The sequence below is a fragment of the Oncorhynchus mykiss genome, chromosome 18 (genome assembly GCF_057628025.1).
Source record: "Oncorhynchus mykiss isolate SJ-2025 chromosome 18, ASM5762802v1, whole genome shotgun sequence".
Lineage (NCBI taxonomy): Eukaryota > Metazoa > Chordata > Actinopteri > Salmoniformes > Salmonidae > Oncorhynchus > Oncorhynchus mykiss.
Window position 1 is genome coordinate 47577452 of NC_143039.1, and position 122628 is coordinate 47700079.

The 122628-nt window shown below is 40.3% G+C and overlaps 1 protein-coding gene across 1 annotated transcript; it reads right to left on the reverse strand.

Moving 5' to 3' along the window:
* Positions 1-222: 222 nt before the first annotated feature.
* LOC110496210 (POU domain, class 2, transcription factor 2-like) lies at positions 223-83363 on the reverse strand. Its single transcript, XM_021571981.3, has 15 exons — positions 82188-83363; positions 21088-21153; positions 20354-20388; positions 19707-19763; positions 11738-11851; positions 11215-11433; positions 10865-10973; positions 10546-10643; positions 10047-10241; positions 9535-9825; positions 9043-9234; positions 8494-8542; positions 8142-8289; positions 7489-7562; positions 223-6936 (listed from the first exon to the last, which is right to left on the reverse strand). The coding sequence occupies exons 1-15, from the start codon at positions 82285-82287 to the stop codon at positions 6638-6640; spliced, it is 2046 nt and encodes a 681-aa protein (XP_021427656.3). The 5' UTR covers positions 82288-83363; the 3' UTR covers positions 223-6637.
* Positions 83364-122628: the final 39265 nt, after the last annotated feature.

Sequence of the window (122628 nt, forward strand, 5' to 3'; positions counted from 1 at the left end):
CTTCTCCTGATGCAGAAATACCCATTTGGATCCCTTTTTTTCAATAAAGCAATGTTAACTGTTAACTGATTTAACTCAGCTTCAAATTGAGTTCAAAATCCTACTTTAAATCTACATACTGGCGGCACTGCAAAAATATCTCTTTAGTCATATGCAAGACATTCAATAACTGGTTTTGAACACCAAGAGGGCAAATAAATAAAAGACATGGACAGATTGGTCTAAATTCGCACTTTATTCCTAACACTTACTGTTTCATTTGTCCCCCTCCCCCCCAAACAACAGGCACACCCATAGCGATGAATAAGGGACAGGCTAACAGTTGGGAACAAAATAAAAAAAACAGGTTACTAACTCAGAGAGAGACTTGAGGTAAAAGCAGGTTACTCACAAACATAAATGAAATGGGTCGTAACAGATACAAAGTTAGAGAGCAGTGTTTTAGTTATCATCATCAGCATCATAGTTATCATCATCATCACCAAACATTGTATTAAAGAGAACTTTGAGTTTTTACCATCAAAAAGAAAAATGGGAATTTTTTATGTGTAAAATAAAAAAGGTTGGTGGAGTTCTTTGGTTTTCACTATTGAGGTTTTCATTAGTAAAATCTTTCTTTGCCGTACTAATGAAATTACCTTTGGATTTAAGCTGTACTGTAGAAAAAAATATGTTTAAAAAATAAACAAAGAATATGTGCCAAATTCACTGTTTGTTCTCTCTTTTACTATATGCACTTTGATTTGATGTGACGTTCAGACATATTTGTGTTCTCAAGGCCAAAGAAATATCTTAGTTCATGGAGACCTATAAATTGAGGATATTCTTAATAAGCACATAAAACAAACATTCATAGCCACTTATAACTACAGTATAAAATGGTCACAATTCAAGGCGCATTGCTTCATAGCATTAAGTGCTCTTGAAGACAGTGGTATGTCTTTTGATGTCAATGATGGGTAATATACACCATTATGTAGCATTTACAGTCTTTATGAAGACTCCTGAATGTTTATATACACATGGATTAACTGTGTGTGTGCGCGTGTTTTGTGTGTGTGGTCTCACTGTGGTGGTTTGACTTTGGTATCATTCTCGGTCCACCACAGGAGAGCCCTACACAGGCACACATACTGTACAGTATTAGCATCATGTCAATATCCCACACACACACACCTTCTCAGAAGAAACATTGCCATAAACACCGCCAGTACCCTCACAACATTGTCAACAGAAATCAAAGACCCACTGAAGGAGAGAGGAGTGGTGCATCTACTTCTGAGGAGTGACCTATAAAACAGAGGAAACTGCTTACAAACGTCTTTTCTTTAACCGTTTAAAAATAAAGTGTTCTAAAGGCTTGTTCATCAAACTCAATAGCCAGGCCACTTCTTGTATCCCTCTCCTGAGCCAAGACGACCAGGGTCACATGTCTTATTAAAGCTTCTGTCTATTTGGTTTTTCATCAAAGAATATGAGGTATATATATGACGTCGCCCTCGCCTTGAAATGAAAGACGGGACCAGACAGCGAGAGAGAGAGAGAGAAAGGGCGAGCTGGAGAAAGTGTGAACATCTAGAGGCATCTAGACGTGTCTGAACTGCTATTGACACTCACAGGTGTAAGCAGAAAAGAGAAAGGAGAAAATTCAGGGTCCACTATAACTCTAAAATGTACCCATTTCATGGATCAGTTTGATAGGCTCTCCCTCTCTTCCTCTCCGTTAGGTTAGGGTTTTAAACAGTTGACATGGGCAATGAGATGACACCCACAGTCTTTACATTTGGTTTCAGTTTGTTTTAAAGCTCTGCCTTTTTCTTTGTGTTTTAAAGCATTTTGTCTTCTTGTCTTAATCTCAAGATCACCTCTCCCCAAAATAGAACCTCAAAGGTCCCAATCCAGAAATAGAACAAATAAATTACATAAACAAATGAATCAATAAATAAACAGGTGGGAGTTCATAACGTACAAATCATTTGCAAAGAAATGTATCCTCCCCTGAACATGAATAAATACACATCTTCAAACAAAGATCCCCAGAGAGATAGTTTAAAGCTTTTGGTCTAAAATCAAGTCATTGTTATCATCAACATTTGTATCAAGGATCACTTCACAGCCTTTTATACATTAGCAATAAATAAGCAGTAGAACATATATATTTTTTCCTACAAAATCTATTGAAGCACTAACAGATACATCCCCTCTAAAAGTGTCTGTCAACTGGTTTTCAGTTGATTTCCGCCCGCCCCTCCCCACAATATTATCATCGGTTGCCTTTAATATCTGCCTATATGTGCCCAAGTATGCTTCATTTCACTCGTGAAGTTCCATGCCTTTATCAAACACTATTCTGTGGTACACTAGACAGAACAGTGTGTACTGAATCTTTATGGGTTGGTTAATATGCAAGAGAATAAATCTTTCCCCACACTCATTCGATCTCACTTTTCCTCTCCTGTCACATACACACCATCCATATCTCACACACAGGTATACGGGCAATCATGTATGGAAGCATGCCTGAATGCACACGCTCGCACAGTACCTTTCTTGCTCTACCAGTCTTTCTATATATCTATCCAGAAAACCTAGCACAAACACAGTTATCCAACTGTTCCTCTCTGACAATTGTGCATTGGTTTGGTTGGTATTTGGTATGTCTGTGTCAAAAAGTTTCGCTTTTGGTATTCAGTTTTGGCTTTTTCACGACATTCTTGATCAAAGAAAAGTTTGGAAGCTACATTTTCACAGTATTCTTTCCAACAACCTAATGAAAAAAGCACTACAACAAAAAAGAACCCAGACAAGATATGAAAATAGGCAATAAATCACCCCGTCAAGTAGAAAGCAATGAGACAAAGTCATACAGCAATCGATAGACAGACCATGAAAAGCAAAAACGAAAAATATATATTTAAAAATTCAGTTCCGCGAGGTCATTAGCTATTCCGTCCAGGAAAAGGCTGAACAAAGGAGGTCACAAATGGAGGAGGGAGGAGAGAATGAGAGGGAAAGCCTCTGTCTCAGACTGTGACAGACAGGGCTTGACCCCTCCCTCTCTCTTCCTCCTCCTCTTCGTCTACAACGTGTTGTATTTGGTTTTTGGTTTCTTATCTGTTCAGTTTAGTTGCTCATACGGAGGTTTTGGTTAGGTTTTTTTTTGGTTTTGGTCCTCCGTTCCAGCTTTCTCCTCGGTTTTCCCCTGCAGTTTTCAACAGATCCTTTTTTTGCCTTTGACTTCTCTGGGTAGTCTTCTTGTTTTCTTCTCTTCTTTTTTGGCCCTTTCACCCCATCTTTCGAGGCAAAGGAGAGGGACAGAAGGGATGGAGGGCAGGGGGTTGGGGACTGGGAGGGATGCTGTCACTTTTTTTTGGTGTGGAGTCGTCCTGTTATTGGGTATTTGGTTTTTGACACTGCTGAGGTTTCTGTCTGAACACTTGTTTCCCGGCTCTTCCAGTCGGGAGAAACAATGCTTTGGTATCCAAGAGTGACTGACTGGAAGTGAATGATATGAAGTTGGTGGAATTATATGGAAATTATATACACTACCGTTCAAAAGTTTGGGGTCACTTAGAAATGTATGTTTTTTTATCCATTTAAATGAACATCAAATTGATCAGAAGTAGTAGTACACAGTAGTATACAGCGTTGTACTAAATCTTCAGTTTCTTGGCAATTTCTTGCATGGAATAGCCTTCATTTCTCAGAACAAGAATAGACTGATGAGTTTCAGAAGAAAGTGCTTTGTTTCTGGCCATTTTGAGCCTGTAATCGAACCCACAAATGCCGATACTCCAGATACTGAACTAGTCTAAAGAAGGCCCGTTTTATTGCTTCTTATATCAAAACAAGTTTTCAGCAGTGCTAACATAATTGCAAAAGGGTTTTCTAATGATCAATCAGCCTTTTAAAATGATAAACTTGGATTAGCTAACACAAGGTGCCATTGGAACACTGGAGTGATGGTTGCTGATAATGGGCCTCTGTACGCCTATGTAGATATTCCATTAAAAATCAGCCGTTTCCTACAATAGTCATTTACAACATTAACAATGTCTACACTGTATTTCTGATCAATTTGATGTTATTTTAATAGACAAAAATAGCTTTTCTTTCAAAAACAAGGACATTTCTAAGTGACCCCAAACTTTTGAACGGTAGTGTATTTAAAAAAACAGGCAAACAAATATAATGAAAGGCATAAAGGATTATTTTAGTTCAACATCTCAATACATTCTAGTGTAGTGTAGTGTAGTGTGTGTGTGTGTGTGTGTGTGTGTGTGTGTGTGTGTGCTTGAAGCAACAGGCAGTAGAGTACATTTTGGTGTTCATATACAGTCAGGTCCATCCTTATTGGCACCCTTGATAAAGGTGATAAAAAAAAATGGTATAAAATAAATTATAAAAATACTGAGCTATTTTGTTGTTTTCTTTAAACAAGGAGAAATTATATTTTACACTAATACAATTGCTCAGAGAAATATATATTTTTTAACATGTAATACAAGAAAATCTAAAAAAGATAGTGGTCAGAATTATTGTTTAAAATACTCTAGCACCCTCACGTTGCGAGGATAACTACACTGAGCCTTCAAACAACAATTTTTCAATGGGATTCAAGTCCAGAGACTGAGATGGCCATTGCAAAATGTTGATTTTGTGGTCAATTAACCATTTCTATGTGGATTTTGATTAGTGCTTGGGGTTATTGTCTTGCTGGAAGTTCCACAAGTGTCAGCCTCCTGGCAGAGGCAACCGGGTTTTCGGTAAAAATGCCCTGGTATTTGGTAAAGTTCATGATGCCGTTGACCTTAACAAGGGCCCCAGGACCAGTGGAAGCAAAATAGCCCCATAACATCAAAGATCCACCACCATATTTTACCATTGGTATGAGGTACTTTTACGCATATGCTTCGGTTTTTCAACACCAAACCCACCACTGGTGTGCTTGGCCAAAGAGCTCTATGTTCAGATAACATGAAAATGGATCTCTTTGGCCACGCACACCAGTGGTGAAAACGTTCCTCAGTCTCCAGACTTGAACCCCATTGAAAACCTGTGGTTTGAATTGAAGATGGAAGGCCATAAGCGCAGACAAATTATATCAAGGATCTGGAGAGATTCTGTATGGCGAAATGGTCAAAGATCCCTCCCAACGTGTTCTCCAATATCATAAAACATTTTAGAAAAAGGCTCAGCGTCCTTACAAGGGGAGGATGCTGGAGTATTGAAAACAGGGGTGCCAATAATTTTGACCCCTATCTTTATTTGTATTTTTTTGTATTGCTAGTTAAACAGAATCTCTTTCTCTGAGCAATTATTCGTATAACATAACTTCCCATTTTTTTGTTGCATACAATATAGCCCAGTATTTTAATAATTCATTTTACAGAGTAATTATTGCTCATCTTTATCAAGGGTGTCAATAATTTGAGTCCACTGTATAAAATAAGTTATGAAACAAAGGAGGCAATAATATCCAGGCTGTATCACAACCGGCCGTGATTGGGAGTCCTATAGGGCGGCGCACAATTGGTCAAGCGTCATCCGGGTTTGGTCGGGGTAGGCCGTCATTGTAAATAAGTTGTTCTTAACTGACCTGCCTAGAAAAATAAAAATATCTCATCATATTAAACAAATATTGAAGATAATAACCCTAATGATGATGATGATAATTACGATGATCATTAGAAAAATCAGAAATAAGAAAATAAACCACAAAATAAGTTGGAAAGTTACTAATTGTTATTAGTCTGACTGCTAAATCCACAACACAGTTTAATACTGTAACTAGGTTAAAACTGTAGAGCCACTAGAGAGGTAGGTAGAGATATGTGGGAGGACTGACACTACTAAGATATCTATATCAAATCATTTGCTATGACATAACCCAAAGCTCAAATCATATAAAATACTAAAAGTAAGCGTTGTAAAAGTGTTGAAAACAAAACTTTAAAATAATATATTATGATGAAATGATACATGTTTTTGGCCTTGTTAAGTGTGGTTGATGTGCTGATCCTGGACAGATCAGAATCATAAGTCTTTTAAGTAAAGCTTTTCTCTCCGTTTTTTTGGTTTCAGTTTTTGGTATTTCGGTTTTGGAGATTTTGGCATGTTTGTCATTTTTGTCTTTGTGTGTTTTTCCCCTGTAGGTTTTTTAAAAATGTGGTTCTCTTTCCATCCATCTGCTGAAGCTTGTTGAAAGTCTTTTCTTTCCTTCTTTTCCTGTCCTTGCCACCCATCTCTCTCTCAGTCTTAGTTCAGTTCTCATCCCTGCCCTCTTTTTCATCAGGTTTTTCAGCTCATTTGTTCTTTTCCAGAGAAAGGAGTAAATGAACATTAGCATTCACTGTGTTCCACAATGCCACCTCTCCAACTGTATAGATATATATATTTTTTGGTTTAAATCTCCACCGTTCTCCTGTTCTCTCCTCCTCTCCATTCTTCCTCGCTCTCTTCTTCCTCTTTCAATCTGTGTATTTTTTTTTGGCTTTGAAAGACTCCGGGAGAGTGAGAGGAGGCGACAAATGGAGGGAGAGAGAGATGGCTTTGGTTGAAAGGTGAGGTGTTTCTGTAAAGCTCCACTAAAACTCCTCCTCCTCCTTCTGATAGGATCCTTTGGGTTGTGTCGTCGTCACTCGGCCATGGCCCCGCCAAGCGGCGGCGGTGAGGCTTCGCTGAACGAGCCGAAGGAGGCGGGGCTGGAGCAGGGAGAGGCAGAGCAGGAGTCGACGTCCATGCCACTGGCGCCGGGGGGTGGAGAGGCTCCCCTGGGACCGCCGACCAAACCCACGCCGGCTTGGTGGGACGCCATAGGCAGGAGGGTGTGGCGGTTGAGGAATAGGGAGGGGCGAACCCCCGCCCCGCCCAGGATCATCTGACCTCCGGCCTCAAGACTGGAAATGGGCAGCTGCCCACCACTGGCAGCCAGAGCTGAACCATGATAGAGTTACAGGGGACGGGGTGAGAGAGGCAGGTGGAAGGATTGGTGGGGGAAGAGAAAGGTAGAGGAGAAAGAATAAGTGAATACACCTACCAGAGATACATCGGCATCGATTTGGGTGACACTGTAACTGATGACATGGTGAGATGAAGGATGGTGATGATGAAGGTGAGACATTGCAACAGATGAGAGAACGTGGTATGAGTAGAGCAAGGAGAGCTTAGCCAGTCAGAGCTTACAGTAAAACGCCTGGCACATACACACAGACACACACGACACTCCCATGATCTACTTGGTGGTGATATGGATGGAATGGGATGGTGTGAAGACATGCAATTTCAACTGATCTGAATTCGCATGTTGAAATGATGGCAAATGGAGGGACATCCTCTTTTCTGACTTGAGATCTGCACGCTTAAGTCAAAATTGGATCCTATTGACACCAAGTCACGATTTACGCCAGGCAGTGTTGCGCGTGCTTATCAGAAGTCAGAATACAGTCCATAATCTGGATACACACCGATTTTGTCAGACAAACACACCTTGCATTGTGGCCAGGTGATTGCTGCTGACGAGAGCCTGGTTCATCCCTGTGCTTACTCCCATCATTGTGTTCCTGGAATATGTATGGATCCATATTCCCCCATGTGCACATACACACACATTCACACATGCAGAGATAGAGAAAAGGACCAAGAGGGTTAAGTGAAAGCTCATTAATCAAACACCCTCAGGTTTTTCTATTAAGGATACACAACATGTTTTCAATTCATGCATTGGCCTGGGTCTGACTCTGGGTTGACAAATATTCATGTTTCTTCATATGTGTGAGAACTTTCAGATTTGCTGCTAAACAGGTGGGGTGACATGACATTCCCCATGTAGCCCCATACCACGAATTCCCAGCAAGTCAGTAAATATCACCTCATCCAGTCTCAAAGTTGACTTTATTGGCTGCGGACACAGTTTAGCAGATATTGAGGATTCAGTGTTAGGAGTCAGTGTTCTATTGAGCAGTAGTCGTTGAGTGTGCAAGGGACAGAGAGGATAGAGTATAATTATATAATTAGGGGACACTAACCCAGCGAATATGAAAGTGTGTTTGTTGAGTATGAGGGATTGTTCAGTGTTAGATTGAGTAAGTGTAGAGTAGTAGATAGAGAGAGAGAGAGAGACAGACAAACAAGACACTCACCCAGCGTTCAGGCTGTGGGTACTGAGGGTGGAAGGAGCGGGGCTGGCTGTGCTGTGTGGAGGCGGAGTCCTAGAGGAGGGGGTGGAGCTGGTGGATGCAGAGCCACAGTGGGTCAGAGGGCAGGTCACCGAGGGTAATGGACTGGTCACTGAGAAAGAGAGCGCGAACCATCAGTGGTAATATGAATGGTATACAGTACATTTGGTTACATTGCTAGGTTTTCCCAATGTCCATGGTACTGGGCATCTGCACTCGTCTCTATGTCTTAATCCACTAAAGGGAATTTAGACCTCTGGCACTTATGGCCTAGCTTCACAAAAACACAAATGTATCCAAAAATCTATTTCCTCACCTGTTGTGCTGAGGCTGGTGGCAGCCTGGTGCAGCCCCTGACTGGACACCTGGAGGGAGAGGAACAGAAAGAAAGAAAGAAAGAAAGAAAGAAAGAAAGAAAGAAAGAAAGAAAGAAAGAAAGAAAGAAAGAAAGAAAGAAAGAAAGAAAGAAAGAAAGAAAGAAAGAAAGAAAGAAAGAAAGAAAAGGAGCGGTGGATAGGCCGTGAGGAGGAGAGAGAGAAGAAACATGCTCTCATGGTGTAACTGTGATGACGTGTGGGTTGGTCTGTAACATTTGGCACCTCATACAACAGTGTAGTCATTTGCACGGTGCTGAGAGTGGAGCAGTGCAGGATGGGTTAGGCCACAGGGTCACACATGGGGTCATGCAGAGGGAGGGGGGCAAGTCCATAGATCCAGAGAGTCAAAGATCTATTCCTCTCATGATGCCTGACTTGTATTTATACAGTTTGTTTCCAAACTAAGGAACAGGGAGGCAAAGGACCAAAGGCCTGCCAATGAGAGGCATGGTGGGGAGAGTGGGGATGGGGTGAGTGCGGGGTCATACCATGTGCGGGCTGTAGCAGGGGGTTTTGTGCGTCATGGAGGGGGGCTGGCTGGGCAGGGGAGGGGTGGCACTGCAAGGGTTGATGCGCTTCTCTTTCTGGCGCCGGTTGCAGAACCAGACCCGAATCACCTCCTTCTCCATGTTGAGCTGCTGGCCCATCAGGAGAATCTCCTCTGAGTTAGGCTTCTGGTTCTGGAGGGAACACAGTCAAAAATCATGGTCAATCATGTTGTCAGAGGCCACAAACATTTTATATCGCATAAAGCTGACATGTTGTCAATGTTACATTCAACAGTTTCAGCAATATTTAGAAAATACCAAGCAAGGGTAAATATTTATTTACGTTAAATGAAATGTTAATCCAAAAGTGAAATAAACTGTTGTGAACAGAGTCATTGTTTTATGTACTCCACTGTGAGTGCAGGGTAGGGAGTAGAATGTCATTTGAGTGTGTTCCTTAGGAGTCTGTTGTGGGACGTATCTCTTTCTCACCAAGATGAAATTGCGCTCTAAGGCCACGCGGACGTTGGTCTCGATGCTGGTGCGTTTCTTCCTGCGACGCCCCGGCATGCCCTCAAACCCCATCATGGGGGAGGAGAGAGAGTTCGGGCTGGGAAGCATGCTGTCTATCGCCATGGTCTCCGCATCGTTTAGCCACTTCTCAAGCAGAGGCTTGAGCTTGCACATGTTCTTAAAGCTCAGGTTTAGGGCCTCGAAGCGAGAGATGGTGGTCTGGCTGAAGTCATTCCCATACAGTTTCCCCATCGCCATGCCTACGTCACCCTGAGGGAAGAGAGAATTTGTGTTAAACAGTCATCTTCATTCTGGCCTCTAGCTCCTCCTGCCCCCCCTCACTGCAAACACACATACACACTCTGACCCACGCACACACACACCAACACACACTCTGACCCATATGTAGTCTAGCTTGATCAAATTGCTCATGGTTCTCTTGCCCTTTTATCACAATACACGCACACACCCACGCACGCATACAAACGTACCTGTGTGAAGCCCAGTTTAATGCGTCTCTGTTTGAAGGTGCGGGCGAACTGCTCCAGCTCCTCCAGGTCACTGGGCTCCTCGCCGTGAGGGCCAGAGGTCACTGAGGTCATGGGGGCTGCCGAGGCCCCGGAGGTCACCCCGACATCCCCGCTCTTGTCCCTCTGTAAAGATGAGAGGCCATCACCATGGCGACGCTACAGTACGGGAGACATAAACCCATATCATTCCTGCGGAATGGCGAGGGGTGGCTGGCACACTGACATTAGCCATGTTTAAACTGTGGATCAATTCAAACACACTCTGGGTTACGGGTTTGGTGTTTGATTAGATCAGCGTTTGGATCAATGCACCAGCACTGATTCCACAGAGCTCTTTGTTTTCTGCTTGTAGAGGCAGATCCCTACCCTACTTACAAGTATGTAGTACAGTATGTTATAAAGTCCAGTCTCAACACACACACACACATATGTGGTGTGGTGGTTTTCAATAATACTATACCTGTGCTTGCAGTCCCAGCCTGGGTGGAATAGTTAGAAGACTCCCCTGGCTTTGCTGATGTTGAGGTAGCGGAATTAAATTAGGTGTCGAGAGCAAACCTAAGGAACACAACGGAGAAGCCGTTAACACTATTAAAGTATTGTAATTCAATGAACACTACTTTATTGTTTTTTAACTGTATTGTTACAACTTTATTCTAACTTGTTTTAGAACTAAGCAGTTAGATCAGAACACCCAAGCTATACATGATGTTTTGTGCCAAGAGGAAGTGACAGTGTTGATGATGGTGGTTCCCACTTACTTAGTAGGTCCCACTTACCCTGCTGCCCCTGTTGTCCCTGGGCCTGAGGCAGGAGGAACTGAGGAGACTGCAGGTGGTGGCCGGGCATCAGGACTAACTGCTGCAGCTGCAACAGCTGCTGGATATCCTACAGGAGGAAGCGAGAGAGAGAAAAGGGTCAACGAGTCATGTATGATTTCTGAACAGAGCAACATACACACAATACAATGCAAAGAAATTAGCAAAGAACCCAAATGTGCACAGCCCCAACCTTCAAAGTAATAACACCTAAGAGTATATAGAGAAACACTTCTGACAGAGAAGTGTTGGTTAGTGAGTTAGATTGGCTTAAAGCTGGTCATATCTGATCCGTGACTGGCCGCTCCTACCTGGGCGGTGAGCTGGATAGGCTGAGAAAGGGTGAGCTGGGGCGGGGCTTGCTCCTGTTTGGTCAGCTGTTGTTGCTGCTGCTGCTGATTGGCTTGGGCGGCTGCGTGAGCGGCATGAGCAGCATGAGCCGCGTTGGACTGCTGCACCGCAGCGGCCAGGAGCTGAGCCTGGGCCTGCTGAAGCAACAGCTGCTGCTGCGCAGGTAAGAGGGCAGCCAGCTGAGGAAGAGGCGGGAAGAAGAGGAGGTGGTGGAGGAGAGGGTAGGGTTTGCCCAAAGAGAGGAGGGGAAAAAGCAGAAGAGATAGAGAGGCAGAAGGGATGAATTCCATTTTAATTCAGTCAATTCAGGAATGAGGAAGATTGGAATTTGAATTTCCGTTTACTTTCTTAATTGACAGAATTGAATGAAAATGGAATTCACTCCAACCTTGGTGAGATGCAAGCAAGAGCATGAGCGAAGCAGAAAATGCTTACTGTCCATCACCCTAACCGCCTACACATTACATCTGTGCCAGTGCTTACCCCTGCCAGCTGACTCCCTGCCAACATGAGTTGTGTGTGAGGGTGAGGCGTCTGCTGCTGGGAAGGAGGCGGCACATGGGTGGAGATCATCTCAGGTACTGCCTCACTTTTACTCTGCAGGGTGAATAATATCAAAACATTGAATAAGGTTAAAGCTCAAAAGAATAATCATAAAAATGTTTTTGGGGATCTGGTACACAAGCCTCATTTTAGTTGCCAAAATGGGTCCCTTAAATAGACAGAAATACGGTCCAGAAATAACCTGATTGGAGCAAAAACATATATTTAGAGTTTTTCCACATTTTGTTACGTTACAGCCTTATTCTAAAATTGATCAATCTACACACAATACCCCATAATGACAAAGCAAAAACAGCTTTTTAGAAATTGTTGCAAATGTATTAAAATAAAAAAAACTAAACATTTTACATTTACATAAGTATTCAGACCTTTTACTCAGTACTTTGATGAAGCACCTTTGGCAGCGATTACAGCCTCGAGTCTTGGGTATTGTCACGCCCTGAGCCCTCAGAGTTCTCTGTGGTGTTTTAGGTCAGGGTGTGATTAGGGGGGTTTTCTAGTATTTGTATTTCTATGTTTGTTTTTGCGTATGGTTCCCAATGATTACCGTTGTCTCTAATTGGGGATCATACTTAAGTTGTCCTTTGTTCCCACCTGTTTTGTGGGATATTGTTTTGTGTGTGTGCATGTTGCACCACAAGGGGCAGTCGGCTGAGCAGCGGAGAGCGCCAGAGCCCGTCTGGGAGTCGGTGGAGGAGTTTAATGAGGGATCCCGGAGAGAGGTGTTGGCGAGGAGTATGCTGCAGCGCAGGCATGCTGAAGAGCGTGTCATCAGTCCGGTGCCATCTGTGCCGGCAACACGCACCAGGCCTCCAATGCGCCTTCCCAGCCCGGTACGTCCTGTGCCGGCTCCCCGCACTCGCCCTGAAGTGCGTCATCAGTCCGGTGAAACCTGTGCCGGCTCCACGCACTAGGCCTTCAGTGCGCCTCCCAGCCCGGTACGCCCTGTGCCGGCTCCACGCCCTCGACCTGAGGAGTGTGTCATCAGTTCAGGCACGTGTCCAGTACCGCTCCTAGGCTGAAGCCTTCCTCTGCGCCTATGCCCAGTCCAGGCACGGTGTCCAGTCCCGCTCCATGGCAGGAGCCTTCCTCTGCACCGATGTCACGCCCTGACCATAGAGAGCCCTCTGGGTTCTATATGGTGTTTTAGGTCAGGGCGTGATTAGGGGGGTTTTCTAGTATTTGTATTTCTATGTTTGTTTTTGTGTATGGTTCCCAGCTGATTATCGTTGTCTCTAATTGGGGATCATACTTAAGTTGTCCTTTGTTCCCACCTGTTTTGTGGGATATTGTTTTGTGTGTGTGCATGTTGCACCACGGCTTTAACGTTCGTTGTTTGAAGTTTAACTTTGTATTAAATATGTGGAACTCAACTCACGCTGTGCCTTGGTCCGCTCATTTCGACGATCGTGACAGGTATGACGCTACAAGCTTGGTACACCTGTATTTGGGGAGTTTCTCCCATTCTTCTCTGCAGATCCTCTCAAGCTCTGTCGGGTTGGATAGGTAGTGTTGCTGCACAGCTATTTTCAGGTCTCTCCAGAGATGTTCAATCGGGTTCCAGTCCAGGCTCTGGCTGGGCCACTCAATTGATTGTGGCCTGTGAACTGTTGTCCCACTCCTGATTAAATGTTGTCCCACTCCTTTTCAATGGCTGTGCGAAGTTGCTGGATATTGGTGGGTACTTGAACACGTCAATCCAGAGTATTCCAAACATGCTCAATGGATGACATGTCTGGTGAGTATGCAGGCCGTGGAAGAACTGGGACATTTTCAGCTTCCAGGAATAGTGTACAGATCCTTGCGACATGGGGCCGTGCATTATCATGCTGAAACATTAGGTGATGGCGGTGGATGAATGACACGACAATGGGCTCAGGATCTCGTCACAGTATCTCTGTGCATTCAAATTGCCATCGATAAAATGCAATGTTGCTCGGTGTCCGTAGCTTATGCCTGCACATACCATAACCCCACCGCCACAATGGGGCACTCTGTTCATTGACATCAGCAAACCACTCGCCCACACGACGCCATACACGTGGTCTGCGGTTGTGAGGCCGGACGGATGTATTGCCAAGTTCTCTAAAACAAGGTTGGAGGTGGCTTATGGAAGAGAAATGAAGATCAAATTTCCTGGCAACAGCTCTGGTGGCCATTCCTGCAATCAGCATAGCAATTCCACTCTCACTCAACACTTGAGACATCTGTGGCATTGTGTTGTGTGACAAAACTGCACATTTTAGAGTGGACTTTTATTGTCCCCAGCACAAGGTGCACCTCTGTAATGAGGCTGCTTAACCAGCTTCTTGATAATGCACACCTGTCAGGTGGATGGATTATCTTGGCAAAGAAAAATGCTCACTAAAATTAACACCTGCCAAATGCGGGTAGATTTAGGTATTAGCGGGTAAGAATGGCTATTTCAACAGCCACGTTGGCAGGTGGTACATTTTCAGGGCTCTAGAGTGGGCGCATTACATTTGAATTTGTGAATACAAAATATAGTCAAAAGTCAAGTATTAGAATATGTGCAAAGCTGTTTTCAAAGTATTTCTGCTGTTTTGTTCCATATCTGCTAATCGCACAAAGAAATACAAATCCTAGATCCCACCTTGCGCAGCAACAGCTTTGTGCACTGTGAGTGAAGCGCTGATAGATACAAGGAGCTTGCACAAGCATAATAGTTGGTATAATTTACTCAAGTCAGCAAAGTCCTCCGGTTTCTTGGCTTAATGCATTGTTTTGTTCACAAGCTTGGCTGTTTTCAAATGTTAGTTTGAATCTTCTGCTTCAACTGATAGCGAAGAGAAGCGTTCTATTACTAGTCACATCCCAAATCTTACCACGGTAACCTCCCTCCCTTAAATGGGCAGTTGAATTTTTTTAATCATCTGATATTTGGGGTAAAAGACACAGGTCACAAATTTTTTTTTTTTTAGCAAAATACCACATTACTTCTTAATAATACATTTCTTGTTTTAGAAACATTACAAAGCATGGTCATCAGTTTTTTTTATGTAATTATAGCAAAAATATATTCAGGCTGGTAAAAAATCTGAGGGCCTGGCAGGTTTTTTCCATCTACATGACACAGTGGCAGTGAATTTTAGGCCCTGATGTTGCATTTATATTTTTGTTTAGTGGATATGTGACTCGTTTCAGGAAACTAGGCGTAGGTCCCGCTTCATTACTTCACAGGAAAGGCATTTGAACATAAACATGAATTTGTTTGTTAAAAAAAGAAATGCCTTCTGGAACATGTGAACTTTTATTTGCCTTAACAAATGTGTATGTCATCTGGAAATACAAATAAAATTGTTAAATGATGAGCCGAATTAGTTTAGCCACAGAGAAAGTCAGGAATCTTCCCGCTAGCCATGATTGGCTGAGACAATGGATGGGCTGAACATGTCAAGAGATGAGTTCGGATTGGTCTGCCATGTAGCATGCTTCGGTCTATAACATGAGCTGCTTAGTATGTGTAGGTAATCCTTCCTAACGCAGATTTTTTTTAAAGATATCACAAAGACCTGCAAAAGTGTTGCTAATGGACCGAGTTTTGAAATCAGTGGAATGTCCGGTGGAAGCAGAGTATGATAGCTAACGAGATGGAGAAAATTCTGGCGTTTGATTGCAAATATGCAGGCGGAGTCTCAAAGGTGGGGTTACAAGTTTATCAACTTACAAAGCATAATTACTAGGGATGCACGATATATCAGCAAGCATGTCAGAATCAATATGTCTAGTTTAGTTTAACGCCAATGTTAAAAACCGATGTCAAAGTTACAGCGCATACCTATATAACTTATATAACGTAATAAGACAAATACAATTTTGCACTACACATGCAACAGCATTCCTAACCTAGCCCACACAATGTCTGCTGTGTGGATCGAGCAGCCAACAAGTCATTTGAAAGAGTAAGAACATTTCAGCGAGACAACTCAAAGACGAAATCCATTAAAGCCAAGATAATGGAATTCGTTGCCCTTGACAATCAACCGTACTCTGTCGTGGGTAATGTTGGCTTCGCCGACTGGTCGAGCACCGGTACACACTACCAAGTGTGCTATTTTTCAGATGTTGCCCTACCGGAGTTACACAGTAATAGTGTCACTGCTATTAGCTTCACGACATACATACTATGGAACGCCGTTCAGGTATTTGCGTGTCAAAAAAGATACAGTAGCACTGTCAAAGCTGTACAAAACCAGTCTTTACAATACTGAGTTGGTAATAAAGCATCATTTGTTCGACAGCAACTTCTGGGATAGCTAGCTTTAGCTTGGTACCTAGCTAGCACAAATACAACCAGCCTGCAAACAATGACCAGTAGAAACTGCAGTCATTTTCATTATTCTTAGCAACTGCAGTCATTTTCATTATTCTTAGCAATGATTTAAGAATCCTTGTGAGTAAGTATTAGCTAGGTTGCCACTTGTTGTTCACCTATTGAAATGAACTTCAGTTCATGAAAATAAATAGCTTGCCAGCTACTTAACCCTGTTGCCCAAAGCTAAAGATATTAGCAGCCAGATAGCGTCATCTGTCTAGTGACGCTCGACCAGACCGGTTTAAGTGTTGTGAAGCTAGCCACAATAAGATTTAGGCACAATAGTGGAGTTTGCGGTTTGCCTTCAAAATAAGCATATGTGATTGACAGTGATCCAAATGAATACAAATAGTAGAATTATGCCATACTTTTATTTTGAAGGCTACCCGCAAAGTCCACTATTGTGGCTAATCCTTATTGTGGCCAGCTTCACGTAGATGGGTCCGACAACCATTCATCAAATAAGAACGGTCTTATAAATTTGGGTTATTTTAGATGAGGATACCTAGCTATCTAGTGTTATTTGACATGTTTCTTTTTTGACACGCAAAGACCCAAACGGCATTCTACAGAAATCCTGGTTGAGAATGAAACGACTGAACAAATGAACAACAAAACGGCACAGCAAGTAAGTGAAAGAAATAGGTTTTAATTATGTTTGACTGGTAATGGGGACATCGTAAATGCCAACAAAATAACTTTTTGGTCAGTGTGATGTGTGTGTGTGTGTGTGTAACCTTGATTTACAGTAACTAGGCAAGTCAGTTAAGAACAAATTCTATTTACAATGACGGCCCGGACGACGCTGGGCCAATTGTGCGCCGCCCTATGGGACTCCCAATCACGGCCGGATGTGATACAGCCTGGATTAGAACCAGGGACTGTAGTGACGCCTCTTGCACTGAGATGCAGTGCCTTTAGACCGCTGCATTCATGTGGTGTGTTAGCTATTTAATTGTACTATAATTCTTAAAAGGCTGCACATTTTTTATATCGGTTATTTTTGGCAAGGAAAATGTTGGATATCGCATCACTGATAATTACTTTCCCATTGTTCCTCAACTGTAGTGTATGATATACCATTGTCTAGCTCTGGAGTCTCTACTTTTATCCAATGTAAAAAACATAATTTCAAATTTTGCTACATAAGACCGAATCAAGCCAGTGGGTCACATAAACAGTGCCTTCGGAAAGTATTAAGACCCCTTGACTTTTTCCACATTTTGTTAGGTTGCCTTATTGTAAAATATATATTTTTTTAGCAAAAACAGTTCAATTAAATTTTTTTGCTGATTTCTTCAAAATAAAAAACAGAAATATCACATTTACATTAGTATTCAAACCCTTTACTCAGTACTTTCTTGAAGCACCTTTGGCAGCGTTTACAGCCTTGAGTCTTCTTGGGTATGACACTACAAGCTTGGCACACCTCTATTTGGGGAGTTTCTCCCATTCTTCTCTGCAGATCCTCTCAAGTGCTGTCACATTGGATTGGGAGCGTTGCTGCAAATCTATTTTCAGGTTTCTCCAGAGATGTTCGATCGGGTTCAAGTACGGGCTCTGGCTGGGCCACTCAAGGATATTCAGAGACTTGTCCTGAAGCCACTCCTGCGTTGTCTTGGCTGTGTGCTTACGGACATTGTCCTGTTGGAAGGTGAACCTTCGCCCCCAGTCTGAGGTCCTGAGTGTTCTGATGCAGGTTTTCATCAAGGATCTCTCTGTACTTTGCTCAGTTCATCTTCCCCTCAATCCTGACTAGTCTCCCAGTCCCTGCCACTGAAAAACATCCCAACAGCATGATGCCGTCACCACCATGCTTCACCGTAGGGATGGTGCCAGGTTTCCTCTAGACGTGACGCTTGGAATTCGGCCAAAGAGTTCAATCTTGGTTTCATCAGACCAGAGAATCTTGTTTATCACGGTCTGAGAGTCTTTAGGTGCCTTTTGGTAAACTCCAAGCGGGCTGAAATGTGCCTTTTACTGAGGGGCGGCAGGTATCCTAGTGGTTAGAGCATTGGGCCAGTAACCAAAAGGTGCTGGATCGAATCCCCAAGCTGACAAGGTAAAAATCTGTTGTTCTGCCCCTGAACAAGGCAGTTAAACCAAATTTCCCCAGTAGGCTGTCATTATAAATAAGAATTTATTCTTAACCTCTAATGACTCCCCATCCCGCATGAGAGAGCGTAAACTGATACTAATTAGCATAACGCAACGGACATAAATATTCCTAGAAAATATTCCCATTCATGAAAATCACAAGTGAACCTTTTCTTAATCACCCTGTCATCTCAGATTTTCAAAATATGCTTTACAGCCAAAGCTAGACAAGCATTTGTGTAAGTTTATCGATAGCCTAGCATAGCATTTTGTCCAGCTAGCTGCAGGTAACTTGGTCACGGAAATCAGAAAAGCAATCAAATTAAATAGTTTACCTTTGATGAGCTTCGGATGTTTTCACTCCCGAGACTCCCAGTTAGATAGCCAATGTTCCTTTTTTCCAAAAATATTATTTTTGTAGGCGAAATAGCTCCGTTTGTTCTTCACGTTTGGCTGAGAAATCACCCGGAAATTGCAGTCACGAAAACGCCGAAAAATATTCCAAATTAGCTCCATAATATCGACAGAAACATGGCAAACGTTGTTTATAATCAATCCTCAAGGTGTTTTTCAAATATCTATTCGATAATATATCCACCGGGACAATTGTTTTTTCAGTAGGACCGATTGGAATAATGGCTACCTCTGTATTTTACCCGACATAAATGCGTAAAACTACGTCACAATGCTGTAGACACCTTGGGAAATACGGAGAAAAAGTAATCTGGTTGATAGCCCATTCACTGCTCAATAGGGACGCATTGGAACGCAGAGCTTTCAAAACATGAGGCACTTCCGGATTGGATTTTTCTCAGGCTTTCGCCTGCAATATCAGTTCTGTTATACTCACAGACAATATTTTTTACAGTTTTGGAAACTTTAGAGTGTTTTCTATCCTAAGCTGTTAATTATATGCATATTCTAGCATCTTGTCCTGACAAAATATCCTGTTTACTACGGGAACGTTATTTTTCCAAAAATGAAAATACTGTCACAAAAGGTTTTAACTGACTTGCCTAGTTAAATAAAGGTTAAAACAAAAGGCCTGATTGGTGGAGTGCTACAGAGATGGTTGTTGTTCAGGAAGGTTCTCCTATTGTTGTGTTTATATTTTTGTTCAGTATTTATACATTTGATCAGCATTTTAGCCCTAATGGCACAACACACAGTACAAAATATATTACCATGCATAAAATGTTGAGCTCTTTTGTCTAAATAATTTTAGAATATTCCAAGTTAGCTGAGGATTTCTGACCTGTCCTATCCATCCATCTGCCCATCACTCTTTTTTTCCTCGATCTCCCTCAATTTCTATACATCAATGTCCATAGTCTCTTTCTGAAGAGAAAGGAAAAGCTAATTTCCCCCCCTCTTCTGCAGCATGTCTTTATAAAGTGGGCTGTGCAAACACACACACACCGTCTCTCTCGCATGTGAGTGCACTAATTCACTCACCTTGATGCTGCTCAAGGTAGGAGAAAGACTGAAGGGACTCGTTTTCATTGGCTGAACCTGTGATGAGACGAATGGCAACAATAGAATCCATTCAGACACAGAACTTTAAATCTATTCAACTGCGAAGCCATAAACACAGGTGCCATTCCAGATTGACAGAATATCAATTGAATCCATGTGTTTCCTAATCATTTTCACATTAATTCAAACCTATCCAAAAAAAGTACAGCTGTAGGACCTCAGGACAAATTTGGGAATCGAGGTGGTTCTGAACACTGAAATGTCTATAACACTTTGAAATTCACCTTAAAACAGCATCAAACCTTTATACAAAATTATGATTGCGTATGTTTAAAAAAATTATTTAGCCAGATACTGTACATATCTGGTATGTTTTTACCAAATCTAAGCGACATTTATGTTTGTCTGTAGCCTAAGATGAGTTTTTTTGCATTTATGTCCCGGTTTAATATTGCCCGTTGGGTTGACTGGTTAGTCCTTAACTTTTTGGATCTTTGAGGTTCTACTATATGCACAGATAATCTTATTACAACCTTAGAGCAAACGACAGCAATAAATAAAAACACGAATAACAATAAATCAACAACAAACGTAATTTTACAATTAATTCAATTGAAATGACATACCTGATCATTGGCATCAGGACTGTTCCTCTCAGAGTCTGTAAGATAAAATAAAATAAAAAGAGGGTGAGAAAGAGAGAGGAGAAAAGTATAAGATGGAATTCTAATAACCCCGTCATGATCGACTGTAAATACCTCGGGCTGCAGCAAAACCTTAAACAGGTTACTTCAAATTTCAATTACTAACACAGCCCAAGCTGTCTAGTTAAAACACATAGGTGTGTGACAACATGACTCTGAGCAGTGACTTATATGGTGGTATAGTGTCACGTGCATAAGTCATACAAACAAGTCTGACAAAAACATTCTCACTTTCTGTTCGGAAAATGTGAGAAACGTGACCAAAGAAGAAGATTTCAGGTCTCTTATTGTGGATGTGTTGTGTCATAGAGCGGCAGGTAGCCTAGCAGTTAAGCGCGTTGGGCCAGTATCTGAAAGGTCGCTGGTTTGAATCCCTAACTGCGTGAAACATCTGTCAATGTGCCCTTGAGCAAGGCACTTAAACCTTAATTGCTGCTGTAAGTCGCTCTGGATAAGAGCGCCTGCTAAATGACTAAAATGTAAATACATCCAAAAACAACACACCAGATTAGCCCACTCTCCCCAATCAATACGACAACATAAACAGATGTGGACACACACATCATCCTTTCATTCAAACATGAAACAGGCCTAATGATGGCACATGACGATAACTGATATCAAAGCAACACATAATGCAGTCTCAAAATGGTTACCTGTGCTCTCCCCTGGAAAGTCTGCCCCAGGCTTCTCATCCTCTGCTGGTTTTGACATCCTGATATCTGCAGGGGAGAGAAGGAAGCAGGTTAAATATAACATGTTTCCAACTGACAAACATCCCCAGCCCGCCCAGCGTATATGGAGGGATGAGGATGAGAGATTCACAGGGAGAAAAGCTCCTTCGCCCTTTCTTCCCCTGCCCTCCATCTCCAATCCTCCTTGGCTCGCACAGTGGCTTCCCCGCTTATGAGTGTCACAGGGACATGTTCAATGTTATGCCGTAACGCATGCTATGCACACAAGGATTGAGAGAGAGGCCACACACTATATTTCCATCAGGCTGGCTTAATGAACGCAAGTGAAATGGTTATGAAACCTGGCGGCACAGATCATGTCTTTTCAAATCTCCCCACCATAAATCCAAAGGAATGTGATTTTCTGGAGGGAAAATTGCAGCATGAATAACGCTGTCATATGTTTTTACAGAATCGTTAATAAAATTATTAACGTAAAACATAAATGTGAAAGTGGTATTCAAGATTTCCAAATACATACACAATACAAATTATAATACATATTTCACATAATTGGAGACTAACTCATTTTATATAGGGTAAGTCTATATTTTTGGGAACCTGTGTCAAAAACCTCGAGAATTTAATTGCCTAGGCCTAGACAAATGATTTACAACAGGTAATTTCTCTACAATAGATTAGAAGTTCAAATGCAAATGAATTCATTTCTGCACACACGTTTTTGACAGAAATGTATTATGCTCCAAATATAGCCTTTTTTAAAATCAAAACTATTTTTCATAATCCGTCTTGAATAGTAATAAAAAACGGTTAATTAAGACACAAATAACGATGTATGATGGAGCGCATGCCATTTAACAAGCTAATAGGCTAAGCTATTTACATGCATGTCTTACAAAATCGTATAACAGTCTACAGTTGTTTTAATTGCAGTGTATTACCTGCAAAAATTACATTTCAAATAATAATACATTTTAGGCCTTGTGAACCTGAAATGAACGTCGTGTCATGAAAAACAACTCCGACATTTTCCATTCGTTGTGTTTACCTCTAATCTAAATATTCACATTTGAATGTATACACGTTTAGCCTAGCTGTTACGAAAGCCTAAAAACGTCACATTTTCAAACAATGATATCAGTTACCTGGGTTATCGACATTCGTGAGAAAATACAAATATCTATCGAAAGCTTTGGTTTTGGCGGTGTCCTTCCTACTATCAAGCTATGGTTGCATATTTGCGCGTGACTAATTGTGCATACCTGCAGATTTCCTCAAGAGCAATGATTATTTTCGCGCCATTTATTTTGGCCAATCAATTTGCCTAAATCGTTTGCGAAAGGATCAAGTGAACGCACGGTTTTATTACATTAGTGACCAACAAAATCTACTTGAAGACGAGATCAAATAGACTGTCTACAGTAATAAGTCTCTATGCACATAAGCGAAACTTTTGAGGATCTTCCACCCACCCTTTCAGCCTCTATAGGTCTACGGTTTCTATGAGCTATTCTTGGATGCCTAAATTCTTCCACCCTCAATACTGACATCACGGTGAGTCACTGGTTTAGCTTTGTTACAATTATAAATGGCTCTAACTATAGACTAATAGGCCTATAATTATATGCAGCAAATGTTGAGCCTGCTGCTCTGAGGGAAAACAACCAAACTGCAAAGAATTTCACATTTTCCAATAGCCTATCCTAAAACTGACGTCTGGTTCCTCTCCATTGATAACGTGAAAGACACGCAATTTATGGCAGGTGGGCAAATTGAGCCTGCTCTGAGATTTTTTTACTGACAACAACCAAAATCAATAAAATCCAGTAGCCTAGTTATCTTTGTTATTCCTCCCCTATGTGTAGGCAGGCTTTAGGCCTACTGAATATGACTGCGTGTTAACAGCTCATTCACATTTTCAGGAAAGTGATGATAATCTTCGGACAACCAAAACATAGTCCTAGCTTGTGTCTTTCTGACCTTAATGTCAGTCCCTGCCTCTGTCCTGTGATTCATTTTTATGGAATAGCCTACTACTTTACACACTTGACTTTCCATCACTAGTCTTCATATTGCATTGCCTCCATCCCCAGAAAGAGAGGCGGTGTTATAGAGTAACACAAAGACATGCAAATACACACTGCCAAATACACACCGCCTAACAATAGTTATACACTAGAAGTAGCGGTAAAATGTTACCCTGGTAACTTGTACATGAGCCTATACTTTACGCACACACACACACACACAGAGAGACGTTGGTCTTCTTCAGGAGAGATGACCTGACATTTCATTACAACTATCACGGACAGAGCTCGTTTTGATGTACACTAATTAGCAACATTTGAATAGATAAACATTTACCCTAGCTGTTATTAAAACCTACAAACTTCACATTTTCAAACATTGACATAATTCAAGAGTTACCTGGGTTATCGACATTCATGAGAAAATACAAATATATATCGGAAGATTTGGTTTTGGCGGTGTCCTTCCTACTATCAAGTTCTGGTTGCATATTTGCGCGTGTAGATTTCCTCAAGAGCAATGATTATTTTCGAGCCATGTATTTTACCAATCAATGTGCCTAAATAGTTTGCAAAAGAATAAAGTGAATACACTGTTTTATTACATTAGTGACCAACAAATCCTACTTGAAGACAAGGTCAAATAGGTTGTCTACCGTAATAAGCCTCAATGCTTATGAGCGAAACTCTGAGCATCTTACACCCAGCATCCATAGGCTTACCATTTCAGTTAGCTATTTTTGGATGCCTAAATTCTTCCACCTTCAACACTGACACCATGGTGAGTCACTGGTTTAAATGTGTTACAATTCGAATGGCTCTAATTATCCTTTAATTATATGCCGCGAAAGTTGAGCCTGCTGCTCTGAGTGAAAACAACCAAACTGCAAAGAATTCTAATCCCCCCCCCCCTCCCCATTGTTAACGTGAAAAGCAGGCAATTTTTGGGGCAATTATGGCAGGTGGGCAAATTGAGCCTGCTCTGAATTTTTTGTACTGACAACAACCAAAATCAATAAAAGTCAGAAGCCTGGTTATCTTTGTTATTCCTCCCCTATGTGTAGGGGAAAGGCAGGCATTAGGCCTACTGTATATGACTGCGTGTTAACAGCTCATTCACATTTTCAGAAAAGTGATGATAATCTTCGGACAACCAAAACATAGTCCTAGCTTGTGTCTTTCTGACCTTAATGTCAGTCCCTGCCTCTGTCCTGTAATTCATTTTTATGGAATAGCCTACTACTTTACACACTTGACTTTCCATCACTAGTCTTCACATTGCATCACCTCCATCCCCAGAAAGAGAGGCGGTGTTATAGAGTAACACAAAGACATGCAAATACACACTGCCTAACAATGGTTATACACTAGAAGTAGCGGTAAAATGTTACCATGGTAGCCTGTACGTGAGCCTATACTTTACGCGCGCAAACGCACACACACACACGTTGGTCCTTCTCGGGAGAGATGACCTGACATTCCATTATGACCGGCAAAGCTCGTTTTGATGTTCACTAATTAGCAGTGCTTGTTACTGACGGCAACGCTAATTAACCCCCAAAGCCTCCACCCCATGAGAGACCATTAACCAGTAATTGGTACAAGACGAAGAGTGGAGTACTTACCTGCGAATCAGACATTATTGTTCACCATAGCCACCATCTTAAGGGAAGAAAGTCTTTCTTCAGTACTGACCTTACTGCTTTTTTTCTCTTTTTTGCCTTTCCTCTCTTTTTATTGTCTTTTTTTCCACATTCACTCTTTCACGCAAGGCCTAAAATGTAGTATATATGAAAATAGCTATTGCTGAGCCTGAACAGTACAATTAGAGCAATAATAAATCATAAATGTTAATATTAGGCCTCTTATGGTTCAGGCTCTGTTCTACATGCTAATATGTGAGTTTAAAGAGATGGTGATGATGAACACCACCTTATCACCTCACTCTTAATCCTTCCTCCTCCCACTACGACTCTTTCACCGTCCCCCTCTACACCCCCATCCTCCTCCCGCCACATCCTGTAAACATATGTAGTGCATGAGCGAAGGAAAAAAACACTAGAAAGAGGGGGATATTGGTATAAATAAGAGTGGGAGGAGTGGAGTATGTGTGTGGGGGGGGGGGGGGGGGGGCAATTTTATGACCGTTTTTTTTTTCAATCTCTTCGGCATATTTTTCTGATTGTAAGTGGTACATTTTTAAAACCCTAATTACAAAACACTGAACTGATAGCACTTGTAATACCCCTATCATATGTTCAGAACCATTGATCCTGCATTCATTTGGGTTTAAGACATCTTTCAGCCTGAGTCATTCATGCATAATACAAGTTTTTTTCCGTGAAATACAAATTGCTCATAGGCTTACCATTTAGTCATTTTAAATAGCATTTAATCCAATAGCAAAAAATACAATATACAACTCTCCTTTTTGAAGTGCTGAATGTAAAGAATAGTAGATGGTTAATATAATTTACATACAGTATTTGACTATAACTTGACATGCACCATTTTTTATCATTTGTATCCATTGGCAGGTTGTGAACATGTTGAGAAATATGCCAGTCTTACAGTTTCCTTATCCATTCAGAGACTTGTCCTGAAGCCACTCCTGCGTTGTCTTTGGCTATGTGCTTAGGATCATTGTCTTTTTGGAAGGTGAACCTTCGCCCCCAGTCTGAGGTCCTGAGCGCTCTGGTGCAGGTTTTCATCAAGGATCTCTCTGTACTTTGCTCCGTATGTTGGACAAAACATTTATAATTTCATTTTTTGCCGATTTATTAAAAATACAAAACAGAAATATCACATTTACTTTAGTATTTACATTAGTTACTCAGTACTTTGTTGAAGCACCTTTGGCTGCGATTACAGCCTTGAGTCTTCTTGGGTATGACGCTACAAGCTTGGCACACCTGTATTTGGGGAGTTTCTCCCATTCTTCTCTGCAGATCCTCTCAAGTGTTGTCACGTTGGGGAGCGTTGCTAATTTCAGCTCTCTCCAGAGATGTTTGATCGGGTTCGAGTGGCTGGGCCACTCAAAGACATTCAGAGACTTGTCCTGAAGCCACTCCTGCGTTGTCTTTGGCTATGTGCTTAGGATCATTGTCCTTTTGGAAGGTGAACCTTCGCCCCCAGTCTGAGGTCCTGAGCGCTCTGGTGCAGGTTTTCATCAAGGATCTCTCTGTACTTTGCTCCGTTCATCTCTCCCTCAATCCTGACTAGTCTTCCAGTCCCTGCCACTGAAAAACATCCCCACAGCATGATGCTGCCACCACCATGCTTCACCGTAGGGATGGTGACAGGCTTCCTCCAGACGTGACGCTTGGCATCCAGGCCAAAGAGTTCTTGTTTCTCATGGTCTGAGAGACTTTAGGTGCAAACTCCAAGCGGGCTGTCATGTGCCTTTTACTGAGGAGTGGCTTCCGTCTGGCCACTCTACCATAAACGCCTGATTGGTGGAGTGCTGCAGAGATGGTTGTCCTTCTGGAAGGTTATTCTATCTCCATAAAGGAACTCTGCAGCTCTGTCAGAGTGACCATCGGGTTCTTTGTCATCTCCCTGACCAAGGCCCTTCTCCCCCGATTGCTCAGTTTGGCTGGGTGGCCAGCTCTAGGAAGAGTTTGGTGGTTCCAAACTTCTTCCATTTAAGAATGATAGATGCCACTGTGTTCTTGGGGACCCTCAATGCTGCAGACATTTTTTGACACCCTTCCCCAGATGTGTGCCTCGACACAATCCTGTCTCGGAGCTCTACGGGCAATTCCTTCGACCTCATGGCTTGGTTTTTGCTCTGACATTTACTGTCAACTGTGGGACCTTAGACAGGTGGGTGCCTTTCCAAGTCATGTCCAATCAATTGAATTTACCCCAGGTGGGACTCCGTCAAGTTGTAGAAACATCTCAATGATGATCAATAGAAACAGGATACACCTGAGCTCAATTTAGAGTCTTATAGTAAAGGGTCATCATACTTGTGTAAATAATGTATTTCTGTTTTTTAATTTGAATACATTTGCAAATATTTCAAAAAACCTGTTTTTGCGTTGTCGTTATTGGGTATTGTGTGTAGATTGATGAGGGAAAACATGTATTTAATCCATTTTAGAATAAGGCTGTAAGGTAACAAAATGTGGAAAAAGTCAAGGGGTCTGAATACTTTCCAAATGCACTGTATATATGATTTGGTTTTACATTCCAACATAAATTGATGTCAAATTGATACAGTGTTCAGCAGTTATCAGCAGTTCTGGACTCCGAATGAAGTGAGGTTCGATTCCAGGCTGTATCACAACCGGCCGTGATTGGGAGTCCCACAGGGCGGCACACAATTGGCCCAGCATCATCCAGGTTAGGGTTTGGCCCGGGGTAGGCGGTCATTGTAAATAAGAATTTGTTATTAACTGACTTGCCTGGTTAAATAAAAGTTAAATAAAATAACAAAATGACCAAACTATATACACTACCTGTCAAAAGTTTTAGAACACCTACTCATTCAAGGGTTTTTCTTTATTTGTACTATTTTCTACATTGTAGAATAATAGTGAAGACATCAAAACTACGAAATAACACATATGGAATCATGTAGTAACCAAAAAAGTGTTAAACAAATCAAAATGTATTTTATATTTGAGATTCTTCAAATAGCCACCCTTTGCCTTGATGACAGCATTTCACACTCTTCGCATTCTCTCAACCAGCTTCATGAGGTAGTCACATGGAATGCAGGTGTGCCTTCGTAAAAGTTAATTTGTGGAATTTCTTTCCTTAGTGCATTTGAGCCAATCAGTTGTGTTGTGACAAGTTAGGGGGGTATACAGAAGATAGCCCTATTTGGTCAAATACCAAGTCCATATTATGGCAAGAACAGCTCAAATAACCATGGAGAAACGACAGTCCATCATTACTTTAAGACATGAAGGTCAGTCAGTACGGAAAAGTTCAAGAACTTTGATAGTTTCTTCAAGTGCAGTCGCAAAAACCATCAAGCACTATGATGAAACTGGCTCTCATGAGGACCGCCACAGGAATGGAAGACCCAGAGTCACCTCTGCTGCAGAGGATAAGTTCATTAAAGTTACCAGCCTCAGAAATTGCAGCCCAAATAAATGCTTCACGGAGTTCAAGTAACAGACACATCTCAACATCAATTGTTCAGAGGAGACTGTGAATCAGGCCTTCATGGTCGAATTGTGGCAAAGAAACCACTGCTAAAGGACACCAATAAGAAGAAGAGACTTGCTTGGGCCAAGAAACACGTGCAATGGACGTTAGACCGGTGGAAATCTGTCCTTTGGTCTGGAGTCCAAATTGGAGATTTTTGGTTCCAACCACCGTGTCTTTGTGAGACTCGGTGTGGGTGATCGGATGATCTCCGCATGTGTATTTCCCGCCGGAAAGCATGGAGGAAGAGGTGTTATGGGGTGAGGGTGCTTTGCTGGTGACACTGTCTGAATTCAAGGCACACTTAACCAACATGGTTACCACATCATTCAGCAGAGATGCACCATCCCATCTGGTTTGGGCTTAGTGGGACAATCATTTGTTTTTCAACAGAACAATGACCCAACATACCTCCAGGCTATGTAAGGGCTATTTTACCAAGAAGGAGAGTGATGGAATGCTGCGTCAGATGACCTGGCCTCCACAATCCCCACCTCAACCAAATTGAGATGGTTTGGGATGAGTCAGACCGCAGAGTGAAGGAAAAGCAGCCAACAAGTGCTAAGCATATGTGGGAACTCCTTCAAGACTGTTGGAAAAACATTGCAGATGAAGCTGGTTGAGATAATGCCGAGAGTGTGCACAGCTGTCATCAAGGCAAAGTGTGGCTATTTGAAGAATCTCAAATATATTTTCATTTGTTTAACACTTGTGCTATGTGTTATTTCATTGTCTTGATGTCTTCACTATTATTCTAAAATGTTGAAAATAGTAAAAAATAAAGAAAAACCCTTGAATGAGTAGGTGTTCTAAAACTTTTGACCTGTGGTGTACGTTAACTAGCACAACATACTTTTGCTTCAGTAGTTATGAGTTTTGAGCAGTATGATAGTTAATTGTATTGTAAACAAATTACAAGAAAATCCAAAGTAAAGTGAATTTTGCATTTTGAAAAGCAGATACCTTTATTGAATATGTATACACATTCAAAGAGTGATTTGGTGCAGTGAACAAGTTACTTTGTGAATTTGTTTCTTGTACTCAGTCAATTGAAAATGTACTTCCGAGTTTTGAAACATGAGACATTTTGATGATCTGTTTAGATTTTTGTGCTTAGAGTTGTGAAAAAGTACCACATACAAATTGCAGCAAAGTAATTGAAAAAAAATGGGTATTAGGGTCAGTATCAAGTTCAATGTCTGAGAAGGTGGAGGAGGAAGAAAGGAGAGGTGGTTTCAGAACGTACAGAGTGGGAGAAAGAACATGACAGGCTGGGCAGAAGAAGAGAAAACAGCAAGCCCAAAGACGAAAAGGAAAGAACGAGTGAACGACTGAAAGTGTCGCAGTTGGAAAGTGCTTGGGTGGCTGATGGAAACTACTGGTCATACGAGGAGAAATATCCTTCCGCTCACATTCACTCAGCCCATGCGGCTCTTCTTTTCCAATTTCTTACTCTCACTTCTTCACAGTCGCCTATGTAGGCAGATACAGTACTTTCTTATCATTACATATTGTGTGTAATAAAAATTTCGACCAGAAATTCCGTTTCGTTTGAGAATCAGTTGGATCAGATTAACAGGTAGAGGAAATTGCAGTAGCTAAATACCACCACATGGTGGCAGCACTAACCTGCTGATTCTGAGGGAGGTCACTGACTGCTGTAGGACACATCATATCACACTGTATTTTCTCATAACAGCAGCACATAAACGCTCACAATTCAACTACCTTAGATTATGTTTTATTACATAGACAGTATTGCCTGCTTCTGGCCTGGTAAGAGCTCGGACAGTCTGTAACTCTTTGAAAATCACAAAACCACCAAAACACTGCTCAAAGTGTATGCTGTCAAGTATATGGTTCAAGTCCATTGCATCTCCACAATATGTATTTAAAAAGAGGAGATGGAAATACTGGAAGATGAAAGTTATAAAACTGCTTTAACACACACACACACACACACACACACTCACACAATCACACAATCACCTCATCCACACAATACATGAAAATAGTCATGTAAAAAGTGTTTTTAACAGTCATACTGTTACCCCCCACTTCCCCCATCATCACCCCTCTGACCAGGGGTCCAATTTCCCCCTAGCCCATCCCAACCCCCCCAGCCCATCCCTATATACCTCGGCCAGCAGGCTGCGAGGGCCCCCAGTCTATCAGTGCTAATGGGAGTTGGGGGCCTCTCGGCAGATGATGTATCTGTCTTTGGGCGGCGCGGGACGCTGACTGGGGCCGAGAAGGGGGTTGGGAGGGATGCTCAGGGTCACTGACAGGGAATTAGGAGGAGAGTGGGAGTGGTTAGGAGGGAGGATGGCTGAAGGGGTCTTGCTCCCCCTCGTTCACGCCTGTCTGGGGACCGTGACAGACGACGTGTTTGTTGTGTGTGGAGGGGGCAGTGTGAGGGGGTTCAGGGGGGGCCTTTTTGGGGAGAGCGGAGGGTCCAGGCAGGCGTGTGGATGTCAAGAGGTCAGCCACATGGCCCCGACCAACAGCAAACAACCTATTCACCCCGCACCTCCTGCCTCATTCTGACCTGGCCCCAACCCCGCCATCTCTCGTTCTCTCTCGCGCACACACACACACACACACACACACACACACACACACACACACACACACACACACACACACACACACACACACACACACACACACACACACACACACACACACACACACACACACACACACACACACACACACACACACAGAGGAGTCATCTGGGGACCCTGTGGTCTATGGGGCTCACTTGTGCTCTGCCCCCACAGGATCCAATGTTACTGCTGACTGCTATTCCCCATGTATGCGCTATCATTGTCCTGAGGACCAACATATAGGATCTGTGTTCTAAGAATCCCAACAGTCAGAGAGATAGGTAAATCAGTGTAAAGGCTTGCTGAATTGCATCTGAGCAGGCCCACTGAGGAGATGGAGAAGAAGACGTGACCTTTTGCATGCGACCAACCGCACGGTCTTTCACGGGGAGTTGATCGTAAGCGGAGTTGTTAGGAGTCACGCGCACACATTCAGCAATTTCTACCACTGCTTTTCACAACTTCAGATGTAGACTGTTCTGGATGTTTTATATAAAATAAAATAAAAAAGTTACACATTTCTGTAAATAGATTAATCTCTGGAAAAATATATATGAAAAAACAGTGCATTTCTGAGGATATACTACTTGACAAGGATTGATGCAGCGTTAGGCCACTTCTTTGTAGACTTAATAAGATTCATCGGAAAAGCTTGGATTGTAAAGCAACATTGAAAGCTGCTCATCTATCACTTTTCCCCCTCTCATTCTGCACCTATCACTGCTCTCCTCTACTCCGCTCTCTCTTTCATTATCTCTCTATCCGTCTATCTTTCTCTATACCGCGTACCTTATCTCCTTTCCTATTTGTCCCCGGTTCACAGAGCTACATGGTGCAGCAGCACTGGTCAGCAGCGTTGGTCATGACATCACTGGTCAGCAGCGTTGCTCATGACATCACTGGTCAGCAGCATTGGTCATGACATCACTGGTCAGCAGCATTGGTCATGACATCACTGGTCAGCAGCGTTGGTCATGACATCACTGGTCAGCAGCGTTGCTGGTGACATCACTGGTCAGCAGCGTTGGTCGTGACATCACTGGTCAGCAGCGTTGGTCATGACATCACTGGTCAGCAGCGTTGCTGGTGACATCACTGGTCAGCAGCGTTGGTCGTGACATCACTGGTCAGCAGCGTTGGTCGTGACATCACTGGACAGCTCTGTGCTCCAACAGGACACATAGGCACGTTGCCAGGCAACAGCAGTGAAAGATCACTGTGTATGGCCTGTGTGTGTATGTGCCTGTGTGTGTGTGTAGAAGTGTGTAAGTGTGTGTTTCGGTGCGTGTTAATCATTAAGTATAAGTATGTTTTTCAATCCATTAGCCCAACTCATTGATAAGCTTGAATAGGAAGAAAACACAACTCTGAATGACGCAAAGGTTGTTTAGACATTCTGAAACCATTGCAAGGTGTCTTCACATATTTGGATGACTTTGAAAAAAATCCTTAAGGACTGTGTCTTTCTTTTGCTTGTCTCTTACAGCAATGTTGAGTTTCTTTCAGAGTCTTTCAGTGGCTCTCAAGAGTGAGTGTGTGCAGGTAGGCAATTATTTGTGCAGATGTATGTGTCGTGTGTGTGTGTGTGTGTGTGTGCGAATGCATCTCTCTGGAGTGTTTATTATATCCGATACAGTACCTCTTTCTCGCACCACATATTTCTAGCCCCGATCGATCCCTCTGACTCCCAACAAGACAATAATCGCACCTCCCTCCCTCACTCCGTCTCCAACATTATTACTGACCTCCCCAGGGAGCGGGACGGAGGGATGAAGATAAACAAAGAAATGGAAGGAGAGGGGGGAGGAGAAGGGGAAATAGCCTCTGTGTGTTACTTTCCTCCCTTCATCCTTTCCTCCGTTGGGGTGGACGCCTGGACGCAAAAAGATGGAGGAAGAGGTGGAGAGAGGGAGGGAGGAAAGCTGGTGTTGGGACAGTGGCAGAGAGAATGGAAAGAGGGATGACCAGAGTATTAGAGGGAGAGGGGGGGGGGAGAGATGGAGAAAGAGAGAAAGAGGAGGAGAGAGAGAGTGTAGGAGACTTGGGATAAAGGGATCAATTCACAAAGATGGAGGGAAAGGACAGTAGTGGCAGTAGTGTATTGGGCTTTTCCAATAAAAGGAGGACTGACAGAAGGAAGAGGGGGTGACAATGAGGGTAACAAAGACACAGTGCCTCTTCAGAATAGAGAGGGAACAGATAGGACTCAAGAGAATGAAATGACAAGACAGACAGGCCGACGGTCATACAGTCCAGAGAGAGAGAGAGAGGGAGAAAAAGAGATGTGGATGTGGCCAAAATGAAAGTGTAAAGGCTTCAGATATAATAATGTCGAGCGACACTCTTGTCTTGAACAACAAGGGGCGATAAACGTAGAAATAGAATGACTTAAATGAATAGAATAGATTCTATTTCTATGGACATAAACAGGGCTAAACTGCTGTGAATATCCATCAGCATCAAAAGTGTGATGAAAGCGCAGACAGACAGTCATTCGACATGACAGCGCCTCCTAACCAACAAAACAATGTGATCTACGGTATGGGTTATGGTCTGCGTTAGATTGCTCGGTTTATAGGGGTATCGATTGTCCTAGACATAAATTGGCTCTGAATTAAAGAGAAAGGTTATTTGACCTCTTTATTATTTGACCTCTTCCAGTCTTTCTCTCTGTCCTGTTAAATTCTCTCTCGCTCTCTCTCTCTCTCTCTCTCTCTCTCAGGCCATCACCTCCCTTCAAACCTCTCACCCCCCCCTCCCTCTTTCCCTTCAACCTTCCATTTTTTTCAGCGTTTCACCTTTCCTTTGGACCCACACTTGTTCAGTTCAGTCTTCTGCTCTATCAATCTCTTTAAAATCACAGTGATGAATTATTGAGTCTATTTATTCAAACACCATTAATTATATAACACGTGATGTAAGTGGGCATGAAGAGCTGTGGAAAAACTGAGGGGAAAAGAAGGGTCTGAAAGAGAGAGCGAAAGAAAGAAGGTGGTGGTTTGGGGTTGGGGATGGAGGGGGGGTGGGGGGGTGGGGGTTAGGAAATTGGTCTGGCTAGCGGAACAGCTTTTCACCCCCCCCTTCTCCCTTCCTTCCCCATTCTGCTTTGTATTCTGCGGAGATGACAGGGAGAAAGCTTTATTGCTCTGAGTTTGTATCGATCGGGGCCCCTCACAGGGGTTGCAGCGACCCGCGGGCTTCGGAGGCACTTTCACAACGTCCACTGCCTCCACTCTGCACCCTCCTCCTCTTCCCCGCTCCCCCCTTTCTTTCCCTCACCCCTATCTCCTCGCTCTCTGGCTCGGCTCGCTGGGGGATTCAAATTTGCATCTCCCTGTTTTCAGAGGTTAAGAGGCAGACCGCCTAGCTTTTTATTTACCTAACCGCACTCCAAACACAATGCCCGAGTCACACACATAAATCCCAGAGGCCAGAGAATATAAATGTGAATGAAAACATGAGCATAAGTGTCCATATATTCACCCCCACTGGTCTTCCATATTCCTTCCTCCTTTGTCATTCCCTCCCCTCATATTTTTGTTATTCTAGCAATTGCCAGTAAAAATGACCCTCAGCAAAAGCACAATATATATATATATTTTTTTTTTTTTATGTAGAAAAGTCTGTTCCAACACTGAATGAATATATTTTTTTACAAGTATGAAACAGATGCATTTATTTATTATGAAAGCTGCTGGATTCGGCCCAGAAATCCCTGAGTTTGAAGCGTGACCGCTCACGGTAGGACTAGGGATAAGAGGGGCCGATTCAGAATTTGGAGGATAACAGGGGAATCAAACGGGCGTACAACAAATTCCACGGCGAGTGCGATTGGACGATCGGTTTTCTTGCAACATCGCAGTGTGTCGCTCTTGGGCCTGTGATCCGCACCCACAATTCCCCCGAGGCAGACTCCAGCCCGAGTTACGCAGGCTACAGACAGAAGACTGCCTTGTCTTATAACACTGTCTCGTCGTTCAGTTAACAAACTCCATTTTGGGTTGGCGGGATGGCTGATTCCGAGGGCCATAGTTTCTTTTGTATTTGCGAATGTTGCTGGCCACAGCCCCCCCCCCCCCCCCCAGTCAAAAGTGTCTCTTCTCTCTCTATTTTTACCTTCCCTCCATCAGCGGACCCTCTGACCATCTCACCACCACTTATTTCACTCACCAAATGGCACACACAACGGTCCTTCTCCTCTCTCAGATGGTGAACGTTGTGTTGCCATGCCCGCACTGTATGGTCGTCAAGCACGGCAATTGTCGCCAAGGACAAAAAAAAAAACAGGTTTGAATGAGCGTGCGTGTGTGTTGGCAAGGATTGGAGTTGGCCGAAAGTCCTATGGAAAATACATTGCTGTTCTTTGTCCTGCTCTGTTCCGTTTGGTAAAATGCTCAAACTGGCCAATTGTTTAGAGAGCAGGCTTGTATACTTCTTAAGTTTTGACTACATTCATAATCACACAAGGTCAAATGCAAGTGTCTCAGACAAATAAAATCTGTTTGAATGATCAAACATAATACAAATTGATTAAATGATTTCTGCAGATTCAGGTTTTTACAGAGTAACCTAAAAAAAGCAGGATGTAGGAGCTTAATTTGATCCCCCTTGTTGCAGGAGAACTTTCCTGCAATGCAGGACATATAAAACATATAGTGTATTTGAGGTTTGAAAAGCCTTCTGAAGTTTGAAAAATTCCACACTGAAATTTCAGACTTGATTTTCCCTTACAACAAAAAAAATGGATCAACCCCTACAAAAATGTCCCTTAATTATAATCCACATAATAATTAACATTTCCTGTTGCTGCAGGATTATATTCCTGCGGTAGAGAACTGGCTCAAATTAAAATCCCACGTCTGTAATGACTAGCACAATAGGAGATGATGTAGGAACAATCTAGCTATCTATCAATCAGATGTTCTAAACAATTACTACTTATAGCTTGAAACAAAAAAAACATATATTTTATAAGCATTATTATCAAGGCTTCAACACTTACCAGATGTAAACCATTATACCTGCAGGGTAAGTAAGGTACTGTAAGATAAGGTAAATCAAGTGTTCCCGTGGTTTTTCAAGCAAATCCATGTTTGTATTGTCATCCCTTCAGCTCATATCCCTGGAAATCCATTTTGTGAGGAATAGAAATTGTCAAAGTGGAACATAACTGTGTAAGAACATAGCAACTGCCCATTGGAGCAATCATACAATCATACAATTACTGATTGTACTGGTCAAAAATGTTTCCTTATATACTGGTAGTCTGTGTAATGCAGCAGCAATTGTGTGTGTAATTGTGTGTGTGTGTGTGTGTGTGTGTGTGTTCGTTTTTTGAATTAGTTGAAACTGCAGGGGAGACTATAACAATGATAACCTCGATGGGAAAAAGGAAAAATGATTCCATATATAGGACGGTGGATTGAACTTGTTACAAAACAACAGGGGCCACATACAATACAGGAGTATAGAGGTTTGGAGAGATCTGTGTGTGTGTCCTGTTCATGTGCCGCGGCTCTAGGCATGCTGGTAGGCTACATACTGGACCAGCACAGTGTCATGTTCATCTATGGGCAGTTAAACACAGCTGCAACGAGGCCCGAGTGGCTGGAGAGCCCTTCTTATCCCCGGCTGACCGCCATTTCACACCACTGACCAGTATAAATTGGATCAGGGCTCGTTCACATTGCAAGCGGCAAAACAAGAGAAACAAAATGGCCGCAATGTCTCTTCACTGTGTCTCTCTGTTTCACTCAAGTTGTTGAACGGAGTGAGAAGAAGCACAGATCATAACAGCTAGGGGACAGATAACAGGATGTGCTTTAATTCAAGGGGCGAAGGACTATGGGAAAAATCTTAACGCATATACTGCATTTGTATTGTTTACAGGAGGTACAACCTGTAAAAATACATGCACTGTAAAAAATACATATACTGTAAAAAATATATGTACTGTAAAATACATGTACTGTAAAAAATACATGTAAAAATACATTGAACTCTGTAATGGTCCTTGAGGTAGTTTCTATTCATGCTTTTGTTGTAGTTTCATATGACATTTCTATAGACCTACTCTTGCTAAATATGCTGAAATGGTTGGCCTTGCGCATACATTTGTAACATTTTCACTTTGCACGTTCGTATGTTGTTTGCTCTAGTTCCTCTATGTTCTGTATACGTTGGCTTTGCATACAATGCCTTAATGTATGTCTGGAATGTTCATAACCTTTCACCTTCTATTCATATGCCCGTTGCATGCTATTCACGCTCTCCATTCCAGAGTGTTGTATGTGGTCTGCCAGATCACATTGCAGCTCAGTGTGAAGTCTAGTTCTTTTGAGATGATTTGAGGGGCTTTGCGTATAGACCATGTCATTAAAGAGTGGCCTTGCCCGTATGAGGCTACCTAGGTAATAATTATATTGCATGATCGAGCCCATGCTGTCAATGAATTAAGTGCATTTAGTTGGACTTAGTGGAGTGTTTCCCAATCACAGTATCGGTTTTGTGTTTGTCAAGTTAGCAAAGAGCACGTCAAGTCTATCAATTTGTGCAACTTTTTTTATGATCATAAAAGTGAACTTTGACCATCAAACTCGAATATAAATAGGACCGTTTCTGGACAATGTTGATTATTCAAGGTAAAAATAAATAAATAGGTGAATAAAACTAGAACACTTTCAGTGAATATGTGTGTACCTGACAGGCAAAAGTTGATTGGAGTGCACAATGTTGAGTGAAGCCCAACAGACGTCTCAAAACACATGTTAATCCCAGCAGAGTCCATTGGCACTTAGTAAAGTCACTTAACTGCCTAAACAGTCACGTAGCCTATTAACATGTACCAGGCTTGATGTACGTGCAAGAGTGAGGTATGATGGGGCCTGGGCCTAGCTGATATGAAGTGTGTGTGTGTGTGTGTATACAAGTGTATGTTTGTACTCACAAACGCCACGTGTTCGCCGTGTTTACATTCGTAGACGGGGCACGAGGGGTGATATCTCACGCCGATCGATGAACGAGGGAGCAGGGGTGAAGGAGGGAGGGGGAGAAAAATCGGTAAGGAAAGCAGGTTATCTCCTGTCATTAAAGGAGGGATTCCCGGGCGAGGGGAGTGGGGTGGGGTGCGAAGGGGAAAGACCTGGATTCATTGAGAAAAAACACAGACTGTTTGGCATCGGGAGAAAGCAGACAATTATCTGTATTGATTAAAGCCAGCCAGCCAGCACACTGAAGACGGAAAACTATGACTCGATCAATAGAGATAGAGAGAGGGAGGGAGAGAGAGAGAGGGAATGAGAGGGAGAGAGACAGGGCAGGGGAGTTGTAAACGGGAGGTTGAGAGTTTGAAAACAATTTGAAGTGCAACAGTTGTGGCGGCAGAGGTAGAACAATTAGAAATGGGAACGAAAGAGGGGAGGGCCTGGGGGAAGCAGAGTGTCAGAGTTCATCAAACTGGCCTACTTCCACTCCTCGACTTTGTTGATGCTAAATATCTCAGACTACGAGACCCATCCCAGCACAGCGAATCAGAGAGCAGTGAACTTAACACATTGAGGTATTTTTCTCGGGTAGTAAGAGAAAAAGAACATGGCAACGACCCAGGGTGAGGGGTCAAGCTGATCCCTTAAGACATGGGTAGTTACACATGTAGCGTGATGTACTACAGTACCAATAATGCTCTGACAACATATCCGGTTTTACCTTAGAAAAGATTAAGCTAAAATAATGGTGTCCCACCTGCTCAGAAGTAGGATCTTCTTACCAGTATGCAGTCACTGCCTACTGAGGACCCTAGAAACGAACCAAAAGGCAAAACTATCACAATAAAATACATATAAATAAACACATTGACAACGGAGTATGTGACCAAAATTAATCCTCTGCACACAAAATATTTAGCCCTCAGAAAGTAGTTCCTTTGAGCTGAGTTGATGTTCTATGGTTATATGAGATGGACTGCTGTAAGTGGGAAAGGAGGCTGAGCACCAAAGCGGAGGGATACGGGTAGGGAGGGATGAAGGGAAGGAGGAAGAAAGCAGTAGCAGCTACAGGTGTATCGTTAGGCATGCCTAACATCACAAGTCCCCTCCCCTGGCCCTGGGGAATGAGCACCTTGGAAACGGTCGCTAAGGGAACAGACGGGCCTAAGAGCAAGTTGTGAGTGTGTGTGTATGTGTGAGAGAGAGTGGGAGGGTTTGCTTTTGGAGGTGTTATCGAGGATGAAACTAAAAGACATAGACACCTCATAAGTGTATGGGGTGTGTGATGTGTTTGTGTGTACCCATAAACAATATGTTAACTCGCAACATAACTACTATATGTTAACACGCAACATAACTACTATATGTTAACTCGCAACATAACTACTATATGTTAACACGCAACATAACTACTATATGTTAACACAAACAATAACTACTATATGTTAACACGCAACATAACTACTATATGTTAACTCGCAACATAACTACTATATGTTAACTCGCAACATAACTACTATATGTTAACTCGCAACATAACTACTATATGTTAACACGCAACATAACTACTATATGTTAACACGCAACATAACTACTATATGTTAACACAAACAATAACTACTATATGTTAACACGCAACATAACTACTATATGTTAACACGCAACATAACTACTATATGTTAACACGCAACATAACTACTATATGTTAACACGCAACATAACTACTATATGTTAACACAAACAATAACTACTATATGTTAACACGCAACATAACTACTATATGTTAACACAAACAATAACTACTATATGTTAACACGCAACATAACTACTATATGTTAACACAAACAATAACTACTATATGTTAACACAAACAATAACTACTATATGTTAACACGCAACATAACTACTATATGTTAACACGCAACATAACTACTATATGTTAACACGCAACATAACTACTATATGTTAACACGCAACATAACTACTATATGTTAACACAAACAATAACTACTATATGTTAACACGCAACATAACTACTATATGTTAACACGCAACATAACTACTATATGTTAACACGCAACATAACTACTATATGTTAACACGCAACATAACTACTATATGTTAACACGCAACATAACTACTATATGTTAACACAAACAATAACTACTATATGTTAACACAAACAATAACTACTATATGTTAACACAAACAATAACTACTATATGTTAATACGCAACATAACTACTATATGTTAACACGCAACATAACTACTATATGTTAACACGCAACATAACTACTATATGTTAACACGCAACATAACTACTATATGTTAACACGCAACATAACTACTATATGTTAACACGCAACATAACTACTATATGTTAACACAAACAATAACTACGATATGTTAACACAAACAATAACTACTATATGTTAACACAAACAATAACTACTATATGTTAACTCGCAACATAACTACTATATGTTAACACGCAACATAACTACTATATGTTAACACGCAACATAACTACTATATGTTAACACAAACAATAACTACTATATGTTAACACGCAACATAACTACTATATGTTAACACGCAACATAACTACTATATGTTAACACAAACAATAACTACTATATGTTAACACAAACAATAACTACTATATGTTAACACGCCACATAACTACTATATGTTAACACGCAACATAACTACTATATGTTAACACGCAACATAACTACTATATGTTAACACGCAACATAACTACTATATGTTAACACGCAACATAACTACTATATGTTAATACGCAACATAACTACTATATGTTAACACGCAACATAACTACTATATGTTAACACGCAACATAACTACTATATGTTAACACAAACAATAACTACTATATGTTAACACAAACAATAACTACTATATGTTAACACAAACAATAACTACTATATGTTAACACAAACAATAACTACTATATGTTAACACAAACAATAACTACTATATGTTAACACGCAACATAACTACTATATGTTAACACAAACAATAACTACTATATGTTAACACGCAACATAACTACTATATGTTAACACAAACAATAACTACTATATGTTAACACAAACAATAACTACTATATGTTAACACGCAACATAACTACTATATGTTAACACACAACATAACTACTATATGTTAACACAAACAATAACTACTATATGTTAACACAAACAATAACTACTATATGTTAATACGCAACATAACTACTATATGTTAACACGCAACATAACTACTATATGTTAACACGCAACATAACTACTATATGTTAATACGCAACATAACTACTATATGTTAACACGCAACATAACTACTATATGTTAACACAAACAATAACTACTATATGTTAACACAAACAATAACTACTATATGTTAACACGCAACATAACTACTATATGTTAACACGCAACATAACTACTATATGTTAACACGCAACATAACTACTATATGTTAACACGCAACATAACTACTATATGTTAACACAAACAATAACTACTATATGTTACCACGCAACATAACTACTATATGTTAACACGAAACATAACTACTATATGTTAACACGCAACATAACTACTATATGTTAACACAAACAATAACTACTATATGTTAACACAAACAATAACTACTATATGTTAATACGCAACATAACTACTATATGTTAACACAAACAATAACTACTATATGTTAACACGCAACATAACTACTATATGTTAACACGCAACATAACTACTATATGTTAATACGCAACATAACTACTATATGTTAACACAAACAATAACTACTATATGTTAACACAAACAATAACTACTATATGTTAACACAAACAATAACTACTATATGTTAATACGCAACATAACTACTATATGTTAACACAAACAATAACTACTATATGTTAACACGCAACATAACTACTATATGTTAACACACAACATAACTACTATATGTTAACACGCAACATAACTACTATATGTTAACACGCAACATAACTACTATATGTTAACACGCAACATAACTACTATATGTTAATACGCAACATAACTACTATATGTTAACTCGCAACATAACTACTATATGTTAACACGCAACATAACTACTATATGTTAATACGCAACATAACTACTATATGTTAATACGCAACATAACTACTATATGTTAACACGCAACATAACTACTATATGTTAACACAAACAATAACTACTATATGTTAACACAAACAATAACTACTACATGTTAACACGCAACATAACTACTATATGTTAACACAAACAATAACTACTATATGTTAACACAAACAATAACTACTATATGTTAACACAAACAATAACTACTATATGTTAACACGCAACATAACTACTATATGTTAACACAAACAATAACTACTATATGTTAATACGCAACATAACTACTATATGTTAACACAAACAATAACTACTATATGTTAACACAAACAATAACTACTATATGTTAACACGCAACATAACTACTATATGTTAATACGCAACATAACTACTATATGTTAACACAAACAATAACTACTATATGTTAACACAAACAATAACTACTATATGTTAACACGCAACATAACTACTATATGTTAACACGCAACATAACTACTATATGTTAACACGCAACATAACTACTATATGTTAACACAAACAATAACTACTATATGTTACCACGCAACATAACTACTATATGTTAACACGAAACATAACTACTATATGTTAACACGCAACATAACTACTATATGTTAACACAAACAATAACTACTATATGTTAACACAAACAATAACTACTATATGTTAATACGCAACATAACTACTATATGTTAACACAAACAATAACTACTATATGTTAACACGCAACATAACTACTATATGTTAACACAAACAATAACTACTATATGTTAACACAAACAATAACTACTATATGTTAATACGCAACATAACTACTATATGTTAACACAAACAATAACTACTATATGTTACCACGCAACATAACTACTATATGTTAACACGAAACATAACTACTATATGTTAACACGCAACATAACTACTATATGTTAATACGCAACATAACTACTATATGTTAATACGCAACATAACTACTATATGTTAACACAAACAATAACTACTATATGTTACCACGCAACATAACTACTATATGTTAACACGCAACATAACTACTATATGTTAATACGCAACATAACTACTATATGTTAACACAAACAATAACTACTATATGTTACCACGCAACATAACTACTATATGTTAACACGAAACATAACTACTATATGTTAACACGCAACATAACTACTATATGTTAACACAAACAATAACTACTATATGTTAACACAAACAATAACTACTATATGTTAATACGCAACATAACTACTATATGTTAACACAAACAATAACTACTATATGTTAACACGCAACATAACTACTATATGTTAACACAAACAATAACTACTATATGTTAACACAAACAATAACTACTATATGTTAATACGCAACATAACTACTATATGTTAACACAAACAATAACTACTATATGTTAACACGCAACATAACTACTATATGTTAACACAAACAATAACTACTATATGTTAACACAAACAATAACTACTATATGTTAACACAAACAATAACTACTATATGTTAATACGCAACATAACTACTATATGTTAACACAAACAATAACTACTATATGTTAACACGCAACATAACTACTATATGTTAACACGCAACATAACTACTATATGTTAATACGCAACATAACTACTATATGTTAACACAAACAATAACTACTATATGTTAACACAAACAATAACTACTATATGTTAACACAAACAATAACTACTATATGTTAATACGCAACATAACTACTATATGTTAACACAAACAATAACTACTATATGTTAACACGCAACATAACTACTATATGTTAACACACAACATAACTACTATATGTTAACACGCAACATAACTACTATATGTTAACACGCAACATAACTACTATATGTTAACACGCAACATAACTACTATATGTTAATACGCAACATAACTACTATATGTTAACTCGCAACATAACTACTATATGTTAACACGCAACATAACTACTATATGTTAATACGCAACATAACTACTATATGTTAATACGCAACATAACTACTATATGTTAACACGCAACATAACTACTATATGTTAACACAAACAATAACTACTATATGTTAACACAAACAATAACTACTACATGTTAACACGCAACATAACTACTATATGTTAACACAAACAATAACTACTATATGTTAACACAAACAATAACTACTATATGTTAACACAAACAATAACTACTATATGTTAACACGCAACATAACTACTATATGTTAACACAAACAATAACTACTATATGTTAATACGCAACATAACTACTATATGTTAACACAAACAATAACTACTATATGTTAACACAAACAATAACTACTATATGTTAACACGCAACATAACTACTATATGTTAATACGCAACATAACTACTATATGTTAACACGCAACATAACTACTATATGTTAACACAAACAATAACTACTATATGTTAACACAAACAATAACTACTATATGTTAATACGCAACATAACTACTATATGTTAACACAAACAATAACTACTATATGTTAACACAAACAATAACTACTATATGTTAACACGCAACATAACTACTATATGTTAACACAAACAATAACTACTATATGTTAACACAAACAATAACTACTATATGTTAATACGCAACATAACTACTATATGTTAATACGCAACATAACTACTATATGTTAACACAAACAATAACTACTATATGTTACCACAAACAATAACTACTATATGTTAACACGCAACATAACTACTATATGTTAACACAAACAATAACTACTATATGTTAACACGCAACATAACTACTATATGTTAATACGCAACATAACTACTATATGTTAACACGCAACATAACTACTATATGTTAACACAAACAATAACTACTATATGTTAACACAAACAATAACTACTATATGTTAACACAAACAATAACTACTATATGTTAACTCGCAACATAACTACTATATGTTAACACAAACAATAACTACTATATGTTAACACAAACAATAACTACTATATGTTAACACAAACAATAACTACTATATGTTAACTCGCAACATAACTACTATATGTTAACACGCAACATAACTACTATATGTTAACACAAACAATAACTACTATATGTTAACACGCAACATAACTACTATATGTTAACTCGCAACATAACTACTATATGTTAACACGCAACATAACTACTATATGTTAACACGCAACATAACTACTATATGTTAACACGCAACATAACTACTATATGTTAACACGCAACATAACTACTATATGTTAACACGCAACATAACTACTATATGTTAACACGCAACATAACTACTATATGTTAACACGCAACATAACTACTATATGTTAACACGCAACATAACTACTATATGTTAATACGCAACATAACTACTATATGTTAACACGCAACATAACTACTATATGTTAACACGCAACATAACTACTATATGTTAACACAAACAATAACTACTATATGTTAACACAAACAATAACTACTATATGTTAACACAAACAATAACTACTATATGTTAACACAAACAATAACTACTATATGTTAACACAAACAATAACTACTATATGTTAACACGCAACATAACTACTATATGTTAACACAAACAATAACTACTATATGTTAACACGCAACATAACTACTATATGTTAACACAAACAATAACTACTATATGTTAACACAAACAATAACTACTATATGTTAACACGCAACATAACTACTATATGTTAACACACAACATAACTACTATATGTTAACACAAACAATAACTACTATATGTTAACACAAACAATAACTACTATATGTTAATACGCAACATAACTACTATATGTTAACACGCAACATAACTACTATATGTTAACACAAACAATAACTACTATATGTTAACACAAACAATAACTACTATATGTTAATACGCAACATAACTACTATATGTTAACACAAACAATAACTACTATATGTTAACACAAACAATAACTACTATATGTTAACACGCAACATAACTACTATATGTTAACACAAACAATAACTACTATATGTTAACACAAACAATAACTACTATATGTTAATACGCAACATAACTACTATATGTTAATACGCAACATAACTACTATATGTTAACACAAACAATAACTACTATATGTTACCACAAACAATAACTACTATATGTTAACACGCAACATAACTACTATATGTTAACACAAACAATAACTACTATATGTTAACACGCAACATAACTACTATATGTTAATACGCAACATAACTACTATATGTTAACACGCAACATAACTACTATATGTTAACACAAACAATAACTACTATATGTTAACACAAACAATAACTACTATATGTTAACTCGCAACATAACTACTATATGTTAACACAAACAATAACTACTATATGTTAACACAAACAATAACTACTATATGTTAACACAAACAATAACTACTATATGTTAACTCGCAACATAACTACTATATGTTAACACGCAACATAACTACTATATGTTAACACAAACAATAACTACTATATGTTAACACGCAACATAACTACTATATGTTAACTCGCAACATAACTACTATATGTTAACACGCAACATAACTACTATATGTTAACACGCAACATAACTACTATATGTTAACACGCAACATAACTACTATATGTTAACACGCAACATAACTACTATATGTTAACACGCAACATAACTACTATATGTTAACACGCAACATAACTACTATATGTTAACACGCAACATAACTACTATATGTTAACACGCAACATAACTACTATATGTTAATACGCAACATAACTACTATATGTTAACACGCAACATAACTACTATATGTTAACACGCAACATAACTACTATATGTTAACACAAACAATAACTACTATATGTTAACACAAACAATAACTACTATATGTTAACACAAACAATAACTACTATATGTTAACACAAACAATAACTACTATATGTTAACACAAACAATAACTACTATATGTTAACACGCAACATAACTACTATATGTTAACACAAACAATAACTACTATATGTTAACACGCAACATAACTACTATATGTTGACACAAACAATAACTACTATATGTTAACACAAACAATAACTACCATATGTTAACACGCAACATAACTACTATATGTTAACACACAACATAACTACTATATGTTAACACAAACAATAACTACTATATGTTAACACAAACAATAACTACTATATGTTAATACGCAACATAACTACTATATGTTAACACGCAACATAACTACTATATGTTAACACGCAACATAACTACTATATGTTAATACGCAACATAACTACTATATGTTAACACGCAACATAACTACTATATGTTAACACAAACAATAACTACTATATGTTAACACAAACAATAACTACTATATGTTAACACGCAACATAACTACTATATGTTAACACGCAACATAACTACTATATGTTAACACGCAACATAACTACTATATGTTAACACGCAACATAACTACTATATGTTAACACAAACAATAACTACTATATGTTACCACGCAACATAACTACTATATGTTAACACGAAACATAACTACTATATGTTAACACGCAACATAACTACTATATGTTAACACAAACAATAACTACTATATGTTAACACAAACAATAACTACTATATGTTAATACGCAACATAACTACTATATGTTAACACAAACAATAACTACTATATGTTAACACGCAACATAACTACTATATGTTAACACGCAACATAACTACTATATGTTAATACGCAACATAACTACTATATGTTAACACAAACAATAACTACTATATGTTAACACAAACAATAACTACTATATGTTAACACAAACAATAACTACTATATGTTAATACGCAACATAACTACTATATGTTAACACAAACAATAACTACTATATGTTAACACGCAACATAACTACTATATGTTAACACACAACATAACTACTATATGTTAACACGCAACATAACTACTATATGTTAACACGCAACATAACTACTATATGTTAACACGCAACATAACTACTATATGTTAATACGCAACATAACTACTATATGTTAACTCGCAACATAACTACTATATGTTAACACGCAACATAACTACTATATGTTAATACGCAACATAACTACTATATGTTAATACGCAACATAACTACTATATGTTAACACGAAACATAACTACTATATGTTAACACGCAACATAACTACTATATGTTAACACAAACAATAACTACTATATGTTAACACAAACAATAACTACTATATGTTAATACGCAACATAACTACTATATGTTAACACAAACAATAACTACTATATGTTAACACGCAACATAACTACTATATGTTAACACAAACAATAACTACTATATGTTAACACAAACAATAACTACTATATGTTAATACGCAACATAACTACTATATGTTAACACAAACAATAACTACTATATGTTACCACGCAACATAACTACTATATGTTAACACGAAACATAACTACTATATGTTAACACGCAACATAACTACTATATGTTAATACGCAACATAACTACTATATGTTAATACGCAACATAACTACTATATGTTAACACAAACAATAACTACTATATGTTACCACGCAACATAACTACTATATGTTAACACGCAACATAACTACTATATGTTAATACGCAACATAACTACTATATGTTAACACAAACAATAACTACTATATGTTACCACGCAACATAACTACTATATGTTAACACGAAACATAACTACTATATGTTAACACGCAACATAACTACTATATGTTAACACAAACAATAACTACTATATGTTAACACAAACAATAACTACTATATGTTAATACGCAACATAACTACTATATGTTAACACAAACAATAACTACTATATGTTAACACGCAACATAACTACTATATGTTAACACAAACAATAACTACTATATGTTAACACAAACAATAACTACTATATGTTAATACGCAACATAACTACTATATGTTAACACAAACAATAACTACTATATGTTAACACGCAACATAACTACTATATGTTAACACAAACAATAACTACTATATGTTAACACAAACAATAACTACTATATGTTAACACAAACAATAACTACTATATGTTAATACGCAACATAACTACTATATGTTAACACAAACAATAACTACTATATGTTAACACGCAACATAACTACTATATGTTAACACGCAACATAACTACTATATGTTAATACGCAACATAACTACTATATGTTAACACAAACAATAACTACTATATGTTAACACAAACAATAACTACTATATGTTAACACAAACAATAACTACTATATGTTAATACGCAACATAACTACTATATGTTAACACAAACAATAACTACTATATGTTAACACGCAACATAACTACTATATGTTAACACACAACATAACTACTATATGTTAACACGCAACATAACTACTATATGTTAACACGCAACATAACTACTATATGTTAACACGCAACATAACTACTATATGTTAATACGCAACATAACTACTATATGTTAACTCGCAACATAACTACTATATGTTAACACGCAACATAACTACTATATGTTAATACGCAACATAACTACTATATGTTAATACGCAACATAACTACTATATGTTAACACGCAACATAACTACTATATGTTAACACAAACAATAACTACTATATGTTAACACAAACAATAACTACTACATGTTAACACGCAACATAACTACTATATGTTAACACAAACAATAACTACTATATGTTAACACAAACAATAACTACTATATGTTAACACAAACAATAACTACTATATGTTAACACGCAACATAACTACTATATGTTAACACAAACAATAACTACTATATGTTAATACGCAACATAACTACTATATGTTAACACAAACAATAACTACTATATGTTAACACAAACAATAACTACTATATGTTAACACGCAACATAACTACTATATGTTAATACGCAACATAACTACTATATGTTAACACGCAACATAACTACTATATGTTAACACAAACAATAACTACTATATGTTAACACAAACAATAACTACTATATGTTAATACGCAACATAACTACTATATGTTAACACAAACAATAACTACTATATGTTAACACAAACAATAACTACTATATGTTAACACGCAACATAACTACTATATGTTAACACAAACAATAACTACTATATGTTAACACAAACAATAACTACTATATGTTAATACGCAACATAACTACTATATGTTAATACGCAACATAACTACTATATGTTAACACAAACAATAACTACTATATGTTACCACAAACAATAACTACTATATGTTAACACGCAACATAACTACTATATGTTAACACAAACAATAACTACTATATGTTAACACGCAACATAACTACTATATGTTAATACGCAACATAACTACTATATGTTAACACGCAACATAACTACTATATGTTAACACAAACAATAACTACTATATGTTAACACAAACAATAACTACTATATGTTAACACAAACAATAACTACTATATGTTAACTCGCAACATAACTGCTATATGTTAACACAAACAATAACTACTATATGTTAACACAAACAATAACTACTATATGTTAACACAAACAATAACTACTATATGTTAACTCGCAACATAACTACTATATGTTAACACGCAACATAACTACTATATGTTAACACAAACAATAACTACTATATGTTAACACGCAACATAACTACTATATGTTAACTCGCAACATAACTACTATATGTTAACACGCAACATAACTACTATATGTTAACACGCAACATAACTACTATATGTTAACACGCAACATAACTACTATATGTTAACACGCAACATAACTACTATATGTTAACACGCAACATAACTACTATATGTTAACATGCAAAAAAACTATTATATGTTAACAAAACAATAACTACTATATATTCACACGCAACCTAACTACTATATTTTAACACGCACAATAACTACCATATGCTAACAAGCAACGTAACTACTATATATGTACACGCACAATAACTACTATATGTTAACACAAACTATAACTACTATATGTTAACAGAAACAATAACTAATCTATGTTAATGCAAACAACTACTATATGTTACCACAAAACAATAACTACTATATGTTACCACAAAACAATAACTACTATATGTTAACACGCACAATAACTACAATATATTACCAAGCAACGTAACTACTATATGTTAACACGCACAATAACTACAATATATTACCAAGCAACGTAACTACTATATGTTAACACGCACAATAACTACAATATATTACCAAGCAACGTAACTACTATATGTTAACACGCACAATAACTACTATATGTTAATGCGAACAAAAGCTACTATATGTTAACAAAAACAATAACTAGTATATGTTAATGCAAACAACTACTATATCCTAATGCGAACAATAACTACTATATGTTAATGCAAACAATAACTACTATATGTTACCACAAACAATAACTGCCATATGCTAACAAGCAACGTAACTACTATATATTTACAAGCACAATAACAACTATATTTTAACACGCACAATAACTACCATATGTTAAAACAAACAGTAACTACTTAATGTTAAAACAAACAGTAACTACTATATGTTAACACAAACAATAACTACTATATGTTACCACAAACAATAACTAGTATGTTAATGCAAACAATAACTACTATATGTTAACGCAAACAATAACTACTATATGTTACCACAAACAATAACTAGTATATGTTAACACTCACAATAACTACTATATGTTAACAAACAATAACTACTATATGTTACCACAAACAATAACTAGTATATGTTAATGCAAACAATAGCTACTATATGTTAACACAAACAATAACTACTATATGTTAACACAAACAAGAACTACTATATGTTACCACAAACAATAACTAGTATATGTTAATGCAAACAATAACTACAACATGTTAATAAAAAAATAACTACTATATGTTACCACAAACAATAACTACTATATGTTACCACAAACAATAACTACTATATGTTAATGCAAACAATAACTACTATATATTAATAATAAAATAACTACTATATGTTAACACAAACAATAACTACTATATGGAAACACTCACAGTAACTAGTATCTGTTAATGCAAACAATAACTAGTATATGTTACCACAAACAATAACTAGTATGTTAATGCTAACAATAGCTACTATATGTTAACACAAACAATAACTACTATATGTTACCACAAACAATAACTAGTATGTTAATGTAAACAGTAACTAGTATATATTAACAAGCAACGTAACTACTATATTTTAACACGCACAATAACTACCATATGTTAAAACAAACAGTAACTATTATATGTTACCACAAACTATAACTAGTATGTTATTGCAAACAATAACTACACTACATGTTAACACAAACAATAACTACTATATGTTAACACAAACAATAACTACTATATGTTACCACAAACAATAACAACAATATGTTAATGCAAACAATAACTACTATATGTTAATGCAAACAATAACTACTATATGTTAACACAAACAATAACTACTATATGTTACCACAAACAATAACAACAATATGTTAATGCAAACAATAACTACTATATGTTAATGCAAACAATAACTACTATATGTTAACTCGCAACATAACTACTATATGTTAACACGAACAATAACCACTGTATGTTAACACAAACAATAACTAATATATGATAACACAAACAATAACTACTATATGTTAACACTCACAATAACATCAATATGTTAACACAAACAATGACACAAATATTAATTTCCACAAAGTTTGGTGGTTCAGTGTCTTTAGATATTTGTGTCAGATGTTACTATGAAATACTGAAGTATAATTACAAGCATTTCATAAGTTTCCAAGGCTTTTATTGACAATTACATGAAGTTGATGCAAAGAGTCAATATTTGAAGAGTTCACCCTTCTTTTTCAAGACCTCTGCAATCTGCCCTGGAATGCTGTCAATTAACTTCTGGGCCACAACCTTGACTAACGTGAGCCCATTCTTCAATAATCAATGCTTGGAGTTTGTCAGAATTTGTTGGTTTTTGTTTGTCCACCCGCCTCTTGAGTATTGACCCCAAGTTCTCAATGGGATTAAGGTCTGGGGAGTTTCCTGGCCATGGACCCAAAATATAGAGTAAAATATCGATGTTTGGTTCCCCGAGCCACTTCGTTATCAATTTTGCCTTATGGCAAGGTGCTCCATCATGATGGAAAACACAAACAATAACTATTATATGTTACCACAAGCAATAACTATTATATGTTAACACTCTCAATAACTAGCATATGTTAACACGCACAATAACTACTATATGTTACCACAAACATTAACTACTATATGTTGACACGCACAATGACAACTATCTGTTACCACTCAACATGACTACTGTAAGGTAACGCTCACAAAAACTACTATATTTTAAAACACACAATAACTACTATATGTTAACACAACCAATAACTACTATATGTTACCACAAACAATAACTACTATATGTTAAGACAAACAATTACTACTATATGTTACCAGGAACAATAACTACTATGTTACCAGGAACAATAACTACTATATGTTAACATGCACAATAACTACTACATGTTAACACAATCTATAACTATTATATGTTAACACAAACAACTACAATATGCTAACACGCACAATAACTATTTTATGTTAACACAAACAATAACTACTATATGTTACACACACAATAACTACTATATGTTAACACAAACAATAACGACTATATGTTAACACAAACAATAACTACTATATGTAAAAACAAACAATAACTACTATATGTAAACACAAACAATAACTACTATATGTTAACACGCACCATAACTACTATATGTTTACGTGCATCATAACTCCTATATGTTAACACTCACAATAACTACTATAAGTTAACACAAACAATAACTACTATATGTTAACACTCACAATAACTACTATATGTTAACACTCACAATAACTACTATATGTTAAACTAACAATAACTACTATATGTTTACGTGCATCATAACTCCTATATGTTAACACTCACAATAACTACAATATGTTAACACTCACAATAACTACAATATGTTAACACTCACAATAACTACTATATGTTAACACAAACAATAACTACTATATGTTAACACAAACAATAACTACTATATGTTAACAAACACAATAACTACTATATGTTAACAAACACAATAACTACTATATGTTAACACGCAATATAACTACTATATGTTAACACAAACAATATCTACAATATATTAACAAACAATAACTACAATATTTTAAAATGCAACATAACTAGTATATGTTAACACGCTCAATAACAACTAAACGTTAACACGCATAATGACTACTATATTTTAACACTCACAATAACTACTATACGTTACCACTCACCATAACTTCTATATGTTAACATACACAATAACTACTATATGTTAACACAAACAATAACTACTATATGTTAATTTTTGCAGGTTTTCCTACTTACAAAGCATGTAAGTCTGTACTTTTTATCATATGTACACTTCAACTGTGAGAGACGGAATCTAAAACAAAAATCCAGAAAATCACATTGTATGATTTTTAAGTAATTAATTTGCATGTTATTGCATGACATAAGTATTTGATACATCAGAAAAGCAGAACTTAATATTTGGTACAGAAACCTTTGTTTGCAATTACAGAGATCATACGTTTCCTGTAGTTCTTGACCAGGTTTGCACACACTGCAGCAGGGATTTTGGCCCACTGCTCCATACAGACCTTCTCCAGATCCTTCAGGTTTCAGGGCTGTCGCTGGGCAATATGGACTTTCAGCTCCCTCCAAAGATTTTCTATTGGGTTCAGGTCTGGAGACTGGCTAGGCCACTCCAGGACCTTGAGATGCTTCTTACGGAGCCATTCCTTAGTTGCCCTGGCTGTGTGTTTCGGGTCGTTGTCATGCTGGAAGACCCAGCCACGACCCATCTTCAATGCTCTTACTGAGGGAAGGAGGTTGTTGGCCAAGATCTTGCGATACATGGCCCCATCCAGCCTCCCCTCAATACGGTGCAGTCGTCCTGTCCCCTTTGCAGAAAAGCATCCCCAAAGAATGATGTTTCCACCTCCATGCTTCACGGTTGGGATGGTGTTCTTGGGGTGGTACTCATCCTTCTTCTTCCTCCAAACACGGAGAGTGGAGTTTAGACCAAAAAGCTCTATTTTTGTCTCATCAGACCACATGACCTCCCATTCCTCCTCTGGATCATCCAGATGGTCATTGGCAAACTTCCGACGGGCCTGGACATGCGCTGGCTTGAGCAGGGGGACCTTGCGTGCGCTGCAGGATTTTAATCCATGACGGCGTAGTGTGTTACTAATGTTTTTTTTTTAGACTGTGGTCCCAGCTCTCTTCAGGTCATTGACCAGGTCCTGCCGTGTAGTTCTGGGCTGATCCCTCACCTTCCTCATGATCATTGATGCCCCACGAGGTGAGATCTTGCATGGAGCGCCAGACCGAGGGTGATTGACCGTCATCTGGAAATTCTTCCATTTTCTAATAATTGCATCAACAGTTGTTGCCTTCTCACCAAGCTGCTTGCCTATTGTCCTGTAGCCCATCCCAGCCTTGTGCAGGTCTACAATTTTATCCAATTTTATCGTTCTGGTCTTGGTCATTGTGGAGAGGTTGGAGTCTGTGTGATTGGGTGTGTGGACAGGTGTCTTTCATACAGGTGACGAGTTCAAACAGGTGCAGTTAATGTGCGTTTTACTATATACACTTCAACTGTGAGAGACGGAATCTAAAACAAAAATCCAGAAAATCACATTGTTTAATTTTTAAGTAATTAATTAGCATTTTATTGCATGACATAAGTATTTGTTCACCTACCAACCAGTAAGAATTCCGGCTCTCACAGACAGTTAGTTTTTCTTTAAGAAGCACTCCTGTTCTCCACCTGTATTAACTACTGTATGTTAACTAGCACAATAACTACTATATGTAAACACAACAAATTACTACTATATGTTAACACAAAGAATAACTACTATATGTTAACACAAACAATAACTACTATATGTTAACACAAAGAATAACTACTATATGTTAACACAAACAATAACTACTATATGTCAACACAAACAATAACTACTATATGTTAAAACTCACAATAACTACTATATGTTAACACGCAACATAACTCCTATATGTTAACATGCACAATTACTACTAGATGTTAACATGCACAATAACTGCTATATGTTAACACAAACAATAACTAGTATATGTTAAAACAAACAATAAATATTATATGTTTACACAAACAATAACTATTGTATGTTAACACGCACAATAACTACTATACGTTAACATGCATAATAACTACTATTTGTTAACAGAAACAAAAACTACTATATGTTAAAACAAACAATACATACTATATGTTAACATGTAACATAACTACTAAATGTTAACACACACAATAAGTACTATATGTTAACACGCACAATAACTACTATATGTTAACATAAACAAAAACTACTATATGTTAACACGCACAATAACAACATTTATGTTACCACGCACAATAGCTACTACATGTTAACATGCACAATAACTACTATGTGCTAACAATCACAATAACTACTATATGTTAACACAAACAATTGCTACTATATGTTAACACAAACAATTGCTACTATATGTTAACACTCACAAAAACTACTAATGTAAACACGCACAGAAACAAATGTATATTAACACGCACCATAACTACTATATGTTAACACAAACAATAACTACTATAAGTTAACATGCATAACATACAACATAGCTTCATCGTGTAAATCAGCTAGAAAGATGTGTCGGCATCAAGTAATTGTCTCTGGCCCCCTCCCAGTTAGGGGGAGTGATGAGCTCTACAGCAGTCTCACAACTCAATCGCTGGTTGAAAACTGTTTTCTGAAACATGGCTTAAGCCTGATGAATTTACTGTGTTAAATGAGGCCTCACCTCCTGGCTACACTAGTGACCATATCCCCCGTGCATCCCGCAAAGGCGGAGGTGTTGCTAACATTTACGATAGCAAATTTCAATTTACAAAAAAAAAAAATTGATGTTTTCGTCTTTTGAGCTTCTAGTCATGAAATCTATGCAGCCTACTCAATCACTTTTTATAGCTACTGTTTACAGGCCTCCTGGGCCATTTACAGCGTACCTCATTGAGTTCCCTGAATTCCTATCGGACCTTGTAGTCATAGCAGATAATATTCTAATCTTTGGTGACTTCTATATTCACATGGAAAAGTCCACAGACCCACACCAAAAGACTCCAATCGACTCAGTGGGTTTTGTCCAACATGTCTCTGGACCCACTCACTGCCACAGTCATACTCTGGACCTAGTTTTGTCCCATGGAATAAATGTTGTGGATCTTAATGTTTTTCCTCATAATCCTGGACTATCGGACCACAATTTTATTACGTTTGCAATTGCAACAAATAATCTGCTCAGACCCCAACCAAGGAACATCAAAAGTCGTCCTATAAATTCACAGACAACACAAAGATTCCTTGATGTCCTTCCAGATTCCCTCTGTCTACCCAAGGACGCCAGAGGACAAAAATCAGTTAACCACCTAACTGAGGAACTCAATTTAACCTTGCGCAATACCCTAGATGCAGTTGCACCCCTAAAAACAGTTCTCATAAGAAACTAGCTCCCTGGTACACAGAAAATACCCGAGCTCTGAAGCAAGCTTCCAGAAAATTGGAACGGAAATGGCGCCACACCAAACTGGAAGTCTTCCGACTAGCTTGGAAAGACAGTACCGTGCAGTACCGAAGAGCCCTTACTGCTGCTCGATCATCCTATTTTTCTAACTTATTTGAGGAAAATAAGAACAATCCGAAATTCCTTTTTGATACTGTCGCAAAGCTAACTAAAAAGCAGCATTCCCCAAGAGAGGATGGCTTTCACTTCAGCAGTGATAAATTCATGAACTTCTTTGAGGAAAAGATCATGATTATTAGAAAGCAAATTACGGACTCCTCTTTAAATCTGCGTATTCCTTCAAAGCTCAGTTGTCCTGAGTCTGCACAACTCTGCCAGGACCTAGGATCAAGGGAGACGCTCAAGTGTTTTAGTACTATATCACTTGACACAATGATGAAAATAATCATGGCCTCTAAACCTTCAAGCTGCATACTGGACCCTATTCCAACTAAACTACTGAAAGAGCTGCTTCCTGTGCTTGGCCCTCCTATGTTGAACATAATAAACGGCTCTCTATCCACCGGATGTGTACCAAACTCACTAAAAGTGGCAGTAATAAAGCCTCTCTTGAAAAAGCCAAACCTTGACCTAGAAAATATAAAAAACTATCGGCCTATATCGAATCTTCCATTCCTCTCAAAAATTTTTGAAAAGGCTGTTGCGCAGCAACTCACTGCCTTCCTGAAGACAAACAATGTATACAAAATGCTTCAGTCTGGTTTTAGACCACATCATAGCACTGAGACTGCACTTGTGAAGGTGGTAAATGACCTTTTAATGGCATCAGACCGAGGCTCTGCATCTGTCCTCGTGCTCCTAGACCTTAGTGCTGCTTTTGATACCATCGATCACCACATTCTTTTGGAGAGATTGGAAACCCAAATTGGTCTACACGGACAAGTTCTGGCCTGGTTTAGATCTTATCTGTCGGAAAGATATCAGTTTGTCTCTGTGAATGGTTTGTCCTCTGACAAATCAACTGTAAATTTCGGTGTTCCTCAAGGTTCCGTTTTAGGACCACTATTGTTTTCACAATATATTTTACCTCTTGGGGATGTCACCCGAAAACATAATGTTAACTTTCACTGCTATGCGGATGACACACAGCTGTACATTTCAATGAAACATGGTGAAGCCCCAAAATTGCCCTCGCTAGAAGCATGTGTTTCAGACGAGGAAGTGGATGGCTGCAAACTTTCTACTTTTAAACTCGGAGAAAACAGAGATGCTTGTTCTAGGTCCCAAGAAACAAAGAGATCTTCTGTTGAATCTGACAATTAATCTTAATGGTTGTACAGTCGTCTCAAATAAAACTGTGAAGGACCTCGGCGTTACTCTGGACCCTGATCTCTCTTTTGAAGAACATATCAAGACCATTTCAAGCATAGCTTTTAACCATCTACGTAACATTGCAAAAATCAGAAACTTTCTGTCCAAAAATGATGCAGAAAAATGTATCCATGCTTTTGTCACTTCTAGGTTAGACTACTGCAATGCTCTACTTTCTGGCTACCCGGATAAAGCACTAAATAAACTTCAGTTAGTGCTAAATACGGCTGCTAGAATCCTGACTAGAACCAAACAATTGGATCATATTACTCCAGTGCTAGCCTCCCTACACTGGATTCCTGTCAAGGCAAGGGCTGATTAAGGTTTTACTGCTAACCTACAACGCATTAGATAGGCTTGCTCCTATCTCTCTGATTTGGTCCTGCCGTACATACCTACACGTACGCTACGGTCACAAGACGCAGGCCTCCTAATTGCCCCTAGAATTTCTAAGCAAACAACTGGAGGCAGGGCTTTCTCCTATAGAGCTCCATTTTTATGGAATGGTCTGCCTACCCATGTAAGAGACGCAAACTCGGTCTCAACCTTTAAGTCTTCACTGAAGACTCATCTCTTCAGTGGGTCATATGATTGAGTGTAGTCTGGCCCAGGAGTGGGAGGGTGAACGGAAAGGCTCTGAAGCAACGAACCAACCAACGAACCAATCCACTGGGATTCTCTGCCTCTAACCCTATTACAGGGGCTGAGTCACTGGCTTACTGGGGCTCTTTCATACCGTCCCTGGGAGGGGTGCGTCACTTGAGTGGGTTGAGTCACTGATGTGATCTTCCTGTCTGGGTTGGCACCCCCCCTTGGGTTGTGCCGTGGCAGAGATCTTTGTGGGCTATACTCGGCCTTGTCTCAGGATGGTAAGTTGGTGGTTGAAGATATCCCTCTAGTGGTGTGGGGGCTGTGCTTTGGCAAAGTGGGTGGGGTTATATCCTTCCTGTTTGGCCTTGTCCGGGGGTGTCCTCGGATGGGGCCACAGTGTCTCCTGACCCCTCCTGTCTCAGCCTCCAGTATTTATGCTGCAGTAGTTTATGTGTCCGGGGGCTAGGGTCAGTTTGTTATATCTGGAGTACTTCCCCTGTCCTATTCGGTGTCCTGTGTGAATTTAAGTGTGCTCTCTCTGATTCTCTCTTTCTCTCTTTCTCTCTCTCGGAGGACCTGAGTCCTAGGACCATGCCTCAGGACTACATGATGACTCCTTGCTGTCCCCAGTCCACCTGGCCGTGCTGCTGCTCCAGTTTCAACTGTTCTGCCTTATTATTATTGGACCATGCTGGTCATTTATGAACATTTGAACATCTTGGCCATGCTCTGTTATAATCTCCACCCGGCACAGCCAGAAGAGGACTGGCCACCCCACATAGCCTGGTTCCTCTCTAGGTTTCTTCCTAGGTTTTGGCCTTTCTAGGGAGTTTTTCCTAGCCATCGTGCTTGCTGTTTGGGGTTTTAGGCTGGGTTTCTGTACAGCACTTTGAGATATCAGCTGATGTACGAAGGGCTATACAAAATACATTTGATTTGATTTGATAATAACAACTATATGTTAACACAAACAATAACTACTACATATTAAAACGCACAATAACTACTATATATTACCACAAACAATAACTACTACATATTAAAACGCACAATAACTACTATATGTTAACACAAACAATAACTAGTATGTTAAAACAAACAATAAATATTATATGTTAACACAAACAATAACTATTATACATTAGCACGCATAATAACTACTATATGTTAACACAAACAATACATACTATATGTTAACATGTAACATAACTACTAAATGTTAACATAAACAATAACTATTATATGTTAACACTCACAAAAACTACTATACGTTAACACGCATAATAACTACTATATGTTAACATGTAACATAACTACTATATGTTAACACACACAATAAGTACTATATGTTAACACTCACAAAAACTACTATATGTAAACACGCACAGAAACAAATGTATATTAACACGCACAATAACTACTATATGTTAACACAAACAATAACTACTGTGTGTTAACACAAACAATAACTACTATATGTTAACACAAACAATAACTACTGTGTGTTAACACAAACAATAACTACTATATGTTAACACAAACAATAACTACTGTGTGTTAACACAAACAATAACTACTATAAGTTAACAAACAATAACTACTATATGTTAAAACGCATAGTAACTACTATATGGTAAAACGCACAATAACTACCATATGTTAACATGCACAATAACTACTGTATGTTACCACAAACAATAACTACTATATGTTACCACAAACAATAACTACTACATGTTAAAACAAACAATGACTACTATATGTTAAAACTTCTTATGGCTGCAATCCCGTTAACGGCAGCGATATGACAACAGCCAGTGAAAGTGCAGGGCGCCATTTTCAAAACATCAAAAATCTCATAATTAAAATTCCTTAAACATACATGTATCTCATACCATTTTAAAGCTAATCTTGTTGTTAATCCCACCACAGTGTCCGATTTCAAGTATGCCTTACAACAAAAGCACCACAAACGATTATGTTAGGTAGCCACAGAAAAACACAGCCATTTTTCCAGCCAAAGATTTTCCAGCCAGAGTCACAAAAACCACAAATAGTGATCAAATTAATCACTAACCTTTGATCATCTTCATCAGATGACACTCATAGGACTTCATGTTACACAATACATGTATGTTTTGTTTGATAAAGTTCATATTTATCAAAATATGAGTTTACATTGGCGCGTCACATTCACTAGTTCCAAAAACATCCAGTGATTTTGCATAGCCACATCATTCAACAGAAATACTCATCATAAATGTAGATGATAATACAAGTTATACACATTTACAATTATAGACATACCTCTCCTTAATGCAGCCGGTGTCAGATTTTAAAAAAAACTTTACGGAAAAAGAAAACCATGCAATAATCTGAGACAGCGCTCAGAAGTAAAAGTCACAATAGCCGCAATGATGGCGTCAACATAAACAAGAAATGACATGATAAATATTCCCTTACCTTCGATAATCTACATCAGAAAGCACTCCAGGAATCTCAGGTCCACAATAAATGTTTGTTTTGTTCGAAAATGTCTGTTATTTATGTCCAAATACCTTCTTTTGATAGCGTGTTTGGTATACATATCCAAACGCTCATTCTGGTCAGCGTTACGTCGGACAAAAACTTCAAAAAGTTATATTACAAGTCGAAGAAACATTATTTTTATATCCAAAATACCTCCATTTGTTGGTCACGTTATGTTAAGAAATCCACCGGAAATAGCAGTCACAACAACGGCAAAAAAAATAATCTAAATAATATCCATAATATCGACAGAAACATGGCAAACGTTTTTTATAATCAATCCTCAAGGTGTTTTTCAAATGTCTATTCGATAATATATCAACCGGGACAATTGGCTTTTCAGTAGGAGCGAGAGGAAAAATGACTACCTCTGTCTTTTACGCAAGAATCACTCTGAGAGCCCTCAGCTGGCCACTTACGCAATGTAGTCGTTTACGCTCATTCTTCAACATAAAGGTGTGAAACTACGTCAAAATGCTGTAGACACCTTAGGGAATACGTAGAAAAAAGGAATCTGGTTGATATCCTTTTCAATGGCCAATAGGGTTGCATAGGAACACAACGGTTTCAAAACAAGAGGCACTTCCTGATTGGTTTTTCCTCAGGGTTTCGCCTGCAATATCAGTTCTGTTATACTCACAGACAATATTTTGACAGTTTTGGAAACTTTAGAGTGTTTTCTATCCTAAGCTGTCATTTATATGCATATTCTAGCATCTGGTCCTGAGAAAAAGGCGATTTACTTTGGGAATGTTATTTTTCCAAAAATATAAATAGTGCCCCCTAGTTTCAAGAGGATTTATTAACATGCACAAAAACGACTATATCTTAACACAAACCATACCTATTGTATGTTAACATGCAAAATAACTACTATATGTTAACAAACACAATAAGTATTATATGTTAACAAACACAATAAGTACTATATGTTAACAAGCACAATAACTACTATATGTTAACTTGCACAAAAACTACTATATCTTAACACAAACAGTCCCTAATGTACGTTAACACAAACAAGAACTAAAATATGTTCACGTGCAAAATAACTACTATTTGTAAACATGCACAATAACTACTATATGTTAACACGCACAATAACTACGATATGGTAACACGCACAATAACTACTTCATGTAAACACAAACAATAACTACTGCATGTTAATAGAAACAATAACTACTTCATGTAAACACAAACAATAACTACTGCATGTTAATAGAAACAATAACTCCTATATGTTAACACGCACAATAACTACTACATGTTAACATGCACAATAACTACTACATGTTAACATGCACAATAACTACTACATGATTACACAAACAATTGCTCCTGTATGTTAACACAAACAATAACTACTATATATTAACATGCAACAAACTACTACATGTTAACACAAACAATAACTACTATATATTAACATGCAACAAACTACTATATGTTAACACAAACAATAACTACTATATATTAACATGCAACAAACTACTATATGTTAACACAAACAATAACTACTATATATTAACATGCAACAAACTACTACATGTTAACACGCAAAAAAACTACTATATGTTAACACAAACAATAACTACTATATTATAAACAATAACTACTATATATTAACACACAACATAACTCCTATATGTTAACAAAAACAATAACTACTATATGTTAACACGCACAATAACAACGATATGTTACTACATGTTAACACAAACAATAACTACTACATGTTAACACAAACAATAACTACTATATGTTAACACAAACAATAACTACTATATGTTAACACAAACAATAACTACTACATGTTAACACAAACAATAACTACTATATGTTAACACGCACAATAACTACTATATGGAAACACTCACAATAACTACTACATGTTAACACAAACAATAACTACTATATGTTAACACAAACAATAACTACCAAATGGAAACACTCACAATAACTACTACATGTTAACACAAACAATAACTACTATATGTTAACACGCACAATAACTACTATATGGAAACACTCACAATAACTACTACATGTTAACACAAACAATAACTACTATATGTTAACACAAACAATAACTACCAAATGGAAACACTCACAATAACTACTACATGTTAACACAAACAATAACTACCAAATGGAAACACTCACAATAACTACTACATGTTAACACAAACAATAACTACCAAATGGAAACACTCACAATAACTACTACATGTTAACACAAACAATAACTACTATATGTTAACACGCACAATAACTACTATATGTTAACACAAACAATAACTACCAAATGGAAACACTCACAATAACTACTACATGTTAACACAAACAATAACTACTATATGTTAACACGCACAATAACTACTATATGGAAACACTCACAATAACTACTACATGTTAACACAAACAATAACTACTATATGTTAACACAAACAATAACTACCAAATGGAAACACTCACAATAACTACTACATGTTAACACAAACAATAACTATTATATGGAAACACTCACAATAACTACTATATGTTAACACAAACAATAACTACTATATGGAAACACTCACAATAACTACTACATGTTAACACAAACAATAACTACTATATGTTAACACAAACAATAACTACTATATGTTAACACAAACAATAACTACTATATGGAAACACTCACAATAACTACTATATGTTAACACAAACAATAACTACTATATGGAAACACTCACAATAATACTACATGTTAACACAAACAATAACTACTATATGTTAACACAAACAATAACTACTATATGTTAACACAAACAATAACTACTATATGGAAACACTCACAATAACTACTATATGTTAACACAAACAATAACTACTATATGGAAACACTCACAATAACTACTATATGTTAACACGCACAATAACTACTACATGTTAACACAAACAATAACTACTATATGTTAACACAAACAATAACTACTATATATGAAACGCAACATAACTACTATATGTTAACACACACAATAATTACTATATGTTAACATGCACAATAACTACTATATGTTAACACTCACAATGACTATTATAAGTTAACACAAACAATAACTACTATATATGAAACGCAACATAACTACTATATGTTAACACACACAATAATTACTATAAACATGCACAATAACTCCTATATGTTAACACTCACAATGACTATTATAAGTTAACACAAACAATAACTACCATATGTTAAAACGCACATTAAAACCTGTTTGGAATAGGGGGCAGCATTTTCACATTCGGATGTGAATGTGAAAAAGCGTGCCCAGAGTAAACTTCCTACTCCTCAGGCCCAGAAGCTAATATATGCATATTATTAGTAGTATTGGATAGTGAAGTTTCTAAAACTGTGTGAATGATGTATGTGAGTATAACAGAACTCATATGGCAGGCAAAAACCTGAGAAAAATGCAACCAGGAAGTGGGAAATCTGAGATTTGTAGTTTTTCAACTCATTGCCTATCGAATATACAGAGTCTATGGGGTCATATAGCACTTCCTAAGGCTTCCACTTGAAGTCAACAGTCTTTAAAACCTTGTTTGAGGCTTCTACTGTGAGGTGGGGGCGAATGAGAGCTGATTCAAACAGAGGCCTGCCAGAGTGCCATGGGCTGATCACGTACTATATGTTAACAATAACTACTATATGTTAAAACGCAACATACCTACTATATCTTAACTTGCACAATAACTACTATATGTTAAAACGCAACATAACTACTATATCTTAACTTGCACAATAACTACTATATGTTAAAACGCAACATAACTACTATATGTTAAAACGCAACATACCTACTATATCTTAACTTGCACAATAACTACTATATGTTAAAACGCAACATAACTACTATATCTTAACTTGCACAATAACTACTATATGTTAAAACGCAACATAACTACTATATCTTAACTTGCACAATAACTACTATATGTTAAAACGCAACATACCTACTATATCTTAACTTGCACAATAACTACTATATGTTAAAACGCAACATAACTCCTGTATGTTAACACTCACAATAAATACCATATGTTAGAACAAACAATAACTACTATATGTTAAAACGCAACATAACTACTATATGTTAACACTCACAATAAATACCACATGTTAGAACAAACAATAACTACTATATGTTAACACAAAAAATAAGTACTATAAGTTAATACAAACAATGGCTACTATATGTTAACACAAACAATAACTACTATATGGTAAAACTCACAATAACTACTTTATGTTAACATGAACAATAACTACTACATGTCAACACGCACAACTACTTTATGTTAACACAAACAATTTCTACTGGATGTTAACACAAACAATACCTACTGTATGTTAACACAAACAATTACTACTATGTGTTAACCCAAACAACAACATGTTAACACGCACAATAACTACTACATGTTAACACAAACAATAACTACTATATGTTACCACAAACAATAACTACTGTATGTTAACATGCAACATAACTATTATATGTTAACACACACAATAACTACTATATGTTAACACACACAATAACTTCTATATGTTAACACAAAAAATAACTACATGTTAACACGCACAATATCTACAATATGTTAACGCAAACAATAACTTCCACATGTTACCACGCAACATAACTACAATGTGTTTACACTCACAATTACTACTACATGTTAAAATGCACAAAAACTAATACATGTTAACACAAACAGTAATTATTATATGTTAACAAGCACAACTACTACTACTACTATATGCTATATGTTAAAATATACAATAACTACTATATATTAACACAAACTATATCTACTATATGTTAACACACATAATAACTACTATATGTTAACACACAAAATAAATACTATGTGTTTACATGCACAATAACTACTATATGTTAACACACACAATAACTACTATATGTTAACACACACAATAACTACTATATGTTAACACAAACTATATCTACTATATGTTAACACACACAATAACTACTATATGTTAACACACAAAATAACTACCATGTGTTTACATGCACAATATCTACTATATGTTAACATGCACAATAACTACTATATGTTAACACAAACAATAACAACTATATGTTAAAATGCACAAAAACTAGTACATGTTAACACAAACAATAACTATTATATGTTAACACAAACAATAAATAGTATATGTTACCCAGAACAATAACTACTATATGTTAACACAAACTATATCTACTATATGTTAACATATAGTAGATATAGTTTGTGTTAACATATAGTAGATATAGTTTGTGTTAACACACTATGTCTACTATATGTTGACACAAACAAGAACTACTATTTGTTAAAACGCACAATAACTACTCTTTGTTAACACAAACAATAACTACTATATGCTGACAAGCACAATAACTATTATATATTAACATACACAATAACTACTATATGTTAACACGCACAATTACTGCTATATGTTAACACAAACAATAACTACTATATGTTAACACAAACAATAACTACTATGTTATTTCACATAATGAGACACTTCTATCTATGCAATTCATTAGTTGCACACACACGCAGACGCACACACACGCAGACGTACGCACACACACACACACACACACACACACACACACACACACACACAGAGCACCATCCCCTGCAGTATAGTGTTAATGAGGCTGTGCTATACCACCACCGTGGTTCTAATTTGGGGTTGTGTCACTGCGGGGTCCAGGGGAGTGCTGTTGCGCCTGAGACAAATGGACCTTCAATGGCTCTCACTGGCTCTCAAACTCTAGTTGGCTTTATTGATGCCCTGGCCCACTGCCAACCAGACACATTGCCACTTCAAATGGTTCCTCCCATCCACGACATCCATCTTGCACCTGCCTAGACTGGACGCCTACTTATTAGCCTACCTATCAATACGCAGACGGAGTCCGAGACTCTGACTCTGTGCACTTTGCCTTCTCGGGGAGCTAAGTGGACCATACTCTGGTACATAGAGAAATAACCAATGCTATTGGCATTATCTAGCCGTGGATACTGTTCTCCTAATATAGTGCCCACACAGTTATGCACCACATGTAAGCATGCAGGCACATGCATTCACACCGCATACATCCTATATGACATTTCACTCACTCCAACTCCCAAGTGCCCTAAAAACTCATATGTCCAACCTTCACTCAAATATTCTTATACTATGATGTTCAAAAAGTCTCCACACACCAACTCTCTCTCAGTCATATTGAGTTAGCTGCCTCATCCATATTCTGACTGAATATCCAGCTCATTTCTTCAGCTGACGTTGGCATGTTTCTCCTGAGGACACACCTGAGTATGAAGAACACACCACCGTATTGGCAAAAAATATATATAAATAATGATCAATATTGATCAAAATTGATAAATAATGTTACTGTAAGTTCATCATTGCAGCCTCATTCTAAAATGTATTTGATATCTATTAATGGGATAAAGAGTCAGAATGCTGTGAGATTCAATATAATTACGTAAAGATGTAACAATTTATTTTCCAGCTTTTCACTTGGCATAAAACGTTCTAACTGCGGCAAAATCAATTCCGTTTGGAAAATATTACGCACAAGACATTCTAGTTACTAGTTGTCACTTTGATATTGCTTTGGCACCCAATTGGTGAGTGACTGAATTTAATAAACCCTTATCTACTCTCGTTGACCTGTTGAGGAAATTTCAAATGCAAACGTATGTAAATGGGAAAGCACACGTGTGCAGAGACGATCCTTATGAAAAATACATTTTCAAAAAGCCAATTTTACCCAACATGCCAGAGGTGCAACCTGTTGCATTTCAATGTGGATCCATTATTTATGACGGTTTACGCCTCAAAACCACCGGCCCTAGCGCACACCTATCGCCATAGTAACCACCGGTCCTCATGCTATATATATATGTGTGTGTGTGTGTGTGTGTGTGTGTGTGTGTGTGTGTGTGTGTGCAGCGGAGATCTTCCCTCTAGCTCACCACTACCACCACTATAGAACGGCAAGGAGTGTTGTTTCAAAGCATTCCGACTGACAGGTATATGTATGCACATGCACAATCCTATATGGTCCTCTGTCAGGGCTGGACTTTTCTGGTGTGTGTGGGGGTGCTGTTTGGTGTGTCCTGATGCTCAGACAATAGGGCCTGTTGTGCAGCCAACACCGTTGGTCAGACTTAATGAACCCTTGGTTCCCCTCCCCCATCACTGTCCAGCCCTATTTTTACCTTGGCCTGCAGTGGCTGTGTCACTGGTAATATTGACGACCCCCCCCCCCCCCTCCTCTCCTCCACTCCTCCCTCCCTCCCTGGCCCCGCAACCACTTTTGTCCACTGTTCACCTCATCCATAGTAGACAGTATTGATTTTCAGCACAGAAAATAAAAAGCCCATGAATTTTAATGCCTTCTGTCTGTCCCCCTTCATCCGACCCATCCCTCCTACCTCTCTCTTCTCTTTCTCTCATTCTTTCCTGGGGGAAGGATCAAGGAGAGGAGTGTTGGAGGGGGTCATTTCTCATTTCCTAGCCTGCTATCCTACCTACAGCCCCTCTTAAGTACAGTAGTGCTCATTACATGAGCGAGAGAGTGTGCAAGAGAAATGAGAGATATGATGTGTGAAATAAAACTCCTGTCGTTTGATTGAGTTTATTGGGTGCTGCCCCAAAATTCAATGAGAAACAAAACTGTTAAAAAACAATTGGGTTCATTAGTAAAGGAACGTTTTCTTGTAAGGTGTGAGGCGGTGTATCCAAATATAAACATATACAACAGCTTGTACAGCGCATTCGGGAAGTATTCAGACCCCTTGACTTTTTCCAAATTTTGTTACCTTACAGCCTTATTCTAAAATGTATTAAATAGATTTTTTTCCCTCAACAATTTACACACAATACCCCATTAAAAACAGGTTTTTGGCCATTTTTACGAATTCATAAAATAACAAAACAGAAATACCTTATCTACATAAGTATTCAGAGCCAATAATAGCTTGTTCATGTATTACGTCTGTCTTCCAGATTTACTGGCACAACAATTGTCTGCCCAATCATTTGATAACGTACGGTATATCAATTAAAACTCATTTACAAATGATGCTAATAATTATGTACATGCATGTGAAAAACATAATTCATCATATTCAATAAATATAGAGTGATAAGATGGAAGTGTAAAGGAAAACTGCACATCATTTGACACGGACCCCCCCCCCCCCCCCTCCCCCCCGGTACTGCTGCTCATTCTGTTCACCAGTTCCGGAGGTCTACGTCGTTGGCTTTCTAGGCTTCACTGAACGGGATCCATTATCATCAACCCCGGACTGTCTTGTCTGATTACACACACCTGGTTCCCATTTCCCCTGATTAGTATGTTATATATGTGCCCTCTGTTCTCGCTGTCTTTGCCGGTTATTGTTCCCATGTCTGTTGGTGGTGTGAGTCCCTATGCGTTGGTGCAGCTGTTATGCGGTGGGCTTTATATATTGTGTTTTACGGGTATCGTCCTGCGTCGTTCAACGAGGTTTACACTCGCTCTTTTCCTGTACCCTGTCTCTCTAGTCATTTCAGCACCCTGTCTCTTTAGTAATTCCAGCACCCTGTCTCTCTGGTCATTTCAGCACCATGTCTCTCTAGTCATTTCAGTACCCTGTCTCTCTGGTCATTTCAGCACCCTGTCTCTTTAGTAATTCCAGCACCCTGTCTCTCTGGTCATTTCAGCACCATGTCTCTCTAGTCATTCCAGCACCCTGTCTCTCTGGTCATTTCAGCACCCTATCTCTCTGGTCATTTCAGCACCCTGTTTCTCTAGTAATTTCAGCACCCTGTCTCTCTAGTAATTTCAGCACCCTGTCTCTTTAGTAATTCCAGCACCCTGTCTCTCTGGTCATTTCAGCACCATGTCTCTCTGGTCATTTCAGCACCCTGTCTCTCTGGTCATTTCAGCACCATGTCTCTCTGGTCATTTCAGCACCCTGTCTCTCTGGTCATTTCAGCACCATGTCTCTCTGGTCATTTCAGCACCATGTCTCTCTGGTCATTTCAGCACCATGTCTCTCTGGTCATTTCAGCACCATGTCTCTCTGGTCATTTCAGCACCCTGTCTCTCTGGTCATTTCAGCACCCTGTCTCTCTGGTCATTTCAGCACCCTGTCTCTCTGGTCATTTCAGCACCCTGTCTCTTTAGTAATTCCAGCACCATGTGACTAGTAATTTCAGCACAATGTCTCTCTTGTCATTTCAACACCCTCTCTCTAGTCATTTCAGCACCATGTGACTAGTAATTTCAGCACCATGTCTCTCTAGTCATTTCAGCACCCTGTCCTCTCTAGTCATTTCAGCACCCTGTCCTCTCTAGTCATTTCAGCACCCTGTCCTCTCTAGTCATTTCAGCACCCTGTCCTCTCTAGTCATTTCAGCACCCTGTCTCTCGTCAATTCCACACCCAATACCTGGAGGTGAGACTGTGACCCCCAGGCGTTCCATGAACGCCTTCCATACCCTGAGGTGAACTGAGGGCCACGATCTGACACAATATTCTTTGGGATCCCATAGTGCCAGAAGACATGCGTGAAAAGAGCCTGCACGGTTTGCATGGCCGACGGAAGCCCAGGCAGAGGACGGAGGCGACAAGCTTTGGAAAATTGGTCCACAATGACGAGAAAGGTGGTGTTCCCCTGGGAGGTGGAAATGTTAGTGACAATGTCCACGAGAGGTTAGACCAGGGTCGTTGTGGAACCGGCAGGGGAAGGAGCTTTCCATAAAGGAGGTGTCTGCGTGACTGAGCACTGATGGAGCAGGAAGAGACGTAAACCTGGACGTCCCTAGCCAGGTGGGCCACCAGTACTTCTCTGTCAGGCAGGCGATGGTACAGCCTATCCCAGGATGGCCCGACACAGGAAAGGAGGCGGTCCAGCACACCTGTGGGCACGTAGGCGCAGTTCTCCGGGCACTGTACAGGTGCGGGTTCTGTACGCAGGGCCTGCCGTATGTCGGCGTCCACATCCCATACCACTGGCGTGATGATGCGGAACGGAGGGATGATGGGGTTCTTCTCTCCCTGCCTCTCCTCTGCGTCATAGAGGCGAGACAGGGCGTCCTTCTTCACATTCTTCGAGACTGGCCTATAGGAAATCGTGAATTGGAACCTGGCGAAGAATAGTGCCCAACTGGCCTGTCTCGGGTTTAGCCTCTTCGCTGCCCTGATGTACTCCAGGTTGCGGTGGTCCGTCCACACCAGGAAGGGTGCTTGGACCCCTCCAGCCAGTGCCTCTACGCCTTCAGAGCCTTCTAGACTGCCAAGAGTTCCCGGTCCCCTACGTAGTAGTTCCTCTGGGCGGGGCTCAGCTGTTACCAAGCCATGACATAAAGAAAGATTTGACAGGTTACCTAAAGAGTATCATATTCTCCTATGTGATGAAATACAGTAAACTACGGGGAAATACAGGGTCTTTGTGCCTGAAATACAGTCGTATAGTGCCGGGGGCTCGTATGGTATTAGTGCTGCCGACCCTGGACTGTATATGCCCCCCAGCCGGCGGGGGTTTGATCCCTGCTTACGCCTTCTTTCTCTACTGCTCTCGCTCACCCCCTTTAAATAGTTTACAACGAACCATTAAAAAAAAAAAGAGTAAAAAATGTGAAAAAGGAGCACCACCTGGAGTTCACCTTAATAATCATTCAATTATGCTACTCGGCGCTCCATTATGACCAGGAATACCATGAGCACAGTCATTTGCTAACACTCGGAGGTGCCACAAATTGCTTCCCACAATGCATTCAGACGGGCATCCTTGGGAGATGTGTAGCTGCAATTTCCACAAAGAACGCAGAATGTGGGTTTTACCCAATGGCCATTTTCATTCATTGCGATCATTTGGCTTTTTCTTCCAGTGTGGGTCCACAATAGAGACATTTTCTCATAGTGATTTTACATTTGGTCCTCATGTTATGTTCAATGTCAATGAGAACCATAGAAGTACTAGCATTGGCAATGGAGTGTGTGCATTTGCACAAACAGTGTGTGTGTGCACATGAGTTTATATTTTTGTCATTTAGCAAATGCTCTTTATGCAGAGTGAGAGCATATATTTTCCAACGTTTTTATTTCTTCATACTGGTCCCGCGTGGGAATCAAATCCACAACCCTTGGTGTTGCAAGCGCCATGCTCTACCAACTGAGCCACACGGGACTGGAAAGCCTGTACGTGAAACACTAGCAAATGTAACAAAGAAAATATCAAACTAACGATCTGACTAAGAATTGTATCACAAAACAAACTAGTCTCAGTGGATATCCAACTAATCTGGATCCCATCTGCTCATTCTCTATCTGCTCAGAAAGCCTTTCCAACATCCGTTCCACTTATATTGCACTTTGAGTCCATAACAAAAATGTAACACCATTTCTTCATTTCAAGCCCCCTTTATAAAAAGATCACTTCTAACCCCAATGTCTAAATATCTTCATCGGTGTCTTTAATGTAAAGAGTAGACAGCTAATTCACTCAATGTCATGGCCAGCATAGCCCAACTACTGCGAAGCTCCGGGCCTTGAACTTGAGACGTGACACAACAGATAGGCCAGGCGTGGACAGATGAAAGAGGAGAATAGAATGGGGGTTGATGGGACGGCTGCATATGAATTAGCAGAAGGAGGGAGAACAGAGGGAGGGGCAGTGAGGAGGGGAAAAAGGTCAGAGGTCAGCCCACCGGACCCCCCCTGCACCCCTCACAGCGAAACAAAAGAGGGCAGAGGGGTTAGGGCCACAGACTTTGCTCCAAGAGGGGGGCTGGTAAACACACACACTTAGCCCATTTCATCTAAAAGCATACTCACGCCTCAGCTCACGTGATTGAGGCACGTAGCATCTGAGGATACTAGCATTCATATTTTATCATGGCTAAATTCAAACGCTAATATTTGTGCATATCTAGCAGGGTGACATGGGGATTGAAGCCTATTTAGGGGACGTCTGTACGGACAACACACGTTATTTCTCCATTCAATATTTAGCATGTTTGGCACAATAAAATATGAATTCGTAAATAGATAGTCAGACTCATTATGCATTATATTGAGACATCTTCGAATTGACCCGTTTAGTCTAGCACAGATTCGCCCATCTATTAAAGGTCAACGGGGAGTAGGCAATAACTCTAAGCTAATTCCAGTGGAAATGTTAAGAATGCAAATGATCTGTTTAAAATCATCAGTGCCTGACCACGGTCTGTACTGCCTTAGGGCAGCGACTAAATGTACCTTGCTCCGGCTAGCTAGCTACACAGAGGCGTAGGGATGGGGAACGACGACTGCAAAAAGCAATGCGCGGACTGAAGAAGATAGCGATAGGGCTAGTGAGTGAACATTGGGTCTACAACAGCAGTTCTGGTCTGTGTGCGACACTGTGATAGTTGGATTGGGCAGCAGCTAGCTAGCCTTTTAACCCCCCCCCCCCCCAGAAAAAGGAGAAGGGAGAGCTAGCCTAAATAACAGAATCTTCTTAGGAAATCCCCCTTAGGAATACCGGTATACTAGGACCCATTTTCTATAGAGAATTATGCCACGAGCGGACGGGAGATTTACCATATTCATATGGTGGAGTAGTGATGGGGGTTTCAGCTTTACCTATCCTACTTCAGCACTATGCATGCATGCTTTCACTCCCAAATCCCTGAGGGGTGCAATTAGGGAGAAGGGAGAAGTAGCTCTCTATCTTCTTTCTGCAATGCAGGCTCCTCCTCATTCAATACACTCCTCCTAATAAAGGGTAGCTTCAACCAAGGCCACAGCCCAAATAGGATACAACAATATGCTGTGAGGAGAAGAAAGGCTGGAAAGAGGCCTCTAAATACCTATTGTCACACTAGGGGCCTTCAAAATGATGTAGCCTTTAAAAAGTGTTGCTGCTGCTGCATTGGTGAGGCACACAGATTTATAACCATGTGTTTGATTGAAGCCCCCCGGAGAAAAGGCCAGAGGATGGTTTGTCTACTGTGTGTGTGTGTGTGTGTGTGTGTGTGTGTGTGTGTGTGTGTGTGTGTGTGTGTGTGTGTGTGTGTGTGTGTGTGTGTGTGTGTGTGTGTGTGTGTGTGTGTGTGTGTGTGTGTGTGTGTGTGTGTGTGTGAGAACATGCAAGTGTAAATGTGTGTGTGGATTAGGGCTCTCGGAGTATTACTGCGAGAGTGAGGCTGGCTAAAAGATTCATATCCAATATGGAGAGGTTAAAGTGACGACTTCAACCCTCCCCATACTGTAAAGAGAGAATGACATTGAGCTGGGGGTAGGGGGAAAGAGGGGGGAGAGAGAGAGAGGGAGCTAGGGGGAGAAGAGGTGGCGGTGTACTACAACAGATTCATTTCATTTCAGGACGGAGCACTCCTCTCCTGGAGCAAAACGAGAGGATGAAAAAGAACAGAGGGGGACTGTGATAAGGCGGCGGGCACGGAACAGAGGAAAGGACTTTTTCCTTCCGATAAGCAAATGTGTGTCCGTATTAAAGGCCGACTACCCTTTGTGAGCACACTCAGTAGACACTAAAACTCCTCAATGGCCTATTGGTATCTGATTGTTCATACACGAGCATGAGTTTGGTGTGTCTGTAGCATCTGTGTATCTGTACTCTTGTCTACAGCCTCCAGGTACTCTGGTCCAACCAAGTGTTAATACATTCCTGTGTATGTACAGACATACATACTGCATGTGTGAGTGGAAACATGTGAGTGTGCCGTGTATCTAAAGTGCATCTGCATTTGAGAATGGGAGGGGCTGGGGTGGGGTTGGATGGGGGGGTGGGGGATGTGAAAGCCCACAGCAGAAGAGTTTGAAGCGCCCGACCACTCCGATTTATTAAAAGCTGGACGCAGAGCCTCCGCTCCATTGTTGTCACGTTACTTCTGTCTGCTGCACGCATACATTTGTGGGTGCATGATATTACATTTTTCACTCAAACCCCTGGCAGTCACCCCTTGCACTCGCAACGGCAGGAGGGAGGAAGGAAGGACAGAGTGTCCCTGAGGTAAATAAGGGAACCCTCCCCTCCCTCCTTCCCCCCCTCCATCCATCCATCCCTCCAACCCCCCCCCCCCCCCCCTCTTCCATCCGTTCATTATCATAACTCCCATCCGCTAAATTAAATTGGGGGGGGGCCTAAATCTCTCCCAAAACGGCCCTAACCAGTGGAGGGGAATGGGGGAGGGGGGTGGCATTCAATCAAACAGGACCAAGTCCCTTTTAATCACCTAAAAGTATCAACCGGCGCAACAGTCTGTCCGCCAAGGCACACAAACACATGAACCGGCCACACAAACACATGAACCGGCCACACAAACACATGAACCGGCCACACAAACACATGAACCGGCCACACAAACACATGAACCGGCCACACAAACACATGAACCGGCCACACAAACACATGAACCGGCCACACAAGCACATGAACCGGCCACACAAGCACATGAACCGGCCACACAAGCACATGAACCGGCCACACAAGCACATGAACCGGCCACACAAGCACATGAACCGGCCACACAAGCACATGAACCGGCCACACAAGCACATGAACCGGCCACACAAGCACATGAACCGGCCACACAAGCACATGAACCGGCCACACAAGCACATGAACCGGCCACACAAGCACATGAACCGGCCACACAAGCACATGAACCGGCCACACAAAAACATGAACCGGCCACACAAGCACATGAACCGGCCACACAAACACATGAACCGGCCACACAAACACATGAACCGGCCACACAAACACATGAACCGGCCACACAAAGGATACGTTTCTGGGGTCTATTCAATCCAACTATACGGTTTGTTGTTGCCAACATGTGTGCAGAGGAGTGGAGCTACACTACACACACACACACACACACACACACACACACACACTGTGCATCCTTCTCTTTTCCTTTTAATCTCACCCTAACTAAAGTTGAATTCATCAGCAAGGTGCTTTAGCCCCGGCGCTATTCGCTTCCTAAAACAGAAAAAAGTCCCACATTCTTCCTCGTTATGATAAGCCCCCGGGAATCAAAAGAGCAGGCCCTTTTTTCCTTCAGGGCACTTTTCCCTCTTTTCATTCCAGGCCTCATTGAGAAGCACACAAGAGGGGATGGGATAACAGCCTGGCGTGTGTCACAAAGGGCCAAAGCACCGCCCTCCTCTCTCCCAGTGTTATGTTGCTGTACAGTGTGAAACCAAATTATTCTGTTTAATTAAGAGGTGGCTAACCCTGACCCCAGATCAGCCGCTAATCAGCAGAAAAGCCTGCAGGTTTTTTACTATGGCGTAGTCGGCGGGCTAGCTCGCTAGTCTATTCATCTCCAGTACTATTGCAGGGCCAAGGCAATGTATTGTGGGAGGGAGAGGGGAGTGTAGAATGAGATGTGGGCACAAACATGACTTACTACAACGTGCCTGCTTGTACGCTGTACGCTATTTGTTTGTTTGAGAAAAGGGGGCCTGTGACCAAGTGCATTCGATTAAGGGTTGAGAATGAGTTCCATTCCACGGGCGTACAGACACTGACCATTGAACACTGAGAGGTTTATGCATTGAAAAAGGAGGCCCTGCTGTGCTTGCCGATCCTTTGGGTAATGTGCGATGGACACTAGCACTCACACACTCTCAAAAGATTCCACACACGCACGCAAAGATGCACAAAGACACTTGCATGGAGACACACATAGACACACACAAAGATGTACAAGGACGTGCACACACCGGTACACAAATTCACTCAGGCTAGTCAAATATAGCATTGTGTCCTGAATAAGGCCAATTTGGCTCCTAATGGTCTTTGTGACCATCAAGGCTCTGAAGGGAAGCTGAGTGGAGGAGGGAGAGAGAGAAGAGAGACAGTGTTCACCTTTATTACTATATGTATCTAATGGCCTATGAATGTATCCATGGTAACATGGGCAGTAGGAGCCAAGCTAGGGAGCCGAAATCTACCTCCCATATCTAGAGCAGTGTTCCCCAACCCTGGTCCTCCAGTATCCCCAACAGCACACATTTGTATTGTAACCCTGGACAAGCACACCTGATTCAACTTGTTAACTAACCATCAAGCCCTCAATAGGGTGTTTGTCCAGGGCTACAACGAAGATGTGTAATGATGGAGATACTCGAGGACCAGGGTCGGGAAACACTGATCTAGAGGTCCGTTTATATTTCTCATCTCTACAGCTAGTCTACATCAGTGGTCTGCAGTGAGTTCATTATCGTCAGACCTAAAAAAAAATGTAAAAAAATCAAGTGTGTGTGTGACTGTGTGTTTAAGAGAGAGGCAGCTAGAGACAAATAGAGTGGGTCGGTGTTAGGGGCAGAGATGGGAGAGGTGGCTTAATGCAATAAAGCATGTTGTATTGACATCTCTGTTGTGTTTATTGATTCCCCATTATGTCCCTAACAAACCCTGGTGGACATATTGTCATTCGCAATCATGTTAGCACTGGGACTCGCTGAAGTTCCGCTTAAATCCGATCTATACACACACACACACACACACACACACACACACACACACACACACACACACAGTGAGTAGTCAATGAAGCCTGATCAATAGCAGAGCAAGGTTAAAAAAAACTGTGAATTCTTACTGGTTCAGATAAAACAACTCTATAATTTCCCTCAATGTGAGGTTATCAAGTACACAACCTGTCCGTCCTCTCTCGCAGACCCGAGCTGTCACACACACACAAATACTAACCAGTTAATGCAGGCCTCCAAGCCTTCACCCATCCACCCCCCTCTCTCCCCTCGCCAAGCCCAGGTGCACAGCCTCCTCCTGGACAGAGAGAGGTGAGGAGTTGGGGTGTGGGCTGGAGGCAGTTCTATAGCAGCATGGAGGTAACAGTGTGTGGTGGAGTGGTCGGATAGCTGGAGCAGAAATGTATCCTGTTAGATATTATGCCTCTGCAACTGTGAACTCTTCAAATAAACTCTACCCACTGGGCGCACACTGGTTTAACCAACGTTGTTTCCACGTCATTTCGATGAAAATTTGCCTGGACAGTCAAAACATGGAGTTTACTCGATGACTGCAAGAATCACCACTGCTGCAAAACATTCACAGTTTCTCACCAGACAGACAGACTCACTCTGAATTTGATGGCTTTTCATGGGCAAAAAGAACTCTGGAACTTTTAAAGCTAAATAAAAAAGCATTTTGTTTTCTTTGTTCTGGCTTCGACCAACGTCAAAGCCTAAGGCACTAACGGGGTAATGGCAGGTCAAGTACCTGACTTATTTCTGCCAAAACCATCTATTGCAATTAGACTTCGGTAACATTTCCCTCATCTTTCTATGGATATAATAACATATGCTATTACTATTAATAGGGTATTACTATGTTATTACTTCTACACATATACCTCTGATACTATACTTCAGCTTCTTCTAAACTTGCAAACTGACCCTTAAACCAATTCCAAATGCATTTCAAACCAAATCTGAACTCCAAATCTGAGCCAATCTCATTTTGCCTAATGCGGTGTTTTCTGACTGGACATGCAAATCCGAACAAAAACACCACGATAATACAAACTGCCGTCGAAATGGTGTCCGGAAAAACCCTTTTATGGGGTTAGTGGGTTTGCCATAAATACAGCATTCAACGCAACCCATGAGTTCTTAGCTTAGATACACTTGGTAGCCCAATCTCTCTCCCTCTTTCTCCAGTTATTTCACTCCTTAACACCCCCACTTTGGCATCTCTCTCTCTCTCCCTAAGCATGCTGGGATTGAACCCCCAGCAGCCCCCTCTCTCTCCATCATCTGATCTTTAGATCAGAAGGCCAGGCAACTCGACCGAGAGCCAGAGAGAGCGAGAGAGAGATTGAGAGAGAGCAAGAGAGAGCGAGAGAGAGATTGAGAGAGAGCGAGAGAGAGATTGAGAGAGAGCGAGAGAGAGCGAGAGAGTGTGTGAGAGTGTGTAAGAGAGAGAGCGAGAGAGAGCGAGAGAGAGCGAGAGAGAGCGAGAGAGAGCGAGAGAGTGTGTGAGAGAGAGAGCGAGAGCGAGAAAGAGAGAGAGAGAGTGTGTGAGAGAGAGAGCGAGAGAGAGAGAGAGAGAGAGAGAGAGAGAGAGAGAGAGAGAGCGAGAGAGAGAGATGCTCTTTACTAGCTGACCGACCATCTTTGTGTTATGTTTTTACCCATTTCCTCATGGGACTTGGAGGAATGAAAGAAGACAGAAGAAAAAGAGGGGGTATATTCACTTTTCTAGCCCTCATGTTTTAGATGAGTATTGACTTATACACTTCTATTCAAGTATGCATATGGGAGTATGTTCACTTTATATGCTACTCACACCTCTATACTGGAATAAGCTATGAAACGTGTTACCCAGGGATGTGTGGGTCAACCTTGAACATTAGGGGTAAATACGTGGGTAAACCCATAAGCGGATACAATTATTATCTCGCATCATCAGTGGATAACCCCTTTTCACAAAATAAAAAGATGCAAACTCCCCTCAACTGCATCACTAATGTCACCATTTGTTTTATTCAATTTTAAACATCTTCCAAAATGTGTCCATTATTATTCCCTCCTAACCTATACCTTTTCCTTTAATTTAATAATGACCTATGATGGCTGTCCCCCTCTTCCCACCCCTCTCGGTCACAGCAAAAGCAATGGACATACAGGGCACCTGTCAAGCCATCCTCCACCACCAGCACTCATTAAAAATGTCAACCGTTTTTCTCCTGGTGACATGTAGTTAAGGAGATAGCCTGCATGATCATCACAACCCGGGAGAAGTGCATATAATCGGTCCCATCTGTCATTTGAAATTTCCACTTGGATGGAGACGGGGACAGCATCACCTTCCCGCCCCCCTTCCCTCGCTCTCGTCGTTAGATAGAACCACCACCACCAAAAAGTGTCAAAGATGCTTCAAGACAAGATAGTTATTATACTCCACATGTTGTTGCAACAACAAAACAGTCAACAACAACAAAAAATCCTAATTGTATTAATTGATAACATATGTTGACTAGGACTATCAACTTCACGCAGAATATGAGAATTGAAGTAGAATGGCCTGTAATTCGTTCAATCTTTTCCACTCCCAGCCTTGTCGCAAGATTTCTCACCATCTGTCCCTCTTTTTTTCCGCGGGCCTGGGATCGATCTCCGCCAGATCGATAAATTAACATGAATAATCCCTTAACCGTCCAAGAGACGAAAACGGGAGAGACGGGTGCATAGACAGAGGCAGACGGAGCGGAGAAGACAGATGGGGATGGAAGTGGGGAGAGAAAAGGGTCTTGGAACAGCGTGGGACACCTCACATAGGCAACTGTTTAAAGGATGTAAATAATGAACCACATTTCCTTGAAATTTTTTGGGGAATAATATGTTTTTTTGCACTTTGGATTTTTATACAAACATTCGAACGTCTTTTGGGTGGGGGGAGTGCGGGTGATTCGAATCGGAGAGAATAAACAATTCAAGCCAAATGTTCTCATCCTTGTTGATTATTCAAGAGGTGATCTAAAGGACTTGCTAGTTCAGTGGACAGGTATTTCCTGACTCAGTTTTTTTCATGCATGTGGAATGTAGAGGAGCATGGCCAATGAAACAGCTATAGCGGGATAAGCAAAGGTCTTACCGGAGCTGGAGCGTAGAGCCAGCGGTGACTTGAGACGCCAGGCGCTGAAGTCGGAAGCAGTTCTCTGAAAGACGAACGGCACCGGCAAGGGAACAAACATGATCCGCTGTCGTCTTGGTTTTTATTTGCAGTTTTCTTCGAATTGCGCTTGTCTTCTGTTCTTCTTTGCTTTTCTTCGTATGCTTTCCAGGTAGACGTTTCAAAATATGTTTAGCGGTACGAATATTTGGTTGAGTTGGTATCTAGCCTATGCTACATTCACATTTTTGGTTTTGTGCCTCTGTCATATCGATGTGGATGTATGGTCCCTTCATAGATCTGACAACGGTCATCACTTGAGAATAACACACAGACGGACAGTCGGGACACCAGGCCAGCTATATGTAAAATAGGCTTCTGTTGATAGTCATTGACAGAATACGTAGTGTGACTCTCTAACGCTGGTATTTTCTCATTGGTAAAAGTTCGGTCTGTATGTAGCTACAAAACATCCTAGATATCAACTGTATCGAATTTTATTTTCTTATATTCTTGAAGGTATTTCCATATGTTTTGCTTATCAAGACAGGTGTGCGGCCTCCTTTTCCTCGATCGGCTTTGCTTTGGTTTAAGCTTCTAAATAAATATCTATCCAGTTTTACTTTCATTAAAAAACTATTTTTTTAACTTACTGTTATAGCAGGTGTATTGTCGGAATAGAAAGGCTTAACAACTGTTCAGTGTGAAGTTGTTATTTGGGGTTCTTTATATTTGGTTATTAGCAGTCTTGCTATCGGTCAGCTCACGAATACATGCACACAAAGCAGCAGTATGATAAAATATAGCCTACAATTAAATTATTTGATACATTTAAATAATTAAATAATAAGTAAGGCTACACAGGGACCCCCATCTGGCTTTTGCTCCTCCCCCTCTCTCTTTCACAGGTCGGTAATTAAAACGCAATCAATCGATAAATAAAACATAAATACATAAACCTGCTTCTTCTTTTTTTTTACTAAACGAAAGCTGAACGAAAAACAAACACGGTACCCGTTATGCGGTATATTTTCTTTGGCTCTGTCCCGCCATCCGTCTGTGTGTCTGTCTCTATGTTCCCGTTATTTGGGAACCCCAGTTCGTTCGGTCCGACTCTCTCCAGTCTGAAAGCGCTCTGACACCGCTGCTCGCTACATTGAGGCGAGAGAGCACCCGCCGTACAGCCTACACTCCCCCACCCCTCTTTCTCTCCCCCTCTCTCTTCTCCTCCCCCCGCTCCCTTCTACCCCTGCTCTCTCCCTTTTCTTAGTAACCCCATATACGACTTCTTATTCTCTGTATTGATCTCTTGATTACACTTCATCATACGGACGGCGATAATCGTGGTGGTCACCTAATCGATTAGGTTACACAATAGACACGTATACTGAGTTGGTGTTTGATATATTTTTCAGCAGGTGATTTTTTTTTCTCTCTCGCACTTCTCAGACATGTACGTATGCTATATCTACGCAATGCAAGGTTACGGTCAGCATTGCCAGCATAGCAACACCGTGTTATGGTATGAGTAATTGAACTAGAGATATAGAGATGCTAAATTAGGGGGGGGGGGGGGGGGGGGGGACTGCATGTGTTTTGGTCAGTTTAATGGTGAACTTCTACAGCTGTAGCCCAGCGTGTACATCCGAGGATAGGCATCCATTCCCACAGCCACACCCCCTCCCATCCCTCCGCCGATACATTGTATGCTGTCATTTATAAAACCACAATCTGTGCCGCGCACTTACACTCAAGATTATTGCCGACATAGATTTTTTTAAATAGAAAAATCTATACGCTAAACATCGCAGTCAATACGGGAAAATCGAAAGCGCTGAGCCTGATCTCTCTTTCCCCCGCTCTCTCTCCCTCTCCCTCCCTCTCCCTCGCAGTGCTTCTGTGGTGGGAGCTGTTGTTAATGAGTTATCGATCAATTATGGGCCTATATCATAAAAAGCCTGAGGAATTGCCAATGCTAATAACCAAACTGGAGGGTGAAAAAGTCATAAAATGTATATCACCTCGGTTGTGGATAAAGCGTAATTACTATTTCCTAGTTTTATATATATCGTTATCAAGCCTAAGAATGGAGACGGGGATCTGTTCTGGACGTGCTTTTGATTTCATCTCCGCATAGACACCACAATGGTGCGGTGAGGTTTATTGTCCCCGTTCTCCCCCTCTCCCCCGTTTACGCCCCTCTCCATTTGACAGATGACATCCGCATGTCCAACGAACAAGGGAGAGGGAGAAAAAAAGAAGCGACTAGTTGTCCTTCACGAACCCCCCTTGCAGAGAGGGCACGCGCTGAGAACCCCGGTCCCCCAACCAAACTCCTTCCAGACAAAAGCAATTATTTCTGGTAGAATATAGTATGTTTTGTGCGTCTGCGTAAGGAAGGAGTGTGGATTTGAAGGAGAGGAGAGGAACATTTTGGTAGACCCATCAAGGGATTCCTTTAATTTTCTGAAATGTTATAACCATTGTTTAACATGCATGTGGTTTGCCACCATCTTAGTCTCCTGGCCATAATCACCAATGAAACAATGGCCAAACATAGGCTACACAAACATTACCAAGGCAAACATTGGCGCACATAATACAGGACTAAGAAACTGGACGAAGATAGAATCATACTACACCGGCTCCGACGCTCGTCGGATGTGGCAGGGCTTGCAAACTATTACAGATTACAAAGGGAAGCACAGCCAGGAGCTGCCCAGTTGAACAAGCCAACCAGACGAGCTAAATAACTTCTATGATCACTTCGAGCCAAGTAACACTGAAACATGCATGAGAGCATCAGCTGTTCCGGACGACTGTGTGATCACGCACTCCATAGCCACAAGGCCGCAGGGCCAGACGGATTACCAGGACGTGTACTCTGAGCATGCACTGACCAACTGGCAAGTGTCTTCACTGACATTTTCAACCTCTCCCTGTTTGAGTCTGTAATACCAACATGTTTCAAGCAGACCACCATAGTCCCTGTGCACAAGAACACTAAGGTAACCTGCCTAAATGACCACCAACCCGTAGCACTCCCGTCTGTAGCCATGAAATGCTTTGAAAGGCTGGTCATGGTTCACATCAACACCATTATCCCAGAAACCCAAGACCCACTCCAATTTGCATACAGCCCCAAAAGATCCACAGATTATGCAATCTCTATGGACTAAAGGAACAACTATGTGAGAATGCTATTCATTGACTACAGCTGAGCGTTCAACACCATAGTGCCCTCAAAGCGCATCACTAAGCTAAGGACCCTGGGACTAAACACCTCCCTCTGCAACTGGATCCTGGACATCCTGACACATCTGCCACACGATCCTCAACACGGGGGCCCCCAGGGGTGCGTGAACAGTCCCAAACATGTGAACTCCCTGTTCACTCATGACTGCATGACCAAAGACAGCCTATAGGGAAGAGGTCGGAGAGCTGACCATGTGGTGCAAGGACAACAACCTCTCACTCAACATGATCAAGACAAAGGAGATGACTGTGGACTACGGGAAAAGGAGGACCGAGCACGCCCCCATTCTCATCGAAGGGGCTGTAGTGGAGCAGGATGAGAGCTTCAAGTTCCTTGGTGTCCACATCACTAAAAACTAACATGGTCCAAGCACCCCAAGACAGTCGTGAAGAGGGCACGACAAAACCTATTCCCCCTCAGGAGACTGAAAAGATTTGGCATGGGTCCTCAGATTCTCAAAATGTTTTTCAGCTGGTTGCATCACTGCCTGTTATGGCAACTGCTCGGGCTCCGACCGCAAGGCACTACAGAGGGTAGTGCGTACGGCCCAGTACATTACCGGGACCAAGCTTCCTGCCATCCAGGACCTCTATACCAGGCAGTGTCAGAGGAAGTCCCTAAAAATTGTCAAAGACTCCAGCCACCCCAGTCATAGTCTGTCCTCTCTGCTACCGAATGGCAAGCGGTACCGGAGCGCCAAGTCTAGGTCCAAGAGGCTTCTTGGACAGCTTTTACCCCCAAGTCATAAGACTCCTGAACATCTAATCAAATGGCTACCCAGACTATTTTCATTGCCTCCCCTTCTACGCTACTGTTATCTATGCATAGTCACTTTAATAACTCTACGTATTACCTCTATTACCTCGACACTGGTGCCTCCGCACATTGACTCTGTACTGGTACCCCCTGTATATAGCCCCGCTATTGTTATTTATTGCTGCTCTTTAATGATTTGTTATTCTTAACTCTTACTTTTTCTATTTTTTAGGTGTGTTCTTAAAACGGCATTGTTGATGAAGGGCTTGTAAGTAAGCATTTCACTGTAAGGTCTAAACCTGTTGTATTCTGCACATGTGACAAATACAATTTGATTTGATTTGATAACAGAGAACATCCCCCACACACAGGCCTGAACAGACTGGTCTCAGACTAGACATAACATAGTTAACTTGAAACCGAAACACTCAAATTAGTATGATATGTCATGTTTGGAATGGTTACATAAGATAGGTTACTTTAGGAAAAAAACTAAAGAAGGGTGGATTGGTGGGCATATAACACGAAGTCTAGCAAATCCAAAGGTTGCGTTTTTGAATCTCCTTGGACAACTTTAGCATTTTAGCTAATTGGCAACTACCTAGCATGTTAGCTAACCCTTCCCCTAAGCAGTGTTTCCCCAAACTCAGTCCTCGGGACCCCAAGTGGGGAATGTTTAGTTTTTTGCCCTAGTACTACACAGCTGATTCAAATAATCAACTAATCATCAAGCTTTGATGATTTGAATCAGCTATGTAGTGCTAGGGCAAAAAACAAAACGTGCACCTCGTTGGGTCCCGAGAACCGAGTTTGGGAAACCGTGGCCTAACCCTTCCCCTAACCCAAACCTTAAACCTAACTCCAAACCTTAACCCGAACATTAGCATTAGCCACCTAACTAGCATTAGCCACAAGAAATTGGAATTTGTAACATATCATAAATTTAGCAAATTTGTAACATATTGTACATTTGACATATTCGTAAACATATTGTACAAAATGCAATTCGTAACGTACAGTACCTTCAGAAAATATTCACACCCCTTGACTTTTTCCACATTCACAGCCTGAATTTAAAATGGATGACATTGAGATGTATCACTGGCATACACAACACCCCATGATGTCAACGTGGAATTATGTTTTTATTTTTATTTTTTTATATAAAAATGAAATGCTCAAACATCTTGAATCAATAAATATTCAACCCCTTTTTTTAGTAAGTCTAAATAAGTCCAGGGGTAGAAATGTGCTTAACAAGTCACATAATAAGTTGCATGGAATCTTTCTGTATGCAATAATAGTGTTTAACATGATTTTTGAATTTTTGACTAGCTCATCTCTGTACCCCAACACATAAAAATATCTGTAAGGTCCCTCAGTCGAGCAGTGAAATTCAAACACAGATTCGACCACGAAGACCAGGTACATTTTCCAATGCCTCGCAAAGAAGATCACCTACTGGTAAAAAAAAAGCATACATTGAATATCCCTTTGAACATGATGAAGTTGTTAATTATACTTTGGATAGTGTATCAATACACCCAATCACTACAAAGATACAGGCGTCCTTCCTAACTCAGTTGCCGGAGAGGAAGGAAACCGCTCGGGATTTCACCATGAGGCCAATAGCAACTTCAAAACAGTTACAGAGTTGAATGGATGTGACGGGATAAAACTGAGGATAGATCAACAACATTGTAGTTACTCCACAACGCTAACCTAAATGACATATTGAAAAGAAAGAAGCCAGTACAGCTTTGTTTTTTCTTATTGCAAACAGGAGGCACGTTTTGAAGAAGGTACTAACGTAAAACTGCAAACAAAATTGGCAAAGAAATGAACTTTATGTCCAGAATACAAAGCGTTATGTTTAGGGCAAATCCAAAACAACACATCACTGAGTACCAACCGTATCATTTTTAAGCATGGTGGTGGCAGCATCATGTTTTGGTTATGCTAGGGAGTTTTTTTTGTAGATAAAAAGAAACGTGATAGAGTTAAGCACACAAAAAAATCCTAGAGGGAAACCTGGTTTAGTCTACTTTCCAACGGACACTGGGAGACAATTCACCTTTCAGCAAGACAATAATCTAAAACAAAGGCCAAAAAGAGTTGCTTACCAAGACAACATTGAATGTTCCTGAGTGGCATAGTTACAATTTTGACTTAAATCGGCTTGAAAATCTATAACAAGACTTGAAAATGGCTGTCTAGCAATGATCCACAACCAACTTGAGAGATCATGAAGAATTTTAAGAAGAAGAATGTGCAAATATTGTACAATCCAGTTGTTCAAAGCTGTAATCGCTGCCAAAGGTGATTCTAGCAAGTATTGACTCAGGGGTGAACATAATTATATATTTCTGTATTTCAAGCAATTTGTAAACATTTCTAAAAACATGTTTTCACTTTGTCATTATGGGGTAGACAAAAGTCCATTTAATCCATTTAGAATGTAACACAACAAAATGTGGAATAAGTCAAGGGGTATGAATAATTTCTGAAGGCACTGTATTGTACATATTGCCATTCGTAACATATCATACAAATTGTCATTTGTAACATGTCATACGAAATGGATGATGGATTAATACATAATACAATACATACCATATGAAACGTAACACACAATCCTGTCTACTGACGGTCTATCAATATCATACAAACTAAAGCAGGTTGAACTAGACACACACACAGGCTACAGCAGAGTAGTAGACCACAGTATGTTGCCTGCCTTCAGCCTTCTCTTTCACACTCCCGGAGTCGGCTAGCTGGCCCAGGCTCAGTAAACGCTGGTTGCTCGCAGGGGAAACCGTCTGCTTTTGTGCCAGATCATTTTCACATCATGGAAGAAAGAACTTGGGAAATGCAGACAATGCATGCTATTGTATAAGGTGAGTGAACATATAGGCATGTGTAGCCTATCATCATAATCATCATCTTCATCACCACCATGTGACTCTTCTTCTCCATAATCTATTTATTTGAAATCATATCAATATGATATATGACACTGAATCCCAATATGCAATGATAAGTATTCTGGTTTAAATTATTTAAAAAAATATATGTTTATTATAGGCGGCAGGTAGCCTAGCAGTTAGAGCGTTGGACCAGTAACTGAAAGGTTGCTGGTTCGAATTCCAAGGCTCTGTCAATGTGCCTTTGAGCAAGGCACTCCCCCCTAATTGCTCCTGTAAGTCGCTCTGGATAAGAGCGTCTGCTAAATGACTAAAATGAAAAAATATATAAAAATCTGTGAATTAATATTTTGGCACATAGAAAAACTTGCTACTCTTTTTGCAGCTATTTTATATACGTTAATTGTATATTTGTTAGTCTTGTGAGAATGTAATGACGATGTGTGTGTGTGTGTGTGTGTGTGTGTGTGTGTGTGCGCGCACGCGTGTGTGCGTGTGTGCGCACGCAAGGGAAGCCAAGGGAAGCCAAGTTTCCCCAAGAAAGAAAGAAAAACACTCCAATAATATATCTTTCATCTCTCTGTGTTTTCATAGTTTTCCATCAATTTGCAAGAGGCTAAATGTATTTCACCGGAGAAAGCATCCGAGCGAGCGAAACAGAGCCCCTCTGTATGTGTAGGCCATCTATCAGATGCTGTCTGGTCATAAATATGTTGACGTTGTAGCCCGCCCGTAGCATTGAACGCAAGGGAAGCCATCGAGCATTTGGCATAATAGCCCATCAGTATTGAGCTGAGCGAGACTGAGTGAGTTCAACTGTGAATGGTCCTGGCGCACCAAAAAAACAGTGTCAAGGGAAGCCAGTTTGGATTTGGCTTCACTCCTATCACATTGCATCAAGAGAATTCCAGATCCTCAAAATGTTTTTCAGCTGGTTGCATCACTGCCTGTTATGGCAACTGCTCGGGCTCCGACCGCAAGGCACTACAGAGGGTAGTGCGTACGGCCCAGTACATTACCGGGACCAAGCTTCCTGCCATCCAGGACCTCTATACCAGGCAGTGTCAGAGGAAGTCCCTAAAAATTGTCAAAGACTCCAGCCACCCCAGTCATAGTCTGTCCTCTCTGCTACCGAATGGCAAGCGGTACCGGAGCGCCAAGTCTAGGTCCAAGAGGCTTCTTGGACAGCTTTTACCCCCAAGTCATAAGACTCCTGAACATCTAATCAAATGGCTACCCAGACTATTTTCATTGCCTCCCCTTCTACGCTACTGTTATCTATGCATAGTCACTTTAATAACTCTACGTATTACCTCTATTACCTCGACACTGGTGCCTCCGCACATTGACTCTGTACTGGTACCCCCTGTATATAGCCCCGCTATTGTTATTTATTGCTGCTCTTTAATGATTTGTTATTCTTAACTCTTACTTTTTCTATTTTTTAGGTGTGTTCTTAAAACGGCATTGTTGATGAAGGGCTTGTAAGTAAGCATTTCACTGTAAGGTCTAAACCTGTTGTATTCTGCACATGTGACAAATACAATTTGATTTGATTTGATAACAGAGAACATCCCCCACACACAGGCCTGAACAGACTGGTCTCAGACTAGACATAACATAGTTAACTTGAAACCGAAACACTCAAATTAGTATGATATGTCATGTTTGGAATGGTTACATAAGATAGGTTACTTTAGGAAAAAAACTAAAGAAGGGTGGATTGGTGGGCATATAACACGAAGTCTAGCAAATCCAAAGGTTGCGTTTTTGAATCTCCTTGGACAACTTTAGCATTTTAGCTAATTGGCAACTACCTAGCATGTTAGCTAACCCTTCCCCTAAGCAGTGTTTCCCCAAACTCAGTCCTCGGGACCCCAAGTGGGGAATGTTTAGTTTTTTGCCCTAGTACTACACAGCTGATTCAAATAATCAACTAATCATCAAGCTTTGATGATTTGAATCAGCTATGTAGTGCTAGGGCAAAAAACAAAACGTGCACCTCGTTGGGTCCCGAGAACCGAGTTTGGGAAACCGTGGCCTAACCCTTCCCCTAACCCAAACCTTAAACCTAACTCCAAACCTTAACCCGAACATTAGCATTAGCCACCTAACTAGCATTAGCCACAAGAAATTGGAATTTGTAACATATCATAAATTTAGCAAATTTGTAACATATTGTACATTTGACATATTCGTAAACATATTGTACAAAATGCAATTCGTAACGTACAGTACCTTCAGAAAATATTCACACCCCTTGACTTTTTCCACATTCACAGCCTGAATTTAAAATGGATGACATTGAGATGTATCACTGGCATACACAACACCCCATGATGTCAACGTGGAATTATGTTTTTATTTTTATTTTTTTATATAAAAATGAAATGCTCAAACATCTTGAATCAATAAATATTCAACCCCTTTTTTTAGTAAGTCTAAATAAGTCCAGGGGTAGAAATGTGCTTAACAAGTCACATAATAAGTTGCATGGAATCTTTCTGTATGCAATAATAGTGTTTAACATGATTTTTGAATTTTTGACTAGCTCATCTCTGTACCCCAACACATAAAAATATCTGTAAGGTCCCTCAGTCGAGCAGTGAAATTCAAACACAGATTCGACCACGAAGACCAGGTACATTTTCCAATGCCTCGCAAAGAAGATCACCTACTGGTAAAAAAAAAGCATACATTGAATATCCCTTTGAACATGATGAAGTTGTTAATTATACTTTGGATAGTGTATCAATACACCCAATCACTACAAAGATACAGGCGTCCTTCCTAACTCAGTTGCCGGAGAGGAAGGAAACCGCTCGGGATTTCACCATGAGGCCAATAGCAACTTCAAAACAGTTACAGAGTTGAATGGATGTGACGGGATAAAACTGAGGATAGATCAACAACATTGTAGTTACTCCACAACGCTAACCTAAATGACATATTGAAAAGAAAGAAGCCAGTACAGCTTTGTTTTTTCTTATTGCAAACAGGAGGCACGTTTTGAAGAAGGTACTAACGTAAAACTGCAAACAAAATTGGCAAAGAAATGAACTTTATGTCCAGAATACAAAGCGTTATGTTTAGGGCAAATCCAAAACAACACATCACTGAGTACCAACCGTATCATTTTTAAGCATGGTGGTGGCAGCATCATGTTTTGGTTATGCTAGGGAGTTTTTTTTGTAGATAAAAAGAAACGTGATAGAGTTAAGCACACAAAAAAATCCTAGAGGGAAACCTGGTTTAGTCTACTTTCCAACGGACACTGGGAGACAATTCACCTTTCAGCAAGACAATAATCTAAAACAAAGGCCAAAAAGAGTTGCTTACCAAGACAACATTGAATGTTCCTGAGTGGCATAGTTACAATTTTGACTTAAATCGGCTTGAAAATCTATAACAAGACTTGAAAATGGCTGTCTAGCAATGATCCACAACCAACTTGAGAGATCATGAAGAATTTTAAGAAGAAGAATGTGCAAATATTGTACAATCCAGTTGTTCAAAGCTGTAATCGCTGCCAAAGGTGATTCTAGCAAGTATTGACTCAGGGGTGAACATAATTATATATTTCTGTATTTCAAGCAATTTGTAAACATTTCTAAAAACATGTTTTCACTTTGTCATTATGGGGTAGACAAAAGTCCATTTAATCCATTTAGAATGTAACACAACAAAATGTGGAATAAGTCAAGGGGTATGAATAATTTCTGAAGGCACTGTATTGTACATATTGCCATTCGTAACATATCATACAAATTGTCATTTGTAACATGTCATACGAAATGGATGATGGATTAATACATAATACAATACATACCATATGAAACGTAACACACAATCCTGTCTACTGACGGTCTATCAATATCATACAAACTAAAGCAGGTTGAACTAGACACACACACAGGCTACAGCAGAGTAGTAGACCACAGTATGTTGCCTGCCTTCAGCCTTCTCTTTCACACTCCCGGAGTCGGCTAGCTGGCCCAGGCTCAGTAAACGCTGGTTGCTCGCAGGGGAAACCGTCTGCTTTTGTGCCAGATCATTTTCACATCATGGAAGAAAGAACTTGGGAAATGCAGACAATGCATGCTATTGTATAAGGTGAGTGAACATATAGGCATGTGTAGCCTATCATCATAATCATCATCTTCATCACCACCATGTGACTCTTCTTCTCCATAATCTATTTATTTGAAATCATATCAATATGATATATGACACTGAATCCCAATATGCAATGATAAGTATTCTGGTTTAAATTATTTAAAAAAATATATGTTTATTATAGGCGGCAGGTAGCCTAGCAGTTAGAGCGTTGGACCAGTAACTGAAAGGTTGCTGGTTCGAATTCCAAGGCTCTGTCAATGTGCCTTTGAGCAAGGCACTCCCCCCTAATTGCTCCTGTAAGTCGCTCTGGATAAGAGCGTCTGCTAAATGACTAAAATGAAAAAATATATAAAAATCTGTGAATTAATATTTTGGCACATAGAAAAACTTGCTACTCTTTTTGCAGCTATTTTATATACGTTAATTGTATATTTGTTAGTCTTGTGAGAATGTAATGACGATGTGTGTGTGTGTGTGTGTGTGTGTGTGTGTGTGTGCGCGCACGCGTGTGTGCGTGTGTGCGCACGCAAGGGAAGCCAAGGGAAGCCAAGTTTCCCCAAGAAAGAAAGAAAAACACTCCAATAATATATCTTTCATCTCTCTGTGTTTTCATAGTTTTCCATCAATTTGCAAGAGGCTAAATGTATTTCACCGGAGAAAGCATCCGAGCGAGCGAAACAGAGCCCCTCTGTATGTGTAGGCCATCTATCAGATGCTGTCTGGTCATAAATATGTTGACGTTGTAGCCCGCCCGTAGCATTGAACGCAAGGGAAGCCATCGAGCATTTGGCATAATAGCCCATCAGTATTGAGCTGAGCGAGACTGAGTGAGTTCAACTGTGAATGGTCCTGGCGCACCAAAAAAACAGTGTCAAGGGAAGCCAGTTTGGATTTGGCTTCACTCCTATCACATTGCATCAAGAGAAATAGATAATTGACAGAAACAACTTGAATTGTTGCATCTCGTTGTGTTGTTGTCCTCCGGTGGCTAGCTAGCTAAAATAGTCCCTTTCCTAAATAAGCCATGGATGGAGACAAGGATTTGGACTTGTGGTTTTACTTAATTCTCTGTACTGGCCACTGATTATAACGTGGATTCTGTTCCAACCATTAATTCCTACATTGTTAAGACAACAAAAAATAAAAGTGTGTACTTTATGACAGAGATAGACCATTTCGTCAACATGAAATCGATGAGGATGGCGTTGACGTTTCTCTACAAGTAGGGTGAGTCAACATGTTTTTTCTACTTGCTCACACACACACCCACACATCATATTTAGCATCATATTTAGCCTACATTGATTGGACAAAATTGTATTAGATTAAGCATGAGGTGATTTGACGATGTTGAAGTTGAAATGGTGCTGGAATAGTGGAAGCAGCTCCTGTTGACTTTGCGACTTGTGGTAAGTCTCCGTGGTTCTAAATCAATAGTTGTTTATTAGTCCGAAAATGTGGGAAACGTTAACTTACTTGACCGTGCTGTAGGTCATGTTTGTTACAGGCAACATGCTTTGTGGACTTCACTGGACAGATGTTGCTCTCCGGTTTTGTGACGAAACAAAGGTGTGGTTGAATTTATTCTGCCACTGTGTCTTCTTATTGTCTCGGCCTTTAGGCCTATATATCACGGTCACGTGACATATGAACTAACAGGTTATAGAGAAAACAACACAATTATCACAGCATATAGGTTGCAATATGGCTTTTTTTGTGGGGCTTGGCTTCCCCAGTGATTTGGCCCACACACCCCTCATGCCTGTGTGTGAGAGAGAGAGTTCATTATTAAATGGCAATGTCATGTTGACAAACGAGTTGGCCGAATTAAATTCTCTCTCATCAATAACAAGGCGCCCCCAATCAATACCAGCTTACAATTATATCACCACATCGTTCGCTACTCTAACAAGCCCCTAACACAGAGAAACAGAGCTCTATTGTCCCTGACTCACACACAGTTTCTAATTAAAACAATTCAATTATACATCTCAAGCTCTCGTCATTTCCTTCTTATCTGTCCTTTTTGACATTTTATCTACCAGGATCTCGCTCCCTCGCTGTCTCTCTCTCTCGCTCCCTCTCTCTCGCTCTCTCCGTCTCGCTGTCCTTGCAGCTTTGACTAAATGATCAATGCTGACACGTTGTCAATAGCCCATCCGGCCCCTGCCAATAGTCACCCTACGCGTCCGTTATTATACCTACACCGGCGGGAAGACAAAATAAACATGGCCGTAAAATGTTAGCAGTCAATACGGGACAAGTAGCATGACCATCGCCGCAGCAACGCCATGAGCACACCAGCACCCATACTGACAGGTTGCAAGCTCAGCTGATGCAATGGAATACATGGCAAAGTCATAGTAAGGATGTGTGTCAAATGTGGGCTTTGGCTCGGCCTTCCTTTCACACATAGCCTGCTGTTCTTGTCCTTAATTTAAACTGTCCAACTTAACTGTCCAAGTAATTTCATACATATTCTGAGCACATCCGTATTTCACAGTCACACACATTCTTATTCTTATTGAGCCTGTTTTCTCTCACGCTTCCCTCCACCCCAGTCTACATTTCACACATATTCCGCATTCTTTTTCATCCCTGTGTTGGGGTGTAATGGATTGAAGACATGCAAAAGGGACTTTTTGTGGCCACACCTGGTGGAGCCTTTATGCTGCCGGAGCCTGTGCCGAGTCCTGTGAGCCGGGGGTCCAAATAGGGCATAAGGGCATAAGAGACACTATTGCTCAATCTGGTCTGAGACCGTAGCTATGGGCGAAAGTGTGTGTGTGTGGTATTTTCCTCTGAAATCTTTCTCTCCATATCCACTCTTAACATGAATCTCCTTTAAACACAGACAAGTTATTTTCATTCTACTGTATGTAATCGGGTCACCTACTCTCTCTAACCTCTCTCCTCTATCACTTGCACTCCCTCTGTTTCACTCTCTCTCTCTCTCTCTCTGTCACTCTCTCTCTCATTCACTCTCATTCACTCTGTGCTGTGGCCATGTGCACTGAGACTGTGTGTGTGGGTAGATTTAGAACCAGGATCAATAAGAAATGTAGGAATCAATGCACTTAGCACTGGGAAATCAATGAGCCCTAATCGGGATGCCAGTGGCACAAGTCAAAACAATTAAGAGAGAAGAAAAATGTTTAACAACCTCTCTCTTGCTTACACAGAGCGAGGGGGGAGAGAGATAAGATGAGAGTACTGTTGGGAATCTGTTAGAGTGAAAGGAGAGAGGAAGGACATGTTGAGTGAGGAATGAAGGAGGGGGAATAGAGAGATGGAGAGAAGAACATAATAGAGAAATGGAGAGAAGAACAGAATAGAGAGAAGAACAGAATAGAGAGATGGAGAGAAGAACAGAATAGAGAGATGGAGAGAAGAACAGAATAGAGGTGGAGAGAAGAACAGAATAGAGAGATGGTGAGAAGAACATAATAGAGAGGTGGTGAGAAGAACAGAATAGAGAGGTGGTGAGAAGAACAGAATAGAGAGGTGGTGAGAAGAACAGAATAGAGAGGTGGTGAGAAGAACAGAATAGAGAGATGGAGAGAAGAACAGAATAGAGAGGTGGTGAGAAGAACAGAATAGAGAGGTGGTCAGAAGAACAGAATAGAGAGGTGGTGAGAAGAACAGAATAGAGAGGTGGTGAGAAGAACAGAATAGAGATCGAGAGAAGAACAGAATAGAGAGGTGGTGGGAAGAACAGAATAGAGAGGTGGTGGGAAGAACGGAATGGAGAGGTGGTGGGAAGAACAGAATGGAGAGATGGTGAGAAGAACAGAATAGAGAGATGGTGAGAAGAACAGAATAGAGAGGTGGAGAGAAGAACAGAATAGAGAGGTGGAGAGAAGAACAGAATAGAGAGGTGGAGAGAAGAACAGAATAGAGAGGTGGAGAAAAGAACAGAATAGAGAGGTGGAGAGAAGAACAGAATAGAGAGGTGGAGAGAAGAACAGAATAGAGAGGTGGAGAGAAGAACAGAATAGAGAGGTGGTGAGAAGAACAGAATAGAGAGATGGAGAGAAGAACAGAATAGAGAGGTGGTGAGAAGAACAGATTGGAGAAATGGTGAGAAGAACAGATTGGAGAAATGGTGAGAAGAATAGAATAGAGAGGTGGTGAGAAGAACAGTATAGAGAGGTGGTGAGAAGAACAGAATAGAGAGGTGGTGAGAAGAACAGAAGAGAGGTGGTGAGAAGAACAGAATAGAGAGGTGGTGAGAAGAACAGAAGAGAGGTGGTGAGAAGAACAGTATAGAGAGGTGGTGAGAAGAACAGAATAGAGAGATGGAGAGAAGAACAGAATAGAGAGATGGAGAGAAGAGAAGAACAGAAGAGAGATGGTGAGAAGAACAGTATAGAGAGATGGAGAGAAGAACAGAATAGAGAGATGGAGAGAAGAGAAGAACAGAAGAGAGATGGTGAGAAGAACAGAAGAGAGGTGGAGAGAAGAACAGAATTGAGAGGTAGTGAGAAGAACAGAATAGAGAGGTAGTGAGAAGAACAGAATAGAGAGGTAGTGAGAAGAACAGAATAGAGAGGTGGTGAGAAGAACAGAATGGAGAATGGTGAGAAGAACAGAATAGAGAGGTGGTGAGAAGAACAGAATGGAGAGATGGTGAGAAGAACAGAAGAGAGGTGGAGAGAAGAACAGAATAGAGAGGTAGTGAGAAGAACAGAATAGATAGGTGGTGAGAAGAACAGAAGTATCCATATGAGAGAAACGAGGACATTGTCCATAAAAGAGACGTCTTTTAAGGACTGAGAGATTAAATTTACTCAAGTTGTTTCACAACATGTAGCAGTCGTTGGGCTCTCAAATGAAAACAAAAAAAAATGGCGTACCGCTGCTCAAGGGGATCTTCAGAGAAAACAAAAACAAAATGGTGGTCGTTCACTCCTTTAATTAACGGTCACTGTGTGATTAAAGTGGCGTCTGCCTGCTGAGTGTTGCTTGGTCAGCATGGCCAGTTGGCTCAACGGTCCATCAGATGGCCAAATAAAGGGTCACTCATCCATGTGTGACCATGTGAGTCCACCTGTCAATCAACACGTCCAACTAATACATCATCAGTTATTACACCCCAAACGCTATGACCAACCAATAGGGTTCCGGCTTTCCGCCATAGTATCTACTAGTATCCAATCAGGAAAGTAGAGAGAGGTGCCGCGGGGTGGGTGAGAGGGGGGCGTGCAGGGTTTATTTGGGGTCAATCAATAGTTACACCCCCTCGCCGAACCCCAGCTTTCCCTGGCATTACTTGTGGTGCAAAAATCAATGGTGAGACCAATAACTCCTCACTTGTTGGTGGATTAGTGAACTGACAACTAATCAGGGAGTTATTGAATCTGACACTGGGGCTATTAACCTATCGATATGACACTCGCCCCCATACACACACACACACACTTGCATAATCACATCCATACCCTGATACCTAGCTGAACCCATAGGTATTTTAATCAGATCCACACACAGAGAGAAAGAGGAAAAGAGTAAGCGAGAAAAGAAGACAGAGCCAGAGACACAGGCAGAGACACAGAGAGAGACACAGAGAGAGACACAGACAGAGACACAGAGAGAGACACAGAGAGAGATACAGAGAGAGACACAGGCAGAGACACAGAGAGAGACACAGAGAGAGACACAGAGAGAGACACAGAGAGAGACAGAGACACAGACAGAGACACAGACACAGAGACAGAGACACAGAGACACAGCCAGAGACAGAGACACAGACAGAGACACAGACAGAGACACAGAGAGAGACACAGAGAGAGACACAGAGAGAGACACAGAGAGAGACACAGAGAGAGACACAGAGAGAGACACAGAGAGAGACACAGGCAGAGACACAGAGAGAGACACAGACAGAGACACAGAGAGAGACACAGAGAGAGACACAGAGAGAGACACAGAGAGAGACAGAGACACAGACAGAGACACAGACACAGACACAGAGACACAGAGACACAGCCAGAGACAGAGACACAGACAGAGACACAGACAGAGACACAGACAGAGACACAGAGAGAGACACAGACACAGAGAGAGACAGAGACACAGACACAGACACAGAGAGAGACAGACACAGACAGAGAAAGACCGAATAAAGGCCTAAATACAAACACAAACACATGAGCAAAAGGTTCAATAACAACTATATACATAATTTCATGGAAACACTGCACCTTGTGCAGACTAAACAGTCTATTTCAGATTTTTTTTTAAAGAGTAATACGAATGACATAAATTGAGTTCAGCCTGTTTAGAATGTATTCACTTAGTTAAAAAAAATGTTTTACGTGTTATATGGAATCCTGATATTGACAACTAACCGCCAATGGCCAGAACATTTCGATAAAAAAAGCCAGTTCAATAAAATTCACTTAGTTAAACCTTTTATATTGTTTATAATATGGTTGTCAAATGACATTTTCAACAGATTCAAAATAGTTGTTATTTAGTCAAGATCATTAGGAGATGAATAAAACATTATATGGGATTATTAAGTCTTACAGCGCACTATAATAACCGCACCATAGCGTATTATACCTGTATTATTTGAATACAACTTGTAAAATGTATATTGCTTGTTATTCATGTCTATTAATGCATGTATAATAGACAAACATAGGGGCACATCATTTTCGGGCTATAAAAAACGGAAGAGGGCCAGCGTCCAGTGCATCTCCACTGTCAGCATTCCACTGGAGAAATAAATGCACTCAGCATCGAACACCCTGTTCAGAGAGAAAATGGGGTGCAATTGCTTCTACCTCAGACTGGTAGTCTCAGAACATTATGTCTGTACGTCGGATTAAGAGACATCCACTCACAGGACTTAATGGCCCTGCTGAGGCACCGTAGCATCTTCATTTGTTTTTGGACGAGGATAATTAATTAGAACGCAAGCAGGTATTTTAAGAGTGTTGGTGAGAGGCAGTACACCAACCGGGTATAGGGAACGGTATACAATACAAATGTTTAGATTTATGGTGCTTATTCGGTTATTTTCTTTTCTCCTTTGATAGGGCGAGATACTTTCCAAGTAAATCCATTGACAAGGGGCTTTAAAATAACATGACTTAGCGTGTTCGAGCATCGCTTGACAAAAGCTATGGGAATTCTGTTCGACAATAGGAAAGCACAGGGGAGGGATAAAGTGTGTGTGTGTGTGTGTGTGTGTGTGTGTGTGTGTGTGTGTGTGTGTGTGTGTGCGACCATGAACCAGCGCGTACAAACGTGTTCTAGCAACCGCAAAAACGTCGAGAGAGAACGACAACAGCGTGAGAGAGAAATGGAAGGAAACTGACATTTGTCAGAGAAAGAGAGATTTAAAAAAAAAGCAGAGATGACGAGGTGCTGTGAGGAATGGGGAGAGGCATGGACAGGACTTGCTGAGAGTGTTGGGCAGTGATAAGAGAGAGAGCCAGAGTCCAGCCCAGAGAGGAATCAAGGGAGGTTACGGAATTACAGGCACAAAGAAGGGAGACTGGGGGTCCTACACATTTGGGATTAAGGAACATTTGCAGGGGAGTAGGAAGGGATTCGAGTCAGAATTGAGGTAGAAAAAGAGAGAGGGGTGTTTTGGGAGGGAGGGGGGGGGGTATCGAGACAAGTGCTTCGTGAGGCGTATTTCCACCCTCCTTTCATCATTGGCTCGCCCCTCCAAAACCGCCCCCCCCCCTTTACCTTTCTATTTGAACCCCTGGGCTGGTGAGATTGGTGGGGACGTTAAGAGAGAGAGGCAGGCGCTCGCTGGCGCCATCCATTTGACGGTGGTCTCTCACTGCACTGCAGTCCCCGTGCCAAGAGAATCAGCCCCCCAAAAATATCCTGGCTGTGTCAACTCTTTTGACAGACAAACGAGTCTGGGCCTTCTGTGTCGACAATGGAAAACCTCTACATCCAGTGGTGTGACTGGGAGGGGACTCCCCACTAGTAACTACAGAGATGTGGGTGTGTCAAAGGGGGTCTAGAGGGCACGTGTTCGACTCAACATGTGTCTCGCTCAATCTTAACAGTTTTTCAGTAAAGGGAGTAATTGTGAATTTACATGATTTTATTTTTTTAAAGTATTTTGAAAGGATAATATAACAACAGTGAGCAACCAATAGAATTGTGAGTTTAGCAAAATTGTGAGTTTTTACACTATTCAATTATCGCCACAGAATCAAAACAGTCTGAAAAGTGTCTGTGTGTGTATGTGAGTGTGTTTTACTGCAGAGTGAACATGTGTCATAAAGATGGAATTCATGTGTTAAAGCAGTAGGGGATGAGGGGGTGTGGGGTGTGAGGAGGGTCAGGGATGAGGGGTGTGGGGTGTGAGGAGGGTCAGGGCCTGAGGGGTGTGAGGAGAGTCAGGGGCTGAGGAATGAGGGGTGTGGGTTGTGAGGAGGGTCAGGGACTGAGGGATGTGGGGTGTGAGGTGGGTCAGGGGCTGCGGGATGTGGGGTGTGTGAAGAGGGTCAGGGGCTGAGGGATGAGGAGTATGTGGAGTGAGGAGGGTCAGGGGCTGAGGAGTGTGTGGAGTGAGAAGGGTCAGGGGCTGGGGGATGAGGAGTGTGTGGAGTGAGGAGGGTCAGGGGCTGAGGGATGAGGAGTATGTGGAGTGAGGAGGGTCAGGGGCTGAGGGATGAGGAGTATGTGGAGTGAGAAGGGTCATGGGCTGAGGGATGAGGAGTGTGTGGAGTGAGGAGGGTCAGGGGCGGAGGGATGAGGAGTGTGTGGAGTGAGGAGGGTCAGGGGCTGAGGAGTGTGTGGGGTGAGAAGGGTCAGGGGCTGAGGGATGAGGAGTGTGTGGAGGGAGAAGGGTCAGGGGCTGAGGGATGAGGAGTGTGTGGAGTGAGGAGGGTCAGGGGCTGAGGGATGAGGAGTGTGTGGAGTGAGGAGGGTCAGGGGCTGAGAGATGAGGAGTGTGTGGAGTGAGGAGGGTCAGGGGCTGAGGAGTATGTGGAGTGAGGAGGGTCAGGGGCTGAGGGATGAGGAGTATGTGGAGTGAGAAGGGTCATGGGCTGAGGGATGAGGAGTGTGTGGAGTGAGGAGGGTCAGGGGCTGAGGGATGAGGAGTGTGTGGAGTGAGGAGGGTCAGGGGCTGAGGAGTGTGTGGAGTGAGAAGGGTCAGGGGCTGAGGGATGAGGAGTGTGTGGAGTGAGGAGGGTCAGGGGCTGAGGGATGAGGAGTGTGTGGAGTGAGGAGGGTCAGGGGCTGAGAGATGAGGAGTGTGTGGAGTGAGGAGGGTCAGGGGCTGAGGAGTATGTGGAGTGAGGAGGGTCAGGGGCTGAGGGATGAGGAGTATGTGGAGGGAGGAGGGTCAGGGGCTGAGGGATGAGGAGTGTGTGGAGTGAGAAGGGTCATGGGCTGAGGGATGAGGAGTGTGTGGAGTGAGGAGGGTCAGGGGCTGAGGGATGAGGAGTATGTGGAGTGAGGAGGGTCAGGGACTGAGGAGTGTGTGGAGTGAGGAGGGTCAGGGGCTGAGGGATGAGGAGTGTGTGGAGTGAGGAGGGTCAGGGGCTGAGAGATGAGGAGTGTGTGGAGTGAGGAGGGTCAGGGGCTGAGGAGTATGTGGAGTGAGGAGGGTCAGGGGCTGAGGGATGAGGAGTATGTGGAGGGAGGAGGGTCAGGGGCTGAGGGATGAGGAGTGTGTGGAGTGAGAAGGGTCATGGGCTGAGGGATGAGGAGTGTGTGGAGTGAGGAGGGTCAGGGGCTGAGGGATGAGGAGTATGTGGAGTGAGGAGGGTCAGGGACTGAGGAGTGTGTGGAGTGAGGAGGGTCAGGGGCTGAGGGGTGAGGAGTGTGTGGAGTGAGGAGGGTCAGGGGCTGAGGAGTGTGTGGAGTGAGAAGGGTCAGGGGCTGAGGGATGAGGAGTGTGTGGAGTGAGGAGGGTCAGGGGCTGAGGGATGAGGAGTGTGTGGAGTGAGGAGGGTCAGGGGCTGAGGAGTGTGGGGAGTGAGAAGGGTCAGGGGCTGAGGGATGAGGAGTATGTGGAGTGAGGAGGGTCAGGGGCTGAGGGATGAGGAGTATGTGGAGTGAGGAGGGTCAGGGGCTGAGGGATGAGGAGTGTGTGGAGTGAGGAGGGTCAGGGGCTGAGGGATGAGGAGTGTGTGGAGTGAGGAGGGTCAAGGGCTGAGGGATGAAGAGTGTGTGGAGTGTGAAAAGGTACAAAAATGTACTGTAAGTCATTCTTGATAAGAGCGTCTGCTAAATGATTCAAATGTTAAAAAAAGGAGTGTGAGAAGGGTCAGGGGCTGAGGCTCTCTCAGACAGGGTGTATGGGGTGCGAGGAGGGTCAGGGGTTGAGGGAGTAGGCCGGGGTACACCAGTCAAGGTCAAGTGTTAATTCGCCACACAGAAAGGGATCGAGGGATGTAGTATGGAGAGGACTGAATGAGGGAGGGAGAGGAAGTGATGACCACCACCCCAGTGGCTGAGCTACAGGAGCAGTCCAGGGGGAGCAAGTTAGATATTCACCCCTTTCCTCCTCCCTCTCTCTCCCTCTCTACTCCACATCCCCTGCCAGCGGCAGCTTGACCACAGGGGTCAGCCTCAGTCGAATGAGGCCAGCCGTCTGGGATGAAATTTAACCTTGACCCCCCCCCCCCCTCTCTGCTTGATCGCCTGCTTGCATCCCGATCACCTGGACAATGAACCCTGCAGACAGTGGTGGCTATGGGTTTGAGATAGTGTGTGTGTACAAGATACTACATTATTTATTCACCACTTTGTATAGATGGGGCTACTTGTTAAAATCGATGTTTAACACAATATTGACTTTCCATTTCTCATTCGGAATTATTTCCTCACTGTGGATTATCAGCGGCAGCCATTTTCTTTGGTCAGAAGTCATATCTGGTGCTTCACTATTTCCCCCTGGTTACTAATACTAATAGTCATGACATAGGGACATTGACTACTCAATGTGGCTTACTATCTCACGTCCAGTCCACTCGTGGTCTGACAACCAATGCCCATGTCAAAATCTTTCCATCGGGTTATTAACATTTATCTGACTTTGCTCTTGATAGTGTTTCCACGATTCAACGAGTAACACTAGCGACTGTAGAATCATTGAGTATATGGATGCTGCCGAGAATTAAGGCTATATGTAGCTGTTTATTAGGGAGTTTATACGCATAATAACTCATTTTTAAACGTAATAACTCCCTTATTAAACAAAATCACTCCCGTATTAAACATAATAACTCCCGTATTAAACGTAATAACTCCCTTAAACAAAATGACTCCGTATTAAACATAATAACTCCCTTATTAAACAAAAGCACTCCCTTATTAAACATGATAACTCCCTTATTAAACATGATAACTCCCGTATTAAACATAACAACTCCCGTATCAAACATAAGTCCTTGCGTATATGAGAAATAAAATTATGAAATGGTATAAAATAAATGTCAAAGATTCAAATTCTGCAGAGTTTGTGTATGTATAAAAGCAAAACACATTTACCTTGTAGGCGAACATATACTTTTGGGAAAAGCTGCCCATTTGCTGACTATTCCAGTATGATATTCCTTTACTGAAGAGCAATAGCTTTCCCCAAATATTTTATTTACGTGTAAAATAAACTTGAACAAGGTCAATATTTATAGTCGTTAGTGGTGCCGATAGTAATTACATTTGTATTTACTAAGGATCCGCAACAGCTAATCTTCCTGGGGTCCAGCAACATTAAGGCAGTTATAAACATTTTCAAATATTACATGATGTGTTCCCTCAGGCCACGACTCAACTACCATATATCTACAATACAAAATCCATACAAAAATGTATAGTGTCCACATAGCACAAAGCGTCGTTATAGCACAATGGGGACGCGATAGAGGCTGCCTGCCTACGTTGCAGTTGCGGTCTGTCGTCAATCGCGAGAGTGACCACCTGCCCTTTGACACCGGGTCCCTCTAATGGGCTGGGTCTGGCTGCGGTAGGTGACAGACGCTCTCCCAACATGTATGAAGCAGGCAATACTCATAAAAAACACCCTCTTTCGGGAATAACAACACGTCTACCATGACAAGTTAGATATTTAGTGGGTTCCTGCAAGCTTAAAGATTCTTGTCAATCGAGAAAAATAGTTTCAGAAATGATTTACCGGTTTGGTTTTGATGTTTTCTTGTGTACATGTCGGCCCATTATTTCTGCAGTTCTATTGCAGTGGGAAGGCTACTTGAAGTACTTCAAGGCTACTTCAAGATACGAACATGTTGGTTCACAGCTTGTATAAAGGGCACGCACGTTATTTTCATGCATGTTAAAGCTATAAATGAAATGTCCGTAACGCATCAATATGATCATTCAAATAACAGTATTATATTATTCTTTAATTATTATATGTATATTATGATGACTATTAATATGGTGATTGTTATTATTATATATATTACTAATTGGTTTATATGCATTTGACACAGTTGTGGATTGGAAAATCATATATTTCCAGCAGAATGATGAAACAGTCTGTCATTTCATTCCCGACCGTTACAACACTGAAGAAGAAGACAAAAGTAACGACCATACCTACACAGATTATTAATACACATAATTCAGAGGCAATATTCATATGCAAATAATTAGCAATGTAAACAAAATTCGAAAATGCTTTTTGACAGTAATTTCCAACTAAATCCAATGAGGTTTGACCTTTTCCCACATGTAACCGTGTCAAAATGAATGTTAAAACATGAAGCCACTAACTACATGTGTTGCTTTGTAAAAAGAGAAGCATGCTCATTCTCTTTCTATATCCGTCTAACTGAGTCATGAAGGACATTCTCGTTCATAGGCATGAGCCAAACTCTTGACCAATGAAGCCGCATTTCCAGGTGCATGACAAGTTTATTCAAATCGTCTATTCATTGATCAGAACGAATACACGATGACAAATAGCCTGTTGCCTACAGCTACACTGCGTTGCATTTTAATTCAATATTATTTGGAATTAATCTTCAATTTACTGGAATAAAAAAAAGAATCGGAGATAATAAAATAGAGCCCACTTCATACAATGAATAATAGTTTAAATAAAACCGCATTGCCTTTGGCTATAGAGAACTTTAATAATGAATTCATAGGGCTACTAAGATGAATTGCATGTGAGCATATGCACACTTCGGTAGCCTACAATATGAATATGAAGATTAACATAATTTGGCATATCTACTTGAGACATTTTAAATGCAGAAACATTGAAATGTGTTTATCAAATATGAATTTAGCAGCCGAAATACATGAAGCAGGCTAACTTTCAATAGGGTCGGTTAAAAAAAAAGCTCACATTGGGTTTATTTGTATTTCTATAACTGATATCCAACCAAGTGTACTTACGTCAGCTTTTTCAAATTTCTATAGAATAGCGGCGCAAACTCGTCACCGACTATGGATGAAACCGGATAAAACTGAGATCGAAGCAAAGGATGTAAATTAGGTCCACAGTTAATTAATCTACAACCATGTAGCTTTTACACGAGTTAAAAGTTAATACTAATAATGGTAACTCTTTACTTTATTAAAGCCTGAAGGTATAATGCTTTATGTATGGGCCTTTAAAATAAAACATGTTTGGCATGTAGTATTAATAACAATAATAATAACAATAATTAGAATAATAGAAACAAAAACAGCCTGAAGAATTTGTGAATTAGTGACTTCAATCTTTGCATTGTTTTTTGCGAGTAAAATGAAAAGTGCTAATGTGTTTCTGGCTATGTTAACCCTGCAAACATTTACCCCGTTTCTAATTAGGGGTGAAATCCAATTGCCCTTGTGGGGCACACCCTTGGCCGATAGGATTTCCATTTTATTATCCGCCTATAGCTTCTGCTTGAAATGAAATTATTCTGAAATGTGTAGTGACCACAAGCCACTACTGTGTGTTCTACCTGTGTTAGAACACACAGTAGTGGCTTATGGTCACTGCACATTTCAGATTATATGTTATTAGTCTCTCTGACATCACAGCTGTCGTGATAATATGTAAGTCCTACGACAATGTAATGACTGTGCATGTGATCGTGTGCGTGTGTGTATGAGAGACATAGAGAGAATATAATGGCGTTCACATTGCCAACAAATGAACACGAAACAATTGACATTAAATAATACCATGAACAAGTTTAATTAGGTTTCAATCAACTGCCAAGTGTCATACAACAGAGACACAGGATTCCCATGTTCCTCCCATTGTGCTTCACTTAGCCGAGAGAACGTACAGTAGACGCGCGGGTGAGAAGGATATAGGAGCTTTGAACTGCATGCGGACAGACGAGCCAAGTGAGTCGCTTCCTCTCCTCTGTCTTTGTCAATGTATAAATGGCTGCGGCTGTTTTAAAGGGACAATTCCCTCCTCTTAATTGATTTCTCATAATTAACTCAGTGTGTTCATTGATTTTCCCATGACAGCGTATCGGCCTTGGATATCCGCGAACACACCGGTCCGCTCGTTGAGCCTTATTATTTTCATGTTTACCGAAGTCATCTGGAGTGCTCCCGAATAAATATTGGCCACATTCGATAACAATTACGTCTCAATGGCAGTAAATAATCCAATTTCCGGGACAAAGGCACCTCGACCGTCAGTGCGACTTTGAGGCATCATTAAATAGCTTCTCTCTACCAGTAAAACCGCATCTATTTCAATCGAATACATTTCGATTATGTAGGTAGCCTTCCTCGTGAAATGTCAAGCTTTACAAAACCTTGTTGATGTAGGGAGGAATGTGCTCTCTCCATGGTGGCGTGGATCACCTGCAGGTCAGAACCTATGGCGTGGGCAGTGTCCAAATGAGTGGCCTACAGCGGCAGTTTACCCCCAACATTATGGCTGACTGACCATCTTCTGTGCGTTGCCATAGGTCACAAGTCAGCTCAGAGTGGCAGAATTGTAACATGAGGATAAATATATAGTTAGAAAGGCATACACATTGAGCTAAATAGCGGTAACTCATTTATATCTCATGGTCTTCTGTCGTATTGTCGGTCTTCTTTGCAATATTGATGGATAGCAGTTGATGAAAATGATGACATTATCAAGCATTTTCTGTGTTATAGGAATGGAATGTTCTAGTAACTGAACCTTGTACGTGTAGCCTATTTCATACGGTCTAAAATATATATGTTTTCTAACTACATGCTCCTATTGATAGATCTTTCAATTTTCAGAGAAGGTCTCTGTATTCAACTGGACGCCCCTGAAAGTCTATAAAATCGAATCCATAACAAATACAGGAGAGCATTCTGTTCTTTTTCATTCACCATAGTTTGCTATGTGGTAGCTAACCTTCATCTTATAATATAAAACCTGAATCCTTGTAAAGTACACACAGAAACTGAGCTGTGTGAATACATGGATTGATACAACCACCACATAGGTCTACAAAGACAAAACACACAGTATTTGGAATACCTCTTCATGAAAATGTTAAAATGCACAATCTTACAAATAGGTTAAAAAGAGTAAAAAGCTAAGTTATTAAGAAGTTATTCCAGTACAACGGTGTAAAATATGAGCTCCACTTTGGGAGGGAGTATATATAGCTAGTAACTTCACTTAGTTTTTAGATAGCCAGATTGCAATTCAATGTTGGTGGGAGGGATACATCTAGAACCCCTACACACACACGGGCCACCCTCCTCTCCCAGCTAACAGCATGGCGAATCAGTGATTGGTCTAGCCTTTTGCACTGTCAAAGGAGAGGGAGAGAGTGTGTAAGAGAGTTAGAGTGAGGGAGGATGTTTGGGGCCTCTCTTGTAAGGAAGGAAGGAGGGGGGGCTGTCTCATGAATTAAACGCTTTAAGGTGTTCTATCCGAGGCACGTGCATGAGGCCCCTTGTGAATAAAAGGGCCTCTGTCCATCTGGCTTTTTCAGAGAGAGAAAGAGAAAGAGAGAGAGAAAGCAGGTGAGAGAGGAAAGTGGTGAAACTAATACATAAGACAGCAGTGCAAAAGTGTGGAAGGGGTTTGAGAGAGAGAGAAGCAGCCTTGAGGGAAAAGCAGATGTAGGAAAGTTGAGTTTTGCTGTGTGTGTGTGAGGGGGGCACAGCCACTGAGGCAGTTTCATTGAACAGCCACAGTTTAAGATCCGGTGGGTTAAAAGGGACCACCAGATACATAAGTAGCCTTCAAAAAAACATTATATACATGTACTTCAGCTCTTGTACTCCATCTCGCCCTCGTCCTCCCTCTCGCTCTTACTCGGCATCTTGGCTGTTTCCATGACGACTGAGTTGCCGGCTCTGCAGAGAGAAAGGGGGAAAGGGGGCACGTGTGTGTGTGTGTGTGTGTGTGTGGACAGAGGGAGATTAAAGCCGGGGCAGCAGGTGATGGTCATCAGCTCATGACCCAACCATTACGTGGGCCTAAGCTTTAAAGTAAGGTTTCATTCAACAATAACCATGCATTGTTCTTGGATAATGAAAGTTCAAGACTAGAATATAATGTGAATGTCAATACAGTACTTTTTATTTATTTACTTTGAATTCATTTAACCAGATAAGCAAATTATTACAGCATTGAATATGAGACAGTACCAATTGAATATATGACATTCACACATTGTTTATTTTTCATTTCAGAAATTCAACGTCAAAAAGATGGGGTAGGCCCACTGAAAATGGAGTATGAAGCCTGTGATAGGAAATAGCCTAGGTAGGTTAAAATATAGCCAAATGCATATTTTATAGATTGTTAATTTCTGCCATGTCCAGGTTCACGAGAGAAACTATATGAAAAACAGATGTTTCAGCTCAGTAGATAACCTTCCCTAGGATACACCTGTGATCTTCTCGAACCCCAGAACCAAATTCTTGTGTGAAGGCTAGCCTCAGGCGCTACACGTTTCGTCGCTCGGGACGAGAGCTGTGTCCTGCAGTGCTCTCCGGGGCAGAGCACCACTGAAAGGAGTGATAACTAGGGTAGTGTTGAGTTGGAACAACTGAAGTTGAGGAAGCAACTGAAGATGCAGACCCAGTGGCGAGTGCGAGACTTAGGAGACCTGTCTGTCCTGAGTTTTGATGCAGAGTGTTTGCTGGATAAGGTCATGTTAGGGAATATACGTTATCCTGTGAGAGCTTTTGTTCCTAACCCACTACAGTGTTTCAGGTGCCAAGTTTATGGTCATGTTGCAGCAGTATGTAGGAGGGAGATTCTGAGGTGTGCAGGAGGGCATGGGGGGAAAAGGTGTGTAGCTTTATTTCAGTTGTGGGTGTGGTAAGAGACAGTGTCGCTCAACCCGAACGGACTGATGGGCCACGGTTAGGAGTCGTGAGCTCTCCTCCACAACACCTGGAGATGCTGGGGATCAGAAATGTCCTGTGCGAATGAGAGAGATTGAAGTTTCCACGGTAAGAACAGTGCAGAAAGTTCTCAAGGCACAAGGCGAGACCCAGATGCAGACACAGGAAGCAGATGGTTGGAGTCTTACAATGTTTATTAATCCAAAGGGGTAGGCAAGAGAATGGTCGTGGACAAGCAAAAAGGTCAAAACCAGATCAGAGTCTAGGAGGTACAGAGTGGCAGACACCCTCGTAGTCAAGGCAGGCAGAATGGTCAGGCAGGCAGAATGGTCAGGCAGGCAGAATGGTCAGGCAGGCGGGTACAAAATCCAGAAAGGCACGAGTCAAACCGGGAGGACTAGAAAAAGGAAAATGCAAATAGCAGGAGAACGGGAAAACCGCTGGTTGACTTGGAAACATACAAGACAAACTTGCATAGAGAGACAGGAAACACAGGGATAAATACACTGGGGAAAATCAGCAACACCTGGAGGGTGTGGAGACAATCACAAAGATAGGTGAAACAGATCAGGGCGTGACAGAAAGTGTCATATGCTGAGACAGTTAGGAAAGTAGAGGATGGTGGGCTAAGTGTGAGGGAGCCTGAGAGGGTCCCTGTGATTAGTAGACCAGTACAGAGTGACCCGAACAGTTTGTGCGTTAGTAACGTTGGCTTCTTGGCGTTCATTAACAAGGTCATTAATTGTACTGCACAGATGGAAAGGAAATCCCAGGAGATTGAATGGGTAGCAGCAGCAGAATGAACTACAGGGGGGTTTAGAGGAGTGGTTCCAGACTCCCAGGCCGATGACCAATGACCTGGTTTAGGATCTCTTAGGGCCAAAGTAGTGGGAAGGGGTGGTGGGGTGTGCTGGGGATAGTGTAGGGTTAGATGGTGGTATATATACAGTGTGTAGGGTTAGATGGTGGTATATATACAGTGTGTAGGGTTAGATGGTAGTATATATACAGTATGTATGGTTAGATGGTGGTATATATACAGTATGTATGGTTAGATGGTGGTATATATACAGTATGTAGGGTTAGATGGTGGTATATATACAGTATGTAGTGTTAGATGGTGGTATATATACAGTGTGTAAGGTTAGATGGTGGTATATATACAGTATGTATGGTTTGATGGTGGTATATATACAGTATGTATGGTTAGATGGTGGTATATATACAGTATGTAGGGTTAGATGGTGGTATATATACAGTATGTAGTGTTAGATGCTGGTATATATACAGTGTGTATGGTTAGATGCTGGTATATACACAGTGTGTAGTGTTAGATGCTGGTATATACACAGTGTGTAGGGTTAGATGCTGGTATATATACAGTATGTAGTGTTAGATGCTGGTATATATACAGTATGTAGTGTTAGATGCTGGTATATATACGTATGTATGGTTAGATGGTGGTATATATACAGTATGTATGGTTTGATGGTGGTATATATACAGTATGTATGGTTAGATGGTGGTATATATACAGTATGTATGGTTTGATGGTGGTATATACAGTATGTATGGTTTGATGGTGGTATATATACAATATGTAGGGTTAGATGGTGGTATATATACACAATATGTAGGGTTAGATGGTGGTATATATACACAATATGTAGGGTTAGATGGTGGTATATATACAGTATGTAGGGTTAGATGGTGGTATATATACAGTATGTATGGTTAGATGGTGGTATATATACAGTATGTAGGGTTAGATGGTGGTATATATACAGTATGTATGGTTAGATGGTGGTATATATACAGTATGTATGGTTTGATGGTGGTATATATACAGTATGTAGTGTTAGATGGTGGTATATATACAGTATGTATGGTTTGATGGTGGTATATATACAGTATGTAGTGTTAGATGGTGGTATATATACAGTATGTAGTGTTAGATGGTGGTATATATACAGTATGTAGTGTTAGATGGTGGTATATATACAGTATGTAGTGTTAGATGGTGGTATATATACAGTATGTAGTGTTAGATGGTGGTATATATACAGTATGTAGTGTTAGATGGTGGTGCAATTACCTGTAGACTACTACACCTGTGATAGCCTGATTAGGAGCATACCTACAGACAGAAATACGGAACACAATTTGAAATGGAGACAGAAAATTATTTTGGGCTGGGCTACCATCACAACTGAGAGAAAAGTCAAATATATCTGAATTGGTCTGTGGTGTCAATTGAGGGGGAAACTAAGCTTTTGGTAGAACAGATTGCCTGCGATTGCCGAGGTGGGAAAACGTAAAATTGTTTGGTGATTCATTTGGCAAACTGTCATGAACAATTGTCTAACAACACAAAGAAAGTTAAATCTGTGGCAATGTTACCTTTCTTCTCGTTTTTTGAATGAAGAAACTTTGTCCCGACGAACCAACGTCCAGCAGTCAGACACCTTGCAAAAGTTGCTCAAGAGACACTCCGCGCGCTCGAGACATTTAAATATACATCCTATCACCATATCTGGAGCAATCAGCCAGGTATTGGTCGTGTTCCCCTGCTCAGACTTTGTATGCCTCAACCAATGGTTGCGTGCCATGTCATTGACTGTGCCATCGGACACCTGATTGCTATAACATATGATGTGGCTAGATGATATGTAAAATACTTATCCAGGCGATGTAAGATCTGGCATGCGTAAGCAACGCCTTGTCAGAGGAACATGCCCAATATCTGCATTGATAACAATGGGTGGGTTCCTCTGCCCAGGCATGGCAGATGCCTGCCAGATCTTACAACGCCTAGATAGGTATTTGACATATCAGCTAACCTTATCATATGCTTTAGTAATCTGTCAGTTGATGACACAGTCGATGATGTGGCATGCATCCATTGGTTGATGCATTCAACGTCTGAGCAGGGGAACGCGACCAATGAATGAATTATGACTATTGTTGGGTAGGCTATACAACTTAAATACGTTTATTATAAAAAATATAAAACTTGCTTTGTTGCTTTCAAGGCTCAAATTACCTTGGTTTTGAACGGTTAATCTTATTTAGTTTCTATCTTGATTTGTGGAGAAGCGATTAGAATGTACTTCGTATACGATTCAGGTTTGTATATAAAAATGTAGGGTCTGATAGTAAGTCTATCAGAGGAACACCTTGTATAATTTCTCGGTAATAAAACAATATTTGTGCAATGATTTAAATAGCGACTATGCAGCTCTTATAGCCTACATTTGGAATGAACAGCCGTTCGTTTCCTACTATATAACTCGCTACTTTCACTTGTTACGATGTAGTTCCATCAATGACTCCTCTGTTATTATCCTGGAAAAATGAATCATGTAAAGCGCTGCCTTTTTGGGGGGGGACTGAGAATGAACAGGTGATGTTCAAGGTTCTTACTCGGAGTCTCAAAGCAAGAGGAGGTTTGGGATTAGGACTGTCAGTGCCCTCTTCTGGCTGCAGACCCTCTCTGCAATCTGACTGGACGAATCTAACTGCGTCGATGCTTGGCATCGTGATCTTTAGGATGCTGGAGAAACTGGACACTTTTCACGACTTGTTACCTGTTCTTGTTTTTTAAATGAATAAGGTCCTAGTTATGAACTGCTATGGTTCGGGGTTTAATTGTATGACGACAGATGGATTGTCATTTTCCCTCACGCATGGAATGAATTATCTTTCTTTATCGTCCTATTTCGTAGGTTCACTTACCCCATACGGCTGGCAACATTAGTGAGCGCTTTCATTTTTCCCTTCCGTTAAAAGTCTACAAAAAGCACCCTTCAATCTTAGATGTCATCCGAGAAAATGTAGCTGTCCAGGGTTCTGTCTGTTGCATTTGACATTATTTATTTTTTAACCATTTTAGGATGGAATACGTTTTCAGAGAATTTATCTCCACGCGTGTTGGTATGCTAAAACCTCAACTCTGCTGTGTCTAAGCAAATTATACCTTATGTATGTATATGATCAAAGCTTCAGAGAAATAGCTATTTTTTTACATTCATTTTTTTCCATCCTCAGGGTCATTATTGAGGGCACATAATTGTGCAGCTATACCTACTGTCCAAATGAGGGGTTCCACCTTGTGCCATTTAATGTCCTTTCGTACTCATAAGACAAACCACAATCCTGATTTTGTAAACCTACAAAATATTTGTACACACCCTTAATACATATCAGGATTAAACCACTTTGAGTATCCACATCTGATCTGTGTCTCTTGTCTCTTTCACATCCTCAAACAGTTACCCTTACTTGGATCCCATTTTGCAGTGGTTGCGCTGTGCTGTGCTCTCTATAGAACGGAGCGGGACCATCCTTTTAGAAATAGAAGAAGTCACAGTGAAGACGGTGAACTTTCACATTTGTGTCTGAAAATGGTCCTCATACACTGATGAGAGCTCTTCAGCCAAAATCCACAGCGACGAGAAGTGAGAGTGAGAGTCCCTTATACTTCATTAACAGCACCATAACATCGAAAGTGACGGGAGGGGGGGGGGGGGGGGGTTCAGTCTTTGTGCATGCAAATGAGATTGTAATACTACATTGTGAAAATAAAAACGGATATTTGTATACTGTTCCGATGCTTGCTCTCAAAGCTTTTACTGTAAATCACGTGTGGCCATTGCAACTTCCTGTTGCTGCAGGTAAATGTTCCAGCTGTAGCGAACTGGCTCAAATTAAGATCCCACATCTGTATGCGTCAGACTACTTTGAACTATGTAATCAGACATATCCATATCCTGTTTATATTTTCCTGTGTTTGTGTGTGTGTGTGTGTGTGTGTGTGTGTGTGTGTGTGTGTGTGTGTGTGTGTGTGTGTGTGTGTGTGTGTGTGTGTGTGTGTGTGTGTGTGTGTGTGTGTGTGTGTGTGTGCCTACACTGTAATATGTACATGACGGTGTCACACCCTGTATCCACACATTCATTACCAACACTGCAATATTGCAGGAGCTCTCCCCAACCCCAACCTCCCTTACCCATTAACTAACACCCAAACAGATTTGGCCGACCCACTGACCCCTCCCCCACCACCTGACCCCGGCGACCTAGGAGCCATGGCAACACTGTGACCCATCCTCCTGTTGCCAAGGAAACAACCTTGGAGCATGTCTGACCATACCCTCCCTTTTCCCCCCCTCAATGACGCGCCGAGGCGAGCGATCGATATTCTATCACACAGAACAGTGAAGCGGGAGAGAGGGGGGCACGTTGTGGGGAGATTACAGGGGGGACGGCTGCCAAAGAGAGCCCCTGTGTGTGTGTTTGTGTGTGTGTGTGCGCATCATAATGAGCTGACATATTTGTGCTGTGCTGAGGGGTAGCTAGCTTCAAGGCATGTTTTGTTATTCTATGAAGCAGATGCTACTGTTTGCGTTTGTGAATTGTGTTTTACTGTTATGAGGGACGGGGAGAGATAGTGTAAGCTCGATAATTAAAGATATGTATTGCGTTTCGAAGGCTCACAAAGGCCCCTGGCCCCAGGAGCTGCTACAGTAACTTATGTGCTGTAACAATCAAGGGTTTTATGTGCCCATTTGGGTAAAACTGGTTTCTAGTAATTGATGGACAATGGAGAGAGATGAGGCAGTCAGTCTCATGAGAGAGAAGGTCTAGAAAGCTGGCTCCAGTGCAAACGGGTTGACCTATATCCCCAGGATAGTGTGTGTGTGTGTGTGTGTGTGTGTGTGTGCGCGCGCAATGGGCAAGCCATCATTGGCTTCCTCAGCCCTGTAATTGTATTCATGAAATACAAACTCTCCCTCTCCCACTCTCTCTCTCACACACACACACACACACACACACACACACACACACACACACACACACGTTCAGAAGCCCATTACTAAAGCAAGCACACACCCACACCCCACACCCATCTCTGTAAACCTATGCGATACAGTTGAAACCTTTAGAAATGAATCCCCCTAACACTGCCCCTCAAGGCGGATGTCAAATATAATGTTCAAGTGAACATTCATGTAATACATCTCAATAACAATAGGTCATTCATTAAGATTCAAGAATACTAATACATGTTTGGATCAAATCATTTGTGGGCTCTACAATAACAAGGGACCGTCGTATACCCTTTCAAATAAAGGGATGAAGTATGACTGTTTTTATGACCCTTGTGAGTGGAAGGTACTACTGAATATACTAGAATCAAACTCTTGATCTATGGTTCCTTAAGTATTCATGTCCCATAGTATATTGCAAAGTGTGTCGTTTGAAATGTCTTTTTTTTTCAGGAATTTCATATATTTATAGGCTATATCTATTGACTTAATCTTCACAAATATTCAGGACTCATTTCTTCATGAATATCTATTATATGTACTGTGCAGTGGTGTAAAGTACTTAAGTAAAACCTTTTTGGGGGTATCTGTACGTTACTATTTATATTTTGGACAACTTTTACTTCACTACAATCCTAAGAAAATAATGTACTTTTTATTCCAGACATTTTCCGTTACACCCAAAAGTACTCGATACATTTTGAATGCTTAGCAGGACATTATAAAATTGTCCATTCACGCACTTAAAGAGAACATCTCTGGTCATCCCGACTGCCTCTGATCTGGTGGGCTCACTGAACACACATTCTTAGTTTGTAAATGATGTCTGACTGTTGAGTGTGCCCCTGGATATCCGTAAATAAATAAACAAGAGGGTGCCGTCTGGTTTGCTTCATATAAGCCATTTTAAATGATTTCTAGTCTTACATTTACTTTTGATACTTAAGTATATTTGAGCAATTACATATACATTACAGTTTTCCACAACTGTTTACACACGTTTGCTGAATCTTTGGCCCATTTTCCCAAAACACAAACGCAAAACTGTAAATCTCTAGCAAAAGCAAACACTGCATTCAAAACTGTTTTCTCTATCTAAAATGGGGTTTTTTTGCATCAAAATGACACACTCGGGTCAAATGATTAGATCTGTCTACCAACCAACAACACACGGATGTGCTCAACTCAAAACACTATGAATATCGCACCAGAAGGTTTATGCCTTTTGCCTTTTCAGTGTTATACTGTAGTTACACTGTTGTAAAAGATTGTTACAGTAATGTATACCTACGCAAATATACAGTTGAAGTCGGAAGTTTCCATACACCTTAGCCAAATACATTTAAAATCAGTTTTTCACAATTCCTGACATTTAATACGAGTAAAAAATCCCTATCTTACGTCAGTTAGGATCACCACTTTATTTTAAGAATGGGAAATGTCAGAATAGTAGTAGAGAGAATGATTTATTTCAGCTTTTATTTCTTTCATCACATTCCCAGTGGGTCAGAGGTTTACATACCCTGTATTAGTATTTGGTAGCATTGCCTTTAAATCGTTTCAGGTAGCCTTTCACAAGCTTCCCACAATAAGTTGGGTGAATGTTGGCCCATTCCTCCTGACAGAGCTGGTGTAACTGAGTCAGGTTTTTAGGCCTCCATGCTTTTTCAGTTCTGCCAACATATTTTCTATTGGATTGAGGTCAGGGCTTTGTGATGGCCACTCCAATACCTTGACTTTGTTGTCCTTAAGCCATTTTGACACAACTTTGGAAGTATGCTTGGTTCATTTGGAAGACCCATTTGCAACCAAGCTTTAACTTCCTGACTGATGTCTGGAGATGTTGCTTCAATATTTCCACATAATTTTCCTTCCTCATGATGCCATCCATTTTGTGAAGTGCACCAGTCCCTCCTGCAGCAAAGCATCCCCCACAACATGATGCTGCCACCCCCGTGCGTCACGATTGGGTTGGTGTTCCTCGGCTTGCAAGCTTCCCCCTTTTTCCTCCAACGATGGTCATTATGGTCAAACAGGTTCTATTTTTATTTCATCAGACCAGAGGACATTTCTCCAAAAAGTACGATCTTTGTCCCCATGTGCAGTTGCAAACCGTAGTCTGTTTTTTTTATGGCGGTTTTGGAGCAGTGGCTTCTTCCTTGCTGAGCGGCCTTTCAGGTTATGTCGATATAGGACTCATTTTTACTTTTGTACCTGTTTCCTTCAGCATCTGTATTTTTGAACACTTGTGTTTTGTATTAAACACTTGCCGTACCCAAAAGGACAAACGTTCAGTAAGATAAAGGATTTTCTGTACAAAATGTAAAAATTAAAGTGGCTCATTCTTTCAAAACTCTAAAGACAAAAACACATGCAAAATGTAAGAAAGACACGAGGCTGCGTCCTACAGCCTATTGTGGTCTGGTCACAGCACCTCATCTACATCACAAGCAATGTTCTTCCTGGCTAAACAGCGCGGAAACAATCTTCTGGAGTGACGGATCAAGCCGTCGAAAGCCCCCACATCAACTTCACCTCATGCATCCTCCATTGCCTGAAGAAGAAGCATGTGTGTGAGGGGATGGCGGTCATACACCTTCCATCGCCATGCTGAAAAAAACGATTCAATTGGGTTTAGGAATGGGGAATATGGTGGGAGGTATAGAACAATACATTGCGGGTGGTTGATGACCCAGTTGCGGACCAGAGCAGCCCGTTGGAAACTCACGTTGTCCCAGATGACAACATACCTGGTTCGCTCTGGTCCACCCCTCTGCTCTCCTGGAATGAGGATACCATGTAGTGTGTCCAGGATTGTGATGAGAAGGGCGGTGTTGTAGGGACCAAGGTTGGCATGGTGATGGAGGACGCCTTGCTGGCTAACGACTGCACATGGTGATATTCCCTCCACGCCGTCCAGGGACATTCACAATGGCACGGTGGCCAATAATGTTCTGTCCCCGTCCCCTTCTTTTGGCTAGGTAGAAGCCAGCCTCATCAATTTAAATATAAACGTGCTGAATTGCAGCCGCTTCCAGCTCCAAGACTCTCCGAAACAGACAATGTGTGACAGACCTAGAGCAGTCAATATGGTGAGGCACAATACACTGGATTACAGTATTGTAATGTGTATATACAGTGCTGATATGATAATACATTCACAGTAGAGTACTTACTTGCACATATTCATGGCGCTGTTCTTTAACCCTCTCTGAGTTTCGCCGAAAAACACGGTCCAATGTAGACAAGCCCACCTGGTGAATGTTATTGAACATGATGTTGTCTGCAATTATGTGGTTCTGGATTTTTCTCATAGTCTAATGGTATTGTTTGCCACCACCATGTTCACAAAGGAGGTCTCCTGTTCTGGTGTGAACAGCCGGTGTCTTCCACCATGGCCTGGCCGTCTCTCAGTTCTGCAGAAGATCCACAAATATGATATGATTGGTTACAGTAAACTAAAATAATCTATTTTCTTTCAACATGAAATTACATTACTGTAACATTGGCCAACAATCACGGAGTAACACAGGCCTATTGATATGTCGGACTGCAGTATTCTACAATATACACACAGTGGCAAGAAAAAGTATGTGAACCCTTTGGAATTACCTGGATTTCTGCATAAATTGGTCATCAAATGTGATCTGATCTTCATCTAAGTCACAACAATAGACAAACATAGTGTACTTAAACTAATAACACACAAATTATTGTATTTTTGTTGTCTTATATTGAATAAATAATTTAAACGTTCACAGTGTAGGTTGGAAGAAGTATGTGAACCCCTAGGCTAATGACTTCTCCAAAAGCTAATTGGAGTCAGGAGTCAGCTAACCCTCAATGAGACGAGATTGGAGATGTTGGTTAGAGCTGCTCTGCCCTATAAAAAACCTCACAAAATTTGAGTTTGCTATTCACAAGAAGCATTGCCTGATGTGAGCCATGCCTCGAACAAAAGAGATCTCAGCAGACCTAAGATTAAGAATTGTTGACTTGCATAAAGCTGAAAAGGGTTACACAAGTATCTCTAAAAACCTTGATGTTCATCAGTCCACGGTAAGACAAATTGTCTATGAATGGAGAAAGTTCAGCACTGTTGCTACTCTCCCTAGGAGTGGCTGTTCTGCAAAGATGACTGCAAGACCTCAGCACAGAATGTTCAATGAGGTTAAGAAGAATCCTAGAGTGTCAGTTAAAGACTCTGACACATGCTAACATCTCTGTTGACGGGTCTACTATACGTACAACTCTAAACAAGAATGGTGTTCATGGGAGGAGACCACGGAAAAAGCCACTGCTGTCCAAAATAAACATTGCTGCACGTCTGAAGTCTGCGAAAGTGCACCTACATGTTCCACAGCGCTACTGGCAAAATATCCTGTGGACAGATGAAACTACAGTTGAGTTGTTTGGAAGGAAAACACAACAGCATGTGTGGGGGAAAAAAGGCACAGCACACCAACATCAGGCAATCTGTCTGCCAATTGAAGATTACAGTTTTTTCCAACTGCTTACACAAGTTTTCAAAACTGTCTCCTTTTTTTCAAAACTCTACACACAATTCCCAAAACTGCACACACAAAATGCTAAATGCCTCACATCTCCTTCAAAATGTAACACTGCATTCAAAATGACATAAACACATGTCAGAATGAAGCATTTGCATCAAATGGCAAACACTGCTTTCATAATAGTACATTTTTGGATATACCATGTAAACACTGTTGTTCTAAATCTAAAGCTCTTTGGTCTTTCATAGGCTTATATCTACATTTCAATACAATGTTCTACAGTGAAATAAATCTGCTGAGAGGGGTAACAAGTACACTGTAAACACCAATGCAATGTTCTACAGTGAAAGTAATCTGCTGAGCGGGGTAACAAGTACACTGTAGACACCAATGCAATGTAGAAACAGAAAATATTTATTAGGCCAAACATTACTGTTGTATACAGTAGCATACAACAAAACCATAAACATATGTAAACCAAAAGTATATTCTTTAGAATACAGTAAAGAACACAATTGTGTGTGTGGCGTCCCAAGGGGTCAGTACAGGAATTGGTGGGGGGGGGGGGGGGGGGGGGGGGGGGGGGGCAGTCAACAGTGCTAAGCTACGCTTCATCTCTTCTCCGGCCTGAGTCTGGCCACGATACTTCGTCCACATCATTGCCTTTCCACTCTGTACAAATGTTTATGCAATTCTATGCAGTCATACGTATTTTACAGTACATTACTGTAATGCTAAAAAAGTCATTAGATACAGTGCCTTGCGAAAGTATTCGGCCCCCTTGAACTTTGCGACCTTTTGCCACATTTCAGGCTTCAAACATAAAGATATAAAACTGTATTTTTTTGTGAAGAATCAACAACAAGTGGGACACAATCATGAAGTGGAACGACATTTATTGGATATTTCAAACTTTTTTAACAAATCAAAAACTGAAAAATTGGGCGTGCAAAATTATTCAGCCCCTTTACTTTCAGTGCAGCAAACTCTCTCCAGAAGTTCAGTGAGGATCTCTGAATGATCAAATGTTGACCTAAATGACTAATGATGATAAATACAATCCACCTGTGTGTAATCAAGTCTCCGTATAAATGCACCTGCACTGTGATTGTCTCAGAGGTCCGTCAAAAGCGCAGAGAGCATCATGAAGAACAAGGAACACACCAGGCAGGTCCGAGATACTGTTGTGAAGAAGTTTAAAGCCGGATTTGGATACAAAAAGATTTCCCAAGCTTTAAACATCCCAAGGAGCACTGTGCAAGCGATAATATTGAAATGGAAGGAGTATCAGACCACTGCAAATCTACCAAGACCTGGCCGTCCCTCTAAACTTTCAGCTCATACAAGGAGAAGACTGATCAGAGATGCAGCCAAGAGGCCCATGATCACTCTGGATGAACTGCAGAGATCTACAGCTGAGGTGGGAGACTCTGTCCATAGGACAACAATCAGTCGTATATTGCACAAATCTGGCCTTTATGGAAGAGTGGCAAGAAGAAAGCCATTTCTTAAAGATATCCATAAAAAGTGTTGTTTAAAGTTTGCCACAAGCCACCTGGGAGACACACCAAACATGTGGAAGAAGGTGCTCTGGTCAGATGAAACCAAAATTGAACTTTTTGGCAACAATGCAAAACGTTATGTTTGGCGTAAAAGCAACACAGCTCATCACACTGAACACACCATCCCCACTGTCAAACATGGTGGTGGCAGCATCATGGTTTGGGCCTGCTTTTCTTCAGCAGGGACAGGGAAGATGGTTAAAAT

Coding starts and splice junctions, on each gene's coding strand:
- LOC110496210 (XM_021571981.3), bottom strand. CDS start 82,287: ATGTTTGTTCCCTTGCCGGTGCCGTTCGTCTTTCAGAGAACTGCTTCC. Junction 20,389..21,087: donor CTTTCCAGGGGAGAGCACAG/GTAACCATTTTG, acceptor TTTATCTTACAG/ACTCTGAGAGGAACAGTCCT. Junction 9,826..10,046: donor TTAAACTGGGCTTCACACAG/GTACGTTTGTAT, acceptor CTCTTCCCTCAG/GGTGACGTAGGCATGGCGAT.